General features: G+C 41.6%; 1 pseudogene; it reads right to left on the bottom strand.

Moving 5' to 3' along the window:
- Positions 1 to 43471: 43471 nt before the first annotated feature.
- On the bottom strand, positions 43472 to 138110 carry LOC115840329 (mitochondrial import inner membrane translocase subunit Tim29 pseudogene; annotated as a pseudogene).
- Between the last annotated feature and the right edge of the window lie 4264 nt (positions 138111 to 142374).

Here is a 142374-nt window from a genome sequence, read left to right as displayed (position 1 = left end):
CCTGAGAAAGGCACCTTGGGAATCTACTCTGACATAGATTTCCTTCTGACTTATAGTTGATATAAAACACCTAATATTCCATTGGTCAGCTTTCCGAATCCCCTGTGCCACTGGGCTTTGTGTTAAATACAACACACATGGCCCGAGACTGCAGACTCAAAGGACAATGTGGAATAAAAACAGCAGGACATGATTCCAGGATTCACTATACGATACAAATTTTGGACTAAAATCACAGGATATTTCTCCCCACCCTTCCCTCCAAGTTCACCTACTCCCATAGTTCCTTAGGTTTGCAAAGATTTGAAGGCAAGGGGATTACCACTGAAGTAAGTAGATTTCAAGTCCTGGTGATGTTTTTGTAGCTGCCACATGTGGCCCAGTGTTAAGTAGCTGAACATTTCTGCTTGCTGGCAGCCAAAGTCAGCCCTCACCTCCTATGGAGCTCTTTCTGACTTCAAAAAGCATTCCACAGGGTTGCAGAGAAGAGGAAATGTGGGAGAGGGTTACCACTTATGCTGCCTGAATTCATTTTCCATCTTTGTGCTTTCTGGTTATTAAAGCCATGCAGGAGACAACAGAAGGGCAGAGGAATTTGAGGGCTTCTTCAGATAAGGTGCTAGAAACCCCGATATTTGAATGAGAGATTGCATTCTCCTAGAAGCAACTTTTTTTAAAAGCGTAACTAAATGTAATTTCAATTGGGAAAGTTTCCTGTAACAGATGTGCAAAGTATGCGGAATCAGTTAAGGGATCCCTTGCTATATATGAAAGCTCATCTCTCTGCATCTTTCTGGGGAAAAACCCAGTCATTTGGAATGTTTTCCACAGTATAGCAATTCTGCTGGTGGCAAGCAAAGCCAGCCCAAGAAGGCACTGCTTACAGAATGGTGTAAGAAGCATGTCATTTACAAACCCTCGCTGTGCATAGCTGGAAAGCAGGAATGAGGCTGGAATAAATATAAGCTGGACACTCCCTGATGGGGGACATCTTAACAGCAGCTACCCTGTTGAATTTTTGAAAAAAAATTTGTTTTGCCTGTTAGAATTTCTGAAAGCTTGAAGAGGACTTTCAAGTCTTCTAGATCATTTCGACATTGAAAATAAACCAACATAATTCTTATTTTGTTCTACTTTATATTTTGAATGAAATTTTAAAATAATAATTGATTTTTTTTAATTTTCAAACTTTTGGCAGAACTCATAACACAGTACCATAAATTGCTGCATGAGCCAACCTCCTCCAACCAATTTAATGAGATGTGAGCAAAATTTGTTAGATCAAATCAAATAGGCTGATTTTTATTTTCAAATGTAGTCAGTCAACAGATACTTACTGGACATACCTGCATGTAAGGAACTGTGTGAGACCCTATAGGCATCACATGTTTAGGACACAATGACTAACTTAGAACGTTAGACATCTTCTGTTTTCTTTCTGCAGTGATACGTATTTTTATTGGAGTATGGTTGATTTACAATGTTGTGTTACTTTCTGCTGTACAGCAAAGTGAGTCAGTTATACATATACATATATCCACTCTTTTTAAAAATTCTTTTCCCATATAGGCCATTACAGAGTATTGAGTAGAGTTCCCTGTGCCATACAGTAGGTCCTTATTTAGTTATCTATTTTATATATAGTAGTGTGTATATGTCAATCCTAATCTCCCAATTTATCCCTCCCTGGCTTTCCCCCCTGGTAACCATAAGTTTGTTTTCTACATCTGTGACTGTTTCTGTTTTGTAAATAAGTTCATTTGAACCATTTTTTTTTAGATTCCACATATAAGCGAGATGTCATATATTTGTCTTTCTCTGTCTGACTTCACTCAGTATGACAATCTCTAGGTCCACCCATGTTGCTGCAAATGGCATTATTTTGTTCTTTTTTATGGCCGAGTAATATTCCATTGTATATATGTACTACATCTTCTTTATCCATTCCTCTGTTGATGGACATTTAGGTTGCTTCCATGTCCTGGCTATTGTGAATAGTGCTGCAATGAACATTGGGGTGCATGTATCTTTTCGAATTATGGTTTTCTTTGGATAGATGCCTAGGAGTGGGATTGCTTTATCATTTGGTAGCTCTGTTTTTAGTTTTTTAAGGAACCTCATATTGAGTGTGGACTATGAATTGGTTGTGATGATCTTGGGGAGGAAGGAGGCAGGGCCCTCTCAGCGGCACCTGCCCTTTGGTGCTGAACCTGACTTGAGTCAGTCTCTCTGTCACTCTGGGTTTCTGTCTCTCTCTCCTCGGTCTAACCCACAGGGTGGACTATGGTTGGAGTGGAGCTGGAGGTTTCGCTGTGTGAAGCTAATTGGCCCATTTGGGGCTTAAACCCAGATTCTCAGACCTCTTAGTATCTTACTGTAGACAAGTGGGCTTGGAACTTTGGATGCAAATGCTAATTGTTGATCACTAGGAATGACTTTCTCCATTGGGGTCCCAGAGGAGACAGGGGGACTGGCTGGCTGCTGCATCAGCCCTGACTCACAGTTACAGTGAGAGCTTTGGTCCTCTGTGTAGAAACAAATGAAGTACAGGCATTGCAGGGCCAGTATGTCCCTCTAACATTCCAGGGGACGACTCAGTGGGCGACACATCCCACAACCTGGCCTCCTCCACGAGAACATGCATTCATCAGGAGTTAAGTTAAACAGCACCTAGAGATTGATGCAGATGTGTGAGCCACACGCGTATTTTTGGGTGTTAACCTAAAGGCTACCCTGGTGACTTTTTGAGGAAAAACTGTCTTCCTCTTCTCTGAGTCGATGGATTTGTTGGCTTGAGTTTTAGAGCAACCCGAACAGTGATTAGGCTAATGGCCTTTGTTGGCTCAAGGCAGTGTTCTCCTTATGTTCTTAAATAATAAAGCTTAAACATCCCAAGAAATAGATGTATAAAGAAAAACATTTACTTTTTAGTGAATTCAAAATTGCTGCCTTCCGGCATTGAAATACATCCAATATGCACAATAGCCTGAATCTCTGATAGGCCTTAAATTTAAAAGATGGGTGTCAGAAGGACCCATCAGTCAATGTCCAGATCCAGGATGTAACTATCTGTCTCCCCATGTTCAAACAGCCATTCCTCATCTACCCTGGCACTCTTTCGCAAGCCCAGATGTGTCATTGGAACCTTTCCTCAGCACAAGTTTAAGTCAAGGGATTGGAATTGGCCCTTGAGATGACATTTATAGACCAGCTCTGATCTAGGTAGCTTCATTCAAGGAAATTTCAGAGTTCTACTTTTTTTTGCTCTACACTGGTTTATGTTTGGATATTCTCACTCTCCTTTTGTCATGACTTTTGTGTATTTCTGTCCAAATGGCATCAGTTTCCAACCTGGACTTAACTACATGTGCGGCCTTGTAGTTGCATGGGTACCAGGAAGCAAAGGAACTTTCCAAAGTCACATGCAGTTTTACATCATAATATGATGTCATATAATAGTAAATGACTTTTAGCCAGTGTTAAGTAGACTGTATTACTTTGCCCACTTTCCCACTGGGTGTGTCTTTTTCCAAGTGAATTATATAGACCCTTTATCAATTAAGGAAACGAGCCCTTAAGGCAGATATTTTCCCCACTTTACCCTTTGTCTTTTGTCTTTGTTTACAGTATTTTGGCCCATCCTAAGTTTTTAAATTTACGTTTTTAAATTTCTCAACACCCAGGAAATTTGTGGAGAGTTGGACTAAATCGCAAGATCCCTTCAAGTCTAAAGAAGATTCTACAAATACTAACAACCACAAAATGAAAGGAGCGCAAGTCCAGTGGTGGATTTTTTGCAGACTTTAGCAGGTGGGTGAAAGCCACTTCTGTTGTCTAGGCCTTTCCAAGGATTCTGTCATCTCTCCTGTAAAATACTCTACTCTGCGTTGTAGCAGCTGAACAGTTGACATTACAGTCAAGATATGATTTTTAAAATGTTTTTAAAATGTTTTTATTAGTGTTATAAAAGTCGTATGTTTCACTACAGTGATTGAATTTTTAAAATCCAGGCTCTGGCACCATGCCTACCCCTCAGGAATGTGCTGGATGAGTCTACCAATGTTTGTGGTAAAGGAATGTGATTCATGAAAGGATGAACCTCCCTAGAAGGCTTGGTGAGCTCAAGGATGCCCTCACACTTCTTCAAGGGGAGGAAAAGAAAGTAAGAACTTTGAATGCAGACACTAAATGACTTGGAGATAGCTTTCAGTGATTTATGATATAGTTTTGAACTTTTTGGAAAATATGGATCCTCCCTAAACTATTAAGGTAAACTCAGTTATCTAAATTAGAGAGCTTCTCAAAACCTTGATGTGCATATGAATCATTTGGGGATCTTGTTTGAACGCGAATTCTGTGATTGGGTGGGGGGCTCAGGTAGGACTGAGATTCTGCATTTCTAGCAAGCTGCTTGTCCCAGACCTCTCAGTAGCCAGGCTCTAAAATATAACTCTCCTGAACACAGTCCCCTACTCCATAGTACTGTATGTGCATATACACATGCTTTGTATATATCTTTATATTCCTGCTTTCTCAAACATTAATTGGGAAATAGGCCATTGTTACAGAAACCGCAGTGTGCTTCATGGAAAAAACATTGGATACAAAGGCAAAACATTGACAAATTGATACTTTCTTGCTTGGTCATGCCTGATTTAAGGAAATGAAGCCAAAATAGGCTATGTGAATTGGAAATTGACTTCAACCACATTTAAATTATTCTCTTTTAAAATATTAGCAGTTGAGTGTGTAAACCAATATTTATTTTCTAATCAAAGGTTTGTGGCAAATGGTCTATAAATGAAAGAAATGAGGGAAGAATGCTTTGAAATGCTTCTAGTAATAGAAATGGAAATAGGATATTTTATTTCTTTAAATGGCAGACACAGGCCTCAACTAAAATTCATCCTGCTCTAGGAAAAGGAAATTATATGAAAAGTTGATCATAGTATAAAAGCACAGGCCAGCACCTCTCTGCCAGCGATCATAATAAGTATTTTTTGGTGGAAAAAAAAATTGAAGATCCAGCTACATTAAGGGAGAATCTATTAACAGAGTAATTGTATAGAGAGGATCCCTTAAGAAAAGCTTCCAAAATTCCATTATCTTAACTGTCACTCGCCACTTTGAGTTGTCTTGGAGCTGTGTGTTTTCATGAATTACCAGAGCTGTTTGTTTTTTCCTTTATCAGTCATCACCCTGTCAGCCGGGCCATTCATAACAACTTTTGGCAGCTCATCAGGAGAGTTCAGAGCTTGAATAGGACCCTATCAGCTCTCACACCTCATTGTGTGAAACTGTTTACCACCATTGCCTTTTTCTGTAAATATTACAAGCAGAGCCCTGAAAGTGGAGATGTGTGAAAACAAAATGGACAAATCTTGTAGCAGTTGGCTGAGATGGCAGATGGGGGGTGACTGAGAATTTACAAGTCCTTGTGGTTCCTTTATTCGGCTGAATACCGCCCAGTCACTGGGCTTGCCTTCTCGTGTATGCTTGTTAATTAGACAATATTTAATTTGACTTAACATTTGTGTCAGTTTGGTGAAAGTGAGACTTTGTAATTAGGGAGTACAGACCAGGTTTCTGTCACAATTCTACTCACTTACCCTAATTTAATGCCCCCTTTTCCAGTGTATTGTCACACTTGGTGTGCTGAGTTCCCCCGCTGTCTTTTATGCTTGCCTAGTAACAAGGTGGCCCACATTATACAACCACCAGCAAATGGACTCTGTCTCCTGGACTTAACAGCCTGAAGTTTCTGCCAGATTCACCCATCAGAAATAATTTCTTATTTAAAGCAAATGTCAACAATTCTCTATTGAAGCTAATATCATGAACTTGCAAATGGGTATGATTTTTTTGTTCTCTATTTTTATTGAAGTTATATATGCACAGATTTTGAAGTGTCAAGTAGTTCCAGGTTTTGTGACAAAAAATAGCCATGTCCCCAATCTCCCACCCCTACCGCCACAGACAACCACTTTCATTTCCTGCAGCAGATTATTTAGAAAAATAACTTCACAGTGAGAAATAGGTTGTTTCACTGTACCTGTTTTTGGATGTTACATACATGGAATCATTGCTGTGATTCACTTCTTCCACTTACCATGAAGGTGGGTTTTCTTTTTTTTTACAAATTTATTTATTTATTTTTGGCTGCGTTGGGTCTTCGTTGCTACGCGTGGACTTCTCATTGCGGTGGCTTCTCTTGTTGCGGAGCACGGGCTCTAGGCTCACGGGCTTCAGTAATTGTGGCTCGCAGGCTCAGTAGTTGTGGCTCACGGGCGGCATGTGGGATCTTCCCGGACCAGGGCTCGATCCCGCATCCCCTGCATTGGCAGGCGGATTCTTAACCACTGAGCCACCAGGGAAGTCCCAGTGGGTTTTCTTTTAATTACTCTTTTTTAAAACCAAAGTATAATTTATATGCAATGAATGCACAGATTTTCAATGTACAGTTCAATACATTTTAACAGATGAATGTACCCACGTAACTGTATACCAAACTATGGAACATTTGCAATACCCCAGAAAGTTCCCTTATACACCTTTGCAATCAGCCCCCATCCATGAAGCAATCACTTTTGTTATTTCTTTCATCGTAGATTAGATCTCCCTGCTCTAGAACTTTCTGTACGGCATTATACATTAGGCACTCTTTTGTGCCTGACTTCTTTTGCTCAAAGTGACATCTTTGAGATTCATGCAGAAATTTATTCCTTTAAACTACCAAGTAATGTTTCATTGTGTGAAAATACTACTGTTCGTTTATCAGTTTACTTGTTGATGCTCAGTTGTTTCCATTTTGGGGCTATTGGGTTATCTTTTTATTATTGATTCATGGGAGTTTTATATATTCTAGATAAGAAGTTCTTTGTCAGAAATCAGCTTTGCAAATATCTCTCCCAGTCTGTGTTTCATCTTTTCATCTTCTTAATGGTATCATTTGATGAGCAGAAATTTTAAATATTGGTTTTGTCCATCTTATGATTTTTTTTTATGGCTTGTGCTTTTTGTATCCTGTCAAAGAACTCTTTGCCAACCACAAGTTCGTGCAAATATTCTTCTATGTTTTCTTTTAGAAAACATTGACGCTTTCTAGTTTCAGATTTTACATGAAAGATTCCTATCTAAATACAATTTTTGTGTTATGGTGTGAAGTAGAGGTCAAGGTTCTTTCTTTTTTAAAATATGGATATACAATTGTTCTAGCATCATTTGTTGTAAAAACTTTCCTTTCCTCGTTGGATGTGTGTATGTGTGTGTGTGTGTGTGTATACTTCAGAACTTTATTCTGCTTCACTGACTTGCATATCTATCTTTATACAAGTAACAGTGTCTTAATTATTGTGGGGTTTTTTTGTTTGTTTGTTTTTTGCAGTACGCGGGCCTCTCACTGTTGTGGCTTCTCCCGTTGCGGAGCACAGGCTGCAGAAGCGCAGGCTCAGCGGCCATGACTCACGGGCCCAGCCGCTCCACGGCATGTGGGATCTTCCCAGACCGGGGCACGAACCCGTGTCCCCTGCATCAGCAGGCGGACTCTCAACCACTGCGCCACCAGGGAAGCCCAATCATTGTGGTTTTTAAGCACAATTTAAAAGCAGGTAGTGTAAGTCTTCCAAATTTTTTCTTCTTTTTCAGGTTATTTTTACTATTCTTAATCTTTCGTGTTTTCATATACATATAAAATCAGCTTGTTAATTTCTACTACAAGCCTCATGGAATTTTGATTGGGATTGCACTGAATTTGTAGATCAATTAGGGAAGAACGGATACTTTAGCAATATTAATTTTTCCCATCCCTAAATGTGTTATATGGTTTAAGTTTTTTATTTAATAACTTTTTGCAGTACGTAGTAGTTTTCAGAATACAAGTCCTACCTATCTTTTCTTATATTTATTTTTGAATATTTTATGTTATTCCTTCAATAGTAAATGAATTGCTTTTAAATTTCATTTTTTAATAATTTGCTGGTATAATTTTGAAATATAATTAAACTTTGTGTATTGACCTTAATTCCTGTGACTTTGCTAAATTCACTTTTCAGTTCTAGTAGTTTTCGGGGTAGATTCCTTAGAATGTTTTATATATACAGTCATGTCAACTGCAAAAAAGACTGTTTTGCTTCTTTCTTTTAAATTTTTATACCTTTATTTCTTGCTTACATTGTTGTGCTAGAAAGGGCTTCCACTATTCTGCTGAATAGACATGGAGACAGTGGGTACCTTGTTCCTGAACTAAGAAGCATTCAATATTTCACCAATAAGTATGCCATTAACTCTTCTTTCTTCATATATTCCCATTATCAGGTTGATGAAATTCCTTTCTTTTCCTAGTGTTTTGAGAGGTTTTTTTTATGAATGGTGTGACATTTTTTGACATTTTCAAAAATGTTTTTGCATCAATTGAGATTTTATTTTCTCTTTGATTCTGTTAATGTAATGAATTAGAACTATTGATTTCATAACGTAAAACCAACCTTTAATCCTGGCATAAGCTCCATTTATTAATAACATTTATCCTTTTCATATAATGCTGAATTTGATTTGTTAATATTTTCTTGAGGACTTTGTATATTTATTCATGTAGGATATTAGTCTATAATTTTCTTTTCTTGTAATGTCTTTGTCAGGTTGTAATAACAGGGTTATGCTGGCCTCATTAAACTACTTGAAAAGCATTTCCTTCTATTTTCTCAAAGAGTTTGTATAACACTGGTATTAGTTTTGTGCTTAAACCTTTCAAAGAATTTGTGAGTAAAGCCCTCTGGGCCGGGGTTTTCTTTGTTGAAAGGTTTTTAGTTATGAATTTAATTTTGAAAATGGATATAAAGCTCTTTGAATTTTTCTATTTCTTCCTGTGCTAATTTTGGGAAGATGTGCTTTTCAGGGAATTTGTCCACTTGCTCTAAGTTGTTGAAATTATAGGCATAAAGTCATTAATGTTTCTGTCTTCTTGGAGAATTGAATCCCTTTTCATCTTGTAATAAGCCTATCACTGGTAATATTTTTTGTCTGAAGCCTACCTTGATATTAATAAAGCCACTTCAGCTTTCTTTTGAGTAGTGTCTGCATGGAATATCTTCTTTCATTCTTTTAGTTTTAATCTAGTTATCTCTTTATATCTAAAGTGGTATTCTTGTAGGCAGCATATAGTTGGGCCTTGCTTTTTATCTAATCTAACAATCTATCTTTGAATTAGCGTGGCTTACATTTAATGTGATTATTGATATGGTTGAATTAAAATCTACCATCTAACCAGCTCTTTGCTGTTTCTTCCCTTTGTCCTTTGTTTCTTTTTTCCTTTCTTTTTGCTTCCTTTTCGATTAATTGAGCATTTTCATGATTCAATGTGATTTCCACTATTGAATTATCATGCACACCTCTTTTGAAAAAGATTTAGTACTTTTAGGGTTTACCATGTACCTGGTATTTAATTGAAGTCCACTTTCACATAATATCCTGTCATGTCTAGTACAAAGACAATATATCCCCAATTTCTCCCTCTCATTCTTCTTCTATTCTTGCCACATACTGACTCCTACATATGCTGTAAATACACAATACTACTATTTTTGCTTTAGGTAGTTATCTTTCAGAGCAATTAAAAATAATAAAAAGTAAATTTTGAACTTTGCTTACCTTTAGTTATTCCATTTACAGTGCTCTTAATTTTTTTGTGTAGATTCAAGCTTCTGTCTGCTATTATATTCCTTCTGTCTGAGGAACTTTCTTCAATATTACTTATAGCATGGGTCTACTGGCAATGAATTCGCTCAGGTTTGGTTTTTGGTTTTGGTTCAGGAAAGTCTTTATTTCTTGTTCCTTTTTGAAAGACATTTTTGCTGGGTATAGGATTCTGACTTGACAGGTTTTTGTTGTTGTTCAGCTACAGAGACCTCATTCCTTATCTTCTGTCTTGTGTAGTTTCTGGAGAAGTCTACTGTAACTCTTATCTTTAATTTTTATTCCTCTGTATGGTATGTGTCTTTTTTCACTGGCTGCCTTCATAATTTCCTTTGCCTTTGGTTTTCAGCAGCTTGTATATAATATGCCTATGGTGTGGGAGTACTTTTGGTAGGGTAGCACTTATCCTGCTTGGTGTTCTTTGAATGTCTTGGAACTGTTGTTTCATATCTGTCATTCATTTTGGAATATTCTCGTGTATTATTTCTCCTTATTTTTTCTTCCTGGGATGCCAATTACACACAGGTTAGACCTTTTGTTATTATATCGTATCTCTTGGATGCTCTGTTGTGTTTCTCCACCCACTCTCTATCCTTCCCCACTGTTCTGCAATCCATGCCAGAATTGTTATAAATCCAGTTTCCACAGATGTGAGGGTCTGACTGAAGAAACTTCATTGCTGTTCTCCTCTTATTCTCCAAATCCTTGTGGGTTTATCCCTTTAAAAGATTGTTTTCTGCCATTTTAGTGGTCTTGGGAAGGAGTGAAAGGAGATGCACATAGTCAATCTACCATCTTTACCTGGAAGTCAAGTGTGAGTTTTGTTATTTAAATTAAGGTTAGTGGTGGTAAGGAACTAAATTTCCTATTATCTTTGAAATAAATCAATCTATTATATCATATTTTCTAATTTTAAAGAACTTTTACATTCTGCAAAATAAAAGAATCACAAATAATAATAGCTAACATTTATTATACACTTATCATGTGTTAAGTGTTGTAAATGCTGCTACTGTATTAACTAATTTCATTCTCACAACAGCTTTATAATATAGACATCCTTATTCTTTTCATTTTTACAGATGAAGATAAACTGAGGCACAGAAGATTAAGTAATTTTTCCAAAGATTCAGAAATAGAAAATGACAGAACTTGGCTCCTTAACCACTATATGTATTCTGACTACCTCCAACAAATTGGAAGATGGTGGCTTTTAGGTAATACCTTTGTTTTTGGTCTCTGCAGTCCTTCGTGTACTACTGTTACCTCTCCAAGAGTCTTAATCTATGAATCAGTAAGAACATATTCAGTGCCTGTTATGCGACCAGAATTGTTTTGTTCACTGCGGAGGTATAAAGAAATGCAGCAAAAAAAAAAAACAAACAAAAAAGAAATACAGCAGGGCTGCTTCCTTCAGGGAGTTTACATCTCTCTAAGAGAAGGCCCCCACTAGTCTGAAAATAAGCTTAATGGTACAAAGTAGTACCATCATTCAGGAAGGTGAAAGCTTGATTTGATCTGGGTGCTCAGAAACCATGAAAAACTCATTAAAAACACTGATGGTTATTCAAGAGTATACTTAGCTTCTGGCTTACCCATGCTGCCTTTCACTTCTCCCTTTACCTCTTGTTTTTGCAGCCTAATTTTAGCTACTGTACTTTATAAATATTTTTTCCACAGAGCAAATTGAGAGGATCGTTTATAAGCTCAAAAGATCTTTGTAAAAGTGTAAAGTGGGAAGAGTCTCAAATTCTTGGTCACAGTGATACATAGATATAGATATACCTTTTATTCCAACTATCTTCTTTCTCTGTCAAGATGGATAACTGAGAGTGAACATGTATTAACGTTAGGTGTTCTCTAGTATTTCTGGAATGGCTGTGAGTAAACAAAGGGTTGATAGATGCAATATTATCTTTAGATTGGCTAGCACAGGGACTGACTCCTAATAGATACCTAACAAATATTTATTGTTTCATGGATTGAATGAATGAAATTAAATCCTAAGGTGTATCTCTTTTAGACAATGAGGAAAATCCTCATGAGTTTGTATTTTAATTTGAAGGAATTTTCCTAATTCAATGCACATCAACATGTCTTAGGGAGAAAGTTGTTGTAGTTGATTCATTATCCTTACCTGGAAGCTCTTCAGGATTAAGGGACAGGATTCACTCATAGCTTATGACCATTCCCTCCCTGGGGCAGTACCTAGAATTTGTTGGATGGAAAGTTGAATCATTTGACAGTATCTGGTTTGAGGCTGAAGGAAGTCTAAGTGCTCTATAACCAGCTATCCCAACAGTAGGTTCTACACAAAACAGTAACAATAGAAAAAATTTTCAGGAAAAACTTGGTCATGTAGTAGTCAGACCATGTACTTTTTTTTTGGTGTTTTTATTTTTTTAAGTTTTTTCAATTATTGGAGATTATATATATATTTTACATCTTTATTGGAGTATAATTGATTTACAATGTTGTGTTAGTTTCTGCTGTACAACAAATTGAATCAGCTATATGTATACATATATCCCCATATCCCCTCCCTCTTGAACCTCCCTCCCACTCTCCCTATCCCACCCCTCTAGGTGGTCACAAAGCATCGAGCTGATCTCCCTGTGCTATGTGGCTGCTTCCCACTAGCTATCCATTTTACATTTGGTAGTGTATATATGTCAATGCTACTCTCTCACTTCATCCCAGCTTCCCCTTCCCCACTGTGTCCTCAAGTCCCTTCTCTATGTCTGCATCTTTATTCCTGCCCTGCCACTAGGTTCATCAGTACCATTTTTTTAGATTCCATATATATGTGTTAGCATACGGTATTTGTTTTTCTCTTTCTGACTTAATTCACTCTGTATGACAGGTCCATCCACCTCACTACAAATAACTCAATTTCGTTCCTTTTTATGGCTGAGTAATATTCCATTGAATGTATGTGCCACATCTTCTTTATCCATTCATCTGTCGATGGACATTTTGGTTGCTTCCATGTCCTGGCTATTGTAAATAGTGCTGCAATGAACATTGTGGTGCATGCATCTTTTTGAATTATGGTTTTCTCAGGCTAAATGCCCAGTAGTGGGATTGCTGGATCATATGGTCGTTCTATTTTTAGTTTTGTAAGGAACCTCCATACTGTTCTCCATAATGGCTGTATCAATTTACATTCTCACCGACAGTGAAGGAGGGTTCCCTTTTCTCCACACCCTCTCCAGCATTGTTTCTAGATTTTTTGATGATGGCTGTTCTGACAGGTGTGAGGTGATACCTCATTGTAGTTTTGATTTGCATTTCTCTAATGATTAGTGATGCTGAGCATCCTTTCATGTGTTTGTTGACCATCTGTATGTCTTCTTTGGAGAAATGTCTATTTAGGTCTTCTGCCCATTTTTGGATTGGGTGGTTTGTTTTTTTGATATTGAGCTGCATGAGCTGCTTGTATATTTTGGAGATTAATCCTTTATCCATTGCTTCATTTGCAAATATTTTCTCCCATTCTGAGGGTTGTCTTTTCGTCTTGTTTATGGTTTCCTTTGCTGTGCAAAAGCTTTGAAGTTTCATTAGGTCCCATTTGGTTTTTTTTTGTTTTTATTTCCGTTTCTCTAGGAGGTGGGTCAAAAAGCATCTTGCTGTGATTTATGTCATAGAATGTTCTGCCTACGTTTTCCTCTAAGAGTTTTATAGTCAGACCATGTACTTTGAAACCAAGCAGACCTAGAGTCTAGTCCCATCTCTACCACTTAGGAGCTAGCCGTGTGACCTCAGGAAGTTGTTTAACCTCTCCAAGTCTCAATTTCCCAATCTTTCAGTTTGGAGCAGTAACAGTATTTCATATGTTTGTTGTGAGGATTGAATAAGATACTCCACACTGTGAACAACTACAGGAAGTGCTCAACAAATGGTAGATAAATAGTTATTATTCTACAGAGATTTCAGGAGTTGAGGCTGTGGCCATTTTGATCTGTAAAGAATCTTGACAAAAGTGGGGAAATCTAAAACAGAGATATCTATATGCTTCCTGTGTTTGTCTTTTCTTGCTTCAGGAATTTTGAGTGGTGTTTGTTTGACTATATGAGTGTGTGGAAAGAGGTGCGATAGGACAGGAGCTAGAAATTCTTTCTACTTTTAGAGAAATGCCCTCTACCAAGGATTTATGCTAACAAGACCCCATAGGCCCACCCTGTCAGCTGAGGATGAAAACAGCCAGAGACAATGGAATATGACACAGTAATGCATTCTCATTTGTCAGGTGTCAGCTTGCCGATATGGTCTAAGGATATGGTGTTCAGTAATTCCTAGAAATTGGTGATAATGATACCATTTACACAGCAGCTCCTCTGGCAGTTTTCAAAGCACTTCCACATACACCATCTGATTTAATTTCCACCACAATGCTATGAGGAACCTGAAATAAATATTATCATTCCCATTTTATAGATGAGTAAATACATTCTGAGAAGCAAAATGACCATGCCCAAGGTCACATAGTTGCTCAGTAATCAACCTCAGACTTGAACCTGAGTTCTCACTCTGGGATCATTATTTTTTTTCCATCAAACAAACAGCTTGTTTGTTCTACATAATCCATCTCATATTTTGAATATTAAGTGTGCTTGCACCCATGCTAGACCCTTAAGAATTTGTGTTTATAAGATCATTTAGTAATCAGTAGCAGCAGCTAACCTTGTGTGTCTTTTTCGTCCAACAAAGAACAAAGTTGGTCATCCTGATACACAGGTCTTTAATGATGTCAATAAAAGAAACAGCCCACCCTTTGGTTAAAAGACTCTGAGCCTAGGGCTTCCCTGGTGGCGCAGTGGTTGAGAGTCCGCCTGCCGATGCAGGGGACACGGGTTCGTGCCCTGGTCCGGGAAGATCCCACGTGCCGCGGAGCCGCTGGGCCCGTGAGCCATGGCCGCTGAGCCTGCGCGTCCGGAGCCTGTGCTCCGCAAAGGGAGAGGCCACAACAGTGAGAGGCCCGCGTACCGCAAAAAAAAAAAAAAAAAAAAGACTCTGAGCCCTCAAGGACCACTGGTTGTCCAGAGGAAGCCATGGTTATTCTGGTGAAGCACAAGGCCACGGTCGTTTTGATCAGTCGCTCAATGGAGGGTCCAAAGCTTAAGCAGAATAAACTCAGGACAGACAGCACTGGAAATCTAGGAGTGTAACCTCACCAGCAGATGAGGTAGTGATGGATGACTCCGGATTATGGAGTCCTTTTCATCTCTCAATTTATATTCTGAGTTGTTACCTAGAATAAATCCTACTGTTTCTAATTAATGCACTCGTTGTCTTTATTTTGAATGGAAAAGGGAAAAAATGTTTTTATACTCCTGCTAGCAGCATACGAAGTATGCCTAAAGTGGAATATCTTTCTCCATCATGAATAACATTAATCTTTGCAGTTCTCCAAAGTAACTAATTGCTGTATAGTTGAATTCCTGTTTGTATGGATGGGTGAGTTTCCAGGTGACAATTTGTTGCAGGAAGAATTCTCTCCAGAACCATTCTTAAGATTATTGTCAAATTCCTTAATCAAGAATGAGAATCCAGGGAATTCCGTGGCAGTCCTGTGGTTAGGAATCCGCACTCTCACTGCCAAGGGCCTGGGTTCAATCCCTGGTCGGGGAACTAAGATACCACAAGCTGTGCAGCGTGGCCAAAAAAAAGAAAAAAGAAGAAGCCAGACTGGTTAGGCTAAATACACAGACAACTAGTTGGCAACAGGCTGAGCTCATCCTTCCTGGATTCTTAATTGTCAGAGAGAATTGATGGATAAAGCTACAGAGGACTTGTCATCCATTACAAATCTTCGAACGGGAGGGGAGCCGCCACGCCACAGTTTTCTTCTATCCTGAGCCTGTCTTGTGTTTTTCCAAGTTCGTGAGTATGAGATGCCTGCACACACCCATGCCCTCTGATGAGATGATGACGGTAATAGTGAACCTGAGGATGCCACACAACTGTGCCATATTCTCAAAAGAACCCAGTTTTGTTCCAACAACAATTTTCAGTGAAAAGAATCATCACATTTTGCATATTCCCTTACAAGGACTTGGAGAGATTACATCCCTTGTTCAAGGTCACACAATTATTAAACGGCAAAGTAGGAGTTTGAGCCTGGGTCTGTCTGCCCCCAACCCCAGGCTTTCCAGCATCAGCCTCATTGTCTCTACTGTGATAATGGCTTCCCTGTGGTAACTGTTAGAGGCTGGAAAATGTGGGCCTGAGAGAACTTTTAAATATGAAATAACTCTTTGCCTACTGAGATTCTTATTTTTAAAAACCCAGAGGAAATTATATTAATATATTTATTTAACATTTATGTACAATATTTACATTTACAAAATGCTTTATAGTATAACAGAATGGGCAGAAGTATTTATTGGGGCATATAATTTGCCTTTCTTTCATATTCATTTATTCCTTTGATTTATATCAAATGTTCTCCACTTGGTCTTCTGAGATCATGTACAATGGTAACAAATTTAAAATAAGATTAATAAAAGATTATTTTATATCACTCCTAGGGAAAACCGAGCAGGGCCATGCCATTCTCTGTTCTTGATAAATGTTATGCAAAAGCGCATAATATCGTCCCCAGCATACTGTCTGTAGCACCAGCTGTGCTTGTTCATGGTACTTTGAAACTCTTATTCCTCATTGATTTTGTGGTATTCATTTCTGCCCTTCAGCTGGTCGGGGTGCTCCACATTTTGGATAATAAACTGCTGTGCGCAGCATCTGAAGAGGCTGCACTCTGGCCTTTCTTCATTGATCACCAAGCCAGAAGCCTCTGCAGAGTTTTCTCGCTGATGATTCCCTCTGCCTGGACATCTTTCTTCCACTGATGGTCCCATAACTGCTACCTTCCTTCCCTCGGGCCTGAAATCAAACAGCACCTTCCCCAAGAGGCCTGCGTTGATCTCAGATCCCAAAGAATCACACCCCCATCAGTGTATCCTGGCATGCTCTTTTATTTTCTCTTTAGCACATAAGACTATTAAGAGCCCTAGAATTCCAGCGTTTGGGAAGAATAGATAAAAATATATATATTGATAAGCTAATATTTTGTCACTTTAAGTTGCTATGATCTGCTTTAAAATTAATCTTTTAAGGAATCTCTTTAATGCAAAGTACTCTCAAGGTTTGGAATACACTCCTTGTCTTTTTAGACTCAGATCGTTATTCTGGAGGGCATGCCAATATATGGCTAGGGGCAAATGCCCATGTTTGGTTACCTTACAGGTTCTAAATCTAAATAACTTGTGTGTATAATCAGTAGATTAAAACTCTACTCTCAGAAAAAATGTTTTTCTCATCCTTGTATATGTGTGTGTGAAAATTTACTTTTTTCTTTAAAGAATTGAAGGTAGAGTGCCTAACTAAACTGTGGTTTAGAAGGACAAGTATAGAAGTCTGCCCTGGGAGGGAGGGTTGGGGGACGGGCAGATTAGGTATGCGGTTCTCCACCCCGGCTGCACGTTATTAATAATGATCTATCCTACCAACCGGGACCAATCAAATCAGGATCTTGGAGGGTGTGCCCAGGCACTAGTGTTTTGTGTACTGTGCCAGGCGAGCTGACCAGGGGTGAGAGCCACTGGATCAGCAGGCTGCTGTAGTCCAGTCTTGAGAAAAGGGAGTTACCAGGGCAGTCGTTGTCAGCCCTGCCTTCCCCACGCCTGCCAGTTAGAGGCGCCTGATTCTCATCCAGCTCTGACCGAACCTGGAAAGAACCTAGGATCCCCCTCTCTGCCAGTGGTTTCCGGAACTGGTCTGGCTATCTTCAACAGTGTTCAAAGAGCCTAGCGCTGCCACCACGGCACCCTCTCCTCCATTCTGGTCCCCTGTTTCGATTTCCCTTTTTTTTCTTCCCCGCCGCACTACGTGGCTTGCGGGGTCTTAGGCCTTAGCTCCCTAGCCAGAGATTACACCCCGGGCCTCGGCAGTGAAAGCTCGCAGTCCTAACCACTGGACCGCCAGGGAATTGCCCTGTTTCAGTTTCCTGATTGGTTTCCAGCTGCCTTCCTGAACCCTCAGCCCAGACCTTTTCCGGCTCCTCTGTGCCTGGCTACTCTTTGCTTAGCTCCTGCTGGCTTCCTTTTCATGGACTCAGGGCCTTATTCCCTCTGTCCAAGCCGCCAGCTGGAGTCTGGCTTCCAACAGATTGAACCACCCAGAATCACAGTGGAGGCTCCCTCCTGACTCATCCCAGCCTGGCAAACTCAGAAGCTGCCAAAGCCCCAGTGGGACAATCTCCTTGAACATGGCCCCTCAACATGGCCTTTGAATTCCTGGAGAAATAAACTCCACGCCCTTAGCAGGGGGCTGTGCAAAGCTATGTGCAAGGGGGCCTGAACACAGGGAGGGGTGAAAAATGGGGGCCCATTAATGCAGTCAGCCAGCCACAGATGGGAAGCAAATAAGGGAGATATGGACTGAGCATTTCTGGGGAAGAAGCAAAAATTGTGTGAACATCAGCTCTACAGGGAGTGTAATTTGATCTGAGGTGAAAATAGGTGACAAAATGACAATTGTGATCACGTTGCCATGAAGCATCCGAAAGTTCGGCAACTTGGATGCGAGTCGAGAAAGGTATATGAATTATTTAGACAAGTTAATAATGGCAACTTGAGTGCTGCTCACAAGCGTGAACCAGGGGAGAGAACGGGCTTGGATGGGATCCTGGCAAACACTGGGGGGTCCGCCATGCAAAGCTGCTTCCTCCCAGGAAAGGAATGGGGGAGTCAGGGCTAGAGCGACCGCAGTGTGGTTCTTGGGAGCCTCTGTGGACTCGGTTGTACGACGTACACCCAGTTCATCCCTTTGCTTCTGGCACAGCAGCCTCCACTCTCTGAATTTCCTCTCCTCCAGGCACCTGGGTGGATTATACCTCCCTGCCCCTTTGAAATACGAGAGGAGGTGTCATACGTCACTTCCTTGTAGAAGCCATGAAGAGCCACCACTGTATTTTTTTGGTGTTCTCTTCTCCTGTGACAATGAATTGTCAACCTTGCATTGAGATGGTGGCATCAAAAAACAGTAGTCTTGGGTCCCTGGGTGACTAAATTAAGCACAGCCACCTGCTGACTCACAGTGGACAAATAGCATGAAAGAGACATAAACCTTTACTGTGTTAAGCCACGGAGCATCAGAGGTTGTTGTTACTGCAGCAGAGCCTAGCCTATCCTGACTACTGCAAGGACTTTCCCCATGAACGTGCCCCTGTTAACTCTCTAGAACTTTTGCTTACCCTCCAGCCTGGTAGAGTAGAAGGAACCAGTTTTTATCACTGAGAGGGGGAAAAACTTTCTGGCATTACCCTTCTGTGCTCCTCTAAGGTGGATGGACTAATGGAGAATGGAGGAGAACTAATGTTTGTTGATTTCCTGCTCTGCACCAGGCACCATGCTGGTGCTGTGCATGCAGCCAGTCTTTAGAACAGTATGGTTAAAGGATTTTGATTTTTATGTTATTGATAAGGAAGAAGAGCTCAAAAGAGGTTAACTTGCTTGTCTGTAAATCTAGCTAGGAGATGACAGAGCCAGGAGAAGAACTGAAGTCCATCTGACTACAAAACCTATGTTCTTTTCTTGTAAAATAAATATACAAGTAATGAGCTTTTAACCCCTGATAGCCTGTTAGTGTTTTTCTCCAGACCATAATCTCTTTGGAATAATCTTTAGTTAGATCAAGCTATTATTCCAAGCTATTATTCTTAGAATTATTTTCTTCTTTTATTTCACTCAGATTTGTTTTTACTGATCTTTGACACCTGAGGTGCTACAAATCTGCATGTTTGTTTAAACTCCAACCAAACGCACTCATGTTTAATTTGGAATATCATCACCAGGATGTCTGGAAATTCTTCTACCGCGGCTACGGGTTTTTTAAAAATGTGAGTTTTGCCCTTTCTGGCAAGGATCTTGGAGGAGGGAAATAGAATGAGATGAGATGTGGAGGGAGAAGGTTTATTTGTAAAGAGGAGAGCATGAAGGCTGTACGCAGTTACCAGAGGCCCTTTAGTACATGGGCTCTTTTCAGCTATCTCTCCGTGACGCTTAGAAATGTGTGATCCATCTACTCCAGGAGATCCCTGGTGACTCCCGCTGGGCCTCACCAAAATAAGATGAAATCTCGATGCAAACCCACGACTCACCCTCTGATTCCCTTGGCTTTCAGAGCGCAGCCAAGCTGCCCCATTCAGAGTTCGGCAGAGGGCATGCCTTGGCCTGTGTTCTCCAACTCATGACATGACTTCAGGATGGAGGGCCAGGATTTTTCTCAAGTGTAACAATATTAATTATCAAGTCACTTTAACACACGTGTGATGTATGTGTGCATTTATTTCACAGGAATAGTATAAAGATTAAATACTTAATGAATCCATTTTTCATATCAAGGATATATTTGCCCCATGCCTAACTATATCTCTCCCTTCTGTTTCTCATGAGAAATATAGCTATCTTTATTATGTAATCAGTAATATATCATTCCTTCTAAGCAGGATCTAATTTTAGCAACAAGATGAATGGCCCGGGAATGTATTCCACTGCCCTCTGCAGAAAGGAATATATATCAGACCTGCTCAGGTGTGTGTCACTTCTTTATATTGGGAGCTTTCAAGCTCCCCAAGTGGCAGCCTGGGTTTTTCTGGCTGACAGCCCCAAGTTCTCTGTTATGGCTGCACAGACAGCATTAGGAAACGGCCATGTGTGAACAATAACCAGGCTTGCTCGCTCCAGCCAATGAGGGATGTGGCTCTCCTGGGCCTAGGATTATTGCACCAGCTAGAAAATGAACAGTTGGGGCTTTAATTTATTTATGTGCAGGATCTGTTTGTATAGGACCATCCTCAACTTCCTACCCACCACCTCCCATTTTTTCCCCTGATGCCTTTAAGCAGTGAAATTTCTTTAAAATGCAGGAATAATTCCAGTTTGACTAGCAGCTTGAGGAATTAGTTTTTCTTGAGCTTTCAAGGAGAAAATGATCATTTTCTTTCATGCTGCCTGTGAGTTTTATAGCTTCTTCTGCCCATTCATAGCACCTTGTATCTTGATAACATTTTAATTTTGAAGCTATTTTGAATTCATTTTTGAATTGATCCGTAGGAGAATCAAAGCAATACCTTATCTACATTTCAGATGTGAAAACTGAGGCTCAGAGAGGGTTAGTGATTTGTTCAGGTTTGGGGACATGGCCAACTAAAAAGGAAAACTCCATATCACACGGTTGCCTATGCTTAATTTTTAATGATCTCTATATAAGATGGAAGATAAAAGTTAGAGGTGTTTGCTTTTGCAACAGTTGTATATGTGAAAATCTGAAATTCTTTGTGCAACTTCTGTATTTGCTGATTCTAAGATGTACTTTTCTCTCATACTTGTGTCCCTAAAACTGGGATACAGCTGATAATCAATGGAGAATCTTAATCTAATTGGTACTGTTTTTCCTTTCTTAGTGGTTGCAGCAGATTGACACTTAAAGTACCCCAAATCTTCACCCATCTCTGTCTCCACGTCCTTCGCAAAGATGTCACTTTGCAACTCTCCCATCAATCAAATCTATTTCCCTAAGCCTGGAAAATGGGTGGGTCTTATCTTTATTTGTTCTTGTAGAGGGCACGTTGGTGCCCAATTCCCCTTGGCCCTTACTGCCTCCGCCTGCCTGACTTCCACAGGCACCTGCATTCTTTGCTTGAGGCTGTCTTTGCCTACTGTGATGGCTTAAAATATGTTCACAGTCTTTGACATGCCTCCCTCCTCTCCTCTTGAACGTGGGCCATGTTTCATGACTTGTCTCGCTCCTCTCAAATGGAAGCTTGGAGAGATAGTGTGACTTTCAAGAGGAGGTTATAAAAGCACTGTGGCTTCACCCTCTAGGATCACTCACTTTGCGGTAAGCCCTATACCTTGTCCTGAGGACATTCAAGGGGTCAAAGGAATTGAGACCTCCGGCTAAAAGCCAGCCCTGACTGGCCAGCCATGTGAGTGGATCATGTTAGAAACAGATCCTCCAGCCACAGTCCAGCCTTTAGATAATGAAAGTCTTTCCTGCAGCCTCATGAGGAAACAGAAGCCAGAACCCACCAGCTAAGCTATTCCAAAATCTCTGACCCTCACAAATAATATGAAGTAATAAATATTTATGGTTGTATTAAGCCACTAAGTGTTGGGATAATTCATTGCACATCAGTATATAACTAAATATATAAACTTATCCATGTGGCAAGCTGGAAAGTTTGGTGGATTACATTTTGGAAGCATCCCTCAACCAATGACATGCAGTAGTTTGTATAAATACCACAGCTTCCTCACGCCTTGTAGATCATTGAACTCTCAGAGTTTCCCCAGGGGAAACTCCATTTGCCTGGGATAGTAACTGGATTGATAACACCCTTTATTGACTACTTTCCCTCCCCTAACTTCTTTATGTCCCTACAGGTGTTTCCTTCACCTCCCATATTAATTACTTGTTCTTAAATCCTTGTCTCAATACCTCCTTTTTTGGGGGAGGAAGGATGCAAACTAGGTCAATTCCACGTAACCAGTTGCCAGATCCTGTGTATTTTTAATTTGAAATTATATTTCCATGGTTGCAGCTCAATAGAGCCAACCTGACCTAATGCAAAAAAAAAAAAAAAGCTAAAAGGAACCCTCCCACTTCACACATATATGAATGTTGGTGAAAATATATCCCCTCCTCAATTTTTAATACAATTTAAAACTCAAAACTAGGGGAAAAAAATCCTCAAGTGCCAAGCACAAAGAGAATACTCAAAGTTACAGTGATAAGAGGGAGGTGAAATAAAAATGCTCACATGTGAATCAGGAGGAGAGAGAGACCTTAGCAGCTGAAGCTTTGAAGCTCTGTGAGCAGGATTATGTAGGTCTGAGCTCCGTGAGACCATAATCAGGAACCAGGCTACCTGCATAAAGCCAGGGGTCCTGAAGAGATTATCTAGTATCCTCTGAATCTGGAACTAGAGAAAACTTCTGCTAGCCTAGGGGAATTGCAGGAAAGCGTCTAATTTTCTTGGGGCTGTGAAAGTAATAGGAATCACCAAAAAAAAAAAAAAAAATGGGAAATTTGTTCCACAAGTTGTATGAGGCCTGAATTCTGATTACTCATGTGCTATGGGAACCCCAAACTAAGAAATTATCCTAAAATCTTGTCCAGAATTGGTAAGTGTAAAAATGCTCCAAAAGGATGTTTTAGGGCACATGAAAATTCTGTGGCCTCCCCTTTCAATCTCATCTCTTTAAGCAAGAGTTTATGGAAAGAAAAAACGAGAAATGAAAAAAAAGAAATCATAGAAGAAAGCCAACCACAATGCAGTGGAGCCAGCAGATGAACAAATGGGAGAACTTGTACTTCAAGAACTGGAAATAATAGAACAACAATCTAAAAAAGACTTTAAAATAAGTAAAAACAAAAAACATTTCAAGACATGGAGAAAGGAATAGTAGTCACAAACCAAGAATAAAACTATTTGAAAAAGGGCAGATTTGGGGAAAAAATTCTAAAAATGAAAAATATAGTAATTGAAATAAAAAACTTAATAGACCAGTTGGACTGTAAGGTAGAGATGGCTGATGAGAGGTTAAGTGAATTGGAAGACACATTGCAAGAAGTCACCCAGAATGTAACACACAAAGAGATGAAAAATATGAAAGTTGATCAAATGAGCAGGTCCTACCTATGTCTATTAAGGGTTCCAAACAGAAAAACAAGGGAGTTAGAAGCAAATAGATAGTAGTCAATAATTTCCATTATCTAAGACATGAGTCTTTAAAGAAGACACCTGGCCTCATGCAGTATAATTAAAAACAAACCTACTTTTAAACACTAGTTCAACTGCAAAGTATCAACCTTAAAAACTACCAGAGAGAAACACAAATTTACCTACAAATGAATGACATTTAGACTGAGGGCATACTTCTCAAAGCAAAAATAGCTGGCAGAACATGGCTGTTGTGTTATAAATGTAGTTACAAATGCACAGGAATAATGCATTTAAATTGCTGAGAGAAAAACTGTCTTTCCAGAATGAAAGTAAAATAAAGTCAATTTCAGACACAAATGACTATTTTGACCAGTAGTACTTTGGCACGTTGTACATGAAGATTTACTTCGGCAAGAAAGAATATTACCTTGAAAAGAAAAAGTGGGATGCAAGAAGTATTTTTAAAATGGATAAATATGTTGGTAAATATAAACAAACACTTGATAATACAAATTAAAATGCCTATGTGTTTAAAAATAAGGGAAAAATAAATTTGTAAGTATAAAACCATGGAACATGGGAGAGCAGATCAGAGTTAAAACATGTTATTTAGAAGGAGGTAAGTGATATTGATTAATTCTAGACTTCAGTTTAGGTGTGAACATGAATATAAGGGTAGCCATAACAGAACAGAAATGGAATGCATAATTTGCATACAAGTAGAAGAAAAATATGAGCTGGAATACTGTCCACCAAATCATGATAGTAGTTTTCTCTTGGGAGAGAGAAGAGGCGATGGCCACCAGGAGGGGCTGGGGCAGGGGGTAAAGGAAACGTCAACTTTATCTGAAATGGTCTACATTTTTAAAACATTTAGAAACAAGCCTTTTTGTCCCCTTTGCCTCTGGGATATGTTCAGGATTTTCCCTGATATTCAAGGTCCCTCATAACCTGCCTCTATTTTTCAGCCAGCTTAGCTCCCTCTCCACCTCTCAACGCATATTTTCTATTTCCATCAGGCCAGTCTCCCCATTTTTTAATAATCCTTGGCTTATTTTAGGATTCATATCTCTGTTGTCCAAATCCTGCCTGTCCTTAAACACCCTTCTTCCTATCACCCAATATTGACAACAGCAAATAGGACTGTCTGTAGCACATAATACATAATTACATTCTGTTTAGCTCTCTCTTATTTGTACATAACTATCTTACATTTATGTTTTCTATTTCCTTTTAATTGCTTTCTTTTATTCAGTATTTAACGTAAAAGATTATAGAATCTCAGAGGTCAAGAACTGTGGTGTTTATGATACCCTGCCCTGAAATCCCTCATGGCGTGTTCTACAGCTAAACACGTTGTAAAGAATGTATTTGTTAAATTGAAAGCAGTCCCTCTGATGGAAAGGCAATAAGAAAAGAAAATGAACAAGCAAGTTTTGATCATTCTTTGGTGGATAAATTGCACTGACTAAGCAATAATAAAAGTCACTTATTTCAAAGTTATTGATTAATCTCAGTGATCTGGAATATATTTGAGATTCAGAAAAAGTTGGTTAAAAACGTGTGCTTTGGTGTCAGACAGATCAGTTTAACCATGCGATTACTATCTTTATGACTATGAATAGGCAACCTAACTAGTTTGAGTCTTAATTTCTTCATGGGTAGAAAGGGAAAATAGTTCTTGCCTGGAAATCACCTAGCTCAGCACGTGGAACGTAGTTAGAGCACTCAGTAAATGTGACCTGGGATTATTATTATCTAAAATATGTAAACCCAAAGCCACGCATGAGATAACTCAGTTCTCTCCCATCCCGCTGCCAGCCCACAATAGAATTGCATTTGTCTGCCCTCTAGAAGTTAAGTGTGGCCATGCTATTTATGTTTGCCAATAAAATGTAATCATAAAGACATATTTCGTTTCCTACAGAATTTGTAAGACCTACTGAACAATTCATCACTTCACCTTCCCCTATATGGGGAAGCACATGTTGAGATGGAGCCTCTGCCAGCCTGGGTCCCTGAATGACCATGTTGAGGAGAGCTCTGCTGCAACCCAAGTGGACACATAAAATGAATGAGAAACAAGCTTTTGATGTGTTAAACTCCCTGAGATTTTGGAGTTTTTTTGTTCCTGCAGCAAAACCTAGCCCATCCTGATTAATATAATGCATTAAAAGTTGTAGTTTCCCACCATCCCCCCCCAAAAAAAACCTACCTAAAGCCATACTTTAGAATTCATTTGCTCTTATTTAAAGCACTTCTTTCCAACTTGTTTATGTCGTTTCCCATCTCACAGGATGTTTAGAGCAAAATATTAGAGGCGATGTCACCAGAGGTAGGCACTCACCCCAACGAGAAGGGAAAACTGTGATAAGAAGGTAAGGAACTCAAAAAGCATTATGATCTGGGGCCATTTTGGATAGGTGGAATTAATGATGCTTACTAAAAAGCCTTTGAAGCCATCTCTGTATCGCAGCAACGCTTTTTCAGTTTATTACAGTTTCATTACATTTTTATTTTGCTTATTCGTTTTCTTTATTTTATCATACATTTAGTTTTTACTACACTTTTTTTTTTTTTTTAATGCTTACTATCTCCCAAGCATCATGCTGAACACTTTGAATGTGTAGCAGGTCACTTAACACTCTCAGCCTCTCTCAGAAGCGGCAGGTTTTATCCCATCTCTGTGGCAGCACTCAGAGATTTGTAAGCGCCCGAGGTTTCTTGGTCACTATGGCAGCATGTTTCACGTGAACCCAGCCTGTCTGATTTCAGAGTCCTTTCACCATCATGCCTCTCAGGCATTAGCATAACACCGTAGGATGACCCTCAACAAAGGCTAAATTATGTTTCAGGAAAGTCTGTTTTAAAAGGCTGGGAGACATGTGTAACATTTTGGACATTTTTCTATAAAAAAAAAAAAGATTCAACTTTAACAAGTGCTGGTGCTTCAAAGGCTAGAAAGCTTGGGTTATCAGGAAACGCACATGTGGGAAGCAGCTCTCTCTCTAACAGTGTGAGATAAATGAGACAGTCTTGAATTTCAATGATCTTATAAATGCAACAGGAATGATAAATATAAATCTATTAAAGCGCTTTCATTTAGAACAAGGAATCTGTATTCTTTGCCCATAGAACTTTTTTTCTTTACTGCAACTTTCAAACAGAAAAAGTTGCTGGCCACGGATGAGTCACTTCCTTGGTTCTTTACAATGTGAAGAGAAAGGACCCGTGGTTGGGGGTGGGGAAGTTGGGGAGAAGGTGAATTTCTCTGCTGCTGTCCAAATGGTTGCCAGAGAGGCCCCAGTTTGCCATTTCATCTCTGTAGTTGTTTCCTTATGCGAAGGATGGCGGCTGACACCCAGGGGTCTTTGCCATAAATGAAAAGAGCAGAGGACAACCAAACTAGAAGCCCAGAGAAGTTTCCTGCATTGAGAGACATTTGGCAGACAGCGTTTCTTATAGGATAACAGCATCTCACTCCTCGCTGCCAGAAGGACCTCTCTGGGGCTCAACTAACCTGCTCTGGAAACCTGCATTGTCCCTACTTACCACAAACAAGGTTTCACTCTCAGTGGAAATTTGATTTTTGTTTGTATTTTTGTGTGACCGTTCAACAGGTAAGCAACATATTTGTCGTAGAAACGTAGCACTATTGTTTAAACATCACAGTGACAATTTCAGTTCTCTGGAGGAGCTATTAAGCACGTAGGGTCCCTTCCCTGATCTGTGTTTTTGTCCCCCGTTACTGGGGGTGCAGCGTATTCACATACCTTCAGAGGGGTTCAGAGATGCCAGAAGGGGGGTGATTGCAAATGCTTACTATCAGGCTACTTCTGACAATTCCTAATGTAATCCATACACTACACATACATTCTAGTTATACAATTTATGAGGTATAACAAGGGGAGAGAAGTGAAGCTGGGATATAATTGTGACTGATGTGAAACAGACATGTAGAATGAATGGCCTTACAACATTTTCTTTGAAGTTTGTTAAAAGCAGTAAAGTGATATTCACTATAAGTGAAACCTGCTGTTATAGATATCCACTGGCTTGGGGAACATTTTCTTTTGACTTTATTTCTTGAATTTTAATTTGCCACTTGAAGTTTTCGAAATTTTTTTTCTTTTGACGTGCAATGGAAGAGAAAGGGAATAAAAATTGTGGAGCACCTACTACGTGCTTATCCCGTACCAGGCACTTGACATCAGGGCTGACTCACAAGCCACAGTAGGGCACAGTGCCTAGGGGCCACAGGAATGTTTTGGTTTCTTTTAAAGTCAGAAGAAAACAATGATATAATAATAATCCATTATCAATTCATATAATAAAGTTAAAATTTATTATAATAATAATGAATATAACAATGAATCGCACCTGGATTACATTTGTCTTTTAATCCTTTCTTTATGGAAGAAGGGGCCCCCAAAGGCAATGTGGCAAGGGCCCAGGGATTCCATAATGTGGTGGCCCTGCTTGATAGAAATTATCACGTTTAATTCTCCTGAGTAAATCTGAAAGACTGGAAAGTGACATTTCAGAGACTTAAGAAGTTTTCCTAAGGTCCTAAAGCTAGCAAGTGGTAGAGGCAGGTCTTAAGACTATTGTCTAATTCTTTCCACTGAAGAAGAGCTTAATGTATAGGTAATTCTACATTGGAACACCTGGCATTAGGAACGAAAAATGTCACATATATTTGGTACCAAAGAAATGAATGGAAAATCAGTTCTGAGGTTGGCATGTATTTTTCCATACAATATAGGAAGATGTCTAAAAATATATGTAACCCAGATGTCCCCAAGTTTACCAGCTTCAAGGTCAATACTTCTTTTCAATGCTCAAATTATAGTTTACGCACCCACAGGGAAGTCCGGCCTTTGTCCTATCACTATTATCTTCCCATCTTTCTCTTGGGACCTGTGAAGACCACTTATGTGTTCCTCTAACCAGTCCTGGTTAATACTCAACGTCTCAGCAGACTGCTTCTCACCGCATTTGGGGCGTCATTTTTGGGGCAAGTGGTCACAGCTCTCTCTTCACACGTTGGTGCGTGCCCCTCTCTTTATTCCCCAGAGCACAGCTAAGAGAGAGCTGGGACTTCCAACCAGTTTTTACTGAAGTCTTGGGGGCATTGGTAATACAACATGAAGGGGAATGCTCGACGAATACCTAGGTCGACCAAGCATCCTAATTTGCCCAGAACTAAAGGAGTTCTTGGGAAATTTTAGTTTGAAAACTGTGTCAGTCCTGGGCAAACCTGGACAAGTTGTTCACCCTACAGATGTCTCATCTTGAACCCACAGCCCTGACTTACCTCACTTAGGGCTTCATCTTGGCTATTGGTCTATCTCCACTTGGCTAAGCTGGTTCTTCCCATCCCTGTCACCTCCAAGAATGCTCTTTCCTTAGATCCCAGACCCAACTTTTCTTGGCCTCAGAGAGAGGAAGACCTCTTTCCTCTAGTTTAAGACCAGCCTCCTTCCCTGCCCAGCCTCATTACTAACAGGAAGACCTCTTACCTTGCTGGGAAAGACCTGTGCTCCTCCATTAGCATGTCATTAAATCCTCATGACCTGGACAAGACAAACCCAGAAGTCCACAAGACTGTTCCCAGACTCAAAAGTCATTTGGTCTTAAATGACATCATGTATGGGACCCCAAGAGTCTAATATGGGTTGTTCTGTATCAAACCCATACAGTTTCTTGTCACAATCTCTTGGCCTGATAGAGGAATGGGAAGTTGGGTCATCCCCATAATTTGGAATCTCTTGTGAGAAATGTTTAGTTTAGAACACAGACACATCTCTGGCACATCATGAGAAAAGAGGTTTATAACCCCTAAGCAGCACAGTTCTGTTCAAACACACCACAGATGTTACCAAGAAGAGCACTCAGCCCCTTGAGGTGAAGTGTCTGAATTTTGGTTACTCTGTGAATTCAGGACTTTAGACAAGAACAATGGGTAGGTATATGTCCTATATACACTGTTGACTAAAACACCTTTAAATTGGACCTCCCTGAAAAAAAGGAAAGTTCTTTTCCAACACCAATTCCAAATCCTACCCTAGAGTTCAGCAACATTTGTGACTCTCAATGATGGGTTTCCAACTTTGAAAATTTAAAACTTAGGTCTACGAAGAACCCCATTACAGGTAAGATCAGAGAGTACGTAGAGATTACAAAATTTGTAACAATGCAATTAAGTGTCACATGAGTTGACAATATTTATCACAAAGCTAAGAGGCCATCTTGGGCAAACTGACCAAAAATTTAATATTTCTGAGAAGGGAAGAAAAAATGAAATGAGACAAAGGTAAGAAAGCTGATTTCAGAAGACTTTACACTGAGGTGGTAAGACTGTAGGAGGGCTTTCACCAGACTCTGTAGCATTAACTTTACCATACTTACATTAAAAAAATCATCATTGTACCTTTTTCTATACCCTGTCATTATTACATCACCTGTTTCAGTTTTTTGACCAATGATTATATGTGTGTATGTTAAACTTGAAATTAAAAACCAAATCATCTGTTTTAATAATTTTGCTGTCACTCTACCCACTAAATATCACTTTTCTTTTTTTTTTCTCTGTATATAATCTCAAGAAATACAGGATAAAATAGGTGTTTAACTAAAATTCCAAGTAGACCTAAGAAGTTTGTTGTGCTGAGGCCTGGATAGACTTAGGAACACATGAATCCAGGGGTTAGGGAAGAGGAGGGTCAAAAAGAAAAATAGTACAGATAGTTTTTGCCTTGGTGATAAGTCAGAACTTCATATGCTGCAAAAGTGAGGTATCAGAGCAAATGTGGATTGCCACAGCAATCAGACAAGAAATCAAAGGAATCCAAATTGGATAGAAGGCTGTGAAATTACCACCATTGGCAGATGACATGATACTATACATAGTTGACCCTTGAACAACACAAGGGCCAGGGGAGCCGACCCCCTGCATGGTTGAAAATCTGTGTATGACTTTTGACTCTCCAAAAACTTAACTATCAATAGCCTACTTATGACTGGAAGCCTTACTAATAACACAGTCAATTAACACATATTTTGTATGTTATATGTACTATATACTGTATTCTTACAATTAAGTGAGCCAGAGAAAAGAAAATGTTATTAAGAAAATTAACGAAGAGAAAATACATTTACAGTATTGTACTATATTTTTCAATACTGTTAAGTTTATGTCATCCATTTACAAGATGAATTGTCTATCTGTCAGCACCTACATCAATATTGGATTATATGATACAAAGCACACAGTAGATATTATACATATTACTAATAGCAGACAGCAAAAATGAAAAGATAATGTGAAAAAGAAATCCATATTGCTTTACAAGTATAACGATTCATGCATTGATAACAAAGAAGCAGCAATATGATTGCTTTATGTTAGCCTAGTGTAACTGATACAATTGCTTCATGGTAGCCTAGCCTATAGGCTAATGAATGGTTATAAATTTTCTTTATGACACACAATATTACAGTCATATTCATAATACAGTATTGGAAACATTGTTACATTATTTAGAAAACCACTTACCTGTGATGAGAGGCTGATATGCAGTTTCTCCAATTATGAGAGAGAGAGAAGCACACTGTACAGTAAGGTAATCCTTTGAAAACGAAGATATAAAACAGTAAGAAAACTAGCACATTATTAATTCTATATGGAATGTCACTCACCTATGCCTGTGTAAGAATACGCTATCCACTTCAATACAACTCTTGCACGTATATTTTTGTACATTTATTGAAAAAATACACATACCAGTGGATTTGTGCAGCTCAAACTCATATTGTTCAAAGATCACCTATATGGAAAATCCTAAAGACACCACCAAAAAACTATTAGAACTAATAAATAAACTCAGTAAATGTTCAGGATACAAAATTAATATACAGAAATCTGTTGCATTTCCATATACTAAGAAAAAACTATCAGAAAGAGAAATTAAGAAAACATTCACAGTTGCATCAAAGAGAATAAAATACTTAGGAATAAATCTAACCAAGGAAGTAACTCAGAAGTTATGACATTGATGAAAGAAATTGAAGACAATATAAGCAATTGGAAAGATATTATGTGCTTATGGACTGAAAGAATTAATGTTGTTAAAATGACCATACTACCCAAGGCAATGTACAGATTCAATGCAATCCCTATCAAAATACCAATGGAATTTTTCACAGAACTAGAATAAATAATTCTAAAATTTGTATAGAAACAGAAAAGACCCTGAGTAGCCAAAACAATCTTGAGAAAGAAGAACAAAGAACAAAGCTGGAGGCATCACACTTCCTTATTCCTTATGCTACAAAGGTACAGTAATCAAAACAGTATGGTACTGGCACAAAATCAGACATATAGATCAATGAAACAGAATAGAGAACCCAGAAATGAACCCACATTTATATGGCTGATTAATTTACAACAAAGGAGGCAAGAATATACAATGGAGAAAAGACAGCCTCTTCAATTGGGAAACCTGGCCAGCTACATGCAAAAAAAATCAAACTGGTCTACCTTATCACACCATATACCAAAAAACCAAAAAACAAAGACAAAGACACCTCAAAATGCTTAGACTTTAATATAAGACCTGAAACCATAAAACTCCTAGAAGAAAACATAGACAGTACACTCTTAGAATCAGTCTTAGCAATACATATATACTTTTTGCCTATGTCTTCTCAGGCAAGGGAAGCAAAAGCAAAAATAAGCAAATGGGGCTATATCAAACTAAAAAGCATTGCACAGTGAAGGAAACTATCAACAAAACAAAAAGGCAGCCTACCAAATGAGAGTAGATATTTGCAAACAATATATCTAATAAGGGGTTAATATCCAAAATATACAAAGCATTCATACAACTCAACATTAAAAAAAAAAAAACAACTGGATTACAAAATAGGAAAGAGCACCTGAATAGACATTTTTTCCAAAGAAGACATACAGATGGCCAACAGGTACATGAAATGGTGCTCAGCATCACTAATCATCAGGGAAAGGCAAATCAAAACCACGAGATACCACCTCAAACCTTTCAGAGTGGTTATTATCAAAAAGACAACAAATAACATGTGTTGGAGAGAATGTGGGAAAAAGGGAATCCCTGCACACTGTTGTTTGGACCGTTCATTGGTGCAGCCGCTTTGGAAAACATTATGGAGGTGCCTCAAAAAGTTAAAAATAGAGCTGCCATATGATCCAGCAGTTTCAGTTCTGGGTGTTTACCAGAAGAAAACAAAAACATTAATTCAAAAAGATATACGCACTCCAGTGTTCATTGCAGCATTATAGCCGAGATACAAAAGCAACTTAATTGTCTGTCAGTAGATGAACGAATAAAGAAGATGTAGTATATATGTTTATCGTTCATAAAAAATGAAATCTTGTCATTTGCAACAACATGGATGGATCTAGAGGGTATTATGCTAAGTGAAGTAAGTCAGACAGAGAGAGACAAATACCACATGATCTCACTTACGTATGGCATTCTAAAAAACAAAATCAAGGAACAAAACAAAATGAAAACAGACTCATAGATACAGAAAACAAATGGGTGGTTGCCATAAGGGAGGGAGGGTAGGAAGAGTGAATGAAATAGATAAAGAGGATTAAGAGGTGTAAAATTCCGTTTATGTAATAAGCCACAGGGATGTAGTATACATTATTAGAAATATGGTCAATAATATTGTGGTAACTTTCTATGGGACTGATCATGATCATTTCATAATATAAGCAAATGTCAAATCATTACGTAGTATACCTGAATCTAACAAAACATTGTACATCAACTATATTTAATTTAGAAAAATCAATATAGTATGTTATTAGTGTAAGAATAGTGTAAGAATAGTCTGGTCAATGAGACACAATAGAGATTCCAGAAATAAGCCTGTATTATCACAATAAATTGATTTTTGACAATGGCATTGAAAGAATTCAATAAAGAAAAACCTTCAACAAGTGATGCTGGAGGAACTGAATACCCAGATGGAAAAAAAATGAACCTTGACCCTTACTTCAGTCCGTATAAAAAAGTTCATTTGGGATGGGTAATAGACCTAATTGTAAGAACCAAAACTATAAAGTTCCTAGAAGAAAACATAGGAGAAAATTTTTATGACCATGAAGTAAATAAAGACTTCCTAGAAAGAACACTGGTAGAAATAACCATAATATTTACAAAAATCAGATTTCATCAAAATTAAAAATTTCTGCTTATCAAATCGTATCATTAAGTACAGGAATAGACAAGCTACAGACTGGGAGAAAATATTCACAGAAAATATATGTGGCAAAGAACTTGTATCTAGTATCAAGGACTTGAATCTTTTATAACTCATTACTAAAAGGACAACACAATTTCTTAAATTTGCAAAAGACCTGAACAGGCAATTACAATAGAACAGATACCAGTAATTAAAAAGCACACCAAAAATTCATTAGTCATCAGAAAAATATTAATTAAAACCATAATGGTATACTACTTCACACCCACAAAATAGATAAAATTTTAAAATGCTGACCCTACCAAATGTTAATGAGAATGTGGAGTGATCAGAATTTGAATCTATCTCTGGTAGGAATTTAACCAGTGTCTTCCAACCACTTGGAAGACACTGAAATTTTTTATAAGCTAAACATACATTTACTCTATGATCTAGTAATTCAACGCCTAGCTACATACTTAAAGAAACTGAAACATAAGTTCATAAAAAGATATGTATAAGAGTGTTCATAACAGCTTTATTCATAATAGCCCCAAACTGAAAACAGATCAAAAGTCCATCCTTGGGAGACTGGATCAACAAACTGTGGTATATTCATAGAATAAAATACTACACAGCACAAAAAGAAACAACCTACATGAATGAATCTCAAAAACATTATGCTGGGCAAAAAGAAGTCAGACACGAGAACCACGATTCCATTTATATCAAGTTTTATAACAGGCAAAACTAACCTATATTCCAAGATACATAGGAGAATTGAAAACATAGGTTTACAAAAAAATCTCGTACACGAGTGCTCACAGCAGAATTATTCATAGTAGAAAAAAAGTGGGAACCACCCAAATACCCACCAATTGATGAGTGGGTAAACAAACTGTGGTATATCCATACAATAAAATATTACTTAGCAATAAAAAGAAAGTACTGATGCATGCCACAATGCAGGCAAACCTTAAAAACGTTACGGTAACTGAAAGCCAGACACAAAACGCCATGTGTTGTATGACTCCATTTATATGAAAGCACTAGAACTGGCAAATCCATACAGACAGAAAGTAGTTCAGTAGTTGCCAGGGGCTGGCAGGAAGGGGCAGTGGGGAGTGACTGCTGATAGGTATGTAGTGTCTTTTGGGGGTGATGAAAATATTCTAAAATTAGATAGTGGTAATGATAGTACAACTTTGTGAATATATCATTGAACTGTATACTTTAAAAGGATTAATTTTATAGTATATGAATTATATCTCAATGAAAAAAACTATAGTGACAGAAATTTGAGCGATGGTTGCCTTGAAATCAGGGTGTGGATGGCGATCAAAAGGAAAATAGGAAGGAACTTTCTGGGAGGATGGAAATGTTCTGTATTTCTTTAGAAGTGTGAGTTAGAAATGGCTAATAGAAATGGCTGTATGCAAATTTTTCAAAAATTATCAAACTACAAAAAGTAAGATCTGTGCATTTACATGTAGATTTTTGCCTCAATGATAAACAAATTAAAGGCAAAAAAGAAAAAAGACTTAGTTAAATTGGAATAGAATACTTCTTTAACCTAGGTATGACAATTTTATCATATATATAAATCTCAAACCAGTAAATCAATATCTTAGTATTGAAACCCTCTAGAATCTATCATTACAGTTGGAAACAAGACCATCATGTCCCGTTATGGGTGAAATGTTTTAACAAGATTCTGCAAGTGTTCACCAAAATAATTAGTGAAAATAAAAAAAATAAGGTTTCTGTATTAGAAAGGAGGTGGCCCCAAATATTGTTATTTACAGTTATTGGAATTGTCCACTTGAAAAACCCAAGAAATAATGAGAATTGTTGGAACCAAGAGGGTTTACCGTCCTAATGGTAAAGCCAATAGCTTTCCTACATAATATTAAACACTATTTTTAAAATATAATGGTTAAAACAATACCATTTTTAAAATTAACAAAAATAGGAAATGCCCAAGACCAATATAAGCAAAGTTATTAAACTCTACTGATGGACATGAAAATCACTTTAATAATTCAAGAGTGCCTCTCATCTTTGCATGGATGGACTCAAAATAATAAAGATACTGCTTTTCTCAATTCATGCACATGTACAGTCCCAAGCAAACCGCAGCAAGGTTTTTATGATATTTAAAAAAAATGATTCAAAACTAATATGGAATTAAATGTGTAAGAATAGCAAGAAGAGTGAACTTTCTTCTGCCAGGTATAAGAATCCTGTTTTTTTGGCCGTGCTGTGTGGCATGCAGGATATTAGTTCCCCGACCAGGGATCAAACCCGTGTCCCCTGCAGTGGAAGCGCAGAGCCCTAACCACTGAACCACCAGGGAGTTCCCCAAGAATCCACTAATTAACATTGGTGCAGAACTAGTACAGGAAGAGGGGTACCTTGATGGAAGATAATAGAGAGCCAAGACAAAAACCAAAGCATGAGTATGGATTGGGACAAAGTAAAGGCAGCGTTGAAATAACGAGAAAAAGATTGGATTGTTTACCAAATAACGTTAGGACAACTGATGTTTATGTGCAAATAAAAATGACTACCTATTACACACCTTACCATACCACAAATTCACGATGGATTAAAGGTTAAATGTAAAGACAAAACCAGAAAAGTACAAGGAAAACAATAGATAACTATTACATTTGTTAATTTTGGTTAGAGAAGGAGTTTAAGGAGGATGTTTGAAGTATATCATCAAAGCCAGACACTAAAGAGGAAAAGGATTGACTCCTTAAAAACAAAAAACTTCCATATGACAGAAACCTCCTTAAACAAAATTAAAAAACAAACAATTGGAGAAAACACTTACTGCTTATGTGACAGACCAAACGTTAATACCTTCAATATGTGCTTTTTTATGGTTGCTTTCAACTGAAGAGTCCTGCTCAAACTTGCTGAAACATGCACGGGGATTTGCTAGTTTCTGTAACTGGAGAGCCCAGGGATGGAGAGGCCTGAAGCTTCCATCATAAGGAAGCCATGTTGGTTGCCTGTAGCCCGGTCTCTCCTATCCTACCAACCTAACACTCCTCCAGGAAAGAGTGCTGCTTCTCTGATCGCTCCAGCACAGAAGCTTTTGGAAGGATTCTAACCCAGTTTGGGTCACAGGTCCATCACTGAATAACCCCTGTAGCTGAAGGAAGGTTTCTTTCTCTTTTGCTCCTGTTTCTCTTTTGTTCTGGGATTCTAGTGTGTTACCCACTGATGATTCTGCCCAGGCATGGATCATGTGCTACCCTTGTGGCAGGGAAAGGGGTAGGTCAGTGCAAAACACACTACTTGGGATGAATTTTTCATAATACAGAGAGATTCTGTTATCAGAATAAGGGAGAAGGAATGCTAAGGGGAAAAAAACAGCAGATTTTCACTAACATATATAAAGAGCTCTCACAAATCAATAAGAAATAGTATGGTCAAAAATCCATGAAAAGCCATAATGATTCATCATTAATTAAATTTCACATTTCCTTAGTCCTATTCTTTTATTATCTCTGCTGAATGCTTTCCAAGGTTGTAGTTGGCTACTTTGACAAATTAAGCTGTTATAATTTATCACAAGATGCTAATATGTTATAATGAGCTTCCTCTCCTCTTAGGTAACCCATAGAGTGCAGGGGCTTCCTACAGACAATGTTTTAATCAAAGGATTGTCTCGGTTGTGAGGATTTTAGGCATGAAAACTAAGATACAGTCCCTCAGGCAGAATGAATGCTCAAATCTTTATTTCACTAGCATTCAATAAATCTTTCTTCTTGTATCTTTGACAAGCAAGGGAAGGCCTTGTTCTTTTGGTTTTTCTTGAATAACCTGTGATTTTGCAGTTATTTTATGTGCATATTTCTTAAATGAATTTAGGGCCCTGAACTTCACTGATTTTTTTTCAAATTTAGTTTGTCTCATTGCAAGAAAGATTCGATTATTACTTTTATATAATTTATATGTTTTTTATAAATATAAATTTTTATCTATTAGATTTCAAGTTGCTGCTTTTTAAAAAACATACAGGCTGTATATTTTAGGCCTAAATGAGAGTATTCATAGAAGATAAAAAGTTCAGTTTTTGAGAAAACAGAACATTTCTATTAACTTAGAACCCTGAAACTCAGGAAGCATGATTATTTTGATTTTTTGTTTGTTTGCTTTTAAATTTTGCACATTATTTTTATGAAAGAGAAGGAACCAATGGCAGGGAGTTAATTCAGAGACCCTCTCAAGTTTATATTTCACTGAGTAAATAAAAGTATATGCTTAACCCTTTATGTGTGCTCGGAGGCGTTATTCACCTTCTCTGTGTCTCAGATTCATCATTTTTGAACAGGGATTACAATAGGATCTACCTCACAGGGTGGTTTTAAGGGTGCAATGAGTTAAAGTGCTTTGAAAAGTGCCTGGCCCAAAGTAAGTGCAGAGCAGTTGGCTATGCCTATTATTCATGTCATTTCTAACCATAGCCCATCCTACCGACAGTTATGTAGCTGACACAGTTCAGAAGTCCTTGGGAGGTTAAGACGTACCTCCTGCATGACAGAATGCAGTTGAATAGAGTTGAGAAGCTTACTTCCTTGAACTAGAATTCTCTGGAAATAGATGTTTCAACTATGGATAAAAGAAATGAACACTACCATTAATCAGAAACATAAAAAGTTCTCAGAATTCCTTGTTACCTCTCTGTAGTCCTTATTCTATGATGATTTATCCACTGAGGTTTCTGTTTTCTCTACTAATCTGTGAATTCAAAGGATGGCTATGATTTATTTACTATTAATTTCCTCGACCCACTATGGGCCTATCACAGAGGGGCTCACTGAATATTTGTTGAATGAATGAATGAATGAATCAGCTAATGAACAAATAACCGAACAGGCATACAACTCTCCAACCCTCTTATATAAATAGTACTCTACTGAGCAGTGTACAAGTCAGGACTAGAAGCCCCAGAGGCCAACTACCTGGAGAGCAATGGGACAGGTTTTATCTACTTGCAATCTATTAAAAGATCATCCTTCAAAAATTCTTTAAAGTGTCTTAAGAAGAGGAAATTCCATCATCACATGTGCTTCAGCCATGAATTTCAACATTTCTTCTTTGAAAAAACATGAAATATTATACCAACACAGATAAAATCTTTTGACTACTTTTATTGATCATTCATGCATATATACTGTTAAAGTTGAAACAGAATTGAAAGGTGGTAACCAAAAGGGAAGGTAAGTTAATTTAGAGAAATTTAAAGGATGAGAGGGAAGCAATAAACATGGTTGAATTTGCTGAATATTTTTCTATGCTGGGAAAAAAATATTACCTGATAGGTATTTGATACTTGAAGAGAATGAAATAGTTCGATTCAGAAAGTATTTTGAAGCTTTGATTTTCTTTTGATGCAGTAGGTGAGGTCTTTTATTTTTTTAAGAAAGTATCTAGTTCAGTTCTGTTTGAATGATCCTTCAGTATCTCTCTGCAGACATAACTTGTTTTATTGCACTTCGCTTTATTGACCTTTGCAGATGTTGTGTTTTTTACAAATTTACAAATTTACGTGGCAACCCCTATCAGGCAAGTCTATGGGCGCCATTTTTCCAATAGCATTTGCTCACTTTGGGTCTCTGTGTCACATTTGGTAATTCTCACAATATTTCACTTTTTCATTATCATATTTGTTATGGTGATCAGTGATCAGTGATGTTTGATGTTACTATTGCAAAAAGATTACAACTCTCTAAAGGCTCAGATGATGGTGAGCGTTTTTTTAATCGATAGTGGGGTTTTTTTGTTTTTGTTTTTTTGTGGCCTCTCCCGTTGCGGAGCACAGGCTCCGGACGCACGGGCTCAGTGGCCATGGCTCACAGGCCCAGCCGCTCTGCGGTATGTGGGATCCTCCCGGACCGGGGCACGAACCCGCGTCCCCTGCATCGGCAGGTGGACTCTCAACCACTGTGCCACCAGGGAAGCCCACGATAGTGTTTTTTAATTAAGGTATCTACATTGTTTTTGTACAGAACACTATTGAGCACTTAATAGACTGCAGTATAGCGTAAACATAACTTTTACAGGCCCTAGGAAACCAAAACGTTCGTGTGACTCACTTTATTGCGATATTTGATTTATTGCTGTGGCCTGGAACCAAACCTACAATGTCTCCGAGGTATTTCAGGTTGAGTATGATGAGCAATTGGATTCGGTTCAGCTTATAGCTCACAAAGGTTGTGTGTTTCCTTCTGGTTAGGTGGTTGTTGTCACCCCTCGGTCTGGCTGACACCTCCAGCTATTGTGAAACTCAGGGGTCTCCCCTGGAACTGTAAATGGAGACCCCAAATGAGATCAAATGAGGCAGACGCCTTAAATCAGAAGTGTCAGCTGAAGAAAGAGCTCTTTCCCTGGGTTCCTGCAGAGAGCGGTCCAGGGGCCCATCACTTAATTCAGAGCTAAAAGAACATAAGCAGCGTGCTGGGTTTTCAGAAGTGGCGAACTGAAATCCTTTCCCCTCAAATTTCAGAATTAATCAGGAAATATCTACAAGCATCAGATAGATGAAGATCAAAATGTCGTCTTTATTGCTGGCCTCACTCAATTAGAACATGTGGCTGGAATCCGTGGCCCAGTAATTGGGTTTCCACATCTTGCTTCTCACTCCCTCCTCCAAGACAAGGTATTAGGACGGCCCCTTTGTAAAGCAGACACTTCCTTGGTCAACGGCAGGTAGGGTCACTGTCTCCCATCTGAGAAATCTCATGAGTTCAGACCGGTAGAAATGGCCTTCCTACCTGCCTCCAGAAAGGAGATGCCAGGCCCAAGGTAACTCATCCTGTGCGTGCAGAAGCAAGAGGAGATGCCCCCTCCAGGCAGACAGCCCTGAGACAGAGCCAGGACCAGCCGAGCCAAGCTCAGGCCAACTAGGCAGGTAGCTCATTCTCCTCTGGGGAGCGAGTGAAGGGGAGAAAGGGACCAGCAGCATTAGGGAATAGCTGTCCACTTTCCACGTATTTTATCCTTGCCCTTTCGTCTCACAGTTCAAAACAGCACTTTGAAAACTTTCTTCAGAATTGAGTCCCTGAGTAAAAGCATTTTCATCCTTCAAAGGAGCCACTCCCATTGCTTTTTTTTTTTTTGCGGTACGCGGGCCTCTCACTGTTGTGGCCTCTCCCGTGGCGGAGCACAGGCTCCGTATGCGCAGGCTCAGTAGCCATGGCTCATGGGCCCAGCCGCTCCGCGGCATGTGGGATCTTCCCAGATCGGGGCACGAACCCGTGTCCCCTGCACCGGCAGGCGGACTCTCAACCACTGCGCCACCAGGGGAGCCCTCCCATTGCTTTTAAGTCAGGAGAGCCATGGTTGGCTTTTTCTAGAAATCCCCCTTTCCAACATGCCTACCCCTTCACCAGAGGTTCCTGTCCTTGTCACTTTCTTCATCCTTAACAACTGAAAGTCTGCGGCCCTTTCTTGCTAAGAAGGGCCTCTTGTGTTGTCTCACACCAGCCCAGGTGGCTCTCACCCATTTCGAGACATTTTTCTCCCTCTCCCAAGCACCTGCCCTCTACCCAGCACACACAACTCGGAAGCTCTGATCTCCACCAAAGCCTTGGACCATTTGGATTATTTCCTGAGCACTTACTGTAGTCACAGCCTGTCTTAGAAGACTTAGTAAAGGTAGGGAATGGATTCCCTGTATATACTAGTTTTCTCTATACTTACTAAATGTAAGACTGGAAACATTGATGTTGTTGATTTTGTTGTCATGTTCTGTTGCGTATGAGTTCTTGGGCCGTTGAATTCATTCATTCAACGCAATCATTTATTCATTCACCTACTAATGTTTCTGCAGTGTGCTTGGCCCTGTGCTGAACCTGGGGTTACAGATAGGAATAATGCTCAGTTCCTATCTTTGGGAAATCAGTCTGGGGGGAGGGATGGACGTAATAGATATTTTACCATATGGCCAGGTAAACTGAATTATAGAAGCACATTGAACCGAGGTCTTGGTTGAAGGTTGAAGGGTGAGGGAGACCAGGACATTTTGGCATGTCCTGGTCTCCTTCCGTGTGAAGAAGAGTGGAATGTGCCGCAGGAACAGTGAAAGGCAGGCTGGGCCCAATCTTGTGGAAGCCTTTGTAAGACAGAAGAAGGAGTTTAAACGGCATTCTGTAAGCAACAGGAAGCTGGCAGAGATTTTAAGCAGAGGTGTAACTCGATCAGCTTTTTATTAGGGAGATAACTCTGCATCAGGCGGATGGGATTCGTTCTTAGAAAAGTTAATCCTTCCAGGGCAATAGGCACTTGGCTGCTGAAGAAGCCTGGCTTTCAGCTCAGTGTTTGGAGGGTCTCGAGCGATATTGATATAATTGAGCTTTTAGCAAAAAAGATGAAATCGTAATAGCCAATATGTCTAAAATGAAAAGAACGTGATTTGCCTTATAATAAGGTACCCCCCCTTAAAAATAAATCTTTAATTCAACCTATGAATTTTTAATGCCAAGAACGCAGCATAATACTTTGAAATTGAAACTTGAGATACAGGCATGGCAAAAATCATCCCTACAGTGGATTTGGGGCGTACAAATTGAGAAGTATGAACTATTGACACCTCCTGGTGGCAGCAGATGTGTGCTGTTTGCTTGGTCAAAACAAGAGGGAAATGTATCAAAGGCATTGAAAATAAATAACACTGGTAGCCCAGGAGGAAGGGATGGGAGGATGAAATGGCCCTGGTCTCAGGACCGACCTGCTGGAAGAGAGAGATGGCAGAGGGAGGCCTCAGGTGACCAGGGCCAGCCGCCACTGCTCCTAGTGAGAAGGGCTGAGCAAGGGCGTCTGACAAATTTAAAACCAAAAGGTAGATGACTGAGATCGGTGTTCCAGAATGTCCGCTGGCAGTTCTTTTGTTGTTGTTGGTTTTTTTAAAATGTATTTATTTGTTTTTATTTTTGGCTGTGTTGGGTCTTCGTTGCTGTGTGCGGCTTTCTCTAGTTGAGGCGAGCGGGGGCTTCTTTGCGGTGCACAGGCTTCTCATTGCGGTGGCTTCTCTTGTTGAGGAGCACAGGCTCTAGGCACGCGGGCTCAGTAGTTGTGGCTCGAGGGCTCTAGAGCACAAGCTCAGTAGTTGTGGCGCACAGACTTAGTTGCTCCGCGGCATGTGGGATCTTCCCAGACCAGGGATCAAACCCGTGCCCCCTGCATTAGCAGGCGGATTCTTTTTTTTTTTGCGGTACGCGGGCCTCTCACTGTTGTGGCCTCTCCCGCTGCGGAGCACAGGCTCCGGACGCGCAGGCTCGGCGGCCATGGCTCACGGGCCCAGCCGCTCCGCAGCATGTGGGATCTTCCTGGACCGGGGCACGAATCCTCATCCCCCGCTTCGGCAGGTGGACTCTCAAACACTGCGCCACCAGGAAAGCCCTCAGTTCAAAATCTAAAATGAAAAGTTGAAGTTTCTTAGGAGAGTCTGGGAGTCACCTAACAACTGTGCTACCTCAGTCAGGGGAACCGTGAAGCCCAGTGAAAAAGGCTTATTTCTGTCGGAGGCTCCTTACCAACTCTGGCAGTGATAAACATGACATGGCATGTCGCTCTGCTCTCCCCAACCCCCAGACCAAGAAGGCTCTATGAATTAGCTTCAGCTCACAAGGAACAGGTCAGACAGAGGCCCCCGATTTTGTGAAATCCCAGGGAGAGAACACTACACGTAATTTATTTCTATCACTCTGCATCTGAGGCTTGCACACACCAACTGCACAGTCCCAGGCCAGCCGTCTGCCGGGGTTCAGAGCCCGGTCCGGACCCAGGCCGGACTGGGTTTCATCTCGCGACCTCCGATGGCACCAGCGGGTCGGCCTGGCTCAGGGCCACCTGGTCCTTCTTCTCCTGCTTTAAGACCTGCTCCTCCCACAGTGCCTGGACCACGTGATAGGCGGTGAGCACCACGGGCTTGGGCTTCTCCTCATCGAAGAGCCGCTCGTTGGCCTCCGGGTACAGCTGGTGGGGCCTGACTGCGCGCACATGTGCCGGCAGGTGCAGGAACTCGTGGGCCTTGAGGTCGCAGTCGCGCATCTGGTACCCCGGCAGCCACCAGCGGCCCACGAAGCCCACATCTGCGATCCGGTCAAGGAAGTCGGCCCAGCAGGGCAGCAGGTAGCAGAAGCGGGCCTGGTGGGGGCTGACCTGGGCGTTGAAGGGCGTCTCATACACCAGCGAGCAGAGGCCCGGGCTCACGGGGCGCCGGTGGCCGCGACCCGGAAGTCAGAGCGGCTGCTGCAAGGACGCTTCCGAGTCGCGTTGCGTGAGGCGGCCGCCAGCGGAAGGAGGGTCTCCGACGCTTCGAGAGATCGCTCCAGGCCAGGGCGCAGCAGGCCGCCGCGTCCCTGCAGGCCTCGGAGGAGTCCCAGAGCGGAGCGAGGGCACCGGAGCCCAACCGCGCCCACTTGCCGGGCTTTGCAGACTCAGCGTCGCCCTCCCTTCCGCGGCCTCGGGACCAGAATCCCTCCGGAGCGGCCACCGCCCTTCTCTTCAGCTTGGCCAGGTATGCGAAGCGGAAGGCCGGGGGAGTCTCTTCTGCTCAAGCGCCAACATTGCGGTTCGTGGCCCCTTTTTAATTAAAAAAAAGAAAAGAAAATGAGATTTTACGACTGCTTGCGTAGAATAGAAATATTTGCCTTTATGCCAACATAGTGCAAGTATGCATCTTGCTTCTTGCAAGAAGCGGACGTTCTTGTGCTGTGGGCCCCAGGGGTGCGGTGCCCGCAGCATCTCCTGGCAAAGTCGGCCCCGAGGAGGGGCAGCCGGAGAGGCAAAAGGTCACGCGGGGAAAGAGGTGAGCTTCGCTTTAAAGGAACCTGGAGGGCTTCCGTGGTGGCGCAGTGGTTGAGAGTCCGCCTGCCGATGCAGGGGACACGGGTTCGTGCCCCGGTCCGGGAAGATCCCACATGGCGTGGAGCGGCTGGGCCCGTGAGCCATGGCCGCTGAGCCTGCGCGTCCGGAGCCTGTGCTCCGCGGCGGGAGAGGCCACAGCGGTGAGAGGCCCGCGTATCGCAAAAAAAAAGGAACCTGGAATCAAACTTGCACTCAGCCACTTATTCCTGTTTGGCTTCAGGCAAGTTATTTGCTCTGAGCCTCAAGTTTCTCCAACGTCAAATGAGGATAGTAAATCAGAGCAGCTCCCTAGGATTGCGGTGAGGGTTGAATGAGACAGTCCTCCAGACTCAGGCCTTTACGATTGCTCAGTGTCTGACATGTAGTAAGCGCTCCATAAATGGCGGCTGTTACTCTTCTTCTTATTTTATTATCATCGTCTTCCCTAAGGGTTTGACCCATTTGGCCAGTATGGTTGCTCAGCTCAGAGCAGGGCTGACACCTGTCTGCCCACCCACTTTCTCCCTGGCAAGGTGAGCAGGGATCTTTCCTCCTGCAGGCATTAGGCCTAATTCATGGTAGCCTCACTTTGGGTTCCTCTCGCAAAGAGAGTGTGGGCCCATGGGGCTGCCAAGCCAGCTGGTTGGTAACGCCCACCCCCAGGCACAAGCTGATGAACCTCACCTGTGTTCATAGTTTGGGAGGGCAGTGATGGTAGCAGCCATCGCCCTGCTCTGTGACTGCTGAGATTATCACATTCCAGGGTGCTAAAAACCGCAATCATTATTTAACGCATTTGGTTGAGTTTCAAGCCTTTTTTTTTTTTTGCTATGTACACAGATTATTATAAATTTTTTAAAAGTACACTATTTAAGGACCTGAATCTATTCTTACACATTATTACTGGAGAGTAAAAAAGTTCCATGAAATTTGAGTGTGTGTGTTTGGGTCTTTTGCTAGCCTAAAGTTTCCATAACTACATCTGTTTAAGATTCTGTGGGTATGGAAATCTCATATTGTTGATCTAGAAGGGCTATTTTTGCTTTACCAAAGGCCAATCACACAGGTCAGTGGCAACCCCTCCCCCCGCCTTGCTCAACTGCTGTTCTTTGGGCATTAATTTTAATGTTTAAATAGTAAGTGCGTTTTCCAGACTGCATAAAGCACTAGATAAGCAGAAGGCCACTGGCTTGGGAAGAGGAGAATGCTCAGCGAAGCCTTTCGCATAGAGAGAATGCTGAATATCTCCACCATTATTTAGCATCAGAATCAGTTATGGTTGTCTGACTGATGGACAATTTTTTCCCTACCTGCTCTCTTTGCAAGTGACCTATACTGTCTAGACAGTTGCATATTATTTATACATTCATTTCAGGTTTTATGATTTTTGTTTGTTTCAGTAAAGTTGTGCAGGTTTCATGCAGCCAACTATTGGAAATGTACTTCATGAAAAGCCATATATTTGCACCAGGTGAATGCTTGCTTTCTTAGAGTTGTGTCACCATTAAAATTTTTAAAACGTGTTTTCTTTTTTTAAGAAAAGACCATTATATGAGCTCTGAAAAAAAATGAGACCAAACTTTCCAACACACACTCCCCTCCTATCTTCAGAGTACCAGCAGCAGGCCATGGAGAGAATTAAAGACAGCTAATTTCAAAGGTTCTTAATCAATTCAAGTTGATCCCATTTGTTGATTAGGGAGTCAAAACGCATTATTTGCATTCTGTTTCAAATTCAGAATTTTCTTCAGGAGATTTGAGGCTGGAGAAATCTCTTTCAGAGCGATCCCTTGGGCAATAAGGGAGTTAATTTGAAAACTCTGGTGAGTCTGATGGGTTTTGAAAGTTTCACATGAAACATTTATAATGGCTCCTTTCAGGGTGGTGGATTTTGGTTGAGAGTGTGTGTGTGTGTGTGTGTACTTGTGTGCGTGAGGGTTCTTCAGGAGTCATGAACCAGTGGCTGAAGCTTTGTGTAATTATCTGGGTAGTGAACAAAATGCCCCATTTCCATCCAGATACATGGTGTTCTGTAGACATTACAGTTGGAGAAGGGCGAATAGCACGAAGTTTAGGGTAAAATGGAGGGACATTCCGTTCCCGAGGTGCATCTGAAGCTTGGGGCTAATTCTGTGCAGGTCTCAGGCCCCAAGTCTGACCAGCCCCACTACCTTGGATGCGCAGTTTGGAACTGTGTCTTTTCCTGGCTTCATTGTGGGAAGACTTTCTACATGAGACTGAAATTTGGTATGGGTTCCTTCAAGCCCATGACCTGGTGAGCTCTGGGAGACATGCCCTGACCAGCGTCAGAGGAAGTGAACCCGAGGGCCAGTTCTCCTGGGAGGACGTGCTCAGTGTAACCAGAAGTGAGGGCATGCATCTGGAAGTCCCTCCCCTCGGATTTCACCTCCCGCCCTCCCAACCCCAGTGAATTTTGCTAAAAAAATCCCAGCCCTGCTTAGAAAAGAAGCATGTTGATGTGTGTGCCCTACATATTGGAAGAAACTATTTCTTTGGGGCAAGATTATACATTAACCTACTTGCATCTCATTTATGTCAACTGGAGATGGTGAGGGTGAACATTTCATAGGAATTATATGAAGAAAAAAATGTAGCTCCAGCTGGATACACTTTGTTCTGTATCTTTGGAGTCTCACCCCTAGCCCCTCAATACGTACCCGCTTACACTGCTTCCATGTTCCATGGGGAGTCACAGTGGACACCTTAAAATTGACCCTGGTCACCAAATGGTCAACCGCGTTCTGTTTATCAGCCAACACCAACATTAAATCGTAAAACTTGCTTACCAGGTGGCTAAAGTTATTTGGGATGTAAAAATATCACAATGAAGAAAGCAAACAGTCTTCACCACTCTTACAGAAAGGGAGAAAGTTTCACCTGTCTAAATACCAATTCTAAAACACACCATTTCCTTCGATAACGGCAAAGTGGTCCTTTTCAAAGGCTGTTTCTTTCTCAGCTTTGATTTCATTTTCTATTCCGTTCCTACAGTATAAGATTAATTCCCACATTCTGCATATTGCCTGGAGTTCAGCACACATGTTCACCGAGGTGTACAGCCCTCAAATAACTTTGGTGCCTCTTTCACCCACTGTTAGGAAGTATATTTAAAAGAAATTGCCTTTTATAGATTTAAATTACAAAAGTACTGATATCATGCAAAAGGCAGTTTAACTCATGCAGGCATACAAATAGGTAAATCTTAGGGAAAAAGATACCAAGGCTAATATGAATGTAAATAGGATTAGCTGCCTGCATTAGCAGCGGCTGTGAAATTTAAAGTACTTTCTGTTAGGTTATTCTTTAAAATACACCTATATTTCATGTGTGCATTTGTAGATATTTGGGAATATATATTTTACTTTGTCTTGAATTTTGTAACAAGTATAGACAACGGTCCTGAGCTCCACTTATTCACAGCCAAAGTAGAAGGGGAATTTAACTTTCTTGACGGTTAAATATTTATTGATGTAGAATTTTAAATCTCTAGGAAAATAGGACACATTTTGACCAAGAAAACAGAGATTCATATTGCAAAGAAATTAGAAAACCGAGTGTCTAGTGGTTTTATTTTTCTTTTAAGAAAAGCCTTGTTTGTTCCCAAAGGTTGAATCAGATGTCAGTGAGCAGTTCAGAGCAGGGATTGGCAAACAGTAGCCAATGGGCTGGATCCAGCTCCCTGCCTGTTTTTGTTCATCCTCCAAGGTAGGAATGGTTTTCACGTTTTTCAATGGTTGTAAAAAAATCAGAAAAAGAGTACTTCGTGACACATAAAAATTACGTTAAATTCAAAACTTAGTATCCATAAATAAAGTTTTATTGGAATATGGCCATGATCACGTGTTTAAATATTGGCCGCTTTCTCACTCTAATAGCAGATTTGAGGAGCTTATGGCCTCTAGGGCCTAAAAGATTTACCATTTGCCTTTCACAGAAAAAGTTTGCCAGCTCTAGGTTTAGAGTAAAAGTATCTTTATGCACTTTATTGTTGCGAATCAAAATCACGTTATTGGAGCTGGAAATCCGTTCTGAAAAGAATCTCTCATATTTGTTTACATTGAGATTATTTTCTTAGCTAGAAGCATCAGAAACAGATTATAGGTAATAAGGCATTTTTAAAAAGTAAGCCACAAGCTAACAGAGCACCTACGGGCTACAGGTATGAGTCTTTGGATGGAAAGATGTGTGGTCAAGTGAGAGGGAAGAGCCTGGATCTGGAGTCCAACTCCCTGGGCTCACATCTCCGGTCTGCGACATAAGTTATCATGCTTAATCTTCTTTTTTTTTTTTTTTTTTTTGTGGTACGCGGGCCTCTCACTGTTGTGGCCTCTCCCGCTGCGGAGCACAGGCTCCAGACGCGCAGGCTCAGCGGCCATGGCTCACGGGCCCAGCCGCTCCGCGGCATGTGGGATCTTCCCGGACCAGGGCACGAACCCGTGTCCCCTGCATCGGCAGGCGGACTCTCAACCACTGCACCCCCAGGGAAGCCCAATGCTTAACCTTCTTGCTCCATAGTTTCCTTATCAGTAAAATGGGGACAATAATGAAAACTTGTCTCATAGGGCTTTGCCAGAACTAAATGAGATGATGCATTATCACACGTTTAGATGAGTGCCGGTCGGCAAAGCTCAGTTAGCGCTGGTTATTTTTTTTTTTTTTAAATAGGATGTTGGCATTTAAATCCTTGTGTATTCTGAGAGTTCACTTCCATGATAGAAGCACCTATTCTTTAGGTCACAGTATTTTGAAAGGGTTCATTAGGTAACATCACTTTGGGGTTTTGGAACACTTCCATGTGATGTGCATGCCAGCTGAGGATAAAATGCTAAAAATACAGCTTCCAGGAATCATTGATCAGGAGTCAGTTTTCTCGAGCTATGCTGAGGAATGGGATGGGACCAAAAGAATTGCTGAATTGATTTGCTTCAATCCAGCCTGTCCTATATTAGTTAATTTTAGATCTAGTTAAGAATATTCACTTAGTCCATCATTTTCACATGAAGACCTCAAGGTCCAGAGACTGGGATAGACTCAGCCAAGTCACACAATAAAGCAACCCCAGAGCCATGAGAGAACTCAGGACTTATAACTCTCAGACCTGGAGCCTAACAGTAAAAACACATGCGCTCAGCACCCTTTTTCTTAGACCATGATACTTAGCACGGTGCCCAGCACTTAGTAAGTGCTTAGTAAACATAAGAACAACAAAAAAGAATGAATGAATGAGCTACCTGAAATCTTCAAAGCCCTTTAAAACACACACAAGCATGAGAAAGATTTATTCCAATGGTTAAATGAAGAAAACGCTCCACAAAGAATTTTTTATGGTAGATCTGCCCCAGTATCTTACACCTGAGCACCTGCTGTGATCCGTAGAGTCCAGTCCATCACTTTTTTTGCCAGTAAGAGTTTGAATGATTAGTGATTCAGTCCATACATAATGAGTTTATGCTTTTTCCTTTTCCTTTTCACCTACTCATAATTTATATTATAGTGGTATATTATATGGATCTCTATAAACCACCTCCAATACATATTGGAATAAGGTAAAGTGTGCATAAATAAATGAATTGATAGGGCTTCCCTGGTGGCGCAGTGGTTGGGAGTCCGCCTGCCGATGCAGGGGACGCGGGTTCGTGCCCCGGTCCGGGAGGATCCCACATGCCGCGGAGCGGCTGGGCCCGTGAGCCATGGCCGCTGGGCCTGCGCGTCCGGAGCCTGTGCTCCGCAACGGGAGAGGCCACAACAGTGAGAGGCCCGCGTAACGCAAAAAAAATAAAAAAATAAAAAAATAATAATAAATGAATTGATATATGGATGGATAAAGTACATAAAAGTGAGAAGGAGAATAAATGGATAAGTAGGTAAAAAGAGACGGTCAGCCAACAGCCATAAATTGCTTAGATGGGTATACAGTAGGTGCTTAATGAATATCGGTTGACAGGATAGCTAGATTAATATATTTTAGAAAGCTTTTCAACATGCAAAATTGCAACAGAATGTAACCTGACCATCAACTTGACCAAACTGGGCACATTGTTCCAGAGCCCTGGAGTTAGATGAGCTTTCTTCTGTCTGGCCTCACAAGGAGCACGGGAATACAAGGGCACCTCCTTCCCAGACCAAGTTTGATGCACGAAAATCTAGATTCCCAAAACAGGTCAAAGAGCCATGCATCTCACTATTCATTCATTCGTCGAGTCCCTGCATTTTTGCCAGACCCGTACTAAATGCTGCACATCCAAAGCATTGTGCTTACCCTCGTGGAGCTTATAGTCTAGAAGAGCAACTAACATTAAACAGATATTCACGAGATATTACAACGTAGTTACACTTCACTAGAGAGGGTGCCCCAGGATATGGCATGTGAAAATTGGTTTGGCTAAATGGTACCTTTATTTAGCAAACCTTTAGTGGAGAAGACCTGATGGAGGAGGACAGATTTAATAATATATGTTCTCCTGGTGTTTAATGGTGTGTGAAGTCCTTCCCACAGGTGGGATGCATGATCACAATCCAACCATCAGCACTTTGGGGCATTTCTGTTCTCAGTGGAAAGCTTGTAAAACCAAGAGTCAGAGAAACCCATTGATCTAGAACTACCTTGGTCCACATAGGCCTCTTTTCTAAGGCTGTATGCACAAAGCCAAGGTCATTTGGAGGAAGCAGGAAAGAACTCAACTTTTGAAGATGCAGCAAAGGGTTAGACAGCCCTGCTAGTTGACTGCATAACTGGTTCATCAGTTGGCTACTGTCTCAGTGTGATTATGAATATTCCTCTTGCACAAATAATAAATAATTGATATTTTAAATAAGCATCATTAGTAAGTTATGCACTTGATAATTTGGTGGAAGCATTTGATGAGTGCCTAGATTGTACGAAACATTGATCTGCATGCGGTGGAGATGGGGGCCTGGAAGGTGTGCCACTCACATCTCCCTTCCAGAAAGAACTTGCCATTCAGCTACAAAGAAGGCAGTTACCTCAAGCCTCTGTTTGTTGGCCTTCAGAATCCACCTCAGCTTTCAGCCAAGACCATGCTCCTCCTAGGCAGTCTCTAGGTCTTGGCCATTTTTGCCCCATGCAGAACTCCACCAACGGCAACCATTGTTCTGGAGCTTCCTGTTGAATTGGTTAAGAGTTTATCGGATGAACATTATGTTCTGAGGCTCTTTCTTCCTAATCCTGCTTCCTCCCCACTTTTCCTTTCACTGGTATCAGCTCTGCATTGTGGTCCAATCTTGCTTCCTCCTTTGTACCAGTCTCCCTTCTAAGATGGTTCCCAATGATTCCCAGTCTCCCAGCATTCACGCCCTTGTGTAATCTCCTCTCCTTGGCTATTGGCTGGACCTAATGACTCACTTTTAATAAATGGAAATCAGCCAAAAAACGATGGGAAGTCATTTCTGTGACTTCGGTCTCCCTAGGGCTCTCTTGCTCTCTCCCCCAGTTGCTCACTCTGATGAAGCAGGCTGCCATATTGTGAGCTGCCCTATGGAAAGGCAAGAAATTTAGGGTAGACTCCAGCCAATAGTCACCTGAGGGCCTCAGATCAATAGCCTTCAAGGAACTGAATTCTGTCAATAACCATATAAGTGACCTTGGAAGCAAATCCTTCTCCATTTGAGCCTTTAGATAAGAGCAGAGTTTCAGCTGACACTGATTGCAGCCTCGTGAGAGACCTTGAGTCAGAAGTACCTAGTTAACTTGAGCCATATTCTTGACCCACAGTAACTATGGGGTAATTTGTTACACAGCAATGACTAAATAACGCATCCACTTTTATCTTTCATAGGCATTACTCCTTTCTGGAGAACCCAGCTCATCACATCTGATCATCACATCTGAGCCTTGGGAGAGAAGTCAAGGTAGGAAATGCAGACCTGATGGTCAGCAGCATAGACGTGGAACAAGAGATGATATCATTTCGGAGCGCGAGGTTGAGAAGAGAAGGGATCGGGTTGGGATCTGTGCATAGCTTCAGGCATTGGAATAAGAGCCAGCCAAGGAGACAGAGGAGGGATCAGAGAGCTTCCTTCTCTGGGACATCTTTCCTCATTCTTCCGTGACTCCTCCCCACTGCTCCCCTGCAGGGGTTGGTGAGATGCTCCCCCACACCCACCACCCCGTTTCCTCCCAATGCAAGTCATTCTGCTGTATCATAATTGTTGATTTCAGTGTCAGCCTCCCTAAGAATCCACAAGAGATCCTTGAGGGCAGGGCTAGTGTCTTCTTCGCCTTGACTTCCCAGTGTTTCACAAGGCTGGTGCTCAGTAGGAACCCATGTAATGTGTGAACAAATGTATGATCAGAATGTATGCAACCAGCAAAATGGGATGTAAGTTTGACTGTTAAAACATAACTCAGTGAACAATTCTGTATTAAAACCTTAAGAAGGGGGCTTCCCTGGTGGCGCAGTGGTTAAGAATCCGCCTGCCAATGCAGGGGACACAGGTTCGAGCCCTGGTCCGGGAAGATCCCACATGCCACGGAGCAACGAAGCCCGTGGGCCACAACTACTGAAGCCCACGCACCTAGAGCCCATGCTCCTCAACAAGAGAAGCCACCGCAATGAGAAGCCCACGCACCGCAACAAAGAGTAGCCCCCGCTCACCGCAACTAGAGAAAACCCGTGCGCAACAACGAAGACCCAACGCAGCCAAAAATAAATAAATAAATAAAATAAATCTAAAAAAATTTTTTAAGAAGGTAGATCTCAAGTTTCTTACTGTAATTAAAGAAAAAAAAAAACCTAAACCAAAAAACTATAGCTCAGCTTTGTCAACATCTGCCCTGTAATACATGCAAAGTAATATATGCAGTTTTCTCAGTTAACCTTCCTAACTCTGTGAGACAGTGACTGCTATTTCCCACTTCACAGGGAGGAGACGAAAAATGATGCATTAGCTAGTGGGCAGCAAAGATAGAGCTTGAATGTGGGGACTTTGAGGTCCCGCTCTGCATGGGAACTAAAAGTTAGGTGAAGGCTCCCCAGCCTTCAGTCTGGACTTAGAATCTGCTTCTTGTGTCCAGGGGCTGAGTCTCCAGGCAGTAGAATCTGCCTTCCCTTCTCCCTTCAGTCATCTGGATCCTGGGAAGTTCAGTCCCTTCTGGCTGAGATCTCTGGGGTGACTGGCCAGGTTGGGTGAAATGTCTGAGATCAGCTTTTTGTGGGGAGAGGCTGGCCTGTAAACAGGAATAGTATTCTAACCGCTTACCACCCAGCATGCTCTGTTTACCTGTGGTTGGCTTCAGTGTCATGAAGATACAGACATCATCTGTCCTTTGAACTATGTCACAACTATTTGTTGCAAAGTAAAAATTTCGTCAATAAGCAAGTCATTTTTCTTCCTTTTGGATCATTCCTCCTTACCCATCCCTCCCCTGCCCTAAATTGACAAGTCATATGGCTGTTACATAGATACCATCTCAATAAGCTGACTTTTCCTGGCAACATCAACAATATGATGCGATAATGTGAGGATTGTACACATGCAGGTACAAAAGCTTTTGAAGTATCGGGGTGGGTACGTTTTCCTTGTAGCATAAAATCCGCATGCTGAGTGAGCATCTGCTAGTCACTGTCTATTCATATTATGGCAATAGCCAGTTAGTTGCACAATTACTGGGCACATTTTCATTAGATGCATACCATGTTTTTCCAAGAACAATTAAAAAATACCTGGAAATGGTCATGGAAAGTGTCCTTTGTTGATTTGACTCAGTTAAACAATGATTTCAAATAACTTTTGATCTAAATTTCTGTATAGAGCCTCCAAATAAACCACTTAGTGACAAGCTTTATCTGTTTCTAATTTATAATAGAGCAAAAAGAAAATTTATTTTAGGGTCCAGGAAATACTTCCTTAATCTCGATGTGTCCTATCACTACAGGGAGTAGCTTTGAAGAAGTGGAGATATCAACTCAGCAAATGAAACCAGAATAAGGCAAGGGTGCTGCTTTGATAGGAGAATTAGTTAGTTCCACTCACAAAGGGGCTACAAGGCAGTGGGACAAGCATAAACTTAGGAGACTTGCTTCTCTATTGAAAGTGTGGTCCATGGACCAGCAGCGTGAACATCACCTGAGAGCTTGTGAAAGATGCAGAATCTCAGGCCCCACCTTAGACCTGTGGAATCAGAACGTGCAGGTTAACAAGAGGCCCAGGTGATTCTTGTGCACATTAAACTCTGAAAAACTGCTGTAGCACCAGCCTTGCCTGTAACTAGACAAACCGGAGTATTATTCTCCATCTTTAAAATGAGGACTTTGGCCTAGAGTGGTGCTTCCTAAAGTAGGATCTTCCAAATACTGCTATCCTAAGATGCTCCTTGGGAAAGAGGATTCTGTGGTCAAACATGTTAATGAACAATGATTGTTAGCTTATTCAAGGCTCTGATAAGTCCTGCAATAAAGGAACCTTTTTAAGTAGCATTATTTGATCTCTAAACCATTTTTCGCTAAAATTCCATCCCATGGAATTAGTGTTCTACTGAGCATGCTCTGAGGGAAATTGTTTTGGTTTTTTTTTTTTGCAGTACGTGGGCCTCTCACTGTTGTGGCCTCTCCCGTTGCGGAGCACAGGCTCCGGACGCGCGGGCTCAGCGGCCATGGCTCACGGGCCCAGCCGCTCCGCGGCATGTGGGATCTTCCCAGACCGGGGCACGAACCCGTGTCCCTGCATCGGCAGGCAGACTCTCAACCACTGCACCACCAGGGAAGCCCAGGGAAATTGTTTTTAAAAGTCCTCTTTACCTCCCCGATTCTATAAAATACATGTCCTCTACGAGTTTTAGTCAGCATTTGTGTTGTGACAGGTGGTCCTCTCAGTAATCTTCAACCAAATCTAAATATCTCCTCTTTCCCAGCTTGTTTGAACCTTTAGAATGCTTGACCTGGAAGCTTAAGCCAAAAGATAAATAGTATAGGGGGACCAACCGCTTTCCCTAGACTGTCCTGGTTTTAGCACTCAAAGTTCTTCATCCCAGGAAACCCCTCAGACCAGGGCAGTTGGTAACCCAAAAAATAGATCCGTCTTAACAAGATTGACAACTCTCTCCTCCCCTCCCTATCTAGTCCCCGTCTCTACCTGGCTCCCCTCAAATGATCAGCACGGGAGGAGTTGCCTGGTGGTTTGGTCAGATTGAAAGACACACGAGAAAAAGGGTAGTAGGTGTTGAGTTTGCAGACACAAACCATGTGGGTCGCAGTTCCAATGAATGGAGTTGTCCCGTTCAGCCAACCTGATACAAGAAGATATCCCAAGCTTAAGGTAGAGTGTGAGTCTTTGCTTCCCAAACAGATTCATCATAATGTTGAAAAATAAAGACGTACTTTGGAGGAAACATGAATGCTAAACATGGCAGGTGTATTTTTGTATCTTTTAATCAGTTCTTGAAGAAACGCAGTATCCCCTATGGTGATGAAATCTAGATCGCTCAAGTTTCTGGGTATGGTTTGGGGCAGGAAACACCTAGACAGCCCCTGCCCTTGAATCTTTTTTTCCTGAGGCTTTCAAATATATTACATTTGATTGACAAGATCCGCACATGTGTACAAATTTCCTAGTTCAGGGATTGTTTTTTTTCCTTGCTACAGTCCAACCTCTGTGAAGTATTCTTTGTTAAAGAATACTTTGTGGAGTCCTCCTTCTAATCCCTATAATTCTAAATTCCAGCCTTACCTCACTGTGCATTGCATTTTCCTAGTTTCAGTTCGAGGGAACGTTTTAAAAGACAGCATTGCAACCAGAACTGGATGCCTCAGTTTTTGCAAAAGCAAAACCAAGTACTAGCATCCTTTAAATAACAATATTTTCTGATGTTAATGTTGAATTAATCCAAGAAATGAATATGTATTGATGGTATTCTTTTGGGTTTTGAAAATCCTTACAACCACATAATTAAATGAGTGCCTTTAGAAATACTGATAAAAGCCCATTGCCATTCAAATATCTATACAAGACAATGGCCGTAAGCTGTGGGCTTGGGAGATTAGTTTGGCCACGAGCCAGTGTTTATCACAATATTTCCATCTCAGCTGATAAAATTTAATCATTCTTATTTAAATAGAAATCAGAATTAATGCAGGTTTTAAAGAGAAGGAATAATAAACGAATCACACTATCTTTATTTCAGAGCTCCTGGCATATATTGTCTATTCAGAATGGAAATGCTAGCAGTTGTTGTGTTGTTTTTCTACCTTGGACTTTCATTCCAGAGTCCTCCAAAATAAGGAGCTATTGCTTCTCGAATATTTATGTCTTCAGCTCTGCTTTAAATAAAGTGGTTCCCACCCTCCTCTCCAGTGGGATAAGCAGGGCTTTGCGTGTGCCGGGGATTGTGACTTGAGTTGGAAGCAGCAGGGCACGTACTTGAGTGATTTCTCCCAGAGGGGCCATGGGTTTGGACTGTCCATTCACATCCTCTTGCCTGGGTCCCTCAAGACCACAGCGGGAATTGAGGAGGCATCCAGTGTAGATGGAGTGTGTGGCTGGCTTTGGACCAGAACCGTAGTGCTGCCAGAGGTCAAGTCCAGAGCCAAGTCTCTCCCTGGAACAGAGACCACAGCTTCATGTAAGCAGTTACAGCCTAAAGAAACCTTATTGGTCATTTAGTTCAACCCACTCATTTTGTGGACTAGGAAGTTGAAATCCAGAGAGCAGAATTGACTTGATTCTTCAGGGTCACCCTTCAAGATAGCAGTCTTGTTAGTATCACACTAACCTGGCAAGTCAGTTCTCCAGACCCCAGCCTGGTGTTCTTTAGACTTTGTACGGTCCTCTTAACCCTGGGCTAGACCTGGAGTGGATGCAACTCAGTACTATTTTGTGTGACTCTGCGTATACATTTTTGGTGCATGTCTCAAATGCTGTGTACCAAACCAAACCCGTTCAAATTTAAGTAACTCCCCATCCACAAAATAAACAAACCAACTAAAGGAACCACATTTTACCTCAGGATTTTTATTTCTTGGGTGGAGAGGTGTAGATAACCTTATTTCTCTTCCTCCTCCTTGAAATAATATTTTTTAAAATTTAAATGTCTTACATTTAAATATTAAAAAACCCAGTTTCCCTGTCATTTCATTGTCTACATAATATTGCTAATATTAAAAAAATAAAATAATTCCAATAGGTAAAATTTACTGATCATTTACTATGCTCTGGGCACGTTACTATCTCATCTAATCCATACAACATCCCAGTGAAGTGGGTACCATTTTTATTCCCATTTTACAGTTGAGAAAACTGAGGCTCAGAGGGGTCACGTAACTTTCTCGAAGTCACCCAGCTAGCAAGTGACCGAGCTAGGAGTCTAGTGGTTGAGCTAGTCATAGTCCTAACAGCTTATCAAAATGCAGTCTGGCTATAGGCTCTGGCTCTTAACCATGATTCCATACAGCCTCAGAAATGTGGATTCTTAATTTAGCCAGCACTAAGGACTTACCCGAATTTTTAATTTCATTTCCTTTTCAAACTTTATGATGAATCCCATTGTTTCCATGACTGTATACTCTCTCCCAGTTGGAATGAGGCCCTAGTAAAGTCATTTGGTGTAAACAGTTAAATTTGTTAGAAAAGCCATTTTGGAATCAATTTGACTCTATTGCTTTTGACTTTTTTATGAATTTCAGTTTGGGTTAAGGGTGTATCAGACTTCAAAACATCTGGTTAGGTCATTTAAGAACCTTCCTGAGATTTCACAACCCCTTAAGACTTCCTTTCAAATGCAGACATTTCCTCTGTCACCACACTCTTACAAATGCTTTGAGAAACAATGAAACAGTGCTTTATTCATCTGCAATAATGTAAAGAAGACCTCCTTAATCTGGCATCAGTGGGAGTAAGATGTTTCACATGAGTGAAATTTCCAGATACCTCGACCTTAGACGAGATGACCTTAGCTCTTAGATTTAAGAGCTGGGAATTTTTTTCTCAATAGGTTTTGATAGTCACACATTCCTTTCTTTTCTTTTTGTTTTCTTTCTGTTTGTTTTTCTTGGATTTTAACCTTTCTTGATAACCCAGAGCTATGGTCGTAATCATGAATAATATACTATGTACCCTAGTTGGAGGCTCTGGGAAAAATGATCTTTTGGGATTTGAGACTTGCAAACAAATGCCACTTTGTAATGAAAGCATCCCTTAAATTATTTGACGCCTTTAGAACTTAAACTATAAGCAGGATGATATAATTTGAGAATCATGCAGTAGTTTGAATACAAATACCACGCTTGCATTTTGATAGGCTGTTAGGATTATGAAGACAAGTTGAGAGGGTTAGTTAACTGTTATGGGTGGTCTGGGCTCACTTAGCATAATGTCCTTCAGGTTCATCCACATTGCTGCAAATGGCAAGATTTCCGTCCTTTTTAAGACTGAATAATATTCCATTGCATGTATACACCACATTTTCTTTGTCGGTTCATCCTTCCATGGATATTTAGGTTGCTTCCCTGTCTCCTATTGTGAATAATGCTGCAGTAAACATTTGGGTGCATATACCTCTTATAGGTCCTTTTGTTTGTTGCCCTTAGCTTGTGTGTTTTAGTCTCTGTCAAACTGAAATTTCAAACATAATAACTCAATTGAGAAACTCATGAGTGACAGATGGTCCTCTGTCTCCATTATTTATGATCATGTCTCGACTTAAAAATTAACCAGGTAGTGAAGAAAGTCACGTTTTGCATGACATTGGAGGCTGTTCCAACCAGTTAGCTGCTTTAAAAGGAGTATTGGCCTTTAGATGTCTTAAGTGTCCCTTTAGGAGTCTGCCTGACCAAGAACAAGAGAGAACAAACTTAACTGAGGTCCCAGCAGTTCTGTCCGTTCCAACCCGAGTCCCAGGGTGAACAGACAGTGCTGACCCCCAAAGAGGCAAAAGGCAGAGAGTCTGGGCTTCCCAGGCCATGCTCGTTAGACTTGAGCTAGATCAAGTTTCCTCATCATCCCCATCCACTTACTTACGGGGGTCTGTGCTGGTAAATACCATTTTGGGCAGGTTCTCCTTGTTTTTTTACCATGGTTAGTGCAGGGGCACCCTTGCTGGACTTACTGTATTTCCTGCTGCTGCCAAAGTAACACTGGTCATTCTCCATCACCTTTGTCTTAATTCCCCAGAGAGAACCTTGGATTCAGGACTTTTGAGAACCCTCCTCTCTCCCATCCCTCTTTTCCAGCTTTTCCTGCCCCTCCACTCACTAACTCAGGCACTTAACCCCCCTCTGCCCAGGTAGTCCTTCAGTTATTCCCACCTGTCAGTCACTTTCCCTTTCCTTTTCCCCCCCTCCTCCCATCTGCTGATTTGTACCCTCCACCTACTGGTTCTAGTCCCAACCTGCTCTCTAATGCTGTGTGATCCTTGGCAGGTTGCTGCACCTCTCTGGACTCCATGTGTGCATCTATACAATAAGAGAGTTGGATTGGATCAGCAGTTCCAAACCCAAGTGCAGGCAGGGTTCCAAAACGAGAAAATAAGACTGATATACTTTCTTTGCATATGAAATGATACTTAAAAAATTCTTCCCTTTCCCATCAAAACCTACTTGCTTTGATTTTTTTTGCTGAAACACATTACCGTCTCTGTCTAGCTTTCATCTTTCAACCAAGGATAGAGACAAGGGGCTGAGAAGTAGGTCACAGTTCTGTTTGCTCTAAGAACAAAACAGCACAGGTGTGATGACATATAGCAAATGACACCAGCCTCTGTGTTGTGAGGCAGTAGGGAGCAGTGGAGATTGTGGCAACTGGAAAGCAGGACACACGCCCAGGCTGAGGGAAGATCCTGTTGTGCAGCCCCAGATGGGTATAGCTTGGCTCTCGCTACCCCCAGTAGGATTTGGAAATTCAGGTTTTTAATATAAAAATCTCTCAATGTTTTATTTTCTTCTTAAACACTGGCATCTAATTTCAACTCTAAAAATTAAAAAAAAAAAATCATTATATTAGTGAGCACCGTGCAGGCCTAACAAAAGAGGCCTCTGGGCCATATTTGGCTTAGGGGAGACCAGTTTGCTTCCTGGGGATTATAGGGCCTCTTATATAAGAGTCCCTATGTGTTTCCAGTTAATAATTCAGCACCTCTGAATCACATCTTTACTCTGTGCATTTTCAGCCCTTGCACATTCGATTTATACTAACCCAGCAATCATTTCATTCATTGCTTTGCAGTTTCTCGAACAGTTTCATTTCTGTGTTTTATCTCATTATCCGGATCACTTGTTCCTTAGGGCTGAGCCAAGTGCTGGCCTAGACTCCAGGGAGAATTGCTAGGGTGAAAGGCGCCGGTCTCTGCCTTGAAAGGGAGAAGATGGGATGGAGCATAGCTGATCTGGGCAGAGGGTACCGGGGGAGGTGCAGCCCAGGATGGGCCTGAGGGCAAGGGCAGCCCTTCCTCAGGTCTTTTCTTGATTCCAGGCGTCATCTCTAGTCCCAGCTCCATAGTTCTTTGCCCAGACCACTGCAGGAGCCCCCAGTGACCCCCTAGAGCTAATCTGGTCCCCTCCAGGCCTTTGAAATCACAACAGCCAGAGTGACTTATTATGTTTGTCTGTCCTATTCTAAACCTTCTAAGGGCTTCTCATTGCTCTTTGGATGAAACCCCTAGGTGTTAATGGGGCCTAAGAAGATCTGCCTGGTTTGACCCTCTCCAGTCGCATCTCCAGTCCCATCTTCACATCCCTGCTGTCTTCTCCATTCTTGCCTTTCAGTTTCTCAAACACATTCCCTTTCCTCCCACACTGGGCCTTTGCACATCCTCTGCCCTCTGTGCAGACGCTGCCCTTTGCCTGGTTAAACCCTTCTCAGCATTCAGGTCTCAATACAAGGGTTGCTTTCATGAGGAAAGCTTTCCTGAGCCCCCAGGCTAGGTCAGGCTTCCCCGTGGTCTGTGGGAACAGAGGTTTGAATTGCCTTCTTCACCATTAAATTCCTAGATTGTACAATGCCTGGCGCAGGGTCGGGAGAAAATAAATATTCACTGAGAGGCGGAATAAAGAGCTGCTGGAAGGGTGTGATTTTAGGAGTACTTGCTACATCCCTCTGTCCTAAAAGTATGCCCTCATCTGGGTCCTCTATCACAAATTAGTTTTACTGTAAGAAGTATGGGTCAAGAAAAAGCATCCTTCTATAGTCCCTCCCTGGGAGGTGAGTTTAAGAATAGGCAGGGTGAACTCGGGCGACCGGGAATGTTCCCCGTGCCTGATAATTTTCGATCCGATTACTGCACCGATCACCACCTGAGAGATGCATGCGTCTGAGAAAAGCCATTTTCATTTTGAGGGTGCGGCATTCAGCACCCTGCTATCTGGTGCCTTGTTACCCAAAGCGTAGTCTGTGGTCCAGCCACATGGGCATCATCTGGGAGCTTGTTACAATGTGTACTTGACATGGACAGGCACTTTTTCTAGTTCACTCTTGTATTCCCATGGCCTGGAGTGGTGCCAGGTACACAGAAGGTATCCAGTGAACGTGTGAATGAATGAGCGATGGGAGGACCAAAAGCTGGAGTGAAGGGCTGTTTGAATGCAGGCATGTTGCAGATGAAGGGGGAATGAAGCCCCAGGCTTGCCTGTGCTCCTTGCAATGGATCCCATGAGCAGATCCAAGCCACAGAGAGAAGAAAAAGGAGAGCAGATGACCACCAAGAGGTTGGTGATACATCCATGAAGGCCTGACTGTCCAGGCAAAACCTCAGAGGAGAAGCTACATTTTCTTATTAGTGTCATATTCCCAGGAAAAATAGGTCTGAAATATTAAGTGCTGAGTATGGAACATAGTATATTGTTTGGTAAATTTTCTACATCATGATGAAAGTAATAATAGTTCATACTTATATAGGCATTGCTCCAAGAAACTAACTTATATGAACTCATTTTACCTTTGTAACAATCCAGTGAAGAGCTATTACCACCCTCCCATTTTGCTGATGAGGAACTGAGGCCCTGAGAGATGAAGTAATTTCACCCAAGGTCACACAGCCATTGAGTCAGTAGCAGAGCTGGGATGCAAACCCAGGCAGCCAGGCTCCCCCGAGTGCATGATCTCAAACTATCTACTACCCAGCCTCATCTGAAGTCTGAAGACTATTAAACGAAGGGATGCGTGCATCCCTTCATGCATTTATTTATTCTGCAGATCTGAAAGCATCTGTTATAAACTAGACCCTCTCCGTAGGGATCCAAAGGCAAAAATAGCAATTCCTTACCCCTGTACAGTGTTTTAGAAAGTATTTCCTTGATGGCCCAATGATGCTCTTCACAGATGTGGACACCTGACGCCTGGAGAAATTGTGTGTCTTTTTCAAGGTCCCGCGATTAGAAATAGAACGAGCTAGAACCTGAACCTGGATGTTCTGACCCCAGACCCAGTGTTATTTCCACCCTAACACGCTTGTTGAAAATACTGGAGGAGATTGGATACACAGACATGTAATAGGAATAAAACAAGATAGAAATGGTTTGTGCTTTTACAGAACATGTTAAATACAATGGGGAGCTGTAGATTACCATTGTGTAACAGCCTACATGCTACCATCCTAGTGGAAGAACTCACCTCCTTTATCAGCCTTCCTGGAGAGGTGTTGGAGTGTGTTGTTTTAAAAGAATAAATACATGTATAAAACATCTTGTAAAATGCATGATTAAACCAGCCACAATTTCCTTTCCAAAGAAAGTATCGTTCTGAACCTCATACTATTAGCTAAAAAAAACCTATTTGCCAGTTTATGAAAATAATTTGGGGTCCATATTTCTCCGCCTCGTGGACTGACTTGCCCACTTAAAAGGTCGCCCTTTTGAAATGAACTCTCATTAAAATGCTCAGCTAGTGACATCAATAAGTTTATCCCTTGGAGAAAGCAAGCATGCTGGGGCTGTAATGACATGGTCTTTTGGTGATCTGAAGGCATTGATTAACCCTCACCTGCCAGAAATCATTAGCAACCAGACTGCTATTTTCTGATAGTTTTGAAAAGAGGATAAGTTTTAGTAAATAATCATTGGCCACTTTCCCAGGGGGAAAACCAGGCTGGATCAGCGCTGAACCGCCACACTGGTTTATTTTTTAGTGGGTGTATTCAGGGAGGAATGGAAATTGCATTCCAAGCAGCTAATTATAGGATAAGTGTGCCTACTTAACCAGGGAAAGCATGTCAGCTCTGCACAGAGCTATCATATTATATACATTTACTGTTCTCTGGATAATTAACAGGATCAAAATATTACTGTCAGATTCAAGGGGAAAATTAACACATTATCTTAATTGTCTTTTCTACTCAGGTACAAGGCATTACCATTTCAAAAAGGACTTGTTTAATACATTGGAATTTTAAACTGCAGTTCGTGAAGATGCCGTTAATCCCTTTCCAAACTTTGATCTACTGTCGTGATATCTTTGGACCCTGATTTCTCTGTTTCACTTTTGAACTGTTCAAAAAGGTCATAGAGGGTTACCACATTTTACTATTAACTTTGTTATTGAAGTTATCTCTACCGTATCTCTATGGTAGAGACTATATAATGGTGACCTGGTGCTTCATCCTTTCCCAGCTCTGCATGCAGTGACATTACATTGGTAGCTTGCCACCAGCCATGGTGCAGGTATTTATGCCATGGAAACTGGCAGATACTACAAATCAAGGCTTTGTTAATTGTCTTAGACCAGGGTTGGCAAACTAGAGCTTGTGGGCTGGATGTCTATTTTAGTAAATAAATTTGTTGGAACATAGGCACGCTCATTTGTTTATATATTACCTATGGCTGCTTTTGTGCTACAGCCACAGAATTGGGTAGTTCCTGCAGAGACTGTATGTTCCGTAGGCCTAAAATATTTACTGTCTGGCTCTTTACAGAAATGTTGCTCTGGTCTGTATTAAGAAAGTGATGGAGAAAATACCGATAATGAAGCGGCAATTTGTACGTGTTATCATGTCTATAGCCGTTACATTTATGACTAGCTTGTATAACTAAAGAAGCCGGGGATCTCGTCTGCAGTCATGGCTATATCTAGGAGTTCAAATGATGCCATTGGGTCTCTCAGCTTTGCTCTCTTCTCTATTAAGTATTTTCAGGCAGGGTTTACCACGATGTGATAAAGTGGCTTCTTGGAGTCTCTGACTAATATCCTAGTTATAGTTAAGTGACCCCAGGTAAGACAGCATCACTTTCACGGTAGCTGCAGCAGCAAAAGCTCTGCCATGGGTATATGCCCAGGTTATATGAACCTGCCATGGGTCATATGCCCATGTATGAACCAGTCACAGAGATGAAGCGCCCTGATTGTTTAGGCCTAAGACACGGGCCCATGCCAAGAGCTAGGGTTGGGGTCAACATTAGTCCCATCCGTGTGCCCTAATTGAGAGGGAGAGAGTGTGTGTGGTTCTCCAAAAGAAAATCAGGTAATTGATTAGAGAACAAAGATGCTCTAATCCTTGCATGCTGGATAGGCAGAAGCAGCAGACGTCTGCTGTAAATATCATCTAAGCCCTTGCCGCTGAAAGAGTGGTCCCTGGCCAGCATTATCAGGGAGCTTATTAGGAATGCAGAATCACAGATCCCTTCCCAGACTTCTCGAACCAGGATCTGCAGTTTGACGTGATCTCCAGGTGATTTGTATGCACATTATGTTATGAGAAGTGCTGCTCTAGGCCAAACTTCTCACTCTGCAGGAAACCAGGGCTCAGAAGTTTCAGTGGCTTTTCCAGTGTCACCCAGATTAAGTGCTGATACTGCTTCAACCAGCTCGCTGTTCTCTCTGGTACCCCAACACACGTGCCAACACATGATTCCCTAAACAAAACTGCGACGGGTGCTCTCCCTGACCTCTTAGTCTGAAGCTGTCTTGAATTCTATACCCTGTCAGGAAAGAGGTTTTGAGATAAGACTCGAAAAAAAAATTCCCAGTGTTTCCAAAAGAGAGTCTGTCTTCAGCTCTCCATCGCCAAGAAACACAAAGTTAAACTCCCAAACAGTTACTTGCGCACACGTTGCTGGTGATCCATTAGTCCCCAGGCACCAGGTGGTCTTGTTTTATTTATGTTGGGCTAACGTGGAATGGTGTGTATTTTCATCATCATTACCATTATCATAAAAACAACAACAAGAACAATGGTGATAAGGAGTACATACTTTTTTTTTTTTTTTTTTGCGGTACGCGGGCCTCTCACTGCTGTGGCCTCTCCCGTCGCGGAGCACAGGCTCCGGACGTGCAGGCTCAGCGGCCATGGCTCACAGGCCCAGCCGCTCCGCGGCATGTGGGATCTTCCCGGACCGGGGCACGAACCCATGTCCCCTGCATCGGCAAGCGGACTCTCAACCACTGCGCCACCAGGGAAGCCCAGGAGTACATACTTTTAAAAGCCAACAGTGCCCTTTAGCATCCTTGGAGCTGGAGTGGAAATGCACAAATGTTAGGTCTCTCCCATGTTTCCTTCCATGTTGACATCAGGAATGACACACATGGTTCGCAGATTTTCCACATGTTTTTCTCCCTGGCTGACATCTCCCCACTCAATCAGAGTGAAGTCTGTGATCAGAGAGAGTGTTGATTGACTGCTTAGAGGGCAAGAGCCTTCACGAAAACACAGGCGTGACAGTTTATATAAATATCCTGACACTTTTTTCTTATTCTCCCCCATCCATTAAATTCCCATTTTTATTTCTTTTCTTTGAGCTTAAAATTAATATTTTCTTTGTGGACATGTAATATCCCGGCATGCCTCAGTGCTCACTCAAGCAGCTTGTTAGAATTTCCTATTTAACTGGACCTCTTTCTCCCTTACCCATGTGGAATTCTCTCACCATGGGTTTCCAATCGATCTAACATCAAAAAATAAGAAAAAAGAGACCATCCCCCCAAATTATAGTGTAATACATTGTCTTCTTTAGTAGAATGACCACAAAGATTCATACGTAGATCGATGTTATTTGGGGGTCCAGGACTACAAAGTTGCAATTATTTGGGTAATGTGGGCACATAGACCCTCTCTCATTTGTCCAGATTAGTTGGCTAATTGCAGCTGTTTGGTTCTAACCTGGAGGGATTTTGGCTCCTTCCAAAGTACAGGGAAATAAATGATGTCGTTTCCTTTGGAACAACATTAAAGGTGGAAAGATTTTAATATGTGCAATTTTCCCACTGATAACATTTAACTTTCTGGATGCCCTGGAGTGGAAGGAAGATTGTACACTATTGACAGAGGTGAAATTTTTTCAGTTCGTGGTCTCAGAATCTAACATAATTATGTAGTACATGTTACCCAAAACTCCTTCAGCCACCAGAGGAGACTGGTGAAATACTCTCTTCTAGTCGTCCAGATAATTCCAAATGGCAGCCGGCTGACCCCAAGCTCTGTCAACATCCACCTAAGATCTTAAGGGATTCACAATTCTTCCCAGGTTGGTCCTTAAAATGGAATTGGCTGTGACACTATTTCTGTCCCAGGGCTATACTTTTACCTGGGGATAGAGCCTCTCCATCCTTTGTCTTCATTTGTCCCATGGTGACACTGAGTGTGTGTATCCCACAGGTACTATGGTCCCTGACTTTCAGGGGACTCAATTACCAAAAGGTAGATCCTTCAGTCCTTTCTGAACATGTGTTTCCTAGGCTTACCCACTCCTTCCGAGAGCCCAAAAGGGCTGTCTCTTTTCAGTCCCCTATACCCAGGGGATCACATGACCCAAGGGCAGCCCTTACTAGTGAAATTCTAAACTCCTCCCCAACTCCTACCCCATTCCCAGGTTACTTGATAAATATCTCTTATTTCACCTTTGCTTAGACACTATAGAAACAAGTCAAGTCAAGAACTCTGAATTCAATTCCCAATTCTGACTATCTTGCTGTTTGACCTTGGGAGAGTCCATTCATTTCTCAAGCCCTCAGTTTTCCCCATCTATAGAATGGGAGGCATTAGCTAAGGTCTAAGTTAAATCCAAACCCAAAAGATGAATCCATTTTAAGAGATTATCATACACCAGAGGAGACTTCCCTGGTGGTCCAGTGGTAAAGAATCCGCCTCCCAATGCAAGGGACTCGGTTTCGATCCCTGGTTAGGGAACTAGGTTCCCACATGCCGCAGGGCAGCTAAGCCCACGCACCACAACTACTAAGCTTGAGCGCCTCAACTAGAGAAGAGAAAACCCGCACACCACCACAACTAGAGAGAAGCCCGCGTGCCGCAGTGAAAGATCCTGCATGCCTCAAGGAAGATCCTGTGGGCCGCAACTAAGACCGACACAGCCGAAAAAAATTAAAAATAAATAAATAAAATAAATAGTTTTTTAAAAAAGAGATTATCATATACCAGAATTTAGAATACGGATTTTCCTATCTCTGAAAAGATGCCAGTTATTATGCATCTGTAAGAGTTTGCAAAATTATGACCAGTCTTAAAAAACCAGCAGTATAGTCATTGCCCATAACATAGAAAAAGCTGCTGCGTCTTCCCTCTGCAATGAATGTTTTTGTCTTGGCTCCTGTGAATGTCTAAACACTTCTAAAGAGAAAATTTCGACTCTCTTTTTTCCCCTTTGTGGGCCAATCTTTTGAACTGCAAATAGATGAGCAGAGACTATTTATGCATTCCTCTTCTCCTGTACATGTTTGTTTGACTGGTAAGATGGAAGGTAAGGGACTATTTAAAGATATCTTTGAGAATAATATAAGTACACAAGGGGGCCAGGAATAATAGGTTAACATCACAGAAAATGTAGGTTGGGTATAAACTTCCCGGCAGTTTGCATGATTCAGTTATGAAGAAGTATCCCATAGGAAGGGCTTTGATCATCTGTAATGGAGATGTTTGCAATTTCGCTGGATTTTTAAAAAATCTCTCAGAGTCATCTTTGCAAAAACAAAAGGAGAGAATGCCAAATTTGGGCTTATTCTATGCATTAATTTCTTTCTCTTTCTTTTTCCCTCCACTTGCTAATTTCTTTGAATAATCATTACAGTGAAGCGTCACAAAGGATCTATTTAGGATTTCAGAATAGCAACAGCATATGTGTACTTTGTAGAGGGCTATATGAGCCTAATCCGATACTGTTGGCTCCTATGTGAAGTGAAAATGTTTAACTCATTACTCAGGACTGGTAAGTGGATGTAACTTATCGCTACTTGAGCTTTTCTTGAAGACTAGAATACTCCATTTTCTTTCTGCTTCCTTTATTTTTGGTTAACTGCTTTAAAATAAGACAGAGGAAAAAAAAAAACACCAAAAAATGTATAGTTTAAAAAAAATGTATATTTTAAAGAGTTATTATAAGAGAAACATCCTTGCAGTCGCTACCCAGATCAAGAAATAGGACTTTGCCAGTCACCCTGGAAGACCTCTTATGTGTTCCATTCTAATCACAGCATCTTTCCTCCCCACAACCCTGACTTTTGTGTCACTTCCTTGCATTTCTTTATGGTTTTATTAAGTGGACATCCCTAGGCACTGCAGTCTTGCGCATTTTAAAAGACATTTTATGTTTTTAAAGTTTCTCTCAATCTATAGGTTTTCTGTCCATCCTTTTCTATTCTTTAACTACTTCTGTTGAAAAAACTTGGGACATTTAACTTGAGAGTTTCCCACAGTCTGGATTGTGCTGACTGCAAATTCAGGGTGCCATTTAGCATGTTCCCCTTCTGCTATCTTTCCTGCAAGGGAACCCAGAGGCTGTCTTGGACTCACGTGTGATCTGTTTAGAAAGAATATAGTTGGTGGTGTGTTCTTTCCGTGGAAAGCACATGAGGGTGTGTGTCTATTTCATGATATTAGCAGCCTTAGACATGCAATGCTTGGATCCTTTCATTCATTTGAGTTTATAAAATGATAGTATTTTAACTCTATAATTTTTCCCATTTAATAGCAACATGAATGTAAAGAGATGCTTGCTCTCATCTGTATTTGGCTGCCCAGTGGCACAGTTTATATATGAAAGGTTGGATAAAGGCTTAGTTTTCCCCCTGTATTTATGAGTTTCCAAGATAATGAATTGGCCGCCTACATTCCAAAGGTGACTAACCGGTGTCTTTAAAAATATCATTATGAATTGTCATCAAAAAAGAGGAAACAAATTGAGCACCAGAAAGAAATAAAGGAGGGAAGGAAGGAAGAAAGGAAAGGGAAGTGGAGGGGAAGAGAAGGGAGGGGCAATAAAAGAAAAGGAAAAGAAAAAATGGGAAAGGAAATGAAGGGAAAGGAAAAAGAAATACTTAGGTATAAATCTAACAAAACATATGAAGGATCCATATGTGGGAAACTATAAAATACTAATGAAAAAAAATCAGAGACCATTCAAATAAATGGAGAGATAGTTCATGTTAGTGGACTTCAGTTTAAAATAATGTATCAATATCAGTTCACTAATTGTAACAAATATACTCATGTAAGATGTTAATAGGGGAAAGTGGGTGTGGGACGTATGGAAACTCTCTGGACTATCTCCACAATTTCTCTGTAAACTAAAAACTCTTCTAAAATGTTTATTTGTAAAATGTCATTATGATCTCAAGAATTTAAACATATTTGATGGGATTCAATCAGTTGCATTTGTTTGTTTGTTTTTGCAGCTTAAATTGTCCTGTTGTTGGTCTCTTCAAAATTGGCTCTTGAGTCCTTTTCACATGACCCAAGTCCTTGAAAGTTTTCTGGGTATCTGGTATGACAAGGTGTTCCTGGCTCACCTCTTACACTCCCGCCCCAGACATAAAATCAGCCATTTCTCCAAGAAGCCCTGGTTTCTTCAGTTAGTTGGAAATGTATTTCAAGATCATAATCTTCGTGCTAGGGACAGTCATCTTTAGAACTCATCAACGGAGCTCACGAGTTTATACTAATGATTCCACTTCAAATTCAAGACCCCAGTTATTTTTTATTATTTTTTATTGATTTTTTAAGTTAACTTAGCCTCTTCTGTAACATATCTGTACACCCCCTTTTCCCCACACTGAGAACCTTGGTTCTCAGGGACACAGGGAGTGATAAAAATCAGAACATCCCATATTACTCATTTACTTTACCCCAAATTACACAACAGTTTCAGGACAATACTAACACTGTACCACCAATGTAACTATTGAGAAAAGTTAAAATTTTTTTCCATGTGGTCTTTTCATTCTTCCTGTTTTATAGTTGTACTATAGATAGCTACAATGCCCGGGCATGAGAGCCCTTACAAATTATACGCTTTTTCCCTTGAACCCTCATTTAGTCTTAGTTCCACAAGTAACTATATGTTAAAGCTTACAAACAGCCCTGTGTTTATGCCTCTCAAGCTGGTTGTCTGAAGCTCACGTTATAGAAACTTCCATGGGAAGGGCGCATGGAAACAATATTCTTTGAGATCTTGTATGTTGATAACATTTGCCTGTGTCCTTTGCACTTTAAAGGTACTATTATTAAATATAAAATTCTTGACTCATGTTTTCTTTCCTTGAATTTCTTAAATATTTCACTCCATTTTCTTCTGATATAAAGTGTTGTCATTGAACTGTCTCATTTTCTTTCCCTTATAAATCACTTGTTCTTTTCCCTAATTGTCTAAAGGATTTTCCCATTCCTTCCTCCCTTCATTCCATCTTTTCTTTTTTCTTTCTATGTTCCATTATTTACTAGAGTATGTCTTAATGTTGGTAGCTTTGGGTCAATAGTCTCAGTTATGTAGTGTATTCTTTCAACGTATAGTTTCAAATCTTTTTTTCCTCAGTAAAGTTTTTCTGAATTACAATGTAATAGTAGTATTTGTTCGAAAGTATTCTTATTATTCCTTTGTTGGATAGTCTTTGCTTATCTTAAATACTTGTCACTTTATTTCAAACCCTTTTTAGTTCTTCCTTACTTTCATTTATATTTTTAATACTTTTGATCTATTTATCTTAGGGCATAATCTGTCATATTTATTCATACTTGTGTCCCTTCTAGTTTAATTTTCATTTCTGAAAATAATTTTAAATTTCTCTTCTTATTCCTGTTGTCTCATCTCCAAGTTTTTCAAATTCTGATCAATACTGTTCTTTTGTGCATATTTTCTTATTGTCTTTTAGCTCATTTTAAAATAGAAGTTTATAGTTTTGATTGGTTTTGTGAGCATATATTTCTGGCAAGCTTTTATTGTCTGCAGGAATGTTTTTCTGCCCCTTTTACTCTTTTTAAGATAATTTTGTATGAGATTTATCTTTGGTACATATCTGTCAATCATTTTTATACAGAATTGTTTTTCTGATCTTTTGGAAAGAAGTTTAGTTTCGGGTAGCTTTTATAACTTCAGAGAACTCCCTTTCCTGGTGTTTTTATATAGTATTAAGTATGATGACTTTTCTTGACCCTGTTTCCCTCCTTCACATTTATCTGGACCTTCTCCTTCCTTTGTGTGTGTTGACTCCTACTTATTTATGAATCTGTTTCTGCCAGTTATTCCTCAGTATGAGGGTCCTCTACTGAAAGGGAGTCCTGGCATACTAGTTTTGGATGTTGAAAGGAGCAAAGTTTCTGCAGTTTCTTCACTGCTTAGTGTGAACCCCTCCTATTCACCCACAGTTAGACTGGGCAAAACCTCTTCCAGTTTGAGCTACTATTCTCATATTGGTCTTCCTTGCTTGCTAGTGAACACTGTTGGTATTTTGAGATTCTTCTGTTTCCAGGTTCATCGGATGCTCTGTTGCTTTCCTCTGTTTCTTCCTGCACAGGCCTAGTGCCATTGGTGGTTATGATATTGTGATTGAAAATGAGAAATGTATATTTGGTCTTCATCACTGTTTCCAGCACAAAGCTCCTATCCTGGGATTTCTTAAGTGATAAAGGTGTCTTGATATTCATAAGTTATCCCTCTCAACCACACCTGAGTTTTCATTAATGAAGTGACTTTTAGAAAGCACCAAGGGATGGGGGCTCGTTGCCAGGGGGACCAACCACTTGATTAGACGGTTGGAACCTTCAATCTCACTCCCCCTGACCTCCAGGTAGGGGAGAGGGGTCAGTGATTTATTAATTTGCCTGTATAATAAAGCCTCCATAAAAAGCCAAAAAGATGGGGTTCGGAGAGCTTCAGGTTGGTGAACGCGTGGAGATTTGGGGAGAGTGACATGCTTAGAGGGAGCGTGGAAGCTCTGCTTCCCTCCCCGCATACCTTGCACTATGTATCTCTTCCATCTGTTTGTTCCTGTGTTATATCCTTTTATAAAAAAACTGGCAATCCAGCAAGCAAAATGTTTCTCTGAGTTCTGTGAGCCACTCTAGCAAATTAATCAAACCCAAGAAGGGGGGGTCATTGGAACCTCTAATCTATAGCAGGTTGGTCAAAAGCACAGGTAACAGTCTGGACTAATGATTGGCTTCTGAAGTTCGGCGGTGTCAGTCTTGTAGGACTGAGCCCTTAAGCTGTGGCATCTGACAGGTATCTCCAGGTAGACAGTGTCAGAACTGAGTTGAATCGTAGGACACCCAGCTGGTGTCCCAGAATTGCTTGGTGGTGTGGAAAAAACACACACATTAGAATTTTAGTGGTTTATCCCCACGCATTAGTTTTGGGGGGGTTCTTGGGAATACTTGATGCACAGTGTAATTACCAATATTGTTTATAGGTCTTTGATTTTTTCATCTAGTTTCTCTATTTTTATCCTGGAAATTGAGGAGATTAAAAAACTATGCCACAGCTGCTCCCGCTTTTTCAGAATTTCTCCATTTTTCTGACCCATTGCTACACTTATTCATTTTTTGATACCAAAGGAATAAACATTAATACATACAGAATATGAAACAGAGAACATTCTAGTTGTATTTTATTTAGAAATATTTATATATAAAACAAGTATTCTTAACTTGCAGAATATGGTATTTTTTGGAAAATTTTTCAGGAAGAAATAAGTCAACAAAAGGGAAATAGACTCACAAGAAAGATTTTTGCTAACCATACCTTTTGTTTGTTTGTTTATCTGGGAATATCTTTAAAAAATTTTTTAATTTTATATTGAAGTACAGTTGATTAACAATGTTGTATTAGTTTCAGATGTACAGAAGAGTGATTCAGTTATACATATACATGTATCTATTCTTTTTCAAATTCTTTTCCCATTTAGGTTATTACAGAGTATTGAGCAGAGTTCCCTGTGCTATATGGTAGGTCCTTGTTGGCTAAGCATACATTTTAGAAAGCTGTTCATCTTAAATGATTTTAAGAGACTTTAAGAAAATTGGGAAAGCTGGTAAAATAAGAATATCGACTTCCTTAATTTACAAATGTGGTAAATTTGAAAATTGAATAGTCCCTGCAAATCTAATTCCAGACACTTCTTCATTGGCTATTGAGAACCTTGGTGGTCACAGATAGTCAACCCAAGTTGAAATTATCTGAATCCTTGTTTCTCCATTTTTTTCTCCCCGTGTCCCCCCTTAGCCATAGCATTACCACTAGCATTACCATAACTGTAATTAATATTCACGTAGACTGCTCCTGTTTCCAAAACGCTTCTCATTTATCTAATGCTACTGAAGCCTTATAACTATAAAGATGTGTATCAGTTGGGGATGTGCTCAGTTGCAAATGACAGGTAACCCAACTAATACTGACTTCAACACATAGGAATTTATTTTCCTGTACACCAGAATCCAAAGATAGGCGATCCAAGGTTGATAAAGTTGCTTACGTGACCATCATGGACCCAGTTCTTTCTACTTCTCCACTCTCCCATTCTAAATATGTAGTTTTTGTCCTCATGGTTACAAAATGGTTGCTGCCTTTCTAGATATTATATGGACCATTGTCAAGATTGGGCCTTTGATGCTAAATTATGACCAAATTCAATACACATAACACACATAAATATGGAGAGCATATATTCACTCTTCTGTAAATTCTCTCTTTGGAGATAAATAGTTGAATCCTAAATGGAATGTTCTCATTTGTCAAGATACTCTCTTGTAAAAATATGGCGTTCTTCTGATAGTTTCATAAAAATGTTCTGGGAATTTGCACACCGAGCTCTGGGAATCTCTTATTCTACCATTTGTCTTCTTGCTTTGGTCTTGGGAATCTGCCAGGGGCCACACATAATCCTGGGGCTGTTATAGCGGAACCTGAATTTCACTTTTCTGTACCCCATGTGCAGAAAAACCACCGAGGCCAGTGACATGCCTGGCTGGGTCTTATTGCTGTGTTGGAACTTCACTGCTCTTTGCCTGGTGACCAGTTGGGTACTTAATCTTCGTTTCGTGGACAAGTATTTGTGAGAGTGTTGGAGCTTCATTCTTGGCTTCATTTCTTCAGTAGGCATGGAGGTTTGTTGGCAATGGTAGGTGTTCTATATGTAAGGCCTGGTGCCTATCCTCAACACCATTGTAAATATAGATATTGAAAGTACCAGTGTCCTACAGATGGGAGCTTATGTGAAGAAATCTACCACCTCTCTAAATAGGACCAAATTCTGCTCTGCAGAGCTGGCTGCTAAGGGCACAGAAAGGTGATCAGTTTGGGTCATCCATTCTGGCTTTTAGAGTCACCTCTCCTGGGGGCCATGAGCTGATCATGTGACCACCACACTGGCATCCCAGGGCTGCCCCTCCCTAAGGCCTGAACAGGTCTCTCTGACCCTGTTTCTTCATCTGTAAAATGAAATAACGCTCCTTAGTTCAAAGGGTTGTAAGGCTTAATGAGAGAACATCTATAAATCCAGCCATTCTCCTGTATCCACAGGTTCTGTATCTGCAGGTTTCTCATCCATGGATTCAACTAACCCTGGATCAAAACTGTTCTTTAAAAAAATTTCCAAGGGCTTCCCTAGTGGCACAGTGGTTAAGAATCCGCCTGTTAATGCAGGGGACACGGGTTCCAGACCTGGTCTGGGAGGATCCCACATGCCGCGGAGCAACTAAGCCCGTGCACCACAACTAGTAAGCCTGTGCTCTAGAGCCTGTGAGCCACAACTACTGAAGCCCACGCATCTAGAACCCATTGTCCACAACAAGAGAAGCCACCACTATGAGAGGCCCGCGCACCGCAATAAAGAGTAGGCCCCGCTCGCCGCAACTAGAGAAAGCCCATGCACAGTGACGAAGACCCAACGCAGCCAAAAAAAAAAATTTCCAGAAAGTTCCAAAAAGCAAAACTTGAATTTGCCATGTACCAGCAACTATTTACATAGCATTTACATGTGTTTACAACTACATAGCATTACATTGTGTTAGGTATCATAAGTAATCTGGAGATAACAAGTCTATTGAAGGGATGTGCATAGGCTATATGCAAATATTATGCCATTTTATATAAGGAACTTGAGCATCCGTGAATTTTGGTATTCGAGTGGGGTCCTGGAACCAGTCCCCTGCAAATACCTAGGGATGACAGTAGTGACACCTCTGTAAATAATGCAGAAACTGATTAAGCCTCCAAGCACGATATCTAGCACTTAAGAAGTACTTACTCAAAGTTAACTTTTATTTTGCTCATCTGTATTATAGATGAGGGTATTGTGACCCAGGGAGTTTAAAAAGACTGGTCCAAGGGTATGCGGTTATAATTAGTGGGGCAGGAATTTGAACTCAGGTCTACCTGGCTCTTAAGTTTAGCTTGAATGTGGATGCTAAGGAAGTAGGATAAACTTCTGAAAGGATAGGGGACTATACCCCACCCACTTCATTACCAGCATCTCAAGGCTCAGGTGTGAGAGTACAGGTTATTTGCAAAATATTCTTTGGCAGTGCTTGTGAGATACTCAAACATCCAGTCAGTTTAGACACTTTGGGGGAAAAAATGTTGAAATTAATTGTATAGACAATACAATCAGTTAATTGGCAGATTCTGACCCCAACCCTTCTCCAATTTTTTTCCTCTATTTTTCTTTCCTGTTCTCCTTCTAGTGATGGACTCCAGCAGTTAAAAAAAAAAAAAAAAAAAAGAACCTCCTTCCTGAGCTCTTCCTTTGTAAATGGTAAATATCTGCGTAAATATGCAGTATTTTGGATACGGATGGAAAGTGGAAAACCGAATGCATCATTTTGAGGTCCTGTTGACCAAATACTTGGAATTTTTTACTTCCCTTGTACTCCTTCAGTTTGGCATTACACAGGCCCAGAGGTATTCCTTTTTTCTAGTCACTTAAGTACTTTCCCTCTGAAGATGGAAAGACTAATAATATTGATACACAATAAAAGAGAGAGAGAGCTTCCCTGGTGGCGCAGTGGTTGAGAGTCTGCCTGCCGATGCAGGGGACACAGGTTCGTGCCCCGGTCCGGGTAGATCCCACATGCTGTGGAGCAGCTGGGCCCGTGAGCCATGGCCGCTGAGCCTGCTCGTCCGGAGCCTGTGCTCCGCAACGGGAGAGGCCACAGCAGTGAGAGGCCCGCGTACCGCAAAAAAAAAAAAAAAGACTTCAAATCCTTTTTTGTTTTAAGCCTTTGGGAATTTCGCTGATTTTTTTTTCTTTTTGTGAGCTCAGTTTTGCTGCATTTAAAAGGATGTTAATTATATGTCACCCAGTAGTTCTAGAGATTTTGTGATCAGAGATTCTTCAGGTTATCTAGTCCAAAATATTCCTAGAAATAGAGGTCTGCAAAGGAAGTTGAACTAGCTGTACCTACCCTGCATGAGACATGGCTGAGTTTTCTCAGAAAATAAACATTTTGAGGAGGTTTTGCAAAAGTGAAGAAGAAAGATGAGCAAATCTAGTATCTCTTTTTTAGGTGAAGAAATAAGTGAGAGGTGTTGCAGCCACCTGCACTCTCTGAGAGAACAGTGGCATCTCTGGCAGGACATCTCATGACGTGATGTGATGTGATGGTTTCTTTTTCTTAGATTATGGAAGGATAATGCAATAGAGAGAAGGATATTTCATTTTAATCTTTTATGTCCATTCACAAGGTATAAAAGGAAAAAATAAGATAAAGCAGTGCTCTCTTGAAAGGTCCATATTTTCAAAGGCTTTCGGCAGTAATGTGCTTATTAATTGTCATAGATCGTCACTGTCATCAAAAGAATATTGCATAATATATAGTGGCCTTTATAGGGCGAAGAGAGAGAATTTCAAGTTTCTCTCTTAAGCTGAGCCACTTAAAATGAAAAACAAAGGCCATTAAATCCTGTTCACTTGAAGTGGATTCTAAATATAGTTTATTGGGGCTCTTAATTCACCCTGAAAAATGCTGTAATTATTAAAAGTGTCCAAGCTGTTAACTTGAAAACAACATATGCCACATTTACATAATGATTTGCATATAATTTCCATGTAATTCATTTAATGTCAAAATGTACAATTATACTTCCAACCCCTCTGCCTTTTACCCCCGTGCCCCTTCCTGGCCCTGCTGTGTTAAATCAGAATATCTTCCTTGTTGGAATCTGTTTACGAATGGGTTTCAAAGAGATGGCTGGATGGAGATTGTCTATCATATTGGTCCAAAAAGCTTTGGCCAAACGTATTTCTTCTTTCAGACTGGATTGGTTGTACTATCTGTACTGTGACACCTTGGAGACCAGTTACTCAGTTCTGCCTGAGACATATGGGCTCATTTTACAGATGAAGAAACTAAGGCTCAGAGAGGTTCTCCCTGATTTGCTGTGGTCTTTGCTTGCTTTCTCTGCCCCAGCAATCCAAAGGCCTCCACCTGCCATACAAAAGGCTTTCTCGTGTATCTTTTACAACAGACAAATATGCTTTGTTTAAAAAAATCATTTGCCGTAGCTCGTATGATTATTTGGGGTGTCAAAGAGGTAGCTCTTGGGTTTGCCATCAAGGACAGGGAAGAATCCTTCCATCTGATTCCATAAACGTATTTATGCAATGCGGGTGGACTTTCTGTCTAAACTAATCGCAGTCCCACAAACATGTCATGCTTTTTTCTGGCTCCTACCTGTGTTTTCTGCATGGGTTACTTTCCCACCTCTTCCCTCTCCCTGAATCTCTATTTGTACTCAACATCCAGTGTCCCGTTTACACATCACCAGGATGCCTTCCTCCATGCCCTGTGACTAGGTTTGATGCCCTTAGAGTGAACTCCTAGATCACCCTGTTTGACTCGAGTTCCCCTGAAAGCAACCCTTGAGACAAAGACTTGGGTGTAGATAGTGTATTTGGAAAGTGACCCCAGGGTAGAGGGATGAGGGAGCCGGGAGAGTGAAACTGGGAGGGAAGAAAAGCAATATTAGGGGGCATTGTTGAAATTGCTGCTGTCGGCAACAGGAGCTCGATTCCACTGGGTCCTCCTGGGGAGTGTTTGGAATGACTCCAGCATGAGTGCCTGGAGGATGGGAACTGAAGCATTTATCCCCTGGGTCAGTTGCCACTGGCTGAGGGTTGCCCTGGGAGCTGCTCATTTCCCTGCCCTTCCCAACTGTGCAGCTGCACGGGATGACCAAGCTCTCCAGGGCTTCTGCCGTGTTGGGGTCACCCAGAAAACGAAGCTGTGTGTCCCTCAGGTTGGTAGCAATCTGCCAGGCACTGTCCACCCAGCCCTGGCTGAGATCAGAAGGAAGGCCAAGCAGGTGTGTCCCCAGATGTGTCTACCACTGCACTCACCACTCTGTTTTGCATTTCATTTCTCCTCTAGAGCATAAGCAACCTGAGGACAGGGGCTGTGTGACCACTGGGTCCCCAGCTAGACACAGTGTTTGATAATAATCTGTTGCACAAATGCCTCAGGTACCAAATTTAGTTCAGCTTCAGCAACTGGTTACCTCTAAGCTTAGGAAAGTCATAAGAGTTTTTTGTTTTTAATTTATCCATTTTTTCTCCCCAATTCTGCCCTTTCTAAAAAATTGGAAGAAAGTAAATGAATCAAGGGGAATACACGTACACATTAAAAAACTGTCAGGAGCAAAAAGAAAACTGGGTCCATCAGGATTCTTTTCTTGAAGATACCAGCATATTCTGAGGCAAAATTGCAGCTGATACTTGGTTTCATTCAAAGGAATAGGCTCAAATAAACTAAGTTAAATGGGTAACAGCCAAGGTCACAGTTAGAGACACTTAGGGCGTTTTCTCCCAGAAGCAGCTCTATCTTTTCTACTCACCTCTTTGCTTTGTCCTTCCTGCCCTCTCATTTAGTTTCTGTTCCTCTCCTTTATTTCTTTTCTTTTCTTTTTTTTTTTTAACATCTTTATTGGAGTATAATTGCTTTACAGTGGTGTGTTAGTTCCTGCTGTATAACAAAGTGAATCAGCTATATGCATACCTATATCCCCATATCTCCTCCCTCTCGGGCCTCCCTCCCACCTGCCCTATCCCACCCCTCTAGGCGGTCACAAAGCACCGAGCTGATCTCCCTGTGCTACGCGGCTGCTTCCCTCGTGTCCTTCCTCAGGTCTAGGACTCCAGCTGCTGTATGGAGCCGACAGGGCGACAGGAACACCAGTGGGCGGTGGGGCCACCTTCACTTCGGACTCACATTTTGTCAAGACAAGAAGCCAGGTGCTCATTGTTCCTCCCCAAATAAACATGAAGATCTGACAGCCAGGGTGCTGAGCGGAGGCCATGCAAGTAAGCAGCCCTTGGGGCTTCCTTATCTAGTAGGAACCCATCCAAAAATGTCAAGTCAACAGATATAGAGGACAAACTAGTGGTTACAGTGGGGGGGGAGGGGCAAGATGGGGGAGGAGATTAAGAGGTACAAGCTATTAGGTATAAAATAAATAAGCTATGAGGCTATATTGTAAAAATAAACAAATAAAAAATAATAGCGTTTGAGGGCTTCCCTGGTGGCGCAGTGTTTAAGAGTCCGCCTGCTGATGCAGGGGACACGGGTTCGTGCCCCGGTCCAGGAAGATCCCACATGCCGCGGAGCGGCTGGGCCCGTGAGCCATGGCCGCTGAGCCTGCGCGTCCGGAGCCTGTGCTCCGCAACGGGAGAGGCCACAACAGTGAGAGGCCTGCGTACTGCAAAAAAAAAAAGTAGCGTTTGATAACACTAAAACAATTTAAAGTAAAATACTGAAAAAAAAAATGTGAAGTTAGTGGGCCTGCAGGGGTGACATGGCACCCGCATTGGCCCCCCTCCATATCTCCGGGGACCTCTAGGCTATGGAAGTCTTGCCCTCCAAGCAGGGCCTGAGTGGCAGGCTGTACCTCACGGCGGGAATCTGCCGGTGGGTGATCCCTCGGATGTGCTCACACTCCAGGGGGTAGGCAGCTGCCGGATGGGGCCAGGGAGAGGATCTGAGAGAGGAGGGGACTTCCGGTTGGGAGACAGAGCAGCAGCCTCTCTTCCTGCCTCCCTCCTCACTCTGTAACTTTCAGATGCTCCAAGGGGATCCCTGTTAGCACAAATACCTGTGCCTGGTGCGTCCCTTTCTGGAAGCTCCATCCAGATATCCCTGTGATTGACACTGGACTGTGTGTCTGTGTATGTGTGTGTGTGTGTGAGAGAGAGAGAGAGAGAGAGAGAGAGAGACAGGGACAGAGATGGAGACAGAGAGACACAGAGAGAGATAGAAATATTATAAACAATATTTGTTTATAATAATGATGATAGCTGGGAATTCCCAGTAGTCCGGTGGTTAGGGCTCCGTGCTTCCACTGCCGGGCCCAGGTTCGATCCCTGGTCAGGGAACTAAGATTCCACAAGCCGAGTGGCGTAGCCAACAACAAAAAAAATGATGATAGCTAAATTTATCAAGGTGTTTGTCAAGTTCAGGCACCATGCTACGCTCTTCCCAGGTATCCTCTCATGGGTTCTATGAATATTCCCATTGCACAGATCGAGGACTGAGTCTCAGAAAGGTTAAGTGACTTACGCAAGGTCACACTGAGTAAGTGGAGTAGCTGGGCCTCACACCCAGGCAGGTCAAACTGCAGAAACCGGGTCTGTAATCATCACGGTGGGTGGTTAGACACCTGCAGGATGTGTTCCAGGCGGTGCACGAGTGTGTGTGTGTATGTGTGTGAGTGTACATGTGTGTCCTCTTGTGTGCACATGTATAGAGAAGGTCGTAGCTGAGAATACAGAATGGAGCCAGATGGCATGGGTTTGAAATCCAGATGTTATGTCTCATCTGTGCTATCTCAGGCAGGTAACTTACACCTCTCTGTGCCTCAACTGCATCATCTGTAAATTAGGCACAATAGTATCTAGCTCATCGGCCTGTGTGCACTTAGAAGGGTGACGTGTGTATGAAGTCTTATGTAAATGCTGGATATTAGTTATTAGCAGTAGTAATCACATATCATTGTTGAGTAAATGAGAGAGGTATCAAATGTTTATTGATAAGCATAATAATAATAGCATTTACTGGCTGCCCACCTTGATGCAGTGCTGTGAATACAGTCCCTGATTTAGACCTCCCAACTCTACTGTGAGGTAAGTATCATTATTTCCATTTTATATAGGAGGAATTGAGTCTCAGAAATATTAAATAATTGGCCCAAAGACAAATATCTAGGAGAGGTCAGAACAGAGACACAAACCTTGATCTCCGTGCTTTCCTGTCTTACACACTTTTTGTGGGTTCATTTGTTCATTTGAACAAATACCTTTCATACAGACTTAGAATTTTTTTTCCGAATTGGGAATTGTGCCCATCTGCCTGCCTGAGAAAAGTTTGCACAGAGCTGCTTTTGAATAGCGACCTCTTGTAGCTTTTTAATTGCCACTATCTCTTTGAACATTTGGAATTTGTAATGAAATCACTTTCCAACCCTGATTCATCCCAAATTCAATATTCTGTTTCCTTTCAGCTTTTTTTTGTTTCCCGAGCAATGAAAAGATTGGTAACTTTATAAAACATCTAAAAGTGCGGTGGAAGTTTCCTGGGGCTTCAAGTGTTGTGTTATGTTATCTTTGGAAAAACTTTGAAGTCCCACCGGTGTAATAGAAGCCGTTATTATGTCATGGAGCTGATTAGCATGCCTATGGGAAACATTAATTCATGCTGACATCATAGCTGGGTTTGCAATCAATCAGTTTGTTTTGCTTCTTCTTGTTCCCCGCCTACCCCACAAGCCACCCCTTGGTGCTCTTCACGTAAAGGTGATGGGCTGACTTTCTGAGGATAATGGGACATGTAAGGATGCCTCCAGATGAGGCTGAACTGAACCACAGAAGAGGCCACCTCGTGACAGCCCTGGGAGGAAATGGCCAAACAAAGCTTTTGACAGAAGCAGGGAGAAGGCTGCTGGCCCTTTGATTTGCCTTGAAAGGTTTTGATTTAGTTGGCATTCAGACTCTTGATATATAAAACTTTTTAACTCAGTAGTCTGCACGGCTGCCTGAATCCATTTGGTTCCGGTCAGTTATGATTAAGCTGATTGCTGGTGGCTCCGGTGTGGTGAGGGGCAGCGCTGGCCTTCGTTGGGTGAGGCTAGCACATTCCAAACTGTCTCATCCTTCGGCCCGAAAGTACATCTCATTGACAAAGGAAGCTGTAAAGAGGAGGCCTGTAGACTCCTATTATCTCAAATTGTTAATATTTAACATGCATTAAAGAGCTATCTTTCTGTTCGCCATGTGCAATTAATTTAATCACCAATGCACTGTTAACTTATCTATCAGAAATGTGAATTTTTTCACGATGTATTAATCTGGTAATGATGTCTTTCCTTTTACCTTTAGATGTAGTATTATTATTTTATGTTATGTGGCATGTTCTCTTGGGAACTAGGGAGAAATTACAGGAAGTGTTGGGAAGAGCCTAATGACAGCTGATTTGGGGTAGGGAAGGTTCAGGGTATTTCTAGTCTGAACGGAACTTGGGGCTCCCTTTCTCCTGGGCATGTGTGACCTGCTCTGCTCCCTCTCTCGACCTCTAGATTTATGTAGCTTGGAAAGCCAGGGTGATCAGTTCCCTGGGTCAATTTTTGACCTGGAAGATGGAAACTCTGTAGTCTATGGTGAATCAAGGAAGGAGAAAATTGGGGAAGGGAGGTGTTATTTTAGATGCCTATGTAAATAGCTGTATTTTCATAGCTGGGTCCCATTTTGCCACAGTTATAAGCCGCCCCCCACCCCAAGCTCCCTTTCCGAAAAGCCCATCACATTCACAACTGCCTGCTCAGAATCTGCTTTCTCCCATTAGATTCAGGCTGCCTGAAGGCAAGAACGTGTCTGCCTTGTTCACCAAAGTGAGAACCTACTATGTGTTAGATACTGTCCTGGACCTCAGGGTTATAGAGATGAGTAAGGTATGGTTCCTGCCCTCCAGATGTCATACTCTTATGAACAAAACAGTCATGCATTCAGATAAACAAAAGAATATTTGGAAAATGTCCCAAGCGAGGTCTGTCTTACATGCAGTAGCATGCAGTAGGAACAGAGGGGGACCGACTTCATAGCAGAAGTGAGGTTTGCACTAATTCGAAAGGTAATTGGGGATTTCTCCTAGCAGAGAAATTGGGGTGGGGTGCTGTGTTTTTGGTCACCTGCAAGAAACCCAGAATGGCTCCATTACAGGGGGTCCCCCGGGAGAGAGAAAGAGAAAGGAACAGGTAGGGAGTTCTGAAGCTCAGAAAGGCAAAATGACTTGCCCAAGGTGGCACAGCAGAGAGAGCTGGGAGTTGAAGGCAAGTCTACTCATAAACCCAGTACTCTTTTGGCTGGATAATAGTTCGCATGGGCTGCCCATGGGGAGAAAACACATCCCTAGTATCAGGATTCTCTCCAGGCAGCCCTATTTGGCTGCAGCAGACTTCCAGTTAACACATAACTTTCAAGCCCCAAATTCTAAGTGCCCAACCTATGGGGAGGACAGAGGTTTAAAAAAATTCATAAGTTATCATGTTGGAGAATGGGACTTTTGCAAAAATGAAACAGCATATAATATAGATAGAAACTGCTATAGAAATCCCCCTTCCCAGCTGAACTGTTGGTCCACAATGATCTATTGTCCTTATTTTATTTTTTTCCTCCAGTTCACGCTAGGTGTACCTTTATTTTATTTTTTCTATTCTATTCTATTTTCTATTTCATTTCATTTTTTATTTTCCCCTTCTGTGTCCTATCCTGACTCCAGATCTCTAACTCCACGTACATGCATCCTTGCTGGTGAATTTAGTTGAGGCTCTTCTAATCCGCCCCTCCATACACTGATATGTGCATCTCCTGGAACACATTCTGTATCTGTGCTAAAATTAGGTGGCATTGGCCTACCAATCTCATTCTGCGAGCCCTGGGCACCACGCTGTTATCAAACTCATTAATATATTTCTATATCAAAATGTATGAATCTTTACACTAAGTGGAATATGAAGAGACTCTAAGGGGCCTCATGTCAGTTCAGGTCAAGTTCTGCCTCCAAATAAGTTTGTGCCAAAGTTTTGAAAAAATTTCATATTTTCAGAGCTTTTAAGAATTGCAGATCGGGGACTGTGGACCATTTTACTCCTCCGTTCCGCCTCTGATGGACCCCTCTGAATTTCCAACTCTGCCAGTTTGAACAGTGCTTCAAAAGCAGGCCTCATCCGCGTCTTCCTGTGAAACTTTGGGAGAAAGTCTCTGGGGTGGACACCCCAGAGCAGAGGGTGTCGTGGGATCTTAGGACCTGTGCATTTTTACTCTCACTAACTACTGCCAGATTCATTCCTCTGCAAAATACCTGTAGCAGTTAACCCCCCGCCAGCAGGACATGAAGGAGAGTTCCTGTTTCCTAACATCCTCACCATCACTTAATATTATCTGATCGTCTAATTCTTTTTTCCAGTTTGAAGGGTGTAAAGTGCCACATCACAATCTTGTTCTAATTTGCCTTTCTCTGACTATCAGTGCACATGAACTTTGTAAGTATGTTAGCTCTCCTTGTTTTCTCTACTGGGAAACACCTGTTCGTATCCTTTTAGTTTCGCATCTTTTTTTCCCCCCACTATATCATTTGTTCTTTGGGGTTTTGACTACAAATCATTATCTACTCCAAGGTCACAAGCACATTTATCTTATCTGCTTACTATATTTCTTAAGTTTTACTGTTCATCAGTTCAGTCTTTAATTCATCCAATTTATCTAGTGCTTATGTTTTTGTCTATGGTGTGATGTATAATCCAACTTTTTCTCTATGCTATGAGTCAGTTTCTCCTTTTACCAAATAATCTGTACTTTCCCTATCCATGGGTGGTGCTCCCTCCCTTAGATACAAATGAAGTAGAAAATTCTACAAGGACATTGGTTGGAATTACAGTTGACCCTCGAACAATACAGGTATTAGGGGTGGCAACCCTACACATATTCAGAAATTCACATATAACATTACAATTGGCCCTCCAATACAGATACCATGGATCATGTGGTACTGTAGTATGTATTTATTGAAAAAAAATCTGTGTACTTTGTTGTGTATGTGGACCTGCATAGTTGAAACCCATGTTGTTCAAAGGTCAGTTGTACTGTAGTACATATTTAGTGGAAAAAAATTCACATATAAGTGGACCGGCACAGTTCAAACCCATATTGTTCAAGGGTCAACTGTATATATTTATTTAGGGAGATTTAACATCTTTTGTAGCTCATTTAGTCCTCACAAGAACACGGTGAGTTAGATCTTCTATCCTCAATTTACAAAGAAGGAAACAGAAGCTCCAAGAAACTAAATAAACCAGTTATTGAGTGGTAGAGCAAGGATTCAAACCCAGATCTGACTTTCTGAGGGTTTTTTTTATTATTATTGCATCTTTGTCTTTAGTATTACTAATCAGCCTTTCTCTTGTCCTTGTAAATGTATATCCTTGCTTATTTATTTATGACCAACCAATCCCTCATAACCTGCTTTCCTTTAGCTACAAAAATAACCCAAGTGTAGTAGTTGCCAAAGCAGCTTGATAGCCTATATATATATATATATATATTTTTTTTTTTCTACCTGAAACACAGGGGAATCTCTTGACTGCCTGCCACAGGAAGCAAGAACCAAAGCTTTGAGATTCCTTCTGCCCTCAAATCAGATCAGGGTCTTGGAGAAGTGACCTGTTCTACAAGTAAAACAAAAATGAATAGACTCTATAACTAATTTCCATTTTCCATTTTTAATACCTCTGATGAATGAAAGAATATCTGATGGCTGAACTTAAATTTGAAGTTTATAAAGAATCTCTAATTTGATCTAAAAAAAATCATAAAATATTTATGGTATAAAAATAAGTAGAAAGTAATAAGAGCGATGATAAATTATATAGCCATAGTTCTTTATAGTTGTCAGAGCATATTAATGCTCTTTGTTTCTTTTGGTTCTTCCAACGGTCTTTTAAAGCAGGTAAACTGAGCCCCCATTTTACAGACAAAGAAATTGAGGCATGGAGTTTTACCCAAGCCCAGCTGATTGTGTGAATTCCCCCAGCTCTTCACCTCTAACTGTATTCATCCTCTTTGCCATCTATCTTTAAAATTCTTCCTATTGAGAGGCAGAATATATTTCCTCAACCACTGATTCTGTGTTTGACCATGTAATTTGCTTTGATTCATAGGATGTTAGCAGACATGGCTAAAGCAGAGGTTTGAAAGTGCTTGGTGTGCTTGCCTGCATGTTTCTGCTTGCTTTCTTGCTTTTTGGATGTTACAATAAGGACAATCCAGGCTGGCCAGCTATTCCAAGGAGGAAAGTAAGAGACATCTGGAGCAAAGCTTCCCCAAATAAGATGCCCTGGCCAAGCCCTACCTGGAGCAGAGCCTCCCACTGACCTGCAGATTCATGAGTTTAATTATTTATGATTGTTGCCTTAAGCCACATAGTTTGGAAGATAGTTTGTTACACAGCAGTAGCTAACTGATACATCAAGGTAAACCAGCTAGTAAGTTGTAGAGCTGAAATTAGAATCTAGATCTTCAAACATGTAGTTCTACACACTTTCAACTATGCTAAGTTGCTTTTCATGCAGAGAGACATTTATTTGGGTGTGAAAATACCTCAGGATGGAGTCTTTTCTGGTCAGGGACTGTGTCTCACTCTTCTTTGATTCCTCAGATCCTAGTCCAGTCCCTTGCACGTGGTAGGTAGTCAGGATATGTTCACTAAATAAATAAGAGATAAAAATATGAGGGCCATACCCCCATCCCTTTGGTCTTATTTTTACAGTTTCTGGTTAATAAAAATAAAGTCAAAATGGAAGGTATATTGATCAGTGAAAATCACCTTCTAAAAATTGGTCCCAGCAACTGCACAAAGAGGGAACAGTCATCCTTTTCTTTCAGACATCTGTCCATATGTGGCATATTTCCTCTCTGAAGAAAGATCAAACCCCATAAAATGCATCATTTATATGCCACTCCCCATTATGAACCAGCATGGAAACAATTAATGAGAAGCAAAGGCTAAAAGAAGAGTCCACGGGTTGGATTCAGGCAGACTGTGGTGAAAATTCACTGTCCTTTGGGAATTACACACAGGAAAGAAGAACAAACATCGTGCCTGATTCCCTGCCTGCCCCCCACCCTCACCTCCATCTCCACTTCCCCCGTCACAACAACAGCTTGAGGTAGAGAATTTGTATAACCCACATGGAGAGCTTTTTCCTCTGATTTTTTAATCTCAGAAGTCCAACAGTGGCGATGAAGGTAGCTGTGACATTTGCAATTTTCCATGCACCAGCCCATTCCATTTCCTTTCCTGGTGCTGCTTCCATGGTACAGTAAACCTCCAGCTCTGACAATAATTATAGCCGGAATAATATGAAGGGAGTAATAGGAACAAAGTGTCGCTGTAATTGCCTTTTCATTATTTGCTAACAGTTACTTATTCAGTCACAGGGAGAAATTACACAGTAATTGGTTGACAATGGGGAAGCAATCGCTGAATCCCACAACTATGATATTTTTGCTTGTTGGGCTTTAGCCCTTTTATTCATATTTTGATTAAACAGCTGGAGCATTAAACTGACATACGAATGTATCCTTGGTCAAATTCCGATGTGATTGTTTCTACCCCATTCAAAATGTTGAATTTAAACTAGCACCTACAGTAGAGCTGTAAATAGTCTATTGACTTTCAAATAAATCCCTCCTCTTTACTCCAGTTCATAAAGAAGGCATGGTGGGTGTAATAGCACAGACTATTTTTTTTTTTTTAACAAATCAGTTTTCAGTTGGGTGTTTTCAAAAGGAAAAAAAATATGGAATCACGTGGTGGAATCTTCCTGCCTTCAGATTTTTCTCGAATTTAACTTTCTAAACTCAAGGTCTTTATAAATAGAGTCCTAGAAAACATTCACTTTCACTTTCTCTTACAGGTAGAGAAACTGAGGTCCAGAAAGGGAGCTGTTCAGGGCTATCCGGCTCTCTACTCTTTTTAGGACTAGAAACCAGAATGCTGACTCTTAGTACTTCATCTCAACTGTCTTCTGGCTCCACATTTGCATGCAGGAGGACTAGGAAAGCAAGACAGGTAAGATCTACGCCTGCGCCTGCACAAGCGTGCATCTCCACATGTGTGCATGCGCTCACGCACACGTGCGCGAGCACACACACGCGCACACACACACACTACACAGGTAGATACTATATGTTGCTTGACTGTGGGATGTCGTTTAAGTGGTGTTTACAGTCTCCATTGGTAAGCTTCATGGGTACTGTAAGGAACGGCACCAAAAACGGAGGAGAGCTTAAACAAGCTTTATTTGGGAACGCTCCCGGGCGAGGTTCACTGATCCGACGGAAAGGGGCCAGAGAAGTCGCGCCCGCATCCGGGCGCGAACAAAATTTATAGGGGTGGACACAGGGGAGGTGCTTGCTGTGTGAAACAGCCCTTTTTTGGTAATGTCTCGGGTGTTGTGGCATTGTCAGGTGTCGGTTGCATCAGCCTCAGAGCCGTTGGTTCCGCCCCTCGGGGAGCGGGAAGACCGGGGCCGAGTGGTGTGGCAATGTCAGGTGTCGGTTGCATCAGCCACTTTGGCGGGGGTTCCGTCTGGCTCCCTGGGCCCTTCCCCGGCCCTGCTGGCCTTACAGGTACCACCTTTCCTTGGATTATTCCAGGCATCCAAGGACCTAGCCTAGGGCTGTGTGTGTCATGACACCTTGCGAAATGTTTGATGATGATAATAGATCGAGAAGATCTAATTCTTAGGGTCCAAGCTTAGGAATCTTTTTACTCTTGGTGATATAAATGTTATCTTGGTTAAACAGCAGAGTGTTGAGTTGGTGTCCTTGTGGCAATTGCAGAAGCAGCTGAGAAGGTGCATTGTAAAGAATACATTCATGTTTGTATGCATGTGTATGCATGTGTCTATATCAGAGGCTGCTGATGAAAGATGGAAACGCTGCCCCAAGGTCTTCATTTAAAGATGGAAATTTTCTGTTTAGGGGGTAGAATGCACTAGATCATGTGCATGGGGACTTGAACCCACTTCAGTATGCAGGTAAAAGAACCTCAAGACCGTGACTCTGAGGAATTGGTTATGTGTAGGAAAGATATGTGGGAACAGGATGGGTCTAAAGCTATGACTAACTCGGAAAGTCAGGGAATAAGCTTGGTGCTTCATACATGATCTTATTTAATTCTCACAGTAGCTCTAAGGGGCAAAGTTTCTCATCTTCATTTCATAGATAGAGACTAAGTCTTAGAGAGATTAAGGGACTTGCTGCAGATCACCAAGCTAGTGAGTGGGAGAACCAGTGAATAAAACCCAGAAGCTAAACTTTGTCCCTTGAAGTCATTGCTGGTCTTTAGCCACTTGCAAGTAATTGGAACTTACCTAATTTTCCAAGTCAATCCACAGTCAACATTGTTTGATGTCTACCCTCTAAGTGCACCATGGGGATTCACAGGCAAATGAAAAGTTCTTCTCCTTGAGATGCTTAACCTCTCCTAGTGGAAACCATGAAACAAGGCATGGATGAGTCAGTCCAGCATAGAGACCACTCCTATAACCGTGGTGACTCGGTTTAAGTTGCCCCAGAAGCAGACCCTGAGACAAAGACTCAAGTGCAACTAGTTTATTTGGAAGGTGATGCCAAGAAATGTGGATACAGGGTAAGGAGTCAGACAAAAAGGGCAGGAAGCCAACACGGGGTGCCTTGAAGGTTATTGCCAAGGACATCGGGGCCCCATTTTCCTGGGAGAATTCTAAGAGGCAGTGGCAATCAGGCTTCCGTGTTATCCTGACCTGAGGGTGAGGGAATTGGGGTATGTATCCTCAGTGCCCTGTCCATCACTGTTAAGGGCTGCTTCTCAAGGTATTAACTCTTGCATTTCTAGTTTACTCTGTGCACAAGCTCAGGGTACACCAGCAGCCAGAAAGAGCCCTTGGTAAAGATTTGCCGGTGGTCTCACTGAGCATCCTTCTGTATGAGTGCCAAGGTGATATGGGTGGGGAGCTGGCAGTGTCTGTCACCATGGTGACAGGCAAAGTGTGTCCCAGAGTGGGTGGTATTGCTGAGTAAGACTTCAGAGGTGAACGAAAGGGCATTCTAGAGCATGGTCGCCACCTGAACAGGGGTGTAACTTGAGACCATCAATCTCTACAAGAGCTGCCAGGCTCCGTACCAGGGGCAGAAATTGTCTGAAACGCCAGATTCAATCCCAATGAAATCATCTCCTGCTCACTACATAAAGCCCATATTCTTGTCCTGGTATTCAACGCTATTCACAATGCAGCCTCAGTTTACCTCTTGACAAGTTCTGAGTAATACACCCTGGGCTTGGATTCCTGTGTTGCTGCCCAGTCTCGCCTTTGAGACGCTGCCAATCCTTGAGGCTCTCAGCTCCAAGCCTGCCTCCTATACAGCCTTTCATGACCAGCTTGGGTGGAGACCATTCTCTGCCCCCTAATCCTGGCCTGACACACTTATGCAGCCTCCGTAACTTCCAGTGATAAAAGCCACAATCTCTTTTCTGCATTTCCCAAATCCTTGGAGCTCTAGAAATTCAAAGAGTTTTGCTTTTGGTATCATTTGTTTGTTTTGCTTTTTAAAAAATCTTACATGGTAGCAAAATCTGACCTGAACTGCCATGAAGCTATTTCTAGTTCTTATTTGATCTAAATATTCACATATTTCACTACATAAATATTCATGTATTTGGTTACAGAATACAGCCCCAGATCCTGCTGTGATTTTCTATGTGTACCATATTTCTTCTCTAAGATCGTTTTATCTGCACCATATTTCTTTTCTATAATTTTTATGTGTGTCATATTTCTTTTCTAAAATCTGAAAAATTCTGAATTATAAAACACATATCTCTGGCTCACATGATTCAGACATGGGGTTTTGAGCCTGTAATAATAATAATAATAATAGGCAGTACTGTAGTCCATTCTAAGGATTTTATATATTTAATGATTTTAATCCTCATAAGGACCCAAGAAGATGAGTTCTAGTAATAACTCTATTTTCCTAACATCGCTTAGGAAACTAAGGTTCAGAGATGTTACGTAACTTGCTCCAGGTCACACAGCTTGCAAGTGCTGGAACCAGGATTTGAACTTAAGGCAGTCTGGCAGAGTCAAAGCTCTTACTTGCTCACTGGGCTTCTTCTAAGTCTGAATGTCCAGCCTTGGAGTTGTACCTAGCACCCAGCTCAGACTTACCGTCTGGCTTGTCCCTGAGTGTTCTCCTGGGGAGCCTGTTTCCTTCTGAGTCTGAATTCTCGACTTGGAGCTTTAAGCCACCAGCATTGAGTTGGTGCTGGATATTTATCTCCCTGGAATGAGAGTTTCTGGAGCTTCTTGCAAACTTCAGTGGTCCTCAACTCCTCAGTCCACAGCCTCAGGAAGAGCAACTTGCCTCTTGCAGCCCAGCCCCGGAACTGGTGCTGCGTGCGCCCTGGGTCTGTAGCCCCTCCTCAGGCACCTCTTCTCTGCCCCTGGAACCTCACCCCTGCCTCTCCCATGTCTTGGAACACTTCTAAGATTAGAGACCATGTAAGTGTGTGTGCCTGGGAGTTATCCCAAGATCTTGCCTATAGTAGGGCCTTTGTGACGTATGGTGGCAAGAATATATAACTGAACGAGGAGGTCCAGATTTAGAACTTTTGCTAGTGTAGACATGGCCTTGGTTTTGAAATTACTCTCACACTTGACTCTCCCCACCACCCCATTCTATAGTACACACATAGTGCCAGGATTTGAACCCCCAAAATTGGATCCAGAGTTCATTCTCTTAACTATGGTGACAAACTATTCTTGTTAGGTGCTTCTTCTGCATTAGTCGCTACAGTAAGCCACTTAAATGCCTTGTCTCTGTTGATGCTCACAGCAGCCCTATAAGGAGGCACCATCACTGTATCCTTTTACTGTGCGAAGAAACCGAGGTAGAGGAAAAGGAGCTTCCCCAAGGCCTCAGTACTTACTGCACCCGTCAACTGTTGTCACAATAACTTTGTAACAAGCCACTCCAGAACTCATCTGTTATTCCTGCTTACCCATCTGTTAGCTTTCACGACGTCATCTGGGCTACTACAGGCTTAACTCCAAGCTGCCATTGGGTTCAGGTCCGCTCCATACGCCTTTCATCCTGTTGGACCAGGGGCTAGTCTCGATATGTTTTTTCTCATCGTGATGGCAGGGCAAACCCGATGTCTCAAACGCAGTTTGAACCTCTAACTCTATCAAAACCACTAACGTCTCTTTGACCAATGCAAGGCACACGGTCAAGCCCAACATGGGGATGAGGGGCAGAATGCTCCTTCCAAGGACATAGGGAAATGGGACCCAGAGAGACTATCCATCAAACAGTAATCTAATCTACAATACCCACTAAAAATTAGAGCCAGAAGCCCCCCAGGGCTTCCAGCTCTGAAGCCACTTTTTCTTAAGCACTCTCTTGAGTAGCAACAAGTTCCCAGGGTACAGCTTTTGGACTTATAGGAAACAACATCAGTCTCTTGGGATTTTTGCTGCTGAGTTGGAAGACGTAAGGCTGCTCCTAGGCATGTGAGAGATGGCGGGAGAGCCTGAGCGGTGGAGGGCAGGTAAGTGCGTGTCCTGCCAAGCTGACATCCTCCCCTCTGCATCCACACATGACCCTGTGATGAAGCTCCCCTCTGGGCCTCAGACCTATCATTAGAGGATTAACTTTCTCATCACTCTCCTTACACATGTCTCCATGCAGCCTTGGAATGCATCATCAAAGTCCAAAGCAAGGGCATTTTAATTCTTTGCCTGGCAGACCTATTTTCTGGTGTTTAAAGAGATTGCTAGAAATTCCTAAATTTTGGAGCTGTTTTTTTTTTTTCACTGAGAGAGAGGAAGGAATAGCAAAAGCTCCCAGTGGATTAATTTATTCGTATTTTGCTCTAGCTCCTGACATTTGGAGAAGGCTTGAGGAGCTTCCTAATGTTTGCTGTTTTGCATTTGCTTTGTAGGATGCTAGATCAAACCACAGAATCCTGGAAAATAGACTTGCTGTTTTCCTTTGCAGACGTACAAGGTCTGAAACTGCTCTCTCAAGTGCCAGGGTGGCCAACCCTCAGCTCCAGAGCTATGGCTCGTCTCCACCCTCACCCTAACAGACATTGCCAATCGATCCCAGCACTGCTGCCTGCGAAGCCCAGAAATGGCCCCAACCCTCCCAACACAGCCCTCCAGGCAGCCACGACCACTTGATCAGAATTAATGCAACTGAGTTCCCATCCTTGCTCTAAAACTTTTCCATTTTTAACATGCCAGTAAAATAACTTTATCAAGTTCTTTACAGAGTTCTGATAAAAAAAAAATACTGCCTTTTTCCGCTCTACTTCTCATTATGCTACTATCCAACTTAAAAATTCTCAGTCTCCAAACTCCTTGTCTTGCAATCAAGTTCCTTCATCATCTGACACTTTCACTCCCCAGAACTAATGCTCTTCGAATCCCTTTATCACCCCTTGTGTCAGGAAATATTCCTTTTTTTTTTAAGATTTATTTATTATTCATTTATTGATTTTATTTATTTTTGGCTGCGTCGGGTCTTAGTTGCAGCATGCGGGATTTTCGTTGAGGCATGTGAGATCTTTTGTTGTGGTGTGCAGGCTTCTCTCTAGTTGTGGCGTGTGGGTTTTCTCTTCTCTAGTTGTGGCACGCAGCCTCCAGGGCGCGTGAGCTCTGTAGTTTGTGGCACACGGGCTCTAGTTGAGGCATGCGAGCTCAGTAGTTGTGGCGCGTGGACTCAGTTGCCCCGCGGCATGTGGGATCTTAGTTCCCTGACCAGGGATCGAACCCACGTCACCTGCATTGTAAGGCGGATTCTTAACCACTGGGCCACCAGGGAATTCCCTGTGGTAGTAAATATTCTAATTCAGCTGCCAAGGTTCCTACTCCTGCCTCCAATCCCGATATATGTGCCCTGTATAATCCTCTCCCCTTGAGTATGGGAGAAACTTGTGAATGTGATTAAGTTACTAATCAGTTGGCTTGGAGTTAATCAAATGAGAGTTATCCTAGGTGGGCCTCACCAAATTACGTGAGCCTTTAAAAAGAGGGACCGATCCTTCTGGAAGACAGAGAGATTCTCCTGCTGGCCCTGAAGAGGCAAGCTGCTATGTTGTGAGAGGGGCTATGGAGGGGTCCATGAGGAAGGGACCTGAGGGTGGCCTCTAGAAGCTGGCAGGGGTCTGTGGCCAGTAGTTAACAAGGATGCAGGAACCTCAGTCACACAACAGCAAGGAGCTGAGCCCTGCCAACAACCACATGAGGCTGGAAGAAGAGCTCCCCAGAGGAACCCCTTGGTTTCAGCCCTGGGAGATGCTGAGCAGAGAATCCAGCGAGGCTGAGCCCTGACTTCTGACCCACAGAAGCTGTGGGGTGATAAATGAGTGTTATTTTAAGCTGGTAACTTGGTGGTAATTTTTAACATAGCAGTAGAAAACAAACACAACCCCGTTCTCAAGCCACATCCACATCCTTGCTACTATCCATACCCAGGTGAGTTTTCCTACCTCAGGGAAAACTTTGATTAGAGCCTTTTCTCAAACTGGGAGCCCTTTCTCATCTCTGTGCTTAAATCTTACCCAAGTGTAAACCTTACCCAAATGTACCCTCACCTCCTCCCTGAAGCCTGTTTTGGTAGGCTCAGACATACGTTACCTGGTCTTTTTTGTTTTTTGGTTTTTTTAAGGCCATAATTGTTTCCCTTCGTTTGGGCCTTGTATTGTAAAATCCCCCTGCAGACTTCTTTGCAAGGAGTCCTTGTCTACCTGATCCTCGCAGCCCATTGTAATTCACTGTACCCAGCACACAAGAGGTGGTTAATAAATGCTTATTACATGAATGAGTGTTTTGTGAATTACAGTATGCATTTGACTAACTTGTGTATTTGACAAATTTTCTAACCTTAATATATAATATTTTGATGATATTTAAAAAGTTTACATGACCAGGAACCAAATGAAGACCTCCCCACTCTACATGCCCAAGTATAGTTACTCTCGCATTCCTCTCTCTTCTATTTAATTCAACTCAGTGCCCATCTGTTGCGTGCCAGGTCTTGTGCTCAGTCCCTGCCCTCAATGAACTTAGAGCCTGAGGGCGTTGGGTTCATCTGGCAGGAGAGGGGGAAGCACCGAGCAGCATTGAACAAAGGAGTGGCATGGACCCACTTGTACTTTAGATGGATCATTTGGGTCCCTTGGGTGTATGAGAGACCTGAGGTACCCAAGGCAGGCAGCAGGATGACAATGAGGAGACTGTTGACCTTATCAGGGAGAGGGGACCATGGCCTGAACTGGACAGTGACAGGGGAAATAGAGAGGAAGCAGAGATCTCTCTATCTCTCCATCTATCTACTCTTACACATACACATGCATAAACAAACATAGTGATGGAAAATATTTGTATGGACATTTATCTGGGATGTATATGCTTACCTTGTTAGGGTACAAAAATGGGATTATACCGTATATATTATACCTTTTCACGCATTTTTAATAGATCTTGAACATCTTTGTATAACTGTGCATATAGGTCTCTTCTCTCTCTGTGTCTTCAGTAGCTGCCTAGTATCCTGTTGTATGGATTTACCAGAAAGCAGTCCTCTATTAATTGGCATTTAGATTATTTTATTTATTCTTTCTTTTTTTTTACTCTTCCAATGCTGTAATGAACATCCTTATACATTATTTTTGAGTGCTAATACAAGTCTGTCTACAAGATAAAAATCTTAGAAGGTACATGGCTAGGTCAAAAGGGTATAGACATTTTAGGTTTTTTTGTTGTTGTTGTTTTGTTTTGTTTTTTTTATTTTGCGGTACGCGGGCCTCTCACTGTTGTGACCTCTCCCGTTGCGGAGCACAGGCTCCGGACGCGCAGGCTCAGCGGCCATGGCTCACGGACCCAGCCGCTCCGCGGCATGTGGGATCCTCCCGGACCGGGGCACGAACCCGTGTCCCCCGCATCAGCAGGCGGACTCTCAACCACTGCGCCACCAGGGAAGCCCCGACATTTTAGTTTTAATAGTTATTGACCAATTGCTGTCTGAAAAAGTTGTACCAATAAGCATTTCCATCAACAGCATATGAGAGTGTTTGTTTTATAACCATTTAAAAATTGAGAAGAAGTTGTATATCCTGATATAGAAATACATTTAAGAATGAGTAGAGTGGGACTTCCCTGGTGGCGCAGTGGTTAAGAATCCACCTGCCAATGCAGAGGACGCAGGTTCGGTCCCTGGCCCCAGGAAGATCCCACATGCTGCGGAGCAACTAAGCCTGTGTGCCACAACTACTGGGCCTGCCTTCTAGAGCCTGCAAGCCACAACTACTGAAGCCCACACACCCTAGAGCCCGTGCGCCGCAACTACGGATCCTACACGCTGCAACTACTGAAGGCTGCGTGCTCTAGGGCCTACGTGCTACAACTACTGAGCCCGCATGCTGCAACTACTGAAGCCCGCACGCCTAGAGCCAGTGCTCCGCAACAAGAGAAGCTGCCGCAATGAGAAGCCTGCGCACCATGGAAGAGTAGCTCCTGCTCGCCGCAACTAGAGAAAGCCTGCCCGCAGCAACAAAGACCCAACGCAGCCAAAAATAAAAACAAAATTAAAAAAAAAAGGTTGATTGGAGGAGTCACCACATTATGTATATAACTCTGACTTTGATTCCTTTAGAATATGATCCAGAGCATAACCTTTAATATGCTGTATTTATCTAGTGTGAATCTTAAATGATTCAGAAAAGCATTTTACAATACACATTTTAAAGTATGAATTGGGCTTTAAGCAGTACTGCATGGCTCATATGAAATCATATCAATATAATAGCTCGCTTTGCCTTTCAATGTGACATCCACAAAAAGATATATTAAATATATCTATCATGTGATGAGTGAAATGTTTTCTATTAAAAAATGTCTACCACACTTGGTTCCGTTGCAATGCAAATTTTATGTTATGGTTCTTAAGTACATTTTTTCTTTTAGCTAGATCTTTATTAAAGTCAGTCAAAGGCTGCGCTTTTCATGTTATGAATAGTCGTCATAATTATCTAATGCAACTACTCCAAAAATCAGATTAGTAATTAGCTGGACCAACTGATTGGTATGACTTCCTGGATTCAGCTCTTTAATGTTGAACATTTACTTTGTGCTTGAAGGATTTGTTTGTGTATTTCCTATGTGTGATGAGAGCTTTTCGATAATTAGCTCCTAAGGGATGTCATATTCCAATAGTTAAAGAATAATTACAGCCTTATGAAAAGTGAAATGACTTCAGCTTCCTTTTGTTGTGGTTTAATTGTAGGCAACAAGTCTAGGAGGCCTCTCATTTCAAATTGTGATAGTGAAGATGTAGCTTTCATTAGGAAAAAAAAAAAAGATGTGAATTTGGTGAAATGGCAAATTGGTGTAATTTTGAAAACAAACAAGGAAACCATCCTATTAAAACAAGACGTGTTATTTCATTAGTTCATAATTTTGATTACAAATTAAACTGTGGCAGAGTGAGGAGTTGTAAGGTTATACGACAAGGGAATGGAACTTGAAAAAGTTCACATCAAAAGGCATCAGCTGGGGGAATGCCACTGTAATGGATTGTTAATTAGTGCCAATGACCAAAATGAAGAGTAGAACGACAGGCCCGTTTTCACAGATCATATAATTTGGGGTTGAAGTTAGAATAAAACACACTAAAAATACTATATTTTCTTGAGTACACTTGTTACTTTTGAAAAATGGACTTTTTGGGGAAAAAAAGTTTTAAATCTAGCTGTATCAAGATATTTTTCACTCTGAGCAAGTGTGAGGGATTAAAGGATGCTAGTTTATACAAGACAGTAATATGTGAGTCAGTTATTGCTTCAATAATGCTGCATAACAAACCACTCCCAAAATCGGTGTCTTAAAATAACAGGCATTTATTTGTCACCCATTGGTCTGTGCATTTTTTGCAAATCTGTAAAAAGATTTTGCACACGTGCTGTATTGATGCCTTTCTTTTTTTATAGACATTATCTCTGTGATTTTTTTTAATTTTTATTTTATATTGGACTATGGTTCATTGACAATGTTGTGTTAGTTTCAGGTATACAGCAAAGTGATTCAGTTATACACATATCTATTCTTTTTCAGATTCTTTTCCCATTTAGGTTATTACAGAATATTGAGCAGAGTTCCCTGTGCTATATAGTAGGTCCTTGTTGGTTATTTATTTTAAATATAGCAGTGTTTATATGTCAATCCCAAACTCCTAATTTGTCATTCCCCTCCCACCTTTCCCATTTGGTAACCATAAGTTTGTTTTCGAAGTCTGTGAATCTGTTTCTGTTTTGTAAATTAGTTCATTTGCATCATTTTTTTTTTAGATTCTGCATATAAGTGATATCATATGATATTTGTCTTTATCTGACTTACTTCACTTAGCGTGGTAATCTCCAGGTCCATCCGTATTGCTGCAAACAGCATTATTTCATTCTTTGGGCATTGGTTGCAACTTGATTGGACTAGGGTGGACTTCAGGCTCATGACTCCAAGTTCCAAGGTCAGACTCAGGTGTCCTCCATATATCCTCTTTGGGCCAGTGGCTACCCAGAATGTGTTTCTCTTACAGAGAATGGCAGAAACAAAAGAGCCTAACCAGGATACACAAGACACATAAGGTTTCTGCTAGTGTCATGTCCAAACTTCTATTTGCCAAAGTGAGTTACATGGCCCAGCCCAAGATCAATGGGGTAGGGAAGTGTGCTCTGCCCAGAATGCAATAAGGCAGATGGAAGATGTGTGCTAAACAATCATTCACATGATCAGAGTAACCTGTGTTGATCATCATGGTTGAGATTATTCCCCCATCAATAGGAATTAAGATCTTCCAACGTTTTGATACATACACATTGTTTCCAGTTTAGGTGTGGCCTGATGCAGTCAGGCCACACCTAAACTGGAAAATGTTAAAGAAAAGAAAATACGATGAGACCAGTTTACTTGCAGCACTGGTTGTGACAGGACATAGTAAAAAGCCGTACTTCTTGTGCAGTGAGGTTTGGACCACTGGAAGCATGAAGCCAACAAGTTAAAGGAGTATTTTCCCTCTGTCCATCTTGAAAATTCTCTGGGCCGAATGGTGTGAAGTGGAAAGTAGACTTGTTCTGAAAATACTGGAACTTTACCTAAACTTGCATTATTTCCATCCAAAACCTGCCTTGCTTCAAAGCATCCTATGAGATTGCTTATTCCAGCATCACTGAAATAATCGACATAGTTGCGGCAGCCTTGTTGAAGCCACGTGTCTTGGAAATGGTTGAGCTAGGGTATGGTTTGGAAGGAAGAATAAAATGGTAGAACTGCCTTAGTCAAGTGACATCACCCATTCCAGAATCACTGATCCATTTTCCACTATTTTGAAGCACAACATGGAGGAATTCCCAGCTACTCTGTGTCCCTTCATCAGACGACTGGAGGAGATTAGCAATGTCCTCTTTACAGTCTTGTTTTTGTCCATTATATAGAGGATGGTGTCAACAAGGAAAACTCATTGCTGGTGAATCTGTTTCTAGAAATTGCAACAGCCTCTTGGAAATGGTGCAAATGTCACCTGGAAGAAAACTCACAGTATCTGTGTGTAGCAGACCCTGTCCATGCCCTTCTCATATCTCCTTGGCCCGTATCATGACTCACCATCTCCTGAATTCTGATGGCTTCTTGCTGTAAACACCTCCCACTCTCAAGCTGAAAATATTTTCTGGATGCTGGAGTAGGCTCAGCCCACGCACCAGGCAGGATCAAAATGCTGGAGAAGTTAGTGTCTCCAGGGGAACAACCCCCAACCAGTGATGAATGGGGGTTGATGCTTAAATATCCCTCACTGGGGACAATTCTGAAGCAGTTCTCCACTCTCTCCCAGGATTTGCCAGCAGGACCGCACCCGAGTGGCCCGCAGCAGTAACCAGCTTGATGATACACCCTTTAATGTCTTCTTTCCATTCCCTGACTCCTTTCCCCACTCCCCTACAGGTGCTTCCTGGGATCACCTCCAAAATAAACTGCTTGCATTCATGTCCCTGTGCCAGGGACGGTTTACGGGGAAATCTGACCTAAGACACTGTACACCTGCAAAGCTGACGTCTCATCTGGTTTTGCTACTTGGTGAATAAAGAAGTTCTGTACCTTATCCTAACTTGCTGCTGTTTTTCACAGGATTCCACTAGTGTCAAAACAGTCGGCCAACAATGCTGACAGGCATCTGGTCGACCACAGGGAAGAGTCTCCGTGATATTAGAGCTAGATTCTGTTCACCACCTTTCCAGGGGGCTTGTCAGAAAGTGGAAACAGACTGAAGGCTTGCTCCAAAATCCTGAAGTTCCCTAGTTTCCAGGGGTAAATCTTCATGCACTTGATTACCATTGGGAAGAAGAAACGTGCCCTTTCTCAAAACAATTTGGAAGAAATTCTTTAAGTCTTGGCATTCTTGGCAGATTTTTTTTTTTTTTTTTTTTTTTTTTTTTGGAGGTACGCAGGCTTCTCACTGTTGTGACCTCTCCCGTTGCAGAGCACAGGCTCTGGACGCGCAGGCTCAGCGGCCATGGCTCACAGGCCCAGCTGCTCCGCGGCATGTGGGATCTTCCCGGACCGGGGCACGAACCCGTGTCCCCTGCATCGGCAGGCGGACTCTCAACCACTGCGCCACCAGGGAAGCCCCTTGGCAGATTTTTTTAAAAGATCAAATGAACAAGATAAATCTCTTAATTCAAGGTCTTGCCATTCTTGTTATGGAAGCTGTTGCAAAAAAGCTCTGAACCCTTTAGGCGTCATACTTACTCTGGGTGAGAGGACTGGTGGTGGAGAATTCACCCGTTTCTTCAATTTTAAGATGAAATCTGCTGTAGAATATGCCGTTACTTTACTCACAGTTCAAGTGGGCGAGGGGACATTGCCCACATCCAATGTACTCATCAGCTCTAAGAGGGAAACTTTTAACATGCGATCTGGGAATGGAGGACTTACGAGGGAGCACCTGGTCAGTGCTAGTTGGAATGACCTCACGAGTACACTTGATGGTGGCAAATCCGCGTCAGTTTGGGGGCAGATGGAGATTGATGGACACCTGGAAGGCTATAAGGGCTTTTTGAAATTTTCTTATGCTCAGGGAGCCTTAACATTGAAATACGTAACCTTCTGCTGCTGTAGCTATTGTCAACGAGGAAGGTCCTGGCACAGATGACCTCTCTGACTTGACAAAGGGACTGATGTAAAACGCATTCCACTTTAAGTCTTGGGGAATTCTGATGTTTCTCTGACTAGCCTCACCCTTACCCGGCCACAGGAGCGACAGGAATTCTGACACTGTTTGCCACTGTTCATGACTGTGCCTCTGTATTGTCAGCCTGTGTCCCTCACAGAATGAACAAGAAATGAAATGAGTCAGATGTCAATGAATGGCTGTGTCGAAGACCCATCCACAGATTTACCCTCGCAGTCAATCCAAACAAAAGAACCTTCCAGTGGAAATTTACTTTCAAGCAAAATTAAAGTTTACTTTTTGTTTTATTTGTGTAATCTGTATCTGTTTCCTTCTGAAGGAGGGGGAAGCAGCCATTCATTTTCATCTGGGAAAAAAATGAAAGACAAAATTTTGACAAAAATTGATCTTATTGATGACTATATGAGAGGAACCTATTTCCAATGCGGAAGGCTGATATGCACAGTTTTGCATATATGTGCATTTTCCTGAGGTTCATGGATTCCTTTAGACTTTTCAATGGCTTTGCAACCTCCCCAAAAAAACTTTTTTTAATTACTGTTTGAGTCAAACTACTTTGGAAACTGAGGATTAAAAGAATGTAAGTGATTTACTCCATCATGATTATATAGTAAGGTATTTTTGAAGTTATGAAAAGAAGTGTATTTTTTCTCGAAGGTGAACAAGTCCTTCTTGCTCTGTTGACGTAACTATTAATTATCCTAATAACCCTCACCACCCTTCTTATACAGTGGAAAGAAACAAAAAGTCCACAGTTTGGTCTAATCACAAACGCTCACCTAGTAAATTAAGCTAACTAAGGTTTTGCAGTACATGTCTTATTATAATACTTTTGCATAAATCTCAATTTCGATCTATTTCTTCATATACCGTGGATAATTATGTAGCAAAGTTCTCTCTCTTGCTTGGGGCTGATTTATCTTTTCCATCCACAGTGTTTCTCCTCACCTCCACCCCGACTCCAAAAGTCTTAACATATTTCCTTTCATTCAGAACCTATATAAATATATGTTTCTTTGTGATGCTAAAAACTAATCTTTGTTTTTTCAAGCTTTTAGGAGGGATACTTACCTTAATCCTCTTAGGTCTGTGTGCCTTGAAGTGATAGCACTTGGCAAGTTTCAAGTTTCAAGGAGTAGGCTCTCCTAGGACTCAGGTTGGGTTGACCTTCCCTGAGATTCCTGCCCTGTCACCCTTGTGGGGAACACTTTAAAAAGATTTGTGGCTCTGTGCTTGGATATCTACCAATGGTGCATTTAACAAAGAGGAAAGACAAAAAGAGAAAAGAAAGAAGAGGAGGAAAGGGGAGGGGGGAGGGGGAAGGAGGAGAGGGGGGAAGAGGGAAGGATTCAAATTCCAGTGCATTGTTTCTACTTTTCTACTCTTTAAATATTTTCCTAATTGTGTCGGTGTTTTCTTTCTTTTCCTTTTCTTCTCTCTCTTTTTAAAAAGATTTTAGAACCCCTCTTATTTCATTAAAATACTATATTCCCATTATCAGGCTCATACATCTGATAATAAGCTACAGGGTTTTCTGATCGGGCATTCAAAGCTGTTTGTAAATCCCATCTGTCTTTGTGTTACTGGCAGACAAACCAGCCTTCAGCAAGTCGCCTTGATGAAGAGCCTCATCTCCCAGAGCCTTTAGTAAGCACCTGGCACTGCCCAAGAGGTAGTGAGAGGTGCGGTTACTGAAGGAGAAAAAGAGAGCAATTGTCAAGATCTACTTTGCTTGTTTTAAAGACTCCCTCTGGCGATTATTTTGGATTTAGTGAAACTCGTTTAATACTTAATAATTGGTCTACGTTCCTAGGATCTAAACCAACGTCTCTTGACATAGAGTTCACAGGTCTTGACCTACATTACATTTAGGGGAGCAGTTTAAAATGCGAATCCTCATACCCCAGGTCTGCTGAATTTCTGGGAGCGGAGTACAGGAATCTGCTTTTCTAACAAAACTCCTTTGGCAATTCTGTAGTAACTGAAGTTTGAAAACTACATCTCTCAGCTTCCCACCCCTGACTGTTTCAGCTCCTGTGTACTTGCTCGAGGTACCCTCTCTAGTCCCCCCTCTAGTCCCTGCTCTCTCTCCCTGACGGCCAGTGTCTAAGAGATCGGAGGTGGTTGTGTGTACGTGTGCATTTTGCCTGTTTGGCGTTGATTTTCACCCACTTCCGGTACCAGCTCTCAGATTTTCCTCAATGGGAACCACCCATTTCCTACTCTTAATTCATATGACCAGACAGGAGCCCACATCTTCACACATCTAGGAGGTGGCATGTGACAAGTGGGCATTCTTATGCAAGAATTAAATGAGATGATGTATGTAAAGTGCTTATCACAATGCCTGGCCCAATTAATTAATAATTACCCAGTTAACCTTAGTTCTTCTTATTGACCTCAGTATACCTTTTCAACATTTTTATTCCACTTTTACCATATGTTGATATGTTTCATAAATGTCTCCCTAACTACCCGTACCCATCAGTTCAAACTTTTAAGCTCTTTGCAGTAAGCACTTCTGTTAACCAACTGTGGTTGGCTTTAGGTCTTTGAGCCTCAATTTACCTATCCAAAAATGGAGGGGGTAGGGGCAGAAGGGCTAGATTGTTGGACTAGATGTTCACTGATGTTTTTACTACTTTTAATATTTCTTCTGTGATTCCAAGAACTCTAAGTATGGTAACCAACAAACTAAAAGTTCCTAGGCAAACATCTCAATTTTGTATTGCTTAATCACTGATTTTGTCAAGGTACTTTAAAATATGCTTTTTATTCTCTGCATGAGGAGCTACAGGTGTGACTCTATATGTATGAATTTGGTCAAGAACCATATACACACTACTATATATAAAATAGATAACTAATAAGGGACCTACTGTACAGCACGGGGAACTCTACTCAATACTCTGTAATGACCTATATGGGAAAAGAATCTAAAAAAGAATGGATATATGTATATGCATATCTGATTCACTTTGCTGTACAGCAGAAACTAACACAACATTGTAAATCAACTATACTCCAATAAAAGTTAATTTAAAAAAAGAATCAGAATGACTTCTACTGTACACACGTAGTTTTACTGCAAATGCTATCAATAGGTAAGAATGTTCTTTTGAAGCTTCCAGCCCAGAAGATAAATTGCATTTTGAAGATACCCAAAGATTCCCCCCATTTTTTTCATTTCTTTGATGCATGTAATTCTTTTGACTTCAGCCCAAGTCTCATCTTTTGGCAAATGACCAATTCACAGTTTCCAAGCAATATTCAGAATGTATTCAGCTAAAACAAATCAAGCCAGACAGTTGTCACAGAAGCATTTGACCAAAATTACTTCAACATTTTAACAATGCTTGACATTTTCAGGGACGTCTTTGAAGTACAGAGCTCCCAAAATATTTAGTGTTAACAGTTTTAGACAGGTGTTTTGCCAAAGACATGTAAAGATGTGTTGAGTGAAGATTATTATTTTGCAGTGAGCTTAGCCTCTGGAAAAATATTTATGTCTTAATTGGATGGAATTCCACCTGTCATTTTAGCAAACACTTTGCTTATGGTCCGTTTTGCTTAGAGTCCAAGAAAAATGAAAGTATTTTAGTTGTGAGAATTAATGAGACACGTTTGGGCTTTGTGGAATCACTGCATTTGTTAGGTGATAATTATAAGAGAGTGTTTTAGGAACTTGAACTGGAGTTTGCAATTAGAACATACAAAATTAGGTCTCAAAAGAAAGCTTAAGAAAGAAGAAGCGTGACAGAAACTGTTGCAAAGGTCCTTTTAGAGCAAACCAAAGTTATAGAACTGAAAAAATCACTTAATGAAAACTCAGATGGAAAAAGGCAGTCAACACATTTTCTAGGAGCTTCTTTCATTCTAGGGACCAGTTACCTTCGTACCTGTCACATAGTAGGTCCTCAAAAAGAGGGAGCTTCCTGCCTGTGTCTCCCTAGCTTTTCCCTTCTTTCACTTCATCATTCTTCCCTCTACAAGGTTTTTGGTCATTTACAGCGTGATTTCAACAAGGGATACTGAAAATAGAAAACAGAAGTCAGCTGCCTTTGAATCACTCTTTAGATCAGTGCAAAGAAATCTCCCTCCTTTGCTCAGAGAAGTTCTCTGTGTGAGTGTAGCTGATGAAGTGTTAGCGTATTGACTCCATTACCGAGATGAATAAATCTGGTTCACATTTTGATGGGCCAAGACAGACTGTGAAAGTACCTGCAATGTTCTGTTTAAGGCCCAACCACGTGTTGAATGAGTGTCAGCTCTGGGTGGGTCAGGGTGAGCCCCACTGTCACCTTAGAGACGTGATCCTGAAGGGAGAAGTGGGTCATAGGTGAGGTGTTTTGCCGGGGGGGGGGGGGCAAGAGAGTGTTGGATCTACCTTCTGAACCTCTCATTTTGGGTCGTGGTACCCCAAAACCCCAGCAGTAAAAGGTCCAACTCAAACCAAAAAGCAAAGTCTCCCTCCTGTGTGGTGGCATCTAAAGAAACAGAGTGAAGGACAAATCCAGCTAGAGGACTTGACTCAGAGATTCCTTATAACGCACACCCGTCCCACCTCCACTTTGTTCTCTGTAGACCAGGCATTCTCACGTAGTCCCCAGATAAAGAAATGGAGAAGTTGTTGTTCACCAGATCTCACCTCTATTTTCCTTGTAGTGAAAACACTTGAAGTGCTTGGGCTAGAAATTGAGGCTCTGGAGGGCCCTTGAAGGAGGCGGAGGGGCTCTGGGTAAGATTTGGTGGGGGGCGAAGTGTAGCCTGAGGAGGGCTGGGGGGAAGTAGAGCCGTGGAGCTAGTGAGAGGCTGTGGGTGACGTGATGACTGACCCCCCTATCTCTGCCCCTGAGCCCCTCGAACTTCTAAACTCCCACAAGGCTTGGTGAGGGCTCTGGCTTAGCCTCCTGTTCTTGGTGATGTGGAGAAGCAGTGCGTGCAGCCACGGGTCACCGAGGTAGAGAAGTGAGCCGTGGCAACTCACGGGCTTCATGGTGCGTCTGCCTCGATGGGAGCTCGAGGCCAGCTTCAGCCGATGACGAGGTCTCCCAAGGGACCCCGGCCACCAACCACATTGTCATCATAAGGACTGGGTAGGTGAGCCACTCCTGCACCCCTTTTTACCAGGGAGTGAGCCTCTAGCTTCTTGATGTGGGTAGCATCCTTCTCATCCTTCTTAATGCCCTTTCTTGTTCTCTGGCCTCTTATGCTATGGTTTCCTTTGTTTTCCTTTTTTCTTTTTTTTTTTTTGGCCATACCACTCGGCTGGCGGGACCTCAGTCTCTGGACCAGGGATTGAACCCGGGCCACAGCAGTGAAAGCACGAGTCCTAACCACTGGACCACCGGGAACTCCCTACTGTTCCATTTTTGAATTTTTACAACATGCCGGGCACTTGTTGGATCAAGGTGACAGTCTGGTGTTTGTTTTTTCCAGTGTCCCCGTCAGGCCTGATACCTTGATCTTGGACTTCCAACCTCCGGAACTGTGAGGAAGTACATTTCTGTTGTGTAAGCCACCCGATCTGTGGTACTTTGTTTTGGTAAGCTTGGCAAACTGACACACTCCCCAAACAGGTAGATGGTCTGCAAATAAAGACACACGACCATGTAGATAGCTGGCACTGGAAAAAAATATACAGCGAGGAAAGAAATTCCAGAAGCACCAAGAGCTCCAGCAAAGATACAGAGGTAGGAAGAGGAGAATATATTTGAGACTGGAATGTGGGAAGGAATAAAGGGTGATAAAGCTGGAAAGGTGAATTGGTCTCATATGATCAAGGTGAGTGAATTCTAGGTGGAGAAGTCTGGCCTCTCCAGACATCCTTTGGACCCTCAGTAGGCCAAGAGAACCAGGGAATAGATGTTGGATGTAAATTTAGAGCATGTGGAAAAGCCCAGCGTTTTTTCTTGCTGCTTCTTTTCCTGTATGAGCTATTACTTTAAAAGTTGAAAGAGATTCTGGAGCATAAAAAACGTCTATAAAACGAAGAGAGAAGTTGAAAGAAGGTTTCTTCGCTTCAGGGGCTTTGGGTGGAAATTTTCGTTGGCTTGAAACTTTTATGGGCACAACGGCATTTCAATGCCCATTTATTTGAGTAAATCTGGGGACATTCTCCTAGATGTGATACATTTATTGGCGGGGAAGGTAAGAAGCTTCCTGACTGGGTCCCTTCAGTGCAAGCAATGAAATGACTTTGAGTCTTTTTACATTCGGTGAAGAAAATTTAGGTGGGTCACTTTCTGCTGCTGCGGCGTGCAGTGGAGGGCGTTAGTGCTGCGGATACCTGTCGGGGAGAGGGCTTCTCAGGGGCTCCCTACATGGCAGGCTTTTGTGTGCTCGGAGGAGAGACAGCTTGGAGCACAGGGACAAGGTGTGGCTGATAGGACCTGATAAACCCCACACAAAAAGCCAACTGTAGTGCTGAAAGGGTCTCCAATGTAGCTCTTTAATTTCCTCGCTTAGAAATGTTTCTCCTCTTTTCATCCCCAGCCTTTATCTTAACTTCTAATCGGAGCAAAGCGGCAGCCTTTCAAATTGAACAAATAGGTTCCTCTGGCCGTGACAAGATGTACCTCATTTTCTCAGCCAGCCTTCAGCAAGGTCACACCTTTTTAATTTATTTTCTGTAAGAAAAATCTACTTGCTGGATAGAACAAGGGCCAGATCTCGCTAGAGGTCATTTCTTGAGCTAGTCATAAAGCAGAATGGGATTAGAACCGTTTAATATCCTCACCCTCACCTTGCTGCCCACCGCCAGCATGGAGGGAGCAGAAGGGAGCTGGCTGGGCGACAGGGACATTCCACGTGGATTGTTCTGCCCTCCTATTGTGCTGGGGGTCTTTCCCCTTGTATTTATTTGTATTTCACACATGACTTTTACTCTCCAAAAATGCACTCACTTAAAAATGTTAGTGAAAGATCAGGGACTGGTTTAACATTTTCTAACATAAAAAAAAAGAAGGGACGGGAGATAGTTTGCTTCTGTTTTATATAATCTAATTTATTCGTTAATGGAACTTGCCCACCACCCCAACTTTTAAAATTGTTCCCCGACATTGTTTTTTCCCCCCTGGGCATTTAAAAATTGAAGTGAATGATTTTACTCTGAAATCAAGGAAGTCTTCATTCTTTAAGTTTTAATTATTGGATAATTTACTAAAATATCCAGCCAATTCTTTTTGTTTTGTTTTGCTTGTATTAAGTAACTTCATTTTTCTCTTTGTAAAATTAGTTACCATGTACTTTTATATATGTAAATATATAGAAAAATGTCTGGAAGTATATATACCAACCTTTAATAGTAATTACTCCTAGGGAAGCACGTAGGGATTGTAGGGAAAAGAGGACTCCATATATTAACTCATTACTTGAGTAATTTACAATGATAAGGCATTTATGTTAAAAAAAAGTTTTTTTAATAAACAAAAATAAATTTTTAGAAAACTAAAACCATGCTAAAATGGATAGCAAGTAAATACAAGTCACCTGTAATCTTACCTTCCAGGAAAAAATATTGATGACATTTTGTTGTATTCCTTCCCACACTTTAATCCTGTATACTTTTCTAACTCTTTTTCTCCATTTCATTAAATATTCTTTTAAAACAGTGTATTCAGTGCCTTCAGAGTATTCCATCATATATGCATACCTAATGCATTTAGACATTTTAAAACCTGCTTGCTGTTTTCAACTTGTGGCCTCTATTAAAGGAACCACTGCAATAAACAGCTTTATCTAGACACATTTGGGTACATCTCAGATCATTTTCTTAGGCTGGAGAAAATTCCTAGAAGTGGAGTTACTAGTTCAAAGCAGAGAACATATTCAAGACTATTGATACATTTTGCCAAATTAAACTCCAGTAACAGTGCCTTCATTTAAATTATCACCAGCAGTGTAGTAATGTGTCTATTATAATTTTTCCTTTTACCTGACTCTTTCAATTTGATGAGGGGAGTAGTCATTGTTTTGATTTGTATTTTAAAAATTATTAGTGATGTTAAACACCTATCATTAGTTTATCAGTTGTTGGTATTTCTTCTCTTATGACTCAGCTGTTTGGATTTTTTATCCATTTGTTTACTAGGGTTTTCATTTTTGCTTACTGACTTGTAAATCATCTTTAGAGTTTAAATATATTAACCCTTTGTATATATTTTGTATTCTAATGTAATTTGATATCTACATTTTTATTTTAATTATATTTAAAATATCATTTTTTTTCCATTTTTATGCATTCAAGCTCACCACTCATGTCCTTCGTGGTATTTTCATTTGCATTTATGCTTAGAAATGTCTTTTCTACCCTAAAAATATACCTATTTCATATCCTACTCAGATACTTATCCTTTCATTTTTTTATGTAACTCTGTATTGATTCAGAATTTATATAGTATAAGATAGGAAACACATTTTATTTCTCTAACTAGAAAACCAGTTTTTCTAAAACTGCTGATTGCATTCCTTTTTCTTGAAAATTTGAAATTCTAAAATTCTGTGTCCTGTTCCATTGATTTCTTTGTCTGTTCTTACATCGACAACATACTGGTTTAATAATTGTAGTTTTATAATATGTTTTCATATTTGTCAGTTTATTATTCTTCTTTTTCACAACTTCTTCCATAGTCTTGCCCATTTAATTTGCAGATGAATTTTTAAATTCCCCTGTCATTTGGTGCTTACCAATAAACACTTAGTACTTAACAAATAAACATTTTTGATTGTGCAAATGAATAATTAATTTGATTGGAACTGAATTAAACCTCTAATTGGGAAGTATTGACATCTATGCAATATTAACTTTCCCATCCATGGACATGATTTGTCACTTCATTTGTTTAAAAAAATTGTGTTCCTCAATAATTTTTTTTTTTTTTCCACATAGGCCTCAAATATTCTGTGGTGCTTGTGGAGAGGGAGAGAACTAGATGGATTTGGGAGATAGATAAGATTCACAGGCTTTGCTGGTAGATCAGTCATGGGAGGTTAGGGAGAAGGTTCTTGGCTTTCATAACAGGAGAACAGATGGTGCCATTCACTAAGACAAGGAACGTCAGAGGAAAACCAGCTTTGGGGGAGAAAGATCCATACTTTGGTTCTGGACGTGTGAACTTTGGGATGACTTTGTGACATCCAAGTAGACACATGCAGGTTAGCAGATGTGCAGGTTTGAAGCTCGGCGGAAAGGGCTGAGCAAAAAAATCCACATTTATGAGTCACCTGCAAACAGATCGTAATTAAAGCCAGACGTTACGCAGGGAGCAAGCATGGCATGATAAGGGAAATATGCATAGGACTGAGCCTTTATGGCTGGGGAGATGTTGAGCCTGCAAAGGAGATAGAGAGACCAGAGTGAGCTTAAAGTCACCAGAGCCAAGGCAAGAAAGGGTCTCAATTACATCTACAGCTAACTGATCTTTGACAAGGGGGCCAAGACCATTCAATGGGGAAAGAGTAGTCTCTTCAACAAATGACGCTGAGACAATTGGATATCTACCTACAAAAGAATGAAGTTGAACCCTCACTTCATTCCACATAGGAAAATTAACTCAAAATGGATCAACACCTAAATATAAAAGTTAAACCATACAGGTCTTAAAAGTGTCATTTAAGAAACTACACACAAATCACCAACTGTTCCTCAAATTCTGAAAGAGTATTTGGAGCTTTATGCGGTAGTTAAGTTTTGGTTACAAGTTACAGAAATGGACTTCAGCGAGTTTATGTGAAAAAGAGTGAATTATTAGAGGAAGCCTCAGGAATTTAGTAAAAGTCAAGAAAATCAAGAGCCAGGAATGGGCTGGGACTAGGCATCAAATTGCCCTGGGGGGGGACCAAGGAAGTTTGTTGGTTTATTAGTTTTTTTCTCCCTCCCTTCTTTCTCCCATCCCCACCCAATCTCTCTCTGTCTCTCTATCTCTCTCTCTCTCACACACACATACACACACACACACACACACACACACACACACACACACACACTTTATGTCTTTCTGCTTCAATATCTTCTTTGTCTGCATTGTGGATTTCTCTGTTTCTCATTCTGAGTGGTGAAACATGACTAACAAGAGCTCCCAGGTTTACACGTGTTCAGTTTCTGCCAATCTTGGTTCCACTTCCAAAATCCTAGAGAACAGCTCTGACTGGCCCGCACTGGGTCAGATGCTCCAGCTTGGACCAATCATCTGTTACATTTTACTAAGACTGTGATATTCACCTAACAATGCATATGTAGTGGATGGGGAAAGAGCAGTTCCCTGAAATATGTGTAAAAGGTGGATACTAAACAAGTAAGTTTGGTTTTCTCTAAAAAAGTATAGTCCAAAACTTCTGAATTTGGAAGAAAGTGGCTAACTTTCAAATATTCAAACCACCTTAAGGAGCTATTAGTATGATTTGATTCAAGCTCCCTTTGATCAAGTCCTTGCCTTGGGAAATGAGAGCTACTTCAGAGTCATCTCTGATTATTGTAGGGTGCTGCCATTTTCAACACAAGTGCAAGTTTGTATGATAACTTGTTTTTGAAACTAGGGTGAATTAGGTGTAACTCCATTGCAGTAGGTTGGCTTTGAAAGAGGATGTTATTATAGTCAGGCATCAGAGTAGAAGATGCTTCATAATCAGGTAACAGTGTGGTTTGTTAAATCATGGCCAACATAGACAGACATTTTTCCATGATGACTACAGAATATTCAACAAAATCAAAGCATTTTGATTTTGCCCAATAGTTTGACTTAGTAATATCATTCAACTACTAGTAATACAGACCCTCAAATACAATAAGTTGGACCAGACAGGCATTCATTTTTCTCCCATAAAATGAAGTCCTGACGAAGACAGCGCAGTGTTGAAGCAGCAGTGACAATTCATGCCCAAGCTTCTCTACCCCATGTCTTTGGTCATCTCTAGCATGCTATATCCATGCTCAAGTTTGCCTCAGCATCACATAATGGCCCCTGCTGCTCCAACCATCACATCTATGTTTTATGAAAGAAGGAGGAGAAAGAGGGGAAGGCAAGAGAGCCCCTACCAGTTGAGTCAGTAAGTTTTCAAGAAGTATCTCAGAAACTCCACCCAACAGTATCCACTTACTTTTTGTTTCTAGAACTTAGTCATGAGACTGATCCTATCTGCAAGGGAGGCTGGGGAATGGAGATTTTCATTGGCTGTTATGCTGTCTTTCCCCTCAGATTTTCTACGGAAAGGAAGAAGAGATAGGACAATGAGTTGGTAACCAGCAGTTTGTCTTACCAACTTTGCTTTCTTTGACATTCTTTGGTTTCCACATTTACATTTCATGATTCTCCCACAGCTGCACACTAGTCTGTTCCCTGCGTTGAGAATTATCTATTTTTGCGATTTCATTTGCTTGTTCGTCTAACTAATATCTATTGAGCACCAACTGTGTGGCCGCATTTGTAGCTATGGCACTGAACAAAATTAAACAAAAATCCCTGCTCACAGAGTTTCATTTTAGTGAGAGAAAAGATGATAAATAAGAAAAAGTATGTAAAAAAGATACTGTGCTCAATGGTCACAAGTGCTAAGGCAAAGAAAGGCCTTAGGGCAGTGGGATGGGAATGAAGCATTGGAGTAATGGTTGTTGAAATTTTAGATAAGAAAGCCCAAGAAGATCTCATCAATTTTTGGAATATAGGCAGAAAGAAGTAAGGGAGCTAGCTTCAGGAAGAGCATTCCAAGGAGAGGAAACTGCAGGTGCAAAGGCCCTGTGGTGGGAGTATCTGGAGTGTATCTGAAGAAAACAAAGGAGGTCAGTGTGGTTAAAGCAGAGTGCAGGGAAAGTAGTGGGAGATGAGTCAGAGGGAGAGCAGGGAGTGATCACTTGAGCATCAGAGACCCTATGAGGGACATCAGCTTTCATTATTTTGCCTCCTATCCCTACTCGGAATTTCTATAAACTGATAAAGCTTTCGCTTTAGTTTAATTTTAGTATTTATTTTTAAAATTCAGCTTATTTTAGTTGATTTACAATATTTCATTAGTTTCAAACGAACAACATAGTGATTCAATATTTTTAGAGATTATACTCCATTTAAATATTTCATTATTTGTTTAATGAAATATCAGGTTTATGGGCTGATTACCAGCATTGGGTGAATATTTCTGCTTCTGTCTCATCAGCTTTAATAGCATTAGACTCATGCCTTTATTCTCCCCAATTACACACACATTCACACACATTTGCAAATACTTTTTATTTTGAGTTGTTGTTTTAAGTAGCATTGTTACTCACCAGTTGGCTGTGCTGGTGCACATTTTTATGTACTCAGTTCTTTGTAGAAACTGAGCGATATGGCCTGAATGTGGTTGACATGAGTGGGTGAGAGGATGATGATATGTGAGAAACATATTAAATATGAAGGCGATCCTTGTACAAAGGGATTTCAACCAGTGGGTTTAAAGATGGGAACCAACCCAGCGGCAGATGGAGTTACTTAGAAGTAGTTAGAGAAGGAATTCAAAGTGCAAGCTGAAACACAAACCTGGATTAAACCTCCCAAATATGAAGGAACTTTCATGATGAAGTTTGTTTTCTTTTTTTTTTCTCTCTTCAAATCCCAGCCCCAAACTGCATGTCTCAGATGAATAGGGAGCAAGTGTAATTAACTGAATAGAGCAGTAAAAGGAGAATTATGGGATATGGAAAGCATTTAAATATGATTCATGAGTTTGGAGATATTGCAAACATGTGATAGATGCTCGGAAGAGGCCATCAGAGAGATTGTGCTGAGAGCTCAGTTGGGAAATGACTAAAGCCTGCCCCCGAATCTTGGCAGTTCATATAATTAAAAGACTAAATATTTTATAAAGATGGAGCAAGTAAGATTTCACCAGCACCACACTCTGAGCCAGAAGTGATTAAACATAAACCAAAAATGCATGCACATTTTGTCCCTGGGAAGCAGGGTCTGTTTCTTCCCTCCGGAAGTCAGGACTGGAGGGGCACGGTGCTTACATCATTGCTGAATGGATTACTAGTGGCAGGAATCTGAAAGTAAGTGGAAACCAGGTCCTTGGCTCTATGGTGGATGGAACCAGGACGTGAGCTGGCATTCTACAAGAGAAAAACCATCCCAAAGCTTTCATATCACTTACCCTCTCACCACTCCCAGGATATCAGCACAGGCCATGCTCACAATATGAAAGTTGAAACCGTAAGGCTTCTTAAAGAAAACATAGGAGACTATCTTTATGACCTTGGGGTCAGCCAAGATTTGTTAGATGGGATGCAAGAAGAACTAACCATAAAACAGAAGATTTGATAAATTGAACTTGAATCAAAATGTAAACCTCTTCTCGTTGAAAGAAACTGTTGTGAAAATTAAAACACAAACACAGACTGGGAGAAAATATTCACAAAACATATATTCATATCCACAATATATAAAGAACTCATGAAACAATAACGAAAAATACAATACAATTTTAAATTGGCAAAACAAAACAGAAACAAACCAAAAAGTGGCCAAAAGACTTGAGCTGGAACTTCATAAGAGAAGACATATGAATAACCAGTAAGCATATGAAAAGGTGCTCAATATTATTACTCATCAGGGAAATATAGATTAAAGCCACAATGGGATACCAACAATACTCAGCAGGATGGCCCAGCTAGAAAAGCTCGGAGAGCTATCTCTGTGGTCATCCTTATCTTCCACCTCCAGCTGGTGGCCACATCTTGGCTGTTGTTCCCCCTTAATGTCACCAGTGACTGATCCACAGCCTTAGTTTCTGCCTTAGGACAGTCTCTCCCCAACTCTTCCTTTCACTTTTGGAACATCTTCCTTACCCATCTCCCTGACTCTGGTCCCTCTTCTTCCACTCTTCTTCACTCTGTTGCAAATTTGGTCAAATCCCTCCCTGTCCCACTTTCTTGGTGAGTTCCCCAAGCCTACAGGTAGAGTACGCCCTCCCCTAGCACCCTTGCCCCTCCAAAACCTCCACCTCTGGCCTCATCTCAGGAACCTGCTCTGTTCCAGACACACGACAAACTACCTTTACAGATTCCCAAATACATGGGCTCTGTGTCCATTTGTTTGTTTGTTTCCTGGAAATTCTGCCAGCCTATCCCCATCACCCTCAGGATAAACACCAAACTCCAAGGCCTTGCATGGCCCACCTCTTCAGGTAACTACCCACTAGGTCACTCTCTTTATTCCAGCCAGGGTTGGCGGGGGGGGGGGGTGGCTTATGCTCCATCCTGCCCCAGGGACTTTGCACACGCTATTCCCTTTCCCTGAAACACTCTTCTCCTTTCTACATCTAATTAATTCCTACCCAGGCTTTGCTCTCAGCTCAGTTTTCCCCTGCCCTTACCTGGACTGATTCAGATACCCCTTATTATCCTCATAGCACCATGGACCTCTCCTTTGCAGTGTGTGTGTCATAGCTATAGTTTTACACACACAGTTTCTCTCACCACATTGTAGACAGGAACAGCATCTGTTTTTCCACCGTTGTACCCAGTGCTGACAGCAGTGCCTGGCTCCTAGTAGGAGCTCGTAAGCACTTGTGGAGGGGCAGGGACTTGGTTGTGTGCTCAGACTCAGGTCAGACTGCCTTGATCCAAATCCTGGCTCAGCCACCTACCAGCCGTGTCAGCAAGTTATTTAACCTCTTGGTGCAGGGCTAGGACTAGAGTGGGGAAAGGTGCCTGGGGTGTAAAATGTAAAGAGGTACTCACTGCAGGACCTCCCCCTGCCCTAGTGTTGCTGAACCAAACTTGCGTCTGCTCACCCGCGTGCAGTAAAGCCAGTCAACCCACACCGGGCTGTGGGGAAGGGAAGTGCAGCGTTTATTGCAGGGCCAAGCAAGGAGTCCAGGCAGCTAGTGCTCAAAACACCTGAACTCTCCAATGGGTTTCAGCAAAACATTTTTAAAGACCAGGTGAGGGAAGGGAGTTGAGGCTGCATACGTGATCAACTCCTGCATGATTCTCTGATTGGTTGACGGTGAGGTATCAGGGCAGTGTCACAGGGGGTAACATTATCAATCCTTAGGCTCCAGGAGGCCTGGGGGCCTGGGGGTCATCAAGTAATAAACATCTTCCTGTTGGTGGGGGTTTTAGCGTCTGTAAAAAACTCAGGAAATATGGATCGGATACTATTATCTTGATACTTCAGAGAGGAGCTAAAGCAGAGAATATGGGGGAGGGCCTGTCCTGGGAAGGCCCCATAGGGTCCTGATCTGTTACACTGGCCTTGTCTCTCAGTGTCCTTATCTGGGATAATCACTGGACCTGGGTCATAGGCTTACAGAGATGAAATGATTTCATGGATGCAAACCACTGGGACCAGTTCCTGGCGCAGCATCTTCATTTGTCAAGTGGCTCAAGGCTTAGTTCATACCTGTTCTGCCAGCACTTCCGACTCAGGCCCACCTCTTCCTTGGAACCCTGCTGCCACTGTCCTCTTCTGAACAAATGGCACCCCTAATAGTACTGAGGTGTACAGTTCTCATGGCACTAGACGCATCTGTCACTTTCTCTACTAGACAAGAGCACTTTGAGGACATCTAAACCTGAGCATCCCCTGCCCTAACCCAGGTCCCAACAAAGAGGGTGTCCTCCCTGAAAACAGGTTGAATGAATATTTATTTGCTACTCTTGTTCAAGGCCAGGTCTAAGAGCCCCTCCCGCCCCGGAGGGCATGTAACCCTGACTCCTGGTTGTCAAGCTTCAGAATTTGAATCTTGCGGCAGGGGGAGGAGGAAGGAGGTGCAGATTCCAGCAGCATCCGTACCTGGTCTCAGGGAAGCCCAGTTTGCTGGCAGAATGAGTATGTAGCCCGTGAAGAGCAGAAATGCTCAGAGAAGGAAACACCCTCAGAGGTGAACATTTGGGGGGCTGGGGAGAAGTTTATACAGAAACCCATCTAGGTAGCTAACCTTTTTGTTTGTTTGTTCCTTTAGTGGCTTGAACTATCTAGGAAACACTGCATACTTCCAAGCAGTAAGCAAGCCTCTTTTCTTTCTTCATTGTCCTGCTTGTCACTCCTGGCCTATCTGCCATCCCCTGCTATCCACGCCTGCCCACTGGGAATACTGAAGGATCCCAGGTTCCCATTCCTCTGAAGAGGACCGGGATTGTGGCTTTTGTCTCTCTGTACGCCAGTGACCCTCACACTGAGATTCCATGCTGCCCAGCTTCTCACAGCCCGTGAGGTTGGTCACGAGGGGGCCGACGTCGGGGGGGAACAGGTTTTCCCAGCCTGGGGGCACATGCCCAGACTCTTGCCCCACAAATGGCCCGTCATCTTTAGAACCGTAGAACAGTGTGCATCTTTGTTTGGTGGAGGATGAATCCATCAGGAGACCCATCTCTGGGGCTGCTGGCTGGTGACTCACGCCCAAATGCTGTTTATTTCAAGCCCTGTGGGAAACTCTGAAACTGACATAGGTTTTCACACAGCTGGACTCTGGCTTGTCTCCTATATCCACTCCACCCCTTTTCTCTCCAACAGGAGAAACTGAGGACAAGAACGATCCCAAGGTCATTCTCACTGAACTGGGGGAGCTGTTTGGAAGGGCTTACAATTCCACAGGCGAATCTGGGTCCAGTGCAGCGTGTGGGGTCACCGTCTCCCCCGCTGTAAACCCTGATTATTCTTGCCCTCTTAATCTGCATCATTCCATCTGGCATCTGCAAAGGGAGAAAGCCAAGCAATCCAGAATATTATCAGTTACCCAGAGACGACAGAGAGTTAAGAACAATCTGGAATGGCATAAAATGGTACATTGTACACTGTGGAGTGGATCACTTCCAGTTAAGTTACAAAGGCTTCTGTTGCAATTATGACTTTATTCAAATCAATACTTAAACGAAGCTTGGAAATAGAGACGGAGAGGTCAGAAGGCAAAGCACAGCACGCCACGCAAAGCACCTTTCCAATAAATATGCAAGAGTGTCTCCGCCACGGAATCTATTGCTCCCGTGAAGTCAGCATAAATATGCGAAGTACTTAACAACACTCGCTGCATGTATATTGGCAATTTGTCAGCGTGCTAGCAGCAGGAATCGAATGCCTAGCGCCTGGTGTTGGGCTGGTGTCGTTTTTCAGAGGACCAGTACAGGAAATTGCTAACTCTGGTTAATTCTTTTGAATTAAAATGACCCACATGTTTTCCTGAATGAACCACAAACAATTCAGGGAAACTTCCTCCCCACCTTTCCCCAGCCTTACCACCCATCCCAGGGTTCCTTATATTCTCAGCTTCCTCTCCAAAAGCTAGCCAAGTTTGGTGGATATCTTTTGTTTCTTTCATCGGATCACCTCTCTGACAAACTATCTCAATTTTCCTCCAGGATAACTGTCCCTCCCGTATCCTCAGCCAGTGGTAGTCTGGGTGGGGTTGACTCCACCCTCAGCCTGTGTTTTGATCTGGCCAATCACATAATCACATTCCTCTAGCCCCAGTGACTGGTTCAGAGATAGGCGTGTTACTCAATTTGGGCCAATGAGAGTCAGGCCTGGGAATTTTTTTTAAGCTGCTTGGAGAGAAGAAGCTCTCTCTTTCTGCAGGGCTTGGAGCTTTGAAGAGTGAGCCTGGAGTTGCCCACGACCAGCACATGAGAAAATCTGCCTGAGAATAAAGCCAGCACAGAGGAAAGTGGAATCAACTGAGTCTTAATGACATAGTTTGAACCACTGGATCAAGCCATGCCTGAAGGCAGTAATCTCAATTTTTTAACTATAAGAATGTATTTAAAAATTATTATTTTTTGTTCAGTAGATTGAGTTGTGTTTTCTGTCACTCAACAACTGAAAAACTCCTAACTGATATGTCCTAAATCCCCAGAACATACACACTATTCTTTCAAGTACCCAATATTCTTTCAAGTACCCATGTTAGATTAGTGAAACTAAACGGCTCCTAAATAAAAATAAGTAATTATTTTAAAAGGAGAATGTGATGTTGCTGCAGACAGAGGGCACTGGATGTATCACCAGCATCCCTGAAGTTAGTGTCACTCACCTGTGGGCTTCCCCTCACCTTGTTCAGTCTCTCCTCCGCGGCGTAGTGATGCTTCATGCTTCCTCACTAGACCCGTGTGTTAGTCCTGTCTCAGTTTCAGCACTTAGGGCACTGCTTGGCACAGAGGAGATGTTTGATGTGTGACTTCGGGGAGATAGCTTAGCTTCCTTGTGCCATAAAATGCCACCCCCCCATGGAGATGCTCGCTAAGGCTGTGTATTCTGCAGTGGGAATGATGCACGGACAGCCCATGGCAACTGGAGAAGAAATCAACCTCACAAAACAAGTAAAACGACCTTCTGTTTATGCAGCACGGATGGAGCTAAAAATTGAACTCTGATTTTTTTTATCTTAGTATGTCCACATCCAGTATTTTCCATGAGGAAAGAAGATATGCCTTAACCAACAATTTCTCAAATTCCTTTTAGTAGATACACTACTCCTTGACTCCTTGTTCTGTTGCAGTGTCCATGAGTCTGTGTTATTTCTGCAAAGATGGTAACTGGGGTGGGGGAGAGAGTCACTTTGATTTGCTATGTGTCATTGAAATGTCTTAGCGCTGTCAGCCAAAAAAGCAGCTAAAAAACTCCCACACTGTATGCGCCCATCTGTGGAGCAAAATGAAGGTCTGAGTCGCGTGTTTGGGTTATGATCATAATCACAGCAAATAACCGCTTTGCTATTTTGCTGTGTGTACAGCCTTGTGTTTCAGCTCTGAGCTATCAGGTTTACTATTACCCCCAGTGCCATCTCACCAGCACACCGAGTTCAAAGTGGCGCCAGGCAGTGAGCTTTAAGGTTGGGTTTCCGCTGTGGTAGCAGATGTGACTCTTGTCCAATAAAACACATGCTCCTTTAGCATCTCCCGGTGACTTCAGCCTGAAAGGACAGGTTAAGGGACCATCATTCTTTGCGGGGAGATATTTCATCTGCTAAATTGTTTTCAGTGAAACAATCAAAGCTACTGTGTACAGCTCCAAAGTACAGGCAGGGACGAAGCAGGGAAAGTGCTAGGGTTGATATGCAATCTGGCTTGGGTTATAGCTACGTGTAGGCAAAATGCAGCTCCAGAAATAACTGTGAGGTTCCCGATTTTGATGCAGAAGTGGATAGCAGACTGGGCAGCTGGTAACGCCAGGTCACAATGAGCTCAGCACCAAGGAACATCAATCCTTTCAATGTGTCTGTATCCAGGACCTGCCCTGACTCCTATTTTCCCCCGGGGGTGGTGGACTTCCTCTTCTGAATTAAGAGGTAAGTCCCACAAAGGCAGAGAATTTCGGTCTTTTTGTTAACTGTTGTTTCCCCAGTGTCTGGAGCAGTACCTGGCATGTGGTAGGTGCCCGTAAATTTTTGTTGAAGAAAAGAATCACTCGATCGACAGACTCAAGTCTCCTTTGGGTGTTTACATATTGAGAAGGAAAAATACAATGCACAAGGACGAATTATGAAATCCCCCAAGAGAAGGATAATGGCCCTCTGCAATCACAGCCTTTGTTTTACATGTAGATTTCAAGACTGGAAACTCTGCCATCACTGGTATGCGACAAGTTCACACTCTTAAACCGCATAATGATTGTCTGCTGATAACACTCCATGTTCTGGTGGCCTGTGGGCTGGGTCCCTGCAGCTCACACTAGTGTGAATCCAGCCTGTGTTGCATTTAAAGTGCAATTAAACTAGTTGGCAATGTTTAAAATCTGGGAGCTTTTAGATTACAATATGAATTGCTGGGTTTCCCTCAGTAGTAGAAAGGCACCCGCCTTCCTGCAGGGTAACACTTGGCTGGCGCTGAGATGTGGATGGTCCCATGAGAGGAGCCATCCTGTGACATCCAATTTGCTGAAGGTGCCTGGGTCACCTCCCTTGCTCTCATAACCTACCTGCCCCTGAAGACTTTTGAATTTGCTGCAGGGAGCCCTAGGGTATTATGCAGAGAGAATTATGTCCCTGTGAATTTTGGGTGTAGGACAGTCCAGAAAAGTGTGTCCTGAGTACCTTGATAATTTGTGAAAAGGCAACATTTTGTTGATTAGGAAAACAAAGCAGCAGGATTTCAGGAACAGATGCCATTAAATTTTTTGAATCAGTAAAAGCAAATTTGAAAACTTCATTATGGATCTATGGCATAAAAATTGAGGGCATATCTTTCTCAGGGCACTTTGAGGTCACAGCCAATGTCTCCTTCCAGGGTAGTTTTTAATAGCAAAGAAGCTGATTTGTTTCAGAAACAGATGCCTTTTAAAACTTTGACTTGGATGTGTGCTATAAAATATGTTAATGTATTTTATTATTTTGGGATGAGACTTTAGTCTTGCTAGTTGTGGTTTCGTACAACTGTTACGTATTTTTCTCCTACCCCCCTAGAACTGTAACCCCTGTCAGCAACAGGAGGTGACCGCATGGGGTTCAGGGTCAGGTTGTAGAGTTCAGACTAAAAGTGCTGTGAGGAATTCAGGAAAGCTTTGAGATTGGAGTGGACCAGGATTTCAGAGGAGGCTTCAAGGGAGCCAGGAAGCTGGTTCCCAGAATGCCAGGATGACAAAGGACTGCTCTAGTTGCGGGGAGCAACGGGAACCTGAGAGAGGAGAGAGAATTTAGTAGTGCATCTGGTAAGCTTTGGGAGGCAGTGCAGTCGAATTCTTAAGGGCCAACCTCTGCATTCAAATCCCACTGCATTCAGATTGCTTCCTGCTGTGCTACCTTGGGCAAGTTACTTAAATTTGCTGAGCATCAACTTCTTTATGTGAAATACGGTTCCTACCCCATAGGAGAGTTCAGTGAGTCTAAGTGCATACACTGCACTTGAAAAGAGTGCCCGGCTAGTGCTCTGTAAATGCTTGCTACGATTGTCAAAATGTGGGTAGGCCTTGAGGGCAGACTTGTCCCTGGGAGCGTGAAGCTTGGTGCAGTCGTCTAAGACTCTGAGAATTGGTCCTGCTTGTGCTACATCTTCTCTTTGAGCTGCAGATAAGGCCTTGATACAGCTTTGTTGCACGGTATGGTCTGTCACTTCCTGGAAGATAAGGACCTAGTCTTAGGATCTTTTGTGCCTGCCACAGGGTAAAAACTTGGCATGTATGATTTACTCACCAAATATTGGCTAGTTAATTCACTTCAACGTCTCCATTCTTGTCCTAGATCAATTAGATCAAAAATTTCAAGAGAATGCAGAAATCCTAATTCTCAGGTAAAACTTTCCAATGTTAAAAAAAACTTAGTATGGGTCAGCTAAAACATACCTGCAGGCTGCGTTCAGCCAGTGGACTGCTAGTTTGAAACTTCTAAGCTAGCTCTTTGTAGTGGATGCTAGTGGCGCTTGTGGGGGCTTATTACTTCAGAGCCCTCAGGGATGCTCAGCCCCTATGTCCCTTTGCCTGGGGTCTTTCTCAGGCCAAAGCATCCACTCAGTTCACACACAAGGATTTCAGTGCCAGGGGGTTGACCCTTTTCAGAAGCAGCTCACGTTAATAACTGATGGGAGTGGTGGATAAATACCTCAGCTCCCTCGCCCGTCAGACAGGATAACTCTGAGACCCGTGGATGTTCTATACTGGTTCTCCGTACTCTCCAGCAGGATGGAGCCCCAGTTTGACTGGCTTAGTAACACACCCTTTATTGGCTGGCTGCCTTCCTTCCCCTGTCTCACTCCTCCATTCTACCGCCCTGTTTCCTGAGACCACTTCCCTACAACTTACACGTGAATTCTTGTCTCAGGGTCTATTTCCAGGGGAACCCACACTAAAATAATTCTCTTGGACACCTGTCACTTGGGAAAACTGAGTCTTCCAGCTTATCTAGTTGGTGTCATTGGCCAGGCACTGCAAAATGGAGTGGCTTTGGGGCCCAAGGGCCTTTTGGGGACCAAAATAAGGTTTTGTGATCAACCTAGGCTTTTAGAGAATTCCCTCCTAATTTTGGAGGGAGATTCTTTCCATACCCATGCATTCATTTGCATTTAAATTTGCAGTTGAAATTAAGGTTTTTAGAAACTTTTAATTTCTATTTAACTATAAGAATTTCACTGCAGGGTATCTATCTGATTTAAAAGAATAATTAAAATTAGGTATAGCTGCAGTGATTTGCCACAGCGTATGTCTGTCCTTTAGAATGTTAAGCAACAGAAAATTATCTGTGGCTGGAGGTGCTCTATATGTAAATTCCAACAAGAAAAGAATTTGGTGATAGAGAAATTCAGATTATGAAAATCACGTTGCAAGTTTGAACATCAGTGCTTAATAAATGCCTTAGTTGTTACCATTACTTCTCTTAATATCCTCTATTAAATGATTTAAAATAGAACAACAGATAAGCAAGATCAATTAATTTTATAAGATGATCAAAGGAATGTGGTTCAGCATTGTCAAAGCTGTAAACGTGATAATGGTTTTATCAGACAAGAAAAATAACTCGAAGTGGCTCAAACCTTATTCATTTATGCTCAAAGGGGTTTTATTTGTGATTCATCAAATCGTCTTTTGTAATAGGGAGAGTTTTAGGATCTTACCCATTAATTTGAGAAAAAAATAATTCAGACATTAAAATAGATGCTATTCTCAGATGCTTGTATGTCAACCATAATAAGTAAAAACAACCATCAAAGTTTCTTGATCCCATAACCTGTTGGAAGGAGGCTGCAGGAGGAGCCAGGGAACTGCCAGTGGCAATGACATTGATCCTCCTGAGTACTCAAAGAAAGGCCCTAATTCAGCTTGTGTGTCTGAGGTCTAGGCTGGAGGCCAAATGCAAGGTACAGAATCAGCCAGTGATTCTCTGCTCAGATGAAGCATGTGCCATCGGGAATTTGAGAGCAGCAGGGTGAAAAGAGGGATCATTTCTGAAAGGCTACATTTATCTGCAGTGTGTATTGCGGTTAAGAATGATTCAATTATTTATACCCCTCTGCCTTTCAAAAAGGAAATAGGTAGCTTCCCCCCCCCCGCAAAAAAAGGACAGAAACAGTAAACAGAACAGAAAAAGAGCAAAGCTGAGTAATAAGAGGGTGGTGAGTTAGGATTACGGTGGCTCAATCTAAGCTAAGGGCAAATGTTTGCAACTAAAAAATATTTTTTGATTTGGAGCTTCCTGGCAATCAGAGCAACAAGGGAAGCATAGTGAGTGATTGCCTCTTATTATCTTATTTAAAGTAGAAAAGAGATGACTTTTAATTTCTAAGAGGATTTTTTTTAACAAGAGTAAGAAAGTGAACACAAGCATTGATTGTAAAAAAAAAAAAAGGCAAGGTAATAGTGTCAGAAACACAAAAATAGTTCCTCTGTAAATTACCCTGCTTCATTTGGACCAGAAGACTTTTGTCTGGATGAAACCACATCAGCAAGTTTTGAGAAGGTGTCCATTCGTCTTGTGATATCAGTCGCAAAGGCCAGAAATATCCCCACAAATCTAGTTTTTTTCACAATGTAAGTTGGTGTCGTGGCTCATGGCCAGTCAGCATGCACTTGGCCGAAATGGGGTTGAAGGATCAAATATTGGCTTCGTGACTTTGAAGGGCAGTTCAGTGATTTCTGAGGAGAGAGCAGGGCACAGGGCGGCAGGCAGGGGACGGCACTGTGACCAACGAGTGGCTTTCTGGCAGTCAGCTTGCTGCATGAGCCACGGTTGGATTTCCCCACTGCTGTGAGGGTAAAGCTCGGTCACTAAGTGGCTCATGGGCTGCTGCCTGCCCTGCATTAGCGCAGCTATTTGGGGCTTACTGAAAGGACTTTGGCACGCTTGCTGATTAAGCAGACCACAATGTTCTCTTGCTCCTCCCCTGAAACTCCCGGGGCTAATCTCCTATGGCTCTCAGGTCTAATGGCAAAAAGGTGCAGCGCACTGCCATGGGCCAACTCCCACTGGAAAATCAGCAAGGAGAAAGCTCCTGGACTCGGCTGTTATTCGAAATTCCTGGAGGGTAGATACGCCAAGGAATTTTCCTGACCGATGCTGATCCCTTTTCCAAGTCTCAAGGTACTTCAAATACAAATCCTGCAGGAATGTGTCATTTTCTGCCTTACGTTACATTATTTCTGGGTGTGATACAAAGGGCTTGGGTCTGGGAGACAGATTTGGGTCCAAATCCCATTTTGCCACTTACGGGTTATGAGATCCTGGGTAGATTATCTAACTTTGTCGAGTCAGTTTTCTCATCTGAAAAACAAGTCTCCGTGAGTTAATAAATGTAAAGCATCAGGGTCTGTCCTTGTGTGTAGACAGCCCTCTGGTCATAGTTCCATTTTTAAATATGTGATCGACCCTGTTCTAGACGTTGAGAATACAGAGACAATAAAACACAATCCCTTGAAGAGTTCCAGGTCTACAGGGGAAACACCAAGACTCTGTGACACGTGCTATTACTGAAGCATGTGTTGACAGTGCCAGAGAAGGAGGGAGTCTAGGTTGGTGATCTGTACACCAAAGGACGGTGTTGACCCAAAGGCCATGGCTGAAAGCAGAAGAAACAGTCTCTAGCTGCCTAGGGTATGAGCCATGGCCGAAGGTAAGCACTTATATTTTAGTTGCCTCATCTATAAAAGAAAGGAAGGTCATCAGGAGGTCCCTTATGTTCCTTAGTAGCCATATGGAGACTGGCCTTCAAGATAGACATTGAGAAAATTACAGAACTCAGGCAGATTTGAGCGTTAGAAAATTTACCCCGTCTCCACCCAGAGTTCACCCTGGAACTCTTCTATGAGAGCCAATGCTTTTCCATTAGCTAATCCCTGGTACCCAAAAAATACAAAGAGGGGAAACAGAGTACATAATCCATTCCTGTAAAGTAGTTATTAACCTTGCACTATGATTGTGTTTACAAGGTGACTGGTATGCCATTAATAAGAAGGATCCCATCCAGCCCAGTGACTGCGATTTAGTTCAGGGAAGGCAACCCATAGAGGTGCCCTGGCTGTCTTGATGGCCAAGTACACTGAGTCAGGGTCACTCATCCAGCCTGATGTGCGCTTCAGCTTAAGCGCTGAACTTCATCAGCAGTGTAATTCCATTTATGCTATTACAAAATTAAATCGAGACTTGAACTGTGCTTTTTAAAAGATTATGTGACCATATGTACCTTGAACGAGGGCCAGCTTTGAGAAAAGTGGTCTTTTCACAATTCCTTTCTATTAGGTTAGGACTTTGTTATTTCTTGTTTCCTTTTTTTTTTTCTCCCATAAATTTGAATCAAACCCAGTCAGTAGTTAATACATTGATATGATTACAGCTTAAAGTATTTTTATTTAAAAATATGCTTTCAGTATGTTTTAAAACAAAAATAAAATCTTGTGGAATCCAGATCGTATATCGGGCATGGAATATCAGTGTTCCCACACTCTGAGGACAACATGAGCTAATGTTTCAAATGGCTTTTTATCAAATCAAGTTTTAAACCAAAAGTTTTAGAGTCAATACTGAGTAATTTAATTAGCAAATGGTACCCTTAATTCTTAAAGTAAGTCAAGTTAAGGAAAACAAAATCTTATTTCTAGTATAAAGCTACCATTTTTTGAGAAATTATTTAACATTCAGGGGAATGCCTCTCTTGTACTCACTAATACTAGGGAACTCAATTCAGATATATAAATTAAGCCAGCAGAGAATTTTTATAGCAATTAATTTTATAGATAAACAAAACAATATGAATAGTTTTCAATGAAATCCAGCCATTATTTTAAAGCACACATCATATCTGGAAAAATTAATAGGAAAAATAACCGTACTTGAAGTCTAAGGAGAACGTGGCCAGTTTTAATTTTTCTTAATCAGCATAAACTGTTCCTTGTAAAATCTAGACTGGTCTATGCATATGCAACAGCTCTTATTAAGATGCATTAGAAAACACAAGTGCCATTAGATAATGAAACTGACCAGAGGTATTTTCTAGTGCTTCAATTAATACCCTGGTGGTTAAACTATAATGACCAAACTCAATTGGCATCACATTCAGACGTGAATTGTACTTAAGGACCTCAGAGTCACTTCTTAGTGGATTGGTTTTGAAACACAAAAGCACTAAATTAAAATAATTGTTTTGTCTGAAAGTTTTTTTTCAGTGATCTCCAAAATGGGTGCTCCCTCAATCTCAGACGTTAGCACAGAGCACGGCAGGGTATTCGCATCTTCCATTCTTGTCCCGTGCCTGGCACATAGCTGGTACCCAGTAAATGTACTGTGTTAAGTACGTAAAGAGTGTTTTCAGAAACTCAGTATGATCTGATCCAAAGCAATATGTTCTTTCCTTTGAGATCTTCAAGTCCACAGGCTTGCCTTGACTGAAGTTCATTCAGTGCTAAACTCAATCTTGGTTTGTTTTTTATTTTTAATTTTTATTGGAGTAGAGTTGATTTACAATGTTGTGTTAGTTTCAGGTGTACAGCAAAGTGAATCAGTTATACGTATACGCACTCTGTTTTTAGATTCTTTTCCGATATAGGCCACTACAGAGTATTAAGTAGAGTTCCTTGTGCTATACAGTAGGTCCTTATTAGTTATCTATTTTATATATAGTAGTGTGTATATGTCAATCCAAGTCTCCCAACTTACCCCTACCCCCCCTTTACCCCCGGTAACCATAAGTTTGTTTTCTACATCTGCGCCTCTACTTCTGTTTTGTAACTAAGTTCATTTGTACCCTTTTTTTAGATTCCACATATAAGCAATATATGATATTTGTCTTTCTGTGTCTGACTTACTTCACTCAGTATGACAGTCTCTAGGTCCATCCATGTTGCTGCAGATGGCATTAGTTTGTTCTTTTTTAAGGCTGAGTAATATTCCATTGTACCACATCTTCTTCATCCATTCCTCTGTTGATAGACATTTATGTTGCTTCCATGTCCTGGCTATTGTAAATAGTGCTGCAATGAACATTGGGGTGCATGTATCTTTTCAAATTATGGTTTTCTTAGGATAGATGCCTAGGAGTGGGATTGCTGGATCATATGGTAGCTCTATTTTTAGTTTTTTAAGAAACCTCCGTACTGTTCTCCATAGTGGCTGTACCAATTTACATTCCCAAAAACATTGGAGGAGGGTTCCCTTTTCTCCACACCCTCTCTAGCATTTATTGTTTGTAGATTTTTTTGATGATGGCCATTCTGACCAGTGTGAGGTGATACCTCATTATAGTTTTGATTTACATTTCTCTAATAATTAGTGATGTTGAGCATCTTTTCATGTGCTTTTTTTGGCCACCTGTATGTCTTCTTTGGAGAAATGTCTATTTACATCTTCCACCCATTTTTTTGATTGGGTTGGTTTTAATTTTAAAAATCTTGAAGGTGGAGGCACACAATACTTTTCATTTCATGAGTTTCTAAATAACATCCATATTCAGTTATTTGATCCTCACAACAACTCTATCCCAATTTTACGTAGTGAAATTAGATAACTTCCTGAAGGTTGCACATTCAGTTGGTGGTAGAACCAGGACTGGACCCAGTCAACCTAGATCCTAAAGCCATTCTTTCAGCCTCTACATCAGAGGTCCACAAACTATGGCCCAGAGGCCAAGTCCAGCCTGTTTTTATTAAGAAACTTTCCTTGGAACACAGCCCCACCCATTCGTTTGGGTATTGTCTAGGGCTGCATTCATGCTACAAAAACAGAGCTGAGAAGTTGCAACAGAGACTATATGGCTGTAAAGCCTGAATTATTTACTATCTGATCCTTTAGGAAAAAGTTGACTGACTCTTGTTCCACACAATTTGCTTAAGAGTAAAGAGGAGTCAAGATGACAGCTCAAAGAAGGTTCACATCCACAAAAGCCTCCCACTGAAGTCGACCAGAATCCACTGTCAGAAATAACGGTGTCTGTCAACCAATTCAAGACAGTGTGGGATGGTGAAAGGAGCATGTGGCTTTGGAGCCAAGTCAAGTTTAAATATTAACTCCAGCAGTTAATGATGTGGAGACAAGTAAGTCACCTCTTTTCTCTGGGTCCTCATTTTCCATCCGTAAAATTGGACTGGTTTATCCTTCCCATGCTGAGTTGTTTTAGTGAATTAAATAAGATAATTTATGTTGAAGTCTTAATGCAGTGCCTGGCATATAGTAGAAGGTCAATAAATAGTCATGAATCAACAGGGATTGATCCTTGTATTTTTTTTTTGTCTATATCTAACTACATCCATATATCTATTATCAGAAATCTTTTCTTTCTTTCTTTTTTTTTTTTTTTGCTGTACGTGGGCCTCTCACTGTTGTGGCCTCTCCTGTTGCGGAGCACAGGCTCCGGACGTGCAGGCTCAGCGGCCACGGCTCACGGGCCCAGCTGCTCCGCAGCATGTGGGATCTTCCCGGACCGGGGCACAAACCCGTGTCCCCTGCATCGGCAGGCGGACTCTCAACCACTGCGCCACCAGGGAAGCCCTAATGTTCTTCTTTTATTTGGAGTCTCATGACTAATTCTAGGAAACCCTCAGCCTTCATGTACAACTGACACATCATGTTTTCTCCAATTCTTCCTATACTCATCTCTGGAACTCCAATTAGTTGTATTTGGATCTTCTGATTCCTTCCTTTCTGTCTCTTCATCTCTCTTCCATATGATCCGTGTTTCTCTGCTTCCACACTCCATTCTGAGAAACTTTCTCAGATCTATCTTCTGAGTTACTAATTCTCTCCTCAGCTGTATTTAATTTGCTATTTAACTAGTCCTTTGAAGTTTAACTGTCCATGAGTATATTATTCACAAATAAGAAGTTATTAATCAGAGAATTATTTATAATTTAGAAGCTGCCTAAATATCCAACAATTATAAAATAAATGATGATCAACTAAATCACAGTGCATATATTTGATAGATAATTATGTAGCCATTAAAATTATAATTACAAAAAGCCTGAAAGCAAACAGTACAAAAACTTATTAAAATTAAAAAAATATAAAATTATATGTATGCTATCCGTGTGAACATATGCAAAGGTAAAAGTGAATGCACAAGATAATAATAGTTGCAGTAGGGTGATTTCATTGGAGATGACCTTTTCCTCTTCCAACCTTTCTATAACGATGTTGCATTATTTTTACTATTAAAAATAGTCCCTTAAAACACATTCAACTTCTCAATAGAATGTCTGAGTACAGATGCTAAATATGAGGTCAGAATTAGCACTTGCTTAAATATGTCCCTCCTGTTGAATACTTCTAGCAAGCAGAAATCCATTTCTGGATGCTGATAGTCAAAATCTTGTTAGTCATTTTGAATCTATACATGTTATTTCTGTCCCAGAGCTGAGTTCAGAAAATTGAAATCCATGTGCTTGTATCATGACTGAGATGCCCCGAATCTGTTTCTTGCTTTTCTCTCAAACACAATTAAGAGTTTGGCTTTGAATATTGTCAATTAGCAACTGAAAAATGCATTTCCATTCTACAAATTGTGCTTTTGAAAAAAACAGTTTATAAAGCATGGGCCGTGCTTAAATTAACTGGGGACATGTTTTTAAAGATTTGGCTTTTGCTGCATAAAAAACAAGTTTACGGGCTTCCCTGGTGGCGCAGTGGTTGGGAGTTCGCCTGCTGATGCAGGGGACGGGGGTTCGTGCCCTGGTCCGGGAAGATCCCACATGCCGCGGAGCGGCTGGGCCCGTGAGCCGTGGCCGCTGAGCCTGCGCGTCCGTAGCCTGTGCTCCGCAACGGGAGAGGCCACAACAGTGAGAGGCCCGCGTACTGCAAAAAAACACAAAAAAACAAGTTTACATTTCTAAGAAAGAACTTAATCACTGCGTATTTGCCAATCATACTAATTTCTTACGCTGGCAATGTCAGGGTTTTCCTTAGCTTATCTGAGGCTAAAATTTGGCATTCAGAAAAGCTGTTACACAGGCCGCTCTAAAAATATCTGCAGTGTATCTGACCACATCCTCTAATTTGGTGAGTTTCCTTCATTTTCTTTCCTTCTTCCTAGTGTTTCTATAATGTTTTCTCTGCAGACTCAAAGATGCCCTTTCCCTGTTACATGTCCTCCACCAGCACTCTCTCACCTGATTAAACAACAGGACAGCAGGGGCCATAAAAACTGACAAAGGGAAAACTTCTCTAAAATTTCTGGATTTTTGACTCTCAATGGCCTGGCCTGGGTTCCTGTTTTCAAGATGCTCCTTGAGTTTGTATCATCCTCTGGTCGGACCATGATCCTTAAACACAGTGATAATCATAAATGCTCTTCTGTTTCCATTTATTCTGAGAGGTCAAAGATGCGGCTGGTTTATGAGTCTATTCTGCCATGTATCACTACAGGCGGGTCAGCAGGCCAGTGGATGGATGGGCAGTGCTCAGCTCCCCATTTATTACTCTTGTCAACTCAGAAGGGATTTTTTTTTTTTTTTTTTTACCTTGTGAAAGGCCCATCAGCAATGAATCAGTGAAGTGAAGACGACAGTTGATTTGTGCATTTAGATTCTATAAAGTGACTCTGCTTTGGTGGGCTGTGTAGATAAAGCAACTGTCATGATAAGGTGGCAAGTGCAATTCCACAAAACCAAATTTATTGCACATTTGAGGAAATCATCCTATTTTAAAATGCCATAAATTCGAAATTGAATATTACTTATTCCCATGAATTTTGATTTATATTTTGAATATTTTTAATGGGATGCTAAATAGCCTAGGTTCGAAGCTATGAGTTTATGCATTTCTTCTTGCAGGCTATTGTGACTTGGCGCAGAATATATTGGCCATTCTTAGGATTTTATTCGTGTGGACCACGGTGCGGGTGGGAGAGAGGATTCATGCACTTGCTGAAGACGCCCTGTGGGGAATGATAGCGATGCTGGTTTAAAGAAAGGGAGCTGGCTGGCTGCAACCTTCTTTCTTCCAAGCAGTGAGCAGTCTCATACAGATGCCACGGAGCTCAGGGAGGGACTTTTGGCCCGAGCTCAGACAAGGTTGGGAATCGTGACTCTCCCCACGTGGGTTCAAGCCCTATTAGCCACCTTCATTAGAATACCCATACTTCTCTGCAACACTTATTGCTGCAGTAATGAATGATTTCAGTGTTGACTTATTTACAAGCTGTGTCCAGCAATGGGCTGCATCTCCTGGCTCACGACTGTAGCTCCACAGAGCCTGAGAAGCAAGAAACCCTCCGTCGATGAAGACAAAAACCTCCCTTTCCCAGAATGCTTTAGCCTATCACCTTTCCAGTTAGTTTAGCTTTCTGCTTAACTGATAGGTAAAAAGAAAACCGGCCTAATTTCAACCCTGGCTGGTAACGCACTTCAGAAAAGGTATACCCAGTTTACCCTCCTGCAAGGAAAAAGATCCAACGTGTACTTGAAAACTGACAGCTTTGCCATGTCCCCACCAGGCAGCGGCCTCCAGGACTGTTTACCCGGCCCTCGGTGGAAAGGCAGCTGGGTTGGAAGGTCTTGAATAGTTTCCCCACTCCTTGTGCAGACTTCACCCAGCACCTGGCATTGTGTGGAGCCAGGTGCTGAAACTGGCAGATGACATGGTCAGGATTTCTCCAGCCTAGACTGGAGCTGCCTTGTCATTAATCCTCCCAGGCAGTGGCTGAGCTGGCAGAGAGAGAAACTTCCTCCAGTTGAGAAGATTCAGCAGAGCAGATTTAATATGCAGATGAGGGCCTGGGAGAGCCATGAAGGTGTCCAACTCCTCTTCAAATACTTTTAATCACTGCTGTGTTTGGAGCATGGGTGAAATTTGCATGGTACCTGCTAGAAACTTTCTAATCTCTGTGTAAAGTGAAACCTTATAACTTTTACCACCTGAGTCCTCTTAGGCCCCAAAGCCGCCAAAGAAATGTGCTGTTCTTTGCATTTACTGTGGTTTCTCTTCCCATGAGGCATAGAGAATAAGAGAAACACACAAATAAGCTTTGAAAAAAAAGATAGGGGGATTATCCGGCATACTCTACTCCGCCGTCTCTGACCACCACACCTACCAGGCTGTATAGCTGCATCTGGGTAGCTTCAATGCACAAAATAATGTGATTCCACATACGACTGCATTGGCTGAGACCTGAGCTAGGGCTTTCTGGGAAAATACCACCACATGGCCTCACCAGGTAGCCTGGGCGTCCTCACAACGTGTTGGCGGGGTCCAAAAGTGAGGGTCCAGAGTGGGAGAGAAGGATAGGAAGAGAGGGGCAAATAGAGACAGACAGACAGACACACACACACACACACACACACACACACACACACACAGAGACAAAGAAACAGAAGAATAATGAGGGAAAGAGAGAAGAGAGGGAGGGAGAGAGGGACAGAGAAAAAGAGACAGAAAGAGAAACAGAGGGGCAGTGGGAGAGAGAGAGAGAAAACTAGGCAGAAGCTATAAGCTTTTTATGACCTAGCCTCGGAAGTCATAGAAAATCACTTGTCACTTCCTGTTCATTAAAATAAAGTCGCTTGATTAAGTCTGACCCACATTCAAGCAGAAGGAAATTAGACTCCACCGTTTGAAAGTGTCAATGAACGTGCAGACCTATTTTAAAACCACCACATAGGTTCATTGTGGGGAGCAAACTTGCCCCTATGGGTGTTGATATCTACTCTGGGTGGTGCCTGAGACCTTTCAAAACTCAATTAGCATCTTTTGGAAGCAACCGAGGGAGTGGGGTTTGGCAAGCCACCTTCCTACCTGGACAGGAACTTGTAGCATCTCCTGTAGTGACATTTTTTTGGTTATAGGGGCTTTGAGGGAAAAGTGCATAAGCAAGTCTGAGGCCTCCTCTAGCATTCCAAATGCCATTTAATATTTTCTGGAACATCTCTATGTCAGGAGTAGGGGTAGCTGTGCTGTGCCCTCTGCTTGCAATGTCTCTGTGCTTGACAGACTCTACTCATCCTTTAATGCCCACACTTCAAGCACATCTCCTCTTTGAAGTATTTCAGGGCGCTTCCAGGGATTGTTGAATACCCCTGCCTCTCTACTTGCGCATAGTCTGTTATTCTCAGGTCCATCACAGCACCAAAATGTCTGTCACCTTGTCTTTTGGATGGTGGGTTCCCCTAGAGCCGTAATCCTGCCCTTTCCCAGCCATAAACAGGGCTCCTGGAATGTGCTAGGCATTTATAGTCCATAAATGTTGGCTCAGAGGAACTTGGAAAAATGGGCAATTGTTTTAGGCTAGCATTTTCCAATATGGGATGTATGCAAGCTTCACTTCATGAGATCCTATAAAAGGAGGGTTTTGTGTCAAATGAGTTTGAAAAAAATCTACTGTTTCTCATGGTGGGTGGTGATCTTGCTAAGTTTAGTGGGTGTCCTTTCGTGAGAACTCAGCACTCGTTCTGCCATCCTTGCAGGCATGTTCAGGAAGAGATGCAAAGCTCCTTTTGCGGTCAGGAACCTCCATCTCTGGTAGGGAGCTTCCGGCTCCTGATTACAGAAGCTCTGTTGCTTATTTACCCCTGCGAAGCTGCTCATAATTTTTGTTTAGCTCCTCATAGAGACTTGAGGGTGTCAGGGGCTTCCTGAATCCCTGGAGAGGTCTGGGCTCAAGGTGGCTACTTAAATACCTGTGGATACCTGGGTCCTGAGTTGAGTCAAATAAAGTGGTTTTAACTGTCCCACAGCTACGTCTCCTTTTTCTGGTAATAAACCACCTTGATCTTCCTTTGGGGAACCGCTCCTTCCCACTCCCTGGCTTTGTAGCTTAGGTAGGGCCAACTGTAACCCCTGGCAACAGACTGGGCACATGACCCAGGTCTGGCCAATCAAAACATCCTATTTCCCTGCTTCAGAAAAGGACATGTGACCTAAGTGGTTCAATGAGGTGACTGGGTGGAACCATGGGAAGAGAGCCTGGCTGGTCGCGGGGTGCGGAGTGTGGAGCCGTGGAGAGTGCTGCCTTTGTCCGGGGACATCAAACTCGTTGAAACCTCCGTTCTGATAAAAAGTGGGGAAAGAGAAAATTTGCAATTACATTACGGTTCCTCTCCGGAATAATCATTAATACTACAATGACTGTGTTTTATTGACTATTTACTATGTGCCAAGCTCCTGGGTCTCCTCAGTTCTAACGCACATCATTTCCCATTTGAACATCTCAGGAATCAGGTTTCATCTTCCCTTTGATGACTTCATACAACTGCTTCCAGCCAAGCACTGGTCATGACCTGGTTGTCATTACCTTAACCAATATATCCCACTCCCATTTTGTATGAATACCAAGCGTGATACGTGGTGAAAGTCTACGTCAAGATAAATCTTCAAAATACTTTTTCAACAAAAATTCCAAATGATAAGAAAGCTTTGGGATATGGTTCCATCACCAGTGTTTTTCGTTTCTTGGAGAGACACAAAATAACGTTGCATCTGATGACATCTCCATTTCTACAAAATACAAGATTTCCTTATTTAGTGTTCGTCTTGGTGTTGTGTTACATTTAAGGAAACCAATGCTTGGGGAAGTTAGCTAATTACCCAAATCCACCACCAAGTGCCAAGTGCTGAACCAATGTGTATAAAGCACATAAAACTGGGCCAAATTAGATCAGTTCAAAACTCAAATCAAAAATGGACTTTGCCCTCTGGGGAAAGATTTCTAATTTGTGATCGTAGGCAGAGGTCATCTTTTCTTATTCCTGTATTGAAAAAAAAAATTTGCTTCTGTCCTTTCCCAAATCCAAACCTTCCGTTAGTGTTGCTGCTTTAGATAATACCATCTCAGTACAGTAGCATCATGAAAAAGTTACTTGTAATCTACAGGATTAGATGAAAGCTGTGTTCCCAGTCTGCTGTTTCTCTACCAGAAAATTGATACCAGGGATTTTCCGAGCCGAAAGAGACCAGTGAGCTTGTTTAAAACAACCAAGGACCCAGTTGCCACGATGTGGCAACAATTAGAATATGATTTCCTTTGGGAAAACGGCACTCAGCTTATTTCAGCCAAATGCCCAAGTCGTTACGGACAATTTTTCTGCACAACCCACCCACTCCCAAATTTTTATAAATTAGAACCATCCAACTAGGCTTCAGAGTTTGCTTGGGGCGGGGGGCGGCGAGTTTCATTCCAGAAAAAATTGTACCACGGAAAGAAGGGTCTTAGCGCAGATGCTGTTTCCTGATGGCGTGGAGGGGATGGGGGCATCGCGAGACTTTCCTTCAGAGGTTGCTTTGAACCCTGGCTTTCACGTGAATATCAGACGCTTTATTGCCTTGACTCAGGTGACCTCATCTACCAGAATGAAGTCATCCAACCCGCCAGGAAAGACAAACCTTCGTTCCAGAGAATCAATCAGGCCCATCAGGGGCCCTGCTTCCCCCCTTATCTCCAGCCAGTGAAGGAGTGCGCAGTTATAAACCTGACAGGCCCCAGCGAGCCCCCGTTCTGCAGGTCCCACTAAATCAAAAAGGGACCCGGAGACTCGCAAAGCACCAGCTTGCTACTGGGTAAGCACTGCGTGACATCATTTCTGACTTGGGGGATTGTTTTGCATCGAGGTATTTCTTGAGAACAAAACCATGGCATTCCACTGAACTTCGGGGATGTTTCTCCTTCTTGTTATTAAACTATTAACTCCTGCCAGATAGGAATGCCAGGCACGTAATTGCTCACCCGGCCTTTTTATCCCAGGCTGTTGCACAACCCATAAACATTCCAATTAGGGAACCAATTAAAATGAGAAAGAGGCTTCCTGAATTACCCAGCAGTTGAGGCAGCGCTGCCTTTTCGATGTCAGCCAGTGAAAGGTTTTTATTGCATCTGCTGAAGAGGTGAAAGGAGGAAGGAGAGCCGTGCTGCGCGCCTATGGGCTGAGCTGCAGCGAGAGGGGAGCCCTGGACAAACTCAGGGATGCTCTGGGAGACCACGAGGAGGGTGTCGGAGAAGGAGGAAGCTTTGCTTTGCTTATTAGAAGCAAGACAGAAATTACAAACAAAAATTAAAAACCGTACCATGAAGTTTATTCCTTTATTTCTGCAGAAGCTCTGGTGAATATGTACGGTTTCAGAAAGCGGATTCTTTCCCTAGGAAATGGATCCCGCCTTGAGAACCTGGAGGCCTCTCGTGTACATTGGATGCTGGATCCTTCTTCAAGGCATCCCTCTCAGTGGTTGTAGGAGCTTCACGCTACCAAGGAAGAAACTGACCTTGGCCAAGGTCACTTACCTCTTCATGCATCTGTTCAAGAGACACTTACTGTTGGCTTACTCAGGGCAGTAGACACTGCGGGCCCTGGGGGCCTGAAGAGTGAATAGGACAGACTTCTGCCTCCACTGACCTTGCAGGTTATAGACACATTCACTCACTTCTCCCTGGGCTCGCCTCCAGTTTAAACCTTTAGCTTCAGACCTAATACCAGTGCTTGACGCACAATGGGTACTCAAACAGGGGGATGGTGGAAGTGTCCAGACTCATAAACCTCTGCTCATCCTGCTTGGCCATCAGCATCCCATCAAGGGTCCTCAAAAAGATGGGTGCTAATGATTCCTTTTCCTGAGATGGAAACTTGCATGTGTGTGTGTGCACACGTGCATACATGCATGCGTGTGCCTGTGTTTACGGGAGATATAGTTAATAAACTGAGCGTTTCTTGTTCTCCACGGTAATAGAGCCTCTTCGAAATATTGAGGCCACTCAGAACTCCACTTGTAAAATTGACTTTGTTCTTTGCTGCTTATAGAGTCAGAAGAAGGAAAGTGGATTGGAGGTGCAGTAGACCTCTGAAATGCCGAGAGGTGGTGCCCTACGAAAGCCCCATTGCACTCTGTAAACGCACCAACTGCTTCCTCCTTCTCTCTGAGAGAGTTTGCCATGTCTCCTTCCTCCCTGTCTGGATCTGAGCTCCTTGAAAATAGGCACGGGGCCTCTTTGCTGCTGCAGGCCCCAGGACCTCTGGCTCAGGGCCTGGCCAAGGGGGCCCCTCCCTGCATCACTGACAGGAGAACACACCGTTCTTGAATGTCTCTGACTTCCTCCGCCTTCTCTCTCTGTTAGCCCTGTAACCTCCTGGCCCACTTTATTTCCATTTGAAATGAGATGGTGGCTTCAGCACTAGGATTTGAGTCTGTTAACTTCAGTCTCATTGGGTAAAAAATTGGGTCTCATCCAAGTTCCTCCAATTAGTCACTTGGGCAAGTTGCTTAATCTTCTTAAGTCTCTGTCTTCTTATCTGTAAACCACAAATGATAATAGTACCCGAGTCAGGTTGTTGGAGGATTGAACGAGTTCATATATGCAACATGCCTAGACCAGGACCTGGTGCATGGCAGGTGCTTCACGATGTAAGCTGTTATCATTTCTGTGCTGTGGTATTTGTCCAAGCTGTTGGCTTTCTCCTGGCAAGACTAGACCTCGAGCGTGCAAGGCTATACTCACCCCTTTCCAGGAGGCTGAGAGCAGCATCAGTTTCAGTGGGCCTTGGGGGACTTCAAGTGCTCCCAGCATCTATGCTGGAATCCGCTGAAAGGTTGGTTGCCATGGATTGGGCATCCGGTATGTAGTAAACGCCATACTTTGTGTTTTCACATGTCCTGTCTCATTTAGTAAATGGCCAGCCTTGGCTTAAATTTCTGGTGGCTGGGAGCCCACTACATCATAAGATTTCTACTAAAATGTAGCATAGCAGAGTAGTTAAGAGTATGAGCTAATCATGTTTGAATCCCAGCTCTACAGCTGTGTGACCTTGGATGAATTACTTAAACTCTCTCTGCCTTATTTCTCCATCCATAGAATGGGGATAATAATAGTCCCGACCATACAGCTTTTATGAAGATTAAGTGAGGGAATATTTATAAAGTTTCTTGAAGAGTATCTGCTGTGTATAAAGTTAGCAAGAGCCTGGCTCAGAGAGGGTCTGTCACCACTGGGTTCAAGATGAGTTTCTGCATGCTAATTTGGACTGGGGTACCCATTTTATTTTATTTTATTTTATTGGGGGGGTACCCATTTTAGAAATGAGGAAAGGAAAGAGGAAGTAACCTCCCTAGACAGCATGGCTAGGGCATGGCCTAAATGATAATGGGCACCAAACTCAGGACTTTCTAAACTTGGCACCCTTGCTTGGCTCCGCTGAGCCAATATGGATCTCAGATCAGTAAAAGAAAGAACTGTCTAACATTGAGTCGTCATAAAAGTGGAACTTATTTACCGTAGTCTTATGTAGGGAAACACATCAAAATATTTTCAGATGAGAGGACATGATGTCATCCATGTTTTTTTGTTTTTTTGTTTTTTTTTTTTTGCGGTACGCGGGCCTCTCACTGCTGTGGCCTCTCCTGTTGTGGAGCACAGGCTCCGGACGCGCAGGCTCAGCGGCCATGGCTCATGGGCCTAGCCACTCCGCGGCATGTGGGATCTTCCCGGACCGGGGCACGAACACATGTCCCCTGCATCGGCAGGCGGACTCTTAACCACTGCGCCACCAGGGAAGCCCAACCATGTGTTTTTTGTTTTTTTTTAATTTTTATTGGAGTATAGTTGATTTACCATATTGTGTTAGTTTCTACTGTACAGCAAAGTGAATCAGCTATATGTATACATATATCTTATATACATATATCTTATACGTATACATATATCTTATATACATATATCTTATATACTTATACATATATCATATATCATATATCTTTTTTGTATTTCCTTCCCATTTAGGTTACCACAGTGCACTGTGTAGAGTTCCCTGTGCTATACAGTAGGTTCTCATCAGTTATCTGTTTTATACATAGTATCAATAGTGTATATATGTCAATCCCAATCTCCCAATTCATCCCACCCCCACCTTTCCCCCTTGGTGTCCATACGTTTGTTCTCTACGTCTGTGTCTCTATTTCTGCTTTGTAAATAAGAGCGTCTATACCAATTTTTTCAGATTCCACATATATGCGTTAATATACGATATTTGTTTTCCTCTTTCTGACTTACTTCACTCTGTATGACAGTCTCTAAGTCCATCCATGTCTCTACAGATGACCCAATTTTGTTCCTTTTTATGGCTGAGCAATATTCCATTGTATATATGTGCCACATCTTCTTTATCCATTCATCTGTTGATGGATACTTAGGTTGCTTCCATGTCCTGGCTATTGTAAATAATGCTGCAATGAACATTGGGGCGCATGTGTCTTTTTGAATTATGGTTTTCTCTGGGTATATGCCCAGTAGTGGGATTGCTGGGTCATATGATAGTTCTGTTTTTAGTTTTTTAAGGAATCCCCATTACTGTTCTCCATGGTGGTTGTATCAATTTACTTTCCCACCAACAGTGCAAGAGGGTTCCCTTTATTCCACACCCTCTCCAGCATTTATTGTTTGTAGGTTTTTTTGATGATGGCCATTCTGACTGGTGTGAGGTGACACCTCATTGTAGTTTTGATTTGCATTTCTCTAATAATTAGTAATGCTCATCTTTTCATGAGTTTGTTGGCCATCTGTATGTCCTCTTTGGAGAAAGAAGACATGTTTAGGTCTTCTGCCCATTTTATTTAGGTCTTCCGCCCATTTTTTGATTGGGTTGTTTCTTTTTTTGATTGGGTTGTTTCTTTTTTTGATACTGAGCTGCATGAGCTGTTTGTATATTTTGGAGATTAATCCTTTATCAGCTGCTTCGTTTGCAAATATTTTCTCCCACTCTGAGGGCTTGTTTATGTCTTTTTGCCTTGTTTATGGTTTCCTTTGCTATGCAAAAGCTTTTAAGTTTCATTAGGTCCCATTTGTTTATTTTTGTTTTTATTCTCATTACTCTAGGAGGTGGGTAAAAAAGATCTTGCTGTGATTTATGTGTTCAAAGAGTGTTCTGCCTATGTTTTCCTCTAAGAGTTTTATAGTGTCTAGCCTTACATTTAGGTCTTTATTCCATTTTGAGTTTATTTTTGTGTATGGTGTTAGAGAGTGTTCTAATTTCATTCTTTTACATTTAGCTGTCCAGTTTTCCCAGCTCCACTTATTGAAGTAGCTGTCTTTAGTCTATTATATATTCTGGCCTCCTTTGTCATAGATTAGGTGACCATAGGTGCATGGGTTTATCTCTGGGCTTTCTATCCTGTACCATTGATCTATATTTCTGTTTTTGTGCCAATACCATATTGTCTTGATTACTGTAGCTTTATAGTATAGTCTGAAGTCAGGGAGCCTGATTCCTCCAGCTCCGTATTTTTCCTCAAGATTGCTTTTGCTATTCGAGGTCTTTCGTGTTTCCATAAAAATTGTAAAACTTTTTGTTCTAGTTCTGTGAAAAATGCCATCGGTAATTTGATAGGGATTGCATTGAATATGTAGTTTACTTTGGGTAGTATAACCATTTTCACAATATTGATTTTTCCAATCCAAGAACATGGTATGTCTCTCCATCTGTTTTTGTTGTCTTTGATTTCTTTCATCAGTATCTTATAGTTTTCTGTGTACATGTCTTTTGCCTCCTTAGGTTGGTTTATTCCTAGGTATT

The sequence above is a fragment of the Globicephala melas genome, chromosome 19 (assembly GCF_963455315.2).
Source record: "Globicephala melas chromosome 19, mGloMel1.2, whole genome shotgun sequence".
Classification (NCBI taxonomy): Eukaryota; Metazoa; Chordata; class Mammalia; order Artiodactyla; family Delphinidae; genus Globicephala; species Globicephala melas.
The sequence above is the reverse complement of the archived record's forward strand: the minus strand, read 5'-3'. Positions and strand labels throughout refer to the sequence as shown.